At 46.7% G+C, this 116,674-nt stretch overlaps 4 protein-coding genes across 18 annotated transcripts; all 4 read left to right on the top strand.

Moving 5' to 3' along the window:
* Nucleotides 1–7,020: 7,020 nt before the first annotated feature.
* LOC146355270 (acetylcholinesterase-like) lies at nucleotides 7,021–21,228 on the top strand. Of its 3 annotated transcripts, none has more exons than XM_084840817.1 (5): nucleotides 7,021–7,036; nucleotides 12,912–14,418; nucleotides 16,155–16,309; nucleotides 17,661–17,749; nucleotides 19,452–21,227. In XM_084840817.1, the coding sequence occupies exons 1-4, from the start codon at nucleotides 7,027–7,029 to the stop codon at nucleotides 17,729–17,731; spliced, it is 1,743 nt and encodes a 580-aa protein (XP_084696943.1). In that variant the 5' UTR covers nucleotides 7,021–7,026; the 3' UTR covers nucleotides 17,732–17,749; nucleotides 19,452–21,227. The 3 variants fall into 3 exon arrangements, with proteins under 3 accessions (XP_084696943.1, XP_084696945.1, XP_084696944.1); XM_084840819.1 differs by lacking the exon at nucleotides 7,021–7,036 and adding an exon at nucleotides 10,607–10,686 and having other exon boundaries at nucleotides 19,457–21,228; XM_084840818.1 differs by lacking the exon at nucleotides 7,021–7,036 and adding an exon at nucleotides 10,607–10,686.
* A 24,761-nt stretch (nucleotides 21,229–45,989) lies between these two features.
* On the top strand, nucleotides 45,990–58,102 carry LOC146355269 (acetylcholinesterase-like). 9 transcript variants are annotated; one of them, XR_014788612.1, is made up of 7 exons: nucleotides 45,990–46,083; nucleotides 46,947–47,145; nucleotides 47,805–49,308; nucleotides 51,223–51,377; nucleotides 52,562–52,650; nucleotides 53,844–53,902; nucleotides 55,004–55,222. XR_014788612.1 is itself a non-coding variant. In XM_084840824.1 (6 exons), exons 3-5 carry the CDS (start codon nucleotides 47,813–47,815, stop codon nucleotides 52,630–52,632), a joined length of 1,722 nt encoding a protein of 573 aa, XP_084696950.1. In that variant the 5' UTR covers nucleotides 45,990–46,083; nucleotides 46,947–47,145; nucleotides 47,805–47,812; the 3' UTR covers nucleotides 52,633–52,650; nucleotides 55,001–58,102. The 9 variants fall into 9 exon arrangements, 6 of the variants coding, with proteins under 6 accessions (XP_084696950.1, XP_084696952.1, XP_084696955.1 ...); XR_014788610.1 differs by lacking the exon at nucleotides 46,947–47,145 and having other exon boundaries at nucleotides 55,001–56,557; XR_014788611.1 differs by lacking the exon at nucleotides 46,947–47,145.
* On the top strand, nucleotides 57,955–77,723 carry LOC146355268 (cholinesterase-like). 4 transcript variants are annotated; one of them, XM_084840832.1, is made up of 5 exons: nucleotides 57,955–58,102; nucleotides 61,890–63,390; nucleotides 65,974–66,128; nucleotides 74,796–74,884; nucleotides 77,399–77,723. In XM_084840832.1, the coding sequence occupies exons 2-4, from the start codon at nucleotides 61,898–61,900 to the stop codon at nucleotides 74,840–74,842; spliced, it is 1,695 nt and encodes a 564-aa protein (XP_084696958.1). In that variant the 5' UTR covers nucleotides 57,955–58,102; nucleotides 61,890–61,897; the 3' UTR covers nucleotides 74,843–74,884; nucleotides 77,399–77,723. The 4 variants fall into 4 exon arrangements, with proteins under 4 accessions (XP_084696958.1, XP_084696956.1, XP_084696957.1 ...); XM_084840830.1 differs by having other exon boundaries at nucleotides 57,956–58,102; nucleotides 77,394–77,723; XM_084840831.1 differs by having other exon boundaries at nucleotides 58,000–58,102; nucleotides 61,874–63,390; nucleotides 77,394–77,723.
* Nucleotides 77,724–78,409: 686 nt separating this feature from the next.
* LOC146355267 (cholinesterase-like) lies at nucleotides 78,410–98,749 on the top strand. 2 transcript variants are annotated; one of them, XM_084840821.1, is made up of 4 exons: nucleotides 78,410–78,574; nucleotides 82,257–83,754; nucleotides 85,643–85,806; nucleotides 97,145–98,749. In XM_084840821.1, the coding sequence occupies exons 2-4, from the start codon at nucleotides 82,265–82,267 to the stop codon at nucleotides 97,228–97,230; spliced, it is 1,740 nt and encodes a 579-aa protein (XP_084696947.1). In that variant the 5' UTR covers nucleotides 78,410–78,574; nucleotides 82,257–82,264; the 3' UTR covers nucleotides 97,231–98,749. The 2 variants fall into 2 exon arrangements, with proteins under 2 accessions (XP_084696947.1, XP_084696948.1); XM_084840822.1 differs by lacking the exon at nucleotides 97,145–98,749 and adding an exon at nucleotides 89,505–90,512 and having other exon boundaries at nucleotides 78,451–78,574.
* Nucleotides 98,750–116,674: the final 17,925 nt, after the last annotated feature.

Genomic DNA, 116,674 nt, shown 5'->3' with positions numbered 1-116,674 from the left:
ATATGAGCCAACAATGTGATGTTGCTGCAAAAAAGGCCAATGCTCTTTTGGGCTGCATTCATAGAAGCATAGCTTCCAAATCCCGGGAAGTACTAGTTCCCCTCTACTCAGCACTGGTTAGGCCTCATCTGGAGTACTGTGTCCAGTTCTGGGCACCACACTTTAAGAAGGATGCAGACAAACTGGAGAGGGTTCAGAGGAGGGCAACGAAGATGATCAGGGGACTGGAAACAAAGCCCTATGAAGAGAGACTGAAAGAACTGAGCATGTTTAGCCTTGAGAAGACTGAGGGGAGAGATGATAGCACTTCAAGTACTTGAAAGGTTGTCACAGAGAAGAAGGCCAGGATCTCTTCTTGATCATCCCAGAGTGCAGGACACGGAATAATGGGCTCATGTGACAGGAAGCCAGATTTCGGCTGAACATCAGGAAAAACGTCCTGACTGTTAGAGCAATACGACAATGGAACCAATTCCCTAGGGAGGTGGTGGGCTCTCCCACACTGGAGGCCTTCAAGACGAGGCTGGACAGCCATCTGTCAGGGATGCTCTGACTTGGATTCCTGCATTGAGCAGGGGGTTGGACTCGATGGCCTTGTAGGCCCCTACCAGCCCTAATATTCTATGATTCTATGATTCTATGCCAGGCAATAGTCTGAAGACACATGAGGCAGCCACCTTGCTTTAGCTCAGCAGGTTTGGGTCTAGTCAGTGTTTGGAGGGGGAACTACATGTAGGCACTCTGAGTTCTATGATGGAAGAAAGGTGGGATATAAATGTAATAAATAAATTCCATTGAATTAATAAATTACCTTAAATAAATAAATAAAGATATTTAAACTTAAAGCTCTTACTGCCAGTCATTTATCTTTAGGTGGGTAATTTCAGCCTTTTAGAATGGGGGGAAAAAACTCTGCCAAAGCCAGATGGCAGAGCTTTCCCCCAACGGTTGGGGGAAAGGGGGCGGGGGCAGGGGCAGGGGATGGAGGCTTGGCCATCTGGGAAACTCCAGCAGGCTGGATTGGGCCCACAGGCAGACCAGATTTGGCCCATGGGCCTGAGGTTCAACACCCGTGCCCTAGAGGCAGCCGCATCTCAGTCTGTGTTTATTTTCTAAAATAAAGGGCATTGGTTCTTGCCTGAGAAAAACTTTACTGGGTTCACAGGTGCTCTCCTTAGTAGTTATTTGTGGTATTTCAAGGCCCACACTTCCTCCAAGGAGTTGAGTTACACATTTTAGTGTCCCATTAAGTCTGAGAAGTGGGCTGGGTGAAAAGACGTGCTGTGTGGAGATTTGAACCAGACCTTCTCCAACCCATTATTATACCCAAAGCACCACACTGGCTCTCTTTGCAAGGCTAAGCGCTGTCCTGAAAACAGGTTCTGGGGTTATCCCTGGTGAAACCACAGGCTCAAACGAAACTTCAGGGTGTATTTTGATGAACACTGTGTGCTCGGTAGTAGGAGCTTGATCCTAGTTGAAACACTTGCAGTTGGGAAGCCTTTACAACTTAAGATATTGCCTGGTCTTTAATCAAGAAAGATATTTTTTTTTAGACTTTGACCTTCATTTTGGGGGCCTACTGAGTGATATGACACCTCGACCAGTATCAATGTCGGCACAGAAGCAAACAAGATATATCACTCCTGACTTGCTGTTTGTTTTTGAGTCAGTGAACTGCACTTGATCAAGATTTTCCAGACTCCTCCAGACTGAACTGTGAATTTGGTTAGGAATACATAACTGTATTATGGAGACAGGAGGTGAGGCTATAGACCCCTACCCACCCCTCCATCCCTGAAATCCAAAAGGTGGAGGGCCAAGCTAGTGATGGGATGGTGGGAGATCTGTGATTGAGGCCATCTCTACACCAGCCTAAAATCCTACATTTAAAACGGGGCTTTCTGCTTCCGTTTTAAATGCAGGATCACAACTGACTCCCTTTACACATGCTTCCTTTCCCCTCTCCCCTTCCCCCGGCCTTCTCCCCGTATCTTGAGTCTTCCATTATCCTTCATTGATCTCACTCCTCTTCTTGCCGCTTTCACTCTTTTCATGGAGGAAACTGAAGTGGAACACAGTGGGGTAGTCTGATAGCTCGTTATCTGCGATCTATTTAAAAACTGAACAAAGGGCATTTAGTGCAGGAGACGCCCTGGAGGGTCATGGCGTCATGTAAAGAGCCCATAAACCTCCGTGAAGGAGCAATCTCAATTGCAGGATAAAAGCTCTGTGTGAACGAGCCCTGAATCTCCTGTAGAGTTTTTAAAGGCTTCTGGGGGAAGGGGTTGTTAATCCTCCCCCCGGAGCTCCTTTCCCAGTCTGAATACTCCCCCAGGCCAGGAGATACTATTTTGTACTTTTATTTTTGCTCCATGGGGCAAATAGCAGCTCTGAGGAGGAGAGCTCTGTCCCCCAGTGCTATGGCCTTCTTGCAAATTGGAGTTCCCAGTGGCTCCATCTAGCCTTAAAAAGCAACCCATAGGAGAGATCTTAACCGGCCATCTTGTCTAGTTTGCCCTTCGGACATGCTCCCCATAACCTTCAAGAACAGTAGTTAAGGGGTCTTCCAGAAAAGGTGAGGGGGCTCGGACGTCCCTATAATCCAAGCAGTGTTGTTTGTTAAAACCCCACCAAAACAAGCCCTGTCGAAGACACCCTTGCTTGCAGTGGCCCGCTTGTCAGGCGCGAAGGAAAGGGCTTTCTTATCGCTGCTCCCAAACTCTGGAATACACCCCTCTGGGGTTGCGACTGGTCCCCACTCACTCTGCATTCAGCAAGAGGGTCAAGACGCATCTTTTAAAGGTGGCTTCAAAAAGGGTCATTATGGTTTTAAAGGCCGTTTTTAATGGTTTACTAAGTTTTTACACCCCTTCATGGATCACTGCCTTGTTGTGGCGAAGGGGCTTGCGTAACTCAGTGAAGCCATAAGCTATGCCGTGCAGGGCCACCCAAGACGGACAGGTCATGGCAGAGAGTTCTGACAAAATGTGGTCCACTGGAGAAGGAAATGGCAACCCACTCCAGTATTCTTGCCAAGAAAACCCCATGGAACGTATCACAAGGCTAAAAGAGATGACGCCGGAAGATGAGCCCCTCAGGTCGGAAGGTGTCCAATACACTACTGGGGAAGAGCAGAGGGAATTTCCAAGTAGCGCCAGAAAGAGTGAAGCGGCTGGGCCAAAGCCGAAAGGACACTCAGCTGTGGATGTGTCTGGTGGTGAAAAGAAAGTCCGATGCCGTAAAGAACCTGTTTAGGAACCTGGAATATAACATCAATGAATCAAGGTAAGCTGGAGGTGGTCAAACATGAGATGGCAAGATTGAACATCGACATCTTGGGAATCAGCGAACTAAAATGGACAAGCATGGGCGAATTTAATTCAGGTAACCATTATATCTACTACTGTGGGCAAGAATCCCTTAGAAGAAATGGAGTAGCACTCATAGTCAACAAAAGGGTGGGAAAAGCAGTACTGGGGTACAATCTCAAAAACAATAGAATGATCTCAGTACGAATCCAAGGCAAACCATTCAACATCACAGTAATTCAAGTCTATGCCCCAACCACTGAGGCCAAAGAAGCTGAGGTTGATCGGTGCTATGAAGACCGACAACACCTTCTAGAACTAATACCAAAAAAAGATGTCCTCTTCATCATAGGGGATTGAAATGCTAAAGTAGGAACTCAAGAAATCACCGGGATAACAGGCAAGCCTGGCCTTGGTGTACAAAATGAAGCAGGACAAAGGCTAATCGAGTTTTGCCAAGAGAACACACTGATCATAGCAAACACTCTTTTCCAACAGCACAAGAGGCGACTCTACCCATGGACATCACCAGATGGTCAATATCGAAATCAGACTGATTATGTCCTTTGTAGCCAAAGATGGAGAAGCTCTATACAGTCAGTAAAAACAAGACCTGGAGCTGATGTGGCTCAGATCATGAGCTGCTTGTTGCAAAATTTCAGCTTAAATTGAAGAACGTAGGGAAAACCACTAAACCATTCAGGTATGACCTAAATCATATCCCGTATGAATATACATTGGAGGTGATAAATAGATTTAAGGGATTAGACCTGATAGACAAGTGTGCCTGAGGAACTATGGATGGTGGTCCGTAACATTGTTTAGGACGCACCAGCTAAATCCATCCCAAAGAAAAAGAAATGCAAGAAAGCAAAGTGGCTGTCTGAGGAGGCTTTACAAGTAGCTGTGGAAAGAAAGGAAGCGAAAAGGAAGGGAGAAAGGGGAAGATATATCCAACTGAATGCAGATTTCCAGAGAATAGCAAGGAGAGACAAGAAGGCCTTCTTAAATGAACAATGCAAAGAAATCGAGGAAAACAATAGAATGGGAAAGACTAGAGATCTCTTCAAGAAAATCGGAGATCTCAAGGGAACGTTGTGCAAAGACGGGCATGATAAAGGACAAAGAAGGCAGGGACCTAACAGAAGCAGATGAGATTAAAAAGAGGTGGAAAGAATACACAGAAGAACTATACAGGAAAGATCTGAATGTCCCTGATAGCCATGATAGTGCGGTCACTGAACTTGAGCTGGACAACCTAGAGAGTGAAGTCAAGTGGGCCTTAGGAGGCATTACTAATAACAAAGCTAGCAGAGATGACAGTATTCCAGCTGAGCTATTTAAAATCCTAAAAGACAATGCTGTTAAAGTGCTGCACTCAATATGCTAACAAATTTGGAACACTCAACAGTGGCCACAAGTCTGTAAAAGGTCAGTTTACATTTCAATTCCAAAGAAGGGCAATGCCAAAGAGTGTTCAAACTACCGCACAATTGTGCTCATTTCACATGCCAGCAAGGTTATGCTCAAAATCCTACAAGCTAGGCTTCAGCAGCATGTGAACCGAGAACTACCGGAAGTACAAGCTGGGTTTTGAAGAGGCAGAGGAACTAGAGATCAAATCGCCAACATTCGCTGGATCATGGAGAAAGCAAGAGAATTCCAGAAAAATGTCTATTTCTGCTTCATTGACTATGCTAAAGCCTTTGATTGTGTGGATCACAACAAACTGTGGCAAATTCTTAAAGTGATGGGAGTACCAGACCACCTTACCTGTCTCCTGAGAAACCTGTATGAGGGTCAAGAAGCAACAGTAAGAACCGGACATGGAACAACCGATTGGTTCAAAATTGGGAAAGGAATACGACAAGGCTGTATATTGTCGCCCTGCTTATTTAACTTATATGCAGAGTACATCATGAGAAACGCCAGGTTGGATGAATCACACTGATGCAATGAATATGGACTTGAGCACGCTCCGGGAGAGAGCAGAGGACAGGAAGGCCTGGGGTCACGAAGAGTCGGACACGACTGAACGACTGAGCAACAAAGTTTTTATATAGCTGTGGTTCTTATTTTCTGAATTTTTTGTGAACTGCCTTGGTTGGCTTCTGAAAGGCAGTATAGAAATACAAGAAATAAATAACCATAATGAATTTTTTAGTCTTTATGCCCCACAAGACTCTGTTTGCTGCAGCAGACTAACATGGCTGGGCTACTGCTCTGGAAGTTTTTCCTGTGCAGGACTTCCCTCTAGTGGCAGCTGAGGGCTCTTACCATGCAAGATTCTTCTCTTTGCTGGTTTGCGGTTCTTCTCAATCCAGTGGCATAGAACTGGAGACACTGTCTTTGCACTGTGCTCTCTCTCTGTCTCCCTCTCATATATGTCTGCCTCTCTCTCTGTCTAAGCTGATGGAGTACAAAAAAAATGGTTTCTTTTTTTCTTCCAGCATTCCTCAGAACTGCTAATGTACATAACGTAAAAAATGCCTCATGGAACCTTTTAGTTTCTATTTATGCCACTATTATAACTCAGCAAATACTTGTCTGAAGCCATCCTCAGTGTTTGAGGATGACTGAAAAGCCAACTGCAATTCTCTGTTGCTCCCTGTGAAAAAAGCCCTACAAGTCCCAGCCCTCCCCAGCCAGCCATGCTGGCTGGGGAATGGTGGGAGTTGTAGGACGTTTTTCGGTCTAAACCTGCACAGGATTGCACCCTTAGACATTTTTGCACCCGAACTGAAAGGTTACAATGGCATTTTCGTTCATGATGCAGGAAGACTGCACAGCCATTACAGCCATGGCTACTGAAAGTACACAGACAGAGGAGAAGGTCTGTGCCCTCTGGCCCCCATCCTCCCCTTTTCAGGATACTGTCTGGATCCAAAGAGAGCGCCTGTGTGCAGAGTTTGTACGCCCGCAGGCTCCATCTGGAAGTTACACTGTAGGAGATGGGCAGGGTTAGTGTGCATAGTCCCAGTGCCATTGCTATGTGATTTTGGTAACCAAAGTTGTAACACCAGCAGAGTCCTATAGAGAAAGACGTTGAAGGCAGCACACTGTACTCCCTCCCCGCTGCCCTTTGAACTCTGTGGACTGTCAGTGACTGTTCCCCATTTCTGTACGGCAGGGCTGGCCTTGTTACAGCTCATTAACTTTTCTGCACTTCCTGGGAGAGGCTTCTGGTTTGCGAGCCATGATTGACTCCCACCCATCTTGGACTCCTTTTCTCGTTAGAGTCGCTTGCCATGGGGCCTTATTGATCATTGTTCTGAGTTTATTGAAATCATCTAAAGAACCCATAAGCAACCATGAGTAGAGAATGATGAACGCCTGATGAATGCTTTGTGTAGAAAAGCCCGTCCAGACGAGGTGGAAGGGTGGATGCAGGGAAACCTCTTTCACTTGTCGGTAGGGTGATCAGATAGACTTCCCCCTTCAGTCAGTATTGGGATTAGTATGGGTGATGACGAGGAATTTCCATTCCTTGTAAACCGGTGCCAAATCAAGAACAGCTGATACTACTATGCAGATGGAAATTACGTTTGCAGTCCTTCCACCCTTTCCTATTACATTTACCTTTAATAGAACCCTTCTCGCTGTTTTCCAGGTTCTGACCCAATGGTTTAAGAAGGACTCTTCCATTGGTGAAGTAGCTGAAAATTAATGAGGCATCAAAAATGGTGTCTCAGGAAGGATGTTGGAGAAATCCACAATGGTACCAAGTGAGTTCAGATTTTCATGAATCCGACCTGCGGATTTCGCAGTGGGCTGGCTAATCCCCTGTTGGGGAGACTCCATAGACTTGCAGACCATTTTTCTAACTTTTTTGAATTTTGTGCAAATTTCACCATAGAAAAATATGCAGAATAAAAAAACCCAGCCAAAAATGCATAATTCCCCCATAGGCTAAAGCGTGAAAATTTGCATTTTGGGGGAATGTGTGCATTTTCGCATGTGCAAAATTACACAAATCTAGAAGCGAAAAAAATTCTGATTCCGGCAGTGGGCGAGTGATGGAACCAAAGGTGCCTGACACTCCTCAAAACACAGACGGAACGGATTTTACACCATCTGTACATCCCTATTTCTCAGTGGCATCAACATCAACTATTCATCCCTCCTAGCCTGAAGCAGAGCTGCACATGGATTCCTGCACTCCCGTTTGATTTTGTAGGGTGAGAAACATTTTTGAGGCTCTCACTTTTCATGGAAAAAAGAAGAGGGGTTTTCAAACTTTTGTCATCATTACCAACAGCTTTAAAATATGATTTAAGCTCTTGCACTACAGCATTCAAATTTCAAGCCAATAAAACAGGTCGGCAACCTTGAGAATGCCTGGAGCCTTATCATTTCTTGATCCAGTCTTGATTTTGCCATGCCATGAGCTTGACCCATGAACACAGAGTAGCAGAGCTTTTCCTCCCTTGATTATCTCTACTGGCTGAGATGACAGCCATAGACATTTTCACATATGAGGTTTCAAATGCCTAAATCAGCCTCCCCCAACCTAGTGCCCTCCAGGTGAGTTGAACTACAACACCCATCAATGGCTGAGGATGGGCATTGTAACACATCTGGAGGGCATCAAGAAAGGGAATGGTGACATATATAAGTTTGCAATGCAAATGTAAAACCAACATTGGCCAGATTCCTCACGGGTGTTATATATGCCTCTCCTCAGCATCAGCTGAATAGGAAGCAAAGGCAGATGGAAGCAGGAAACTTCTAATAAAAGGCACAATAGCACTTTGCCAGAACACACAGGACAGGCTGCCACCGCAATTATATTATACATTTTTAAAAGGTCATGTGTGAAAAATGGCCAGAGGGCTGCCAAGAAAACAGTAGAATGCAATAAGTTGCTCGCAATATCATCTGGATTTTTTATAGGAAGTATGAAGAATGGCAATTTCAGGCTACACAGATAATATTGAAGCAACCAACAAGCAGGGGAGGCTAAGTGGTGATTTACAACAAAAAGCACGAGGCAAAGGCATGGAATGTAGCAAATCACCAGGGGGGATCTCCATGGTGATGGGTTTAGTTTGCTCTCCACTTTGTTGCGTTGTTTACTGGAGTTGAATCTGCTCCGTCTGGGGACGCATGGGGCTTAAAAACCCGGATTATCCCAAAGCTAGCCTGGGGCTCTCAGCAGGTCACATGGCAGTTTGCAGATTGTTTGGGTGTCTACTGGGTGGAGTCTCGTCCATGTCATCATTTAGAGAGGCTGTTCCTTCCCTCCCACTCTCACCTTATTCTGCCCCTTCTGCTTTCTCTGGCTGGTGTGTGTGTTAGTGCCCCCACCCTCCCCATATTATGTCCGACCCTCCCCCACCCAAGTTTTTTAAAACTTGTTTTCCCTCTAAAACCACAAGAGTGCAATAGTGACAGGACTAAATTTGCAAACCCATTGAGGTGCTGGGGTGCTGGAGCCATCAGGTGGAGTAATTTTTTCCTGGGGGACTTTGCCCTCTTGTTTCCCCAATGGAAGTAGTTTTTCCCATTCCCATTGAGAAATTACAAGCACAGCAGTGACCCCTCACATTACGCAGTGGTGACGACACTCAATCACTTTAGGTAGCCTGCTTTCAGTCTTTAACATAGCCTCCCCCTTCTATGCATCTTTACTCAGAAGTAAGAAATAAATCTCGCTCCCCTGCAGTGAAAGGGTTAAAGGCTAACTGTAGTAACTTGCCCTAAAGCGCTCTTTCATTTCTCTGATGCTCTCTTAAATTGCTATTGTGTTGTTGTGCTTCTTTGATGTTCTGTATTTTCTCTGTTACGTAAAATCCCTTCTCCGCTTTATCACAGTAACTTCTCATTGCAAGCAGGGAGAAGGAGAAAGGGGGAGGGGTTGGAAGCAATAGGCAAAAGTGCACACATAGGGAAAAATAGGGTGGGAAACAAGCCTCACTCATTGGTCTCCCCACCTTTTTTTACTCTATGTCCACCCACCCCATACCCCACTTGTAAATAACTCCACTCCCCCTCCAGACAGCTGTGGTTGGTGAAACTGGAGCACTTCCTTCAGGTTCATGATGTAGCAGCAATGCGCTATTTTGATGTTGCACTTTTACACAGGATTGAGTTAAGAGGATTTTTTTTAAAGGTAGAAGCTGCTGAGCAGAGCACACCTAGACTTTTGATGGGATAGCTGCCAGAGGTTAGTGTTAGGCAAGGCAAAGTAAATACCATGAGGTAGCTCAGAACTGCTGAACGGCCAGCTGCAAAATGGTGGAAATATCGGGAAACACAGGAAGGGGAAACCCTGGGAGAACACCCCTTGACCGGGGTCAGTGAGGTCATGGCCAGGTAAAAGACACAACCCTGGGAGGGCTATCATGCCGAAGTAAATGCAGAGGGTTGGTACACACCGCAACAGAAGCGCAGACAAGCCAAATTAAGGAAAAGAATCCGACTAAAAGTAGTCTCAGAAAAAACAGTTTTTCTGTGAAAATCTTGGTGATGGCTGTGGGATGGCTAATATGTCATGTGCCCTGAATGACCTCCAAATGCAGCTAACTCACAGCAAATTCCCTGTGGAGACACCCCCCCCCCCGCACCCCCCAGGAGAGAAACAGTTCTCAGAAGTGCCTGAATTTATTAAAGCTTGGCATATTTCAGACACAAGTTTCATTCCTTCTCAGACATTCGGCAACCTGCAAAATTAAACTCCTTATTTCTCTCATTGATTCCATAGTGAAATTACATGCTATCTCTGCCCTGTAGGAGTTCCCTTTGCTGCTTTGAATATTAGGGAAGGACCCCTGAGGAGCCAGATGTCTCCGCTCACTGCTTGGTTGATCCTGCATAGAATTCAGTCAAAGGATCGTGGCCGGCCAATCGGGAAAAGGCCCGCTGAGGTCTGAGAAAACCCTAGGTGCTGCCAGTCAGAAAGACAGTACTGGGCTGGATGGAACAATGCTCTGATACCGTATAAGGCAGCTTCGCATATTCACTACTCCCCAGTCTTGTCTGTTTTTAGTTCCTTTGAAACCCAGGCTGCTATCATCAGCATTTTGGGAAGCTTCTCATTCAAGACTGCATGGATGCATTCCAGTGATTGGAATGCAATTCCAATCACTGGAATGGCTCTCCACAGCAAATCCAGTGAAGGCTCTCCACAGCAAATCCTGTGTTTTTTTTCCACCTCTTTGGCCCCTAATGTGGACTTAGAGCTTGCCAATACACAGAAGTCTCCCCCCACTGCATGGTCAGAGTCCGCATGGGGTCATTGCTCTATCCAGTAGTGCATACATATATACAGTTGCTCTCCCTGGTTACTTGGAAGTGTTGCAGGGGGCATGTCAGTTACCTCTGCATTTGCCTTTGCCCTTTGGGATCTCTACTGAGGAGTTGGCCCATCAAGGAGGTGAGTCTCTACAATCCAGAAAATACACTTGCTTTTGACGATGGATAAGGGATCTTTGGGACAGGGATGGGAAATCTGGGGTCAAGAATTCATATAAGGAACCTGATGCCTAGTACCTGGTCTTCCTGGCCAATAGACCCCATCCTACACCTGCTCTGCCTCTAAGATGTCCAGAGAAAAGCTCAGGTGGTTTAGCTGCCCTATCCTACAGCGGAAAAAGTGCTTTAGATCTGTACAGGAGCCTGAAGATGTACACCTATTAGTTACTTCCTCCCCAGCTCACAGCTGAATCTTCTACACTTCCCTGGATTCAGCTTCCAGACAGACAGACATATAGACAAAGAGAGAAAAGATACGGATGTTGGGTGTGACACAGCCCCCCCCCCCAAATGACAGATGTTCAATGGCACTGATTATCTGCCTTTGCTCTGGGGTTCAGGTATGAGATTAAACCTGCAATCCTGAAGCTGGACAGCCATCTGTCAGGGACGCCATTGAGCAGGGGGTTGGACTCAATGGTCTTATAGGCCCCTTCCAACCCTACTACTCTATGATTCTATGATTCCTTTAGCCACTTCTCTGGTAGTAGGGGGTATTAAAGTCAGTGAGATGCCTGAGTAGACATACATTGGATTGCAGTGTTAAGTTGAAATCCTAAACACACAATGTAATTTACTAGGGAGTAAGTTACATTTAGTACAGTGGAACTGACTTCCAAGTCAACATGCATAGGATTGCGTTGAATTAACAAGTGAAACCCATCCCAAATTGTTGTTATTGTTGTCATTTACACTACTGGTAATTTGGTTGAGTTCTTGTAGCATCATCTGTTGCCCCTAGGGTAGCATTCCTTCAGGAGGACAATCTGTTAGCTGCTGAGAGCGGAGACTGTGTACATTTCAGAGAGCAAATCTTTTTGAAGGGTGATGACAAAAATTAAGAAACTGTTGAGGTATTTCTAGTGTTGGGGAGAGGCGGTTTCATAAAGGTTTGCAACCAGCATTTCCTCAACACATTGTAGGAATTCTCAGCCTCTTCCTTTTTTTTTTATTTGACAAATTAAGAATGTGGAACAACACAAGTATTGGAAAAAGGAATTCATCCTGGGTTTCAGTAATTACATCTGACATACTATCCAGTAGGTGGCGATGATATTTGCATTACCACATTTCCCATACCTGAGCTGGGAAGAACAGAGCAGTGCAGATTAGGTTCTGGGAAGATGGCGATTTCCCTGCAATGGAGGAAGTATTCTGTTGAAATAGATATTTGCATCTCTGCAGCAATGGAGTAAGAACTGCCCATTTCTTGCAGAATAAGCACAGATTACAAAATTCAATTAAATTCTGGACAGGTGACAAATAAGATGTTGCTAAATATCAAGCCAGAACAATTTGTCCGGTATTGCCCAGCCTGAGTGACAGAGCCTGTGCCTATGTGACATGTTTAGCACCAATAATTTAAAGGGTTTCACATAGAGATTTCCTTCAGACTTGCTCCTTGGGGTCTGAAGCTAGGACCTTAAACAGAAAAGGTATGTCCCTGATGTATGTCTATTTTGCTTAACCTGTCCGGTTTTTACAGAATTTATGCTGCTGTATAATTTTTGTGGATGGATTCTTATGGGTAATTTTGCGATTTTAAAATGATAGTATTAATATTTATTATTCTGATAATGTGACCATCCTTTAGAAAGCTCGGAGTGGCTTACCAGGGGCTCCCTCACCAGGGCTCTTCCAGGTAATTCTGTTCGTACCTTATCAGGTAGAACTGGGAATAAGTTATAAAATGTGTAGGGTGGAGCATCAAGGCTATGTAAAATCACTGAAATTGGAGCACTGTGTAAGGGATATTGCTAGCAAAGCTAAGTGGAAACATCCCGTGCCCTCATTCCTGGAATTCCTATAACAAAGGGACCTGGTTTGAAAGGATCACTCCCCAAAGGGAAGTCCAAGGAGTTGCTGAATGCCAGAGACTAGGGTGTTGGATGAGGAACCACCACAGCATGTTTGCTAAAGGGACCCAAACTCATTGAGTTGAGTTGTCCTGGTGGAGCTTTAAAGATATATCACAGAGCAGTGCTACACCTGAAGAGGGCATCAGCCAACCAGAGATAGTGTCCTGACCAAAAACAGTCATTCCACTGTGACAAGCAGTCAGAGGTTAGCATGGAAGTAGCCCATCTTGTATTTATTCTAACATCCTTTAGGACTTTCTTCCTCTAGCTTCTGCAATGCCTGGTTTCCAGCTCTCTTCAGTCTCATGCGTCTCCTTCCTCCTCCTCCTGCTCCTGTTTTCACTGACCTCCAATGCTGCCTCTGAAGATGATGCCGTGGTGGTCACCAGCCATGGTCCAATCAAGGGCAAGCTTCTCCTGGCTGGCTCTGGCTCTGTGACTGCCTATCTGGGCATCCCTTATGCTGAGCCCCCCATGGGTAAATTGCGTTTCCAGAAGCCCCTTCCACATCAGCCATGGAGTCAAGTCTTGGAGGCCACCAGCTTTGGCAATGCATGCCCCCAGTTTGTTTTTTTGGACTTCCCTGAGGCAGACATATGGGCTGCCAATCGACCACTCTCAGAAGATTGTCTCTTTCTCAACGTCTGGGTGCCCCATCCACGGCCTTCTTCACCAGCTCCTGTCCTTGTCTGGATACATGGAGGATCAGGATTTCTCACTGGCACAACTTCCCTGGACTTGTACAATGGGGCTTCCTTAGCTGGTTATGAGAATGTCATTGTGGCCTCCATAAATTATCGCCTGGGGGCTCTGGGCTTCCTTTCATTACCACCAGCTGCCCCAGGAAACATGGGCCTCTTGGACCAACAGCTGGCACTGAAGTGGGTTAAAGACAATGCAGCTGCCTTCGGTGGAGATCCTACTCAGGTGACCATTTTTGGCCAGAATGCTGGGGCTTCCTCCGTGGGTTTCCATCTCTTTTCACCAAGTAGCCAGCCCCTGTTTGCCAGAGCTGTGCTTCAGAGTGGAATTCCCAATGTTTCTTGGGCTTGGAGGAGTCCTGCTGAGGCCAAGCAGAGAGCCATTCATTTGAGCCAGCTGCTGGGCTGTCCAGAAGGCGATGATACTGCTGTAGTGAGCTGCCTACAGGAAAAAGATGCCAAGGAATTTCCTCAGCATGAGTTTTCCATCGTTGAAAAACATCTTCTAGACATTCCCTCCTTACCAACCACAGATGGGGAGTTTTTGCCTGACGAGCCACAGAAGCTTCTGGAGGCTGGGCGCATTCAGCTTAAACCAGTTCTCATTGGTGTCACCTCCGATGAAGCATCTCTCTTTGTGCCATATCTTTTTCCTGGCACCAATGACAGCCTACTCACTTGGGAACAACTTCTGGAAGGAATAAGAGTGTTGGCGCCAAAGGCAACTGAAGATGTTCAGGCTGTGGCGCTGAAGTACACTGAAGAAGCCAGTGGTCCAGGACGGTACCGTTGGGCCATGTCGCAGGCTTTTAGTGATTACTTAGTGGTATGCCCAGTAGCTGAATTTGCTGCAAAGGTCAGAGAAGCTGGGAGTCCTGTGTACTTCTACTCCTTCAGACATCACACCTCTGGCTCCATTTGGCCTGAGTGGGCTGGGGCACCTCATGGTACTGAGGTACCTTATGTGTTTGGGACCCTTGAGTCAGCGGTGGGCGTCAACCAAACATACACGGAGGCCGAGGCTGCGCTGAGCCGTAGGGTGATGCGGTACTGGGCGGAGTTCTCCAGAACTGGGTAAGGCACTAATTTTTCCTTTTATACCACCTGCTTTATGTAAGCATAGGGGTTTATGCAGAAGGAAGGCCCCTTCCATTCAATAGACATAACAACATGCACAATATTAACTTCTCTGAGAACAATCTCCAGAATAGAAATGAACCCCCTTTCCCTTGCAAAAGGCATCAGTGATGACATTTCAATTATTATGATTAAAGGCAGTGTCCTGGTTTACACGTCATAAACAACCCACAGTTCCTTATCTATGTGTTGGTTTGAACAAAGAGAAGCAAACGAGCATGTTATCTCCTGAACGTTCACCTTTTCCTGCTGTGCTAAACAACCAAGGGACACTCTGTCCCGGGATAGTTTAGCATGATGTGTGAACTCGGAATTGTCAGTTGTGGGGGGACAAAAAACCCAACCTTGGAACCAAGATCCATGGTATTTGTCCACCAACAACCCACAATTACAGGTTCACATATCACACTCGCTTGCTCCCAAACAACCTATAGTTTGTTTAACTCTGGGTTGTTGTGTCATCCAAACTGGGCCAATATGTGGCTTCCATCAGTTTCATGATTTCACCCACGTTCTGCAGCATGTTCCCGACAGAGGTTTTGACCTAGAGATGAACCAGCAGAAGAGATTCTGGCAGTTTACTGCTCTGTTGTGCAAGGAGTCTAGCAGAAGGCATCGTCTGATCTTCTGCAAGAGATGGTGCAAAAACGTGTACTAGAATAAATGTGTCCATGTCCTGAGGCCTTGTACAACACCTTGTGCAGGAGATGGTGCAACTGGTTGTGCAAACACAGACATATCTCTGGATTTTGGTTCTCTTGGTTTCAAGAAGGATGTTGTACTGTAAGAATACAAGCCCTACAGCATGTGGAACAGGCCTTCCGCTTGCAGAAGAGCACCTCTGATCCTGCCCACAGTTTACAAGATCTAGGGCCAGATCTCTAGAAAAGCCAGAAGATTCATCCTTGCCTGGCCCTGTGCCTTTCCCAGAACTTGTTATCCAAGAACCAGCAGGTGAACCTTTCTTCACCGTGGCAATGACCATGATCATCATCTAATATTTGTCCATGAAGTACCCATTAAACGTACAGGTGCCGGTGCCGGTAACAAAACATGCTGTCCAACCCTATACATGTTCATGGGGCTCGCTCCCAGGTAGGTGTGTCTAGGATTGCGGGCATGGCGAGCCTATTAAGAGTTCGGAGGAGAAAAGAGACACAAAGCACAAATACAGTAGCATTTGTAAATTCACTTTCATGTACTCAGATTTAAATATGCCCATTAGTTAATCCATTGGGATGAACAAGAGAAAGTGATGGTGACCACTTGGCAAAGAAGCGCTATGCAGGCTCATGTGGCTTTGTCTCTCTTGGCCTTCAGGAGACATGTTTAAGATGTTTCATTCTGTTCCCTGGGGCTTGCTCTCTAGTAAGTGTGGTTAGGATAGGATTGCAGCCTGTCACTTTCATGTTTTTAAGGCTGCAAAGCCATACCAACTTAGCTGGGAGGCAGTTCCATTGAACTGAATGGAACTTATGTTTGAGTAGACATGCTGGCTGTAGAATGCTGGGAGTTGTAGGAGTCTTCCCTGTCTAATCATGCATAGGATTGCGCCCTTAAGCATGCAGTGTGGTGGGATGTACACATTAAAATTAAAACAGAGAAATAGTAAACTGAGTTTCTTGCAGCATTTATGTGCAACCCCACTCATATTTTCTTTACTTTCTCCACAGGAATCCAACAGGGTCTGGAGCCAATGAGGTAGAGTGGCCACTCTATAATGCCACACAGCAGAATGTCTTCTACCTTAGCACTCAGCCATCTGAAGTTACACAGATATCACCTCGTCGGCACTGTGACTTCTTGAAAAAGCATTTGACAAAGCCAAGTGAGTTCAGCTCTTTGTCTTACAGAGAGTGTGTTTGTGAGTCCTGAATTAGATTTTTCTAATTACTGGTTTGTATTGGAACCAACACCTCCTAGATCTGAAAGATTTTAGCTTGTTTCGCGCATACACCTGATTTCTGAGCAGTCAGACTGTTGTGTATGTTCCATGTGCAACAGGCGGTATGTCTGACCCCATCCCCGAAATACGTTCAGCAATGAAGGCACTTCCTTTTCCTTTGGGGTATCATGGAGTGCAAAATACTGTTCAATATATGTGAGCCATCTCTTCATGAGGTTGTTTTCTGTCCTCCTCATATACCTCCCCATCTCTCCTAATGGAGGCCTAGGTTTATGCCTAGACTTTATAACGAGCCCTCTAGGCCTACCAGTATTCAACCAGCTTGGAGCATCTCTACACCAGCCTAAAATCCCACATTTAAAACAGGGCTTTCTGCTTCTGTTTTAAATGCAGGATTGCGACGGACTCCCTGTACATGCGCTTCCTTAACCCTCCTTTCCCCCTTATCTGAGTCTTCCATATGTTTCATTATACAGCCACTAGATGGTGCTGTGGTCTAGCTCCTCTTATTGTGGGTTCTCCTCTTCATGAGGGAACTGAAGCGGAACTGAAGCGCTGTAATTTGATAGCTCATTATCTCCGATTTCTTTAAAAATGGAATAAAGGTCATTTAGTGTGGGAGACACCCTGGTGGTTGATGACATCATCTAACGTCATCAGTGGATGTCATCAATGGACCCACAAACCTCTGTGAGTAACCAATCTCAGTAGCAGGATAAAAGCTCTGTGTGAAGAAGCCGTCAGTCTCTCTTACACTTCCTGGCTCCTTTTCCAATAGCTCTTAATTCAGTCACAGAAGCACAGCAAGAGTGTGAGTTAATCCCATCCTTGTTGCCACTGTTAGCTTTGTGTGGCACTTTCCCCAGAAAACGTCTCCTCCTCTGGGCAAATTAATCCTGCACACCATGTTCTTTGTGGCTTTCCCTCTGGCCCAAATGCCAGTCAGTCTCCAGTAACGTCATTTGAAGAGAGCTGAACCCGGAGTAAACGTTTTCACCCATGGAGTTCTCAGTGTTCAGAAAATTGGGGCATGCATAAAAATACAGTATTGCTACCAAATAGTAAAGAGAATGAGTAACAAGGAAATGTCATGTTCTGTGGATTGATAGGTTCTTTGAACGGTTATGTTCATTATAGTATTGAATATAGTATTGAGTATATATAGTATTGAGGACTTAGTCCTCAAAATCCACCTTCCAGATTTAAATTTGACGCTTGTTATTTAGTTGTAATGAGGAAAGCCATTTAAATGCTTTCTTCCTTCCTTCCACAGAGAAATCTGGAGAGGATTCTGTTTCACCAGGCAAGGAGGAAGATGGGGAGAAGGAATCCAGTATTCAGTAGTGGGAATCCCAAGAAAAGGTCAGTAGATCTGCAGAAGGCTTGTTAGAACTGCGGGGGAGGGGGGGAGGCTGATGCTCAGCCCATAAGGATGATAAAGAGGCAGAAACAAATTATAGAAAGACTGAAAGGATGGATAGAGTATGCTTTAATTACAACTCCTCCTGTTTTGACCCTGCTCTTGGTTTGCACAGCCCACACCTAAAACTGTTTCCTGGTGCAACCCGTGCTGTAGATCCAGATCTTTTAAACATACACCTGGGCACCTCTCCAAAGAGCACCCTTATCATGGTCTCCCTTTAGTGCCTACAATTTCATAGCCTTCCAGATCAAAACTGCCTGGTTATCATATGGAAAAAGGAAGCAAGCCAGTGTGAATCCTGGTGTATGGTGAGAACAATGAAGCTATCTGTGAAGTAATACTATTTATTTATTTATTTATTGCATTTATATCCCGCCTTTTTTTCCTCTTGCAAGGAACCCAAGGTGGCTTACATTATCCCCCCCCCCCATTTTATCCTCACAACAACAACCCTGTGAGGTAGGTTGGGCTGAGAATCTGTGACTGGCCCAAAATCATCCAGTGAGCTTCCATGGCTGAGTTGAGACTAGAACCCGGATCTCCCAGCTCCCAGTCCAACACTGTAGCCACTACACAATTAATTAATTAATTAATTAATTACATTTCATGCCTTGCACCCTACTGCTAAGCGGTGAAAAGTTTCGTGGGTTCCAGCCCTTACCCTGGATTCAGTTTCCTTCGAAGGTCACTGGAGTCATATGGCGTTTCTGTGATTTAAGTTTTATTTACACATACATGCAGGATGAGCCTAAGATGTCTACAACAGATTCTTGCGCCCCACAGATGTCTCAGGGAAACCATAGTACCATAGGATTTCCTGCAGAGAGCAAAGTTGGCTCTTTGGTTCCTTTTCAGATCCAGTTCTACCAGACACTGGCCTCCTCTTACACACGCAGACCTCAGCCACCCTCCCCTTTTCTAGTGGGAGGAAGAGAGATGAGCCGTCTCTGCCCCATCACTTATGTCTTCTTGGGCTCCTCTAGCTCCCATTGAAACACATCACAGGAATGTTACCAACTATCAACCATCCTTTGTCAGGTATTAAAGTTATTGCTTCCAGGGACCCACACTGCTAGCAGTATTGCAGAAATCTTAAGAGGCAAGACATAAAGAGTTGGAAGAGATACCGAATCTCTTTGCAGTCAGATGCACTGAAGGGTAAAGGATACCTGAAAGATCATTCAGACCAACCCGATCCCCATAACAGTACTAAGTGACGGCGGCCACTGCGGGATACAGTGTAAGGCCTTCATCAAAAAGTACAGTCGCCGTGGGAGGTCCCCTAGCAAGTATTCCTACCTACTGGCACTCCGTTAGGTGTGGGTTAGGTTTGGAAGTTGCACTACCATGTTTTCGCCTCATTGTGTGGAGTGGGAACAGTCCATGTTGGGGCCAAAGGTCAGTGTGCCCATGGCAGAGACAATCTCTGCAGCATTAGGTTGAAATGCATAGAAAATGGCTTCCACGTACGTAGCCTCCACGTGCAGCAGAAGCCTATAGAAATAATATTTCTATTATTATGTGATTAGAATATTATTATTCTATTATGTGGCTTCCACATAAGGTTGCAATGTATGAAAGGCATCCAAATTTAAAAAAGCAACATTATTATGTATCTCATTTCTTTACTGCTCCCTCAAGAACAGGTCAAGATATTTCAGAGAAGCTGGGGAAGAAAATGAGAAGCAATTCTTTAGAAACACCCATGCTCAGTGATGAGGATCCATTGCCTGTGTAGACATTGCTTACTGTGAACTTGGCACACTATTTCTGCTTCATTGACTACGCTAAAGCCTTTGATTGTGTGGATCACAACAAACTGTGGCAAATTCTTAAAGTGATGGGAGTACCAGACCACCTTACCTGTCTCCTGAGAAACCTGTACGAGGGTCAAGAAGCAACAGTAAGAACCAGACATGGAACAACCGATTGGTTCAAAATTGGGAAAGGAGTACGACAAGGCTGCATATTGTCACCCTGCTTATTTAACTTATATGCAGAGTACATCATGAGAAATGCCGGGCTGGATGAATCAGAGGTCGGAATTAAGATTGCTGGGAGAATTATCAACAACCTCCGATATGCAGACGATACCACCCTAATGGCAGAAAACGAAGAAGATCTAAAGAGCCTCTTGTTGAGGGTGAAAGAGGAGAGTGCAAAAGCTGGTTTGAAACTCAACATTAAAAAAACGAAGATCATGGCATCTGGCCCCATCACTTCCTGGCATATAGAAGGGGAAGAAATGGAAGCAGTGACAGATTTTACTTTCTTGGGCTCCAAGATCACCGCAGACGGTGACTGTAGCCATGAAATTAAAAGACGCTTGCTCCTTGGGAGGAAAGCTATGGCCAACCTAGACAGCATAGTAAGAAGCAGAGACATCACCTTGCCGACAAAGGTCCGTCTAATCAAAGCTATGGTTTTCTCAGTAGTAATGTATGGCTGTGAGAGCTGGACTATAAGGAAGGCTGAGCGCCGAAGAATTGATGCTTTCGAACTGTGGTGCTGGAGAAGACTCTTACGAGTCCCCTGGACTGCAAGGAGGTCAAATCAGTCCATCCTAAAGGAAATCAACCCTGAGTGCTCATTGGAAGGACAGATACTGAAGCTGAAGCTCCAATATTTTGGCCACCTAATGCGAAGAGAAAACTCCCTGGAAAAGACCCTGATGCTGGGAAAGACTGAAGGCCAAAGGAGAAGGGGACGGCAGAGGATGAGATGGCTAGATAGCATCACGGATGCAATGAATATGAACTTGAGCACGCTCCGGGAGAGAGCGCAGGACAGGAAGGCCTGGCGTGCTATGGTCCATGGGGTCACGAAGAGTCGGACACGACTGAACGACTGAACAACAACAATTAAAATCCACATTGGGTGTTGTTGTTGTTTTTGGCCTATGAGCTCGTGATCTTTGCAGTTACACCCGCAGTAAAGTAACAATTTAGACATGTAGACGGGATGATCTGATAGACATTGTGTACTTGGACTTCCAAAAGGCTTTTGACAGAGTTCGTCACCAACGACTCCTGAGCAGACTCAGCAGTCATGGAATAAGAGGAGAGGTCCTCTTATGGATCAGTAGCTGGTTAAAGAAGAGAAACAGAAAGCAGAAAGCAGCCATACATGGTAAATTCTTCCAAAGGAGGGCAGTAAATAGTGGGATCCCACAGGGATCTGTATTGGGACCAATGCTTTTCAACTTATTCACTAATGATCTGGAATTAGGAGTGAGCAATGAAGTGGCCCAGTTTATGGATGACACCAAATTATTTAGGGTGGTTAAAACAAAAAGGGATTGTGAGGAGCTCCAAAAGGATCAAGCTGGGAGAATGGGCATCCAAATGGCAAATGTGGTTCAGTGTAAATAAGTGTAAACTGATGCACGTTGCGGCCAAAAATCCCAACTTCAAGTATAACGTGTGTATGTGTGTGTTTGTGGGGGGGGGGGATCTTCACAACAACAGAACGAGAAGCACATTGGAGGATTACCCAGATTTTCTAGGGAGGTACGAAAGTGACTTACCTGTTCGCGGATTATGTTTATGGGGGGGGGGAGGTGTTCCGTCCCTCCCCTTGGAATCCTCGACGGGGGGGGAGGCACTCTGTTCCTCCCCCCCAGAACCCTCGAACGGCCGGCTGTGCTCCGCGCAGCTCCGCGGAGCAGCCGGCCAGGCCCAGCCAGGCCAGAGCCATCCGCAGCCAGATTTCCGGCCGCAGAGGGCTCTGGGTAAAAAAGCACAAAAAACCCCGCGTACGCAAATGGCAGCTTTTTTTTTTTTTTAAACCCACCCTAGGCTATGTAAAGATTTACATAGCCTATCATGTCTTTTTTTTTTTTTAAACCCACCCAGCCATGATAGGCTATGTAAATCTTTACGTAGCCTATCACGTCTTTTTTTAAAAAATTTTTTTACCAAGACTGGAAATGGCGGCGGTGGCAGCCGGTCGGAAGACCAGCCGCCGCAGCCGCCGCTGCCCGGAAGATCCACCCCAGGTAAGTCTCGTCCCGGGGGGGATCCGCAGGGGGGCGGGGGGGTGGCAGGCCGTTCCGACACAGATTTCGGGGGGCCGAATGCACTGGCATTTGGCCTCACCGAGCTCCGTGGCGGAATTCTCTGCCATCTCTAAGATTTTCATGGAATCAGCTTTGATCCATCAGGAACTCATGAAGCAAGATAAGCCAAGTGTTCTGTACCTTTAAAAACTGAATTCAGGGGTCACACAGCACTTGAAAGGAACATAGTTTTGGGGGGGGGGAGTAGAACTGAACAACCAATGAGAGAGGCTTGTTTCCTGTCCCTGTCCAGGCTCCCCCCTTCTACTACGTTTTTATGAATGGAGAGCAACTAATTTTCCCCATGTGTGCAGATTTCCCTGAAGAAGCCAAAATCCCCAGTTCTTGAGTGCAGCTTATGAAGGCTCCCCCTGAGAGCTTCCCCCACCGCAATTTTGCTGCATTCCAGTAATCTGCTACAGAGTTATTGCTCTCACCCCTTTTTTCCCCATGTGTGCACTTTTGTCTATTGCTTCCAACCTTGCCCCCTTTCTCCCTTTCTCCTTCTCCCTGCTTGCAATGAGAAGCTCCTGTAAACCTGAAAGATCATTACTGTGATCAAATGATAAAGCGGAGAAGGGACTTTACATGACGACAGAGACATGACTTTACATCAGAGAAACTACAGAACATCAAAGAAGCACAGCATCGCAATAGTGATTTAAGACAGCATTGGAGAAGTGAAAGAGCACTTTAGGGCAAGTTACTAAGGTTAGCCTTGAACCCCTTCACTGCAGGGAAGCGAGATTTATTTCTTACTTCTGGGTAAACATGACCAGAAGGGGGGATATGTTAAAGATTAAAAGAAGGCTACCTAAGGTAAATGAGTGTCCCCACTACTGTGGTATTGTGAGGGGTCACTGCAGCGCTCCTGGGGATTTTCTCAATGGGAAAACTATTTCCACTGGGGAAACAAGAGGGAATGGGGGCGTCCCACCCCCTTGACCACGTCACTGCCAGGTTACAGAGACACACCCAGGATTTAATGGGGGGGGGGGAACATGGCACACTGTGATAAAACCGCCAGGGAGCTGCTTTTAAAAAAGCCAGAGTAAAAGGATTTCCAGAAAATGCGGCTTTTCAAGAGGGAAACATTACGTTAAGATTGGTGGCAACGTTATCTGCCATGCAGGAACTTAAACTGCTCTAACTTTGCACCAAACCGCTTGTGAAGACAGCTGTAATGGGATCTGAGCTAGCAGTAGGGATGTACGAAAGTTCCGCCATGGATCTCAGGGAGGCCGAATGCCAGCGCATTCGGTCCCCCGAAATCGGTGGCGGAACGGCCCGCCCCCCCCGGGACTTACCTTGGGCGGGATCTTCCTGGCGGCGGCGGTGGCGGTTCAGCGGCGGCGGCCGGTCTTCCGACACGCTGCCGCCGCCGCCATTTCCAGGTAAAAAAAAAGTAAAAAAAAAGTGATAGGCTACGTAAAGATTTACGTAGCGTATCACGGCTAGATTTTAAAAAAACACTGTGATAGGCTACGTAAATATTTACGTAGCCTATCACGGCTGACTGCAGGGATGCAAACAGCGGCAGCTATGGCCGCCACCATTTGCGTCCCTGCTAGCCAGCGGCCAGATGTCCGGCTGCTGGCGGAGCTGGCTGACGGCTCCGCAGAATTGCTGCGGAGCACAGCCAGCCAGCTAGGATTCCGGGGGGGGGGGGGAACGGAGCGCCTCCCCCCCTGGCAAGGATTCTGGGGGGAGGGACGGAACACCTCCCCCCGCACCATCAGCATAATCCCCGAAAGGTAAGTGATTTTCGTACATCCCTAGCTAGCAGTGACCAAGCAAGAAAGAGATCTTGGGGTTGTGGTGGACAGCTTGATGAAAATGTCAACCCAGTGTGTGGCCACTGTAAAAAGGCAGATTCCGTGTTCGGCATAATTAAGAATAAAACTGCCAATAACCTACTGCCCTTATACAATCTATAGTGTGACCACACCTGGAATACTGTGAACAGTTCTGGTCCCCACACCTAAAAAAAAAAAAAAGATATTGCAGAGCTGGAAAAAGTGCAGAACAGGACAAGTAAAATTATCAGGGGGCTGGAGCATCTCCCCTGTGAGGGAAGGTTACAACAGCTGGGATTGTTTAACTTGCAAAAAAGGAGGGTAAGGGGAGACATGATAGAGGTGTACAAAATTATGCATGGTGTGGAGAATGTGGACAGGGAGACATTGTTCTCCCTCTCTCAAAATACTAGAACCTGAGTTCATCCCATGAAACTGATTGGCGGGAGATTTGAGACAGATAAAAGGAAATGGAACTGGTGTATAGCAGGGGTCCCCAACCTTCTTGGACCTGTGGGCACATATAGGAATTTGAGAAACTGCTGTGGTTACTACCAAACAATGGCCCTCATAGATAATGTGGCTAGTCACAGAATGGCTTCTGTTGGGGCCTGGCTAGGCAAAAGAGGTGTGTGGGTGTGGGGGTGAGGAGAGGAAAACTAGTGAGGCTAAAGGCGGGGAGGAAGGGCAAAATAGCAAGGCTAAGGGATAGCGGGGAGAGAAAGAGCGAGGCGAGAGCATAGGGAGCGGAGAGACGGAGAGAGAGCAAAGGAGAAAAGTCAGTGTGGATGGAAGAAGATTGGGTGGGGGCAACAAGCAACTCTTTCCTTCCCCTTCTCCTTGCTGAACAGCTGATCACTGGCAGGCTCAGGAACAGGAATGAGAACCCGGCATCCTAACATTTTTCAAGGTTTTTCATTAAAAATACATTTTTGAAGGGGGCAGGGATTTGTGGGCGCACGCTGGGGAACCCTGGCGTACAGGATTGCTCAGCCTGATTGGCAGGCTGAGTGCTTAATGCCAACTTCTGCACTGGTGCGTTATGATCGCAGGACATTCTCAGTCCACCTGCTTCAGACAGGAGACCCAGCAGCCGTTACACTTCACAGCCTTATCACATGCTTGCAACCTGCTCAGTGACAGAAGGAGAGCTTAGAAGCCAGGGGGGCTGATAAGCAGGTGGCAGCAGTTCTGAAAACGTCCTTGCTAACTGCGTGTTCCCCCCTGGGCGGGAGGGAACAAACTGAAATTCATGCTGCTGTAACTGCACTGCCCCAGCTCTGTATTGCATTACAGCACAGGAAATGTATGTGTCTGCACTGTGGGTGGAGAGATCAAGGATGTGCTAGCCAGACCTGCTGTAGCTGGATCCTGTTGTTTTCCGGGCCAAATTCAAGGTGTTGGCTTTGACCTTTAATAACCTATATGGCTCTGGCCCAGACTATCTTAAGGAGCGCCTCCAGCAGCCCCAGATAGGCCGCTTAACAAGATCAGCCTCGGATGGCCTTCTCTCTGTCCCATCAGCCAGGACAGCTAGACTGGTGGGGACGAGGGAGAGGGACTTTTCTGTGGTGGCCCCCACTCTGTGCAACTCCCTCCCTAGGGAACTCCGCCATGACCCCTCTTGAATGAGCTTCCGTCGTGCATTAAAAACGTGGTTGTTCAGGCAGGCATTTGGGGTGGGTTAGGGTATTTTAGAAAATGTTTTTATTGCAGAATGTTATTGTTACTGTTTTATTATACGTTGTACATCGCCCAGAGTGGCTGGGTGACCAGCCAGATGGGCAATTAATGAATTTAATAATAAATAATAAATAAAAAATAAATCCTAGCAGTCTGAGAGGAACTAGCGGAGCCTTTCCTTTGGGCGGGAGGCTTCCTTTTCTTTCGGCATAGCCAGCGAAGGAGCATGCGGTTCAGAAGACCTGGGTGCTTGCCAGGCCTCTCCCCTTTTTATCCAGCACCCACCCCAAATTTCCCACTGGACCCAGCCCTCATTTGTGACACCCAACCCAACCCCAAATGTCGCACAGCACCCAACCCTCCTTGTTTCCGGTGGACTGTGAGTTATTCTTTCTTTGTTGTTCCACTGAAAGAGACTGTTCACTAAAGACTTGTTTGCTGGATTTAGAGAGAGGCTTGCGTTAAACTGGTGAAAAGTGTCTGTATGCAGGGCATGTAGGCATGGAGACGGCACAGTGATATCAATGAGGAATTCCAGAAATTCCAGGGAGTGGAAGACAATCCATGTTTCTGGCTCAACCGCCCAAATGCCTGTTGGAATAAAATGGCCTTTCCATGGAATGGTGCAAGAGCATTGGCAAGGGGGCAAGCTCGTCTCTGTAGGCCGCAGAGGATGGCCACGGAAGGCCCTCTCCCGCAATAGGGTGCAGAAAGAGGCATTCCGGCAGTGATCCTTAGAAGGACATAAGAAGAGCCACGCTGGATCAAACTAAAGGTCCACTAGTGGTTTTATTCTTAGTTCTTATCCTAATGGTGCCTAACGTGGAGTTTGCCTTTCTTACAGCAGCCGCGCACCGGGTTGACATTTTCATTGAGCTGTCCCCCACAGCCCCAAGATCTCTTCCTCGGTCAGGTTCCGCTTAGTGTCACACGTTGAAGAACTCAGATTTTCCTTTGCACAGAACTGCCCCTCTTTGTTCACATTTCAGGTGTTGGAGAGCATGGCTATGGGCGCCTCCCCTGGAGCAGGGTTGGGGAGCCGCTCTCAGCCTGAGGGCCGAATTCCATTTCAGAGGAGCTCTCTGGGGCCACATTCCAGTGTTGGGCAGGGCTGAAGGCAAAACGGTTGGGGCCAAACTACCAGCGTATTTTCGTTTGAAGCTCTTACTGCCAGTCATTAAGCTTTAGGAGAAGCATTTCAACCTTTTAGAAAAGGGGAAAAAACTGTGCCAAAGCTAGGAAGCCCCAAACGGTTGGGGGAAAGGGGGTGGAGGCTTGGCTATCTGGGAAACTCCAGCAGGCTGGATTGGGTCCACAGGCAGGCCCTATTTGGCCCACGGGCCTGAGGTTCAACACCCCTGCCCTAGAGGCAGCTGCATCTCAGTCCGGGCTTATTTTCTAAAATAAAGGGCAGGGGTTCTCGTTGGAAAAACTTTACCAGGTTCACAGGTAGTTGAGATAGGCATTTGAGCGTCCCACTAAGTCTGACAGGTGGGTTAGGCGGATGTGAGCCAGACTTCTCCAGCCCATTATTATAGGCAAGGCAATGCACCCCACCGGTTCTCTTTGCAGGGCTAAACTCTGCCCCTTTTGCCCCTGCTGCATCTGTCGGCTCAAACAAAACTCCATGGTGTATTTTGACGAACACTCTCTGTGCTCAGTAGTAGGAGCATGATACTGGGGCACTTAATCCTATGTTAAGATTAAGCTAATATTAATATTAGCTTAATCTAAATCTTAATATTAAGATGGGTTGCAGTTAAACCTCAAAAAAACCAAGATTATGGCAACCAGCTTGATTGATAACTGGCAAATAGAGGGAGAAAACGTGGAGGCAGTGACAGACCTTGTCTTTCTAGGCGCAAAGATTACTGCAGACGCTGACTGCAGCCAGGAAATCAGAAGATGTTTACTTCTTGGGAGGACAGCAATGACAAATCTGGATAAAACAGTGAAGAGCAGAGACATCACACTGACAACAAAAGTCCGCATAGTTCAAGCAATGGTATTCCCCGTAGTAACCGATGGCTGCGAGAACTGGACCATAAAGAAGGTTGAGCGAAGGAAGAGAGATACTTTTGAACTGTGGTGCTGGAGGAAAATTCTGAGAGTGCCTTGGACTGCAAGAAGATCAAACCAGTCCATAGTCCAGGAAATAAAGCCAGACTGCTCCCTTGAGGGAAGGATATTAAAGGCAAAACTGAAGTACTTTGGCCACATCATGAGAAGACAGGATACCCTGGAGAAGATGCTGATGCTAGGGAAAGTGGAAGGCAAAAGGAAGAGGGGCCGACCAAGGGCAAGATGGATGAATGATATTCTGGAGGTGATGGACTCGACCTTGGGGGAGCTGGGGGTGGCGACGGTCGACAGGAAGCTCTGGCGTGGGCTTGTCCATGAAGTCACGAAGAGTCAGAAGCGACTGAACGAATAAACAACAAAAATACAATCATTGCAAGCTGAGTCAGTGAACTGCACTTCATCGGGATGTTCCAGACTAAACTGTGATTTGGTTGAGAATACAGAACTGTATTATGGAGACAGGAGGTGAGTCTGTACACCCCTCCCCCCTCCTTGAAATCCAAAAGGTGGAGGGCCAAGCTAGTGATGGGATGGTGGGAGATCTGTGACTGGATCTCCTGTAGAGTTTTTAAAGGCTTCTGTGGGAAGGAGTCATTAATCCTCCCCCTGGAGTTCCCAGTCTGAATACTCCCCCAGGCCAGGAGATACTATTTTGTACTTTTATTTTTGCTCCATGGGGCAAATAGCAGCTCTGAGGAGGGGAGCTCTGTCCCCCAGTGCTATGGCCTTCTTGCAAATTGGAGTCCCCAGTGGCTCCATCTAGCCTTAAAAAGCAGCCCATAGGAGAGATCTTAACCGGCCATCTTGTCTAGTTTGCCCTTCAGACATGCTCCCCATAACCTTCAAGAACAGTAGTTAAGGGGTCTGCCAGAAAAGGTGAGGGGGCTCGGATGTCCCTATAATCCAAGCAGTGTTGTTCGTTAAAACCCCACCAAAACAAGCCCTGTCGAAGACACCCTTGCTTGCAGACCTGTATTTAAGGTCTAGGGAGAATCCCTCCCCTGTTCCCTTGGAACCCCGGGGCACAGCCGATTGAGTGCGCGCCAACCGGGCACTATGCTCCTCTCGGTGCCCTCCATCTCGCGCCACTCTCTGCGTCTGCGTCGCGCATCCACTAAGTCTGCTATCTCTGCTCGGTCACTCCCTGGACTGCTAACTAAACTAGGAATGCTGGTGGGAGGAATCTCCGTCAGCTGTTGGTCCTGGGAAAGAGGAGCGCGCTCCTCTCCCAGGAGCGACTGCTCTTCCTCAGCATCAGAACTACTCTGGGATTCTATGGGCTCAGTGTCCACCCTGACATCATCCCCGCTCCCATGAGGCCCCCCTCGTGCTCCTCCCCTGGGACCCCAGGTTTGTGGGGGTACAGCTGGTGGAAGCGCCTCAGCAGCAACGGAGCATGCACATTTTTCGCAGGATCCCAGGATCGCTCATCAGGTCTGTCCCAAGAATGAGGCACTGCAACTGCCGCCAGGCCCTGAGGGGGAAGAATCAGAGGGGGGGATTTCCCTCACCCCCTGGCTGGAGGTCAGGCTTATGAGAAAGAGCATCTGCTTGTAGGTTGTCTGAGGCCTTCACATGGCAAATCTTAAGGTGGAACCGAGAAAAAAAAAGCGACCACCTAATCTGCCGCTGGTTTAAGGCACGGGCTGTCTGAAGATGTTCAAGGTTGCGATGGTCGGTTCTAACTTCGACTGGGTGTTGTGCCCCCTCCAGGAGATGACGCCAGGTCTCCAAAGTGGACTTGATGGCCAACAGTTCCTTCTCCCAGATGGTATAATTCCTCTCAGACATGGTCAGTTTCCGGGAGTGGTAGGCGCAGGGTTGCAGCCTGCCGCCCTCCCGATGAGGCTGAAAGAGCACCGCCCCCACCGCGAAGTCAGAGGCATCAGTTTGCACTACAAAAGGCTTCCTCGGGTTGGGATGTAACAGGATCAGCTCAGAACTGAAAAGCCTCTTAAGTTCATCGAAAGCCTGTTGGGCTGATGCTGTCCAATGAAAAGGAGATTTCTTGCCCTTAAGGAGGTCCGTGAGAGGAGAAGTGAGCCGAGCAAAACTGGGCAGGAACTTTCTGTAAAAATTAGCAAACCCCAGAAAACATTGCAAGTCCTTCTTGGTGGACGGAGCCTGCCAGGAGAGGACAGCCTGGACCTTTGCAAGATCCATCCTGATACCGTCAGGCGAAATAATGTAGCCAAGAAAGTCCAAAGAGGTTAGGTCAAACGCACATTTCTCCAGCTTGACATAAAGATGGTTCTCGTGGAGGCGCTGGAATACGGCAGAGACATGGCGTTGATGGGCCTCGGAGTCCTCAGAAAATATAAGTAAATCATCGAGATACACAATGAGGAAAGTGTCCAAATAGTCCCTGAAGATGGCATTCATAAAACGCGAAAAAGTGGGAGGAGCGCAGGTTAACCCCAAAGGCATTACTAGGTATTCATACGCTCCATACCGGGTCCCGAAACAGGTCTTCCACTCATCCCCCTCCCGGATGCGAATGAGATTATATGCGTTACGCAGGTCCAACTTTGTGAAAATCTTGGCTCGCCCCAGGCGCTCCAGCATCTCTGGTATGAGGGGTAGGGGGTACTTGTCAGGGATGGAGACGGAATTTAGATTTCTGAAATCGTGCACCGGCCTGAGTTCTCCAGATCTCTTGGCCACAAAGAAGGTAGGAGCACAGGCGGGGGAGGAGGAGGGGCGAATGAAACCGCGTTTGAGATTTGTGTCCAAAAACTCCCGCAGAGCTCAAAGTTCCAGCTCCGACATCGGATACAGCCGGCCAGCGGGGATGGTCGCCCCCGGAATGAGGTTAATGGCACAGTCAAAAGGGCGGTGGGGGGGAAGCCGGTCAGCCTCTTTCTTGTCAAACACATCCCGAAAAGCTGCATACTTCTCTGGGAGGATGACAGTAGCTGAAGGACTGCCAGAAGCAGACAAGGAGGGGGAGGAAAGGGTTAAGGCCTGGGCTGGGACTGGTGCCTCCTCCGGGAGGCAATGCTCCCGGCAGTAGGGAGACACAAACTCCACTTGCTGAACTCCCCAAGAAATCTGAGGGTTGTGCTTAGAGAGCCAGGAAATACCCAGCACGATTGGGCATAAGGGAACCTTGGCTAAGTGAAACTGAATCTGCTCAACGTGGGACTGGGTGCGCATAGCGAGCGGAACTGTAATCTGGGTCACCGCGCCCGAAGAGAGAGGATGCCCATCAATGGTCTCCACTGCCAAGGGGGCAGGAAGGGGCAGGGTAGGAATCTTGTGGAATAGGGTGAAGGACTCATCCATGAAACTGGTCGTTGCCCCCGAGTCCACTAAAGCCAGGGCCTCCACCCCTCCCCCTCCGAGAGGAGCGGAGGTGAACATGCAACAACAGATGGGAGGGTGGGGGGGGTTGGGGAAAGCACCCACCCAGTGGGGAACTGACCCCCACAACTGAGGCCCCCAACAACCCTGGGGGGCAGCCTAGTCAGGCCTGGGGATGAGGAGGAGGGGGAAGGAAAGGAGGAGGAGGAGGAGGGGGAGGCAGCGGAGCAGTGGATGTCACTCGGCAGGTCTTGGCGAAATGCCCCAGCTTTCCACATCGAAAACATTGGCGCTCAGCACGGCAGCGCTTAAACTCCTCTGGCGGCAGCGAGGCTCGAGTAGCTCCCAGCTGTATCGGGGTCTCCTCTGCCCCCAGCGTCGGAGCGGGGGGTGGGGGAGGAGGCAGGAAATGTGGGGGAATGGGAGGAGGGAAATACCGGCCCCTGGCTCCCCACCAGGTCTGCTGGCGCCCCTCCAGTCGACTATCTATCTGAAGGCAGGTCTGGATGAGCTCCTCCAAAGTAGGCGGGCTGGGCGTGTGCGCCAACTCATCCAAAATCTCATCGTTCAAACCATCCAAAAACTGAGCCAGTAGCGCGGCATCATTCCACTGTAAATCCTGCATCAGCAAGCGAAAGGAAGTCGTGTAGCTGGAAACTGAGTCTTTACCCTGCCAGAGGTGGCGAATCTCCTGAGAAGCCGTCTGCATGTGCAGGGGGTCACCGAAAAAACGTGCCATGGCTGTCATGAAACCTTGATAGTCCCCGAGCAGGGGGTCATTAGCGAGAAGAAGTCCCGAAGCCCATTTAGCTGCCATGCCTGACAGTAGGTTAATGACGAAACCCACACGAACCTGTTCCGTCTGGAAATCCTCAGGTCGAAGGCGCATGTACAGCTCTGATTGGGCCCCGAAAATCTGAAAAAGTCCTTTCTCACCAGAAGACTTCTCTGGCAACGCCACCGGGCATTTACGGCGTGGGGGAAGCAGAGGTGGGGGGGGTTGAAACATAGCCTGTAGATCTTGCATGGCCGCCGTCAGTTGAGCCATCTGATCACGGAGCAACTGGTTCTCTTGCAGCAGAGCTTGCAGCGCTGGGTCCCCAGCACCCTCCATAAGGCAATCGGAGAGAGAGAGAGAGGAGAGAAAGAAAAAAAAAAGAGGGACGGGGACCAAGCTGTCAAGGGCTCCTTGGAGGGCTCTCTCAGTCTAACCCAGTAGCCAAGTCCAGACACAGACAAAGGGATTCTTTTCAAAGCTTTATTCTTCTTTTACAACTTAACAACTCTACGGGTAGCAACTAGATCTGAGCAGCAGCATCCCTATGCCCTAAGTTGGAACAGTTGGTCCCCGTTTGAAAGGCAATTACTGGCAGACCCCTGTATTTAAGGACTAGAATCCCTCCCCTTTTCCCTTGGATCCCTGGGGCGCAGCCGATTGAGTGTGCGCCAACTGGGCACTACGCTCCTCTCGGTGCCCTCCATCTCACGCCACTCTCTGCGTCTGCGTCGCGCATCCACTAAGTCTGCTATCTCTGCTCGGTCACTCCCTGGACTGCTAACTAAACTAGGAATGTGGGTGGGAGGAATCTCCGTCAGCTGTTGGTCCTGGGAAAGAGGAGTGCGCTCCTCTCCCAGGAGCGACTGCTCTTCCTCAGCATCAGAACTACTCTGGGATTCTATGGGCTCAGTGTCCACCCTGACAGTCTGTGGCAAACCGGTTTTGTGGGATCGGTTCCAGCTTCTTCCTTCTGATCTGTAAGGCTGACCACCTGCTTACTTGATCCTTGCCCATCTTGGCTCATTATGGGCTGCAGAGAGAGATTGGGTGAGGGAATCAGGGCGGTGGTGAACGCCTCCCTTGAGGAGGGAGTGATGCCACCAGCCCTCAAGGAAGCAGTGATAAGACCACTCTTAAAGAAGCCCTCCTTGGATCCCCAAGTTCTGAACAACTTTCACCCAGTCTCGAATCTGCCATTTTGGGGCAAGGTGATTGAGTGGGTGGTGGTTATGCAGTTGAGGGCACACTTGGAAGAAGCTGATTATCTAGATCCATTTCAGTCGGGCTTCAGGCCTGGGCATGGGACAGAAACGGCCTTGGTTGCCTTGGTGGATGATATGAGGAGGGCTGTGGATAGGGGTGAATGCTCCTTCCTTGTTCTCCTTGACCTCTCAGTGGCTTTTGATACCATTGACCACAGTATCCTCCTGGACCGCCTGGAGGGGTTGGGCATTGGAGACACCGTATTGCGGTGGTTCTGGTCCTTCCTCTCTGGGAGGCACCAGAGGGTAGCACTGGGAGAGGAGGTTTCGGACCCATGGCCGCTCACTTGTGGGGTGCCACAGGGTTCCATCCTCTCCCCGATGCTATTTAACATCTATGTGAAGCCGCTGCGGGCTATCATCAGGAGGTTTGGGGTGCGGTGCCACCAATATGCGGATGACATGCAGCTCTACTTCTCGTTCAAATCTTCACCAAGGTTGGCCGTACTCCCAGCTGTCCATGGAGGCTCAGGTGTCAGCTGTGAGCTGGACAGCGCTGTACCAACTCCATCTGATATGGCGGCTGCGCCCCTTCCTTCCTGACCATCTGCTCCCATCGGTAGTACATGCCCTGGTCTCCTCTGCGCTTTACGTGGGGTTACCCTTGAAGACAGTTTGGAAGCTGCAGCTGGTAGAGTGGCGGCTCACCTGATTACAGGCAGCCGCTGGCGAGATCACATCACTCCAGTGCTGAAGGAGTTGCACTGGTTACCAGTTGTTTTCTGGGCCAAATTCAAGGTGTTGGTTTTGACCTTTAAAGCCCTATATGCTTCCGGCCCAGCCTATCTTAAGGAGCGCCTCCAGCAACACCAGACAGGCCACTTAACAAGATCAGCCTCGGATGGCCTTCTCTCTGTCCCATCAGCCAGGACAGCTAGGCTGGTGAGGTCGAGGGAGAGGGCCTTCTCTGTGGTGGCCCTCACTCTGTGGAACTCCTTCCCTAGGGAACTCCGCCATGCTCCCTCCTTAATGAGCTTCTGCCGCGCATTAAAAATGTGGTTGTTCAGGCAGGCATTCGGGGTGGGTTAGGGTATTTTTTATGATGTTTTTAATGTAGAATTTTATTGTTTTAACTGTTTCGTTGTACATCGCCCAGAGTGGCTGGGTGACCAGCCAGATGGGCGATTAATAAATTTAATAAATAAATAAATAAATAAATATGCACTGGTCAAAGCTTCTGGGGACCATCTTTTCTTGTGTCCGGTGGCAGTGGTGGCCAGCCAAATGGCAGAAGCAGGAAGCCCAGTTTTTGCTCATTCCTTCACTCACCGCCCCTCCTTCGTATCTGCAGCTGACTGGATTTGGGTGCCCCGTTGTGCTGAGCTGCCCTTTGTGTTTGGCGACCCACTGTCTATGGCAGGAGGCAACTTCACATACACAGAGGCTGAGGTAATGCTGAGCCAAAGGGTTATGCAGTACTGGGGGCAGTTCATAAGGACTGAGTAAGTGATTGCTTCCACTTCCATTCTCTTCAATCCCCTCCCCTTCCAGGGATGGCCCTATTTCAGACACGCTCCTCGCCCTCTTTGAGCAGCACAATTCGAATGCTAGTCGGTCTCTTCCTCTTCCACAGTTTGAGAACTAATCTCTTGTCTTTGTTTGAGTTCTGATCCTTGTCGCTATCAGTGGTTAGTATTAGTATGAAAGCAAAACAATTTGCACCACAGCTCAGGTACCTGACAAGCTGTACTTTGCAAAGCACTTTGAAACACACCTCATGTCCCTTGGCAGTTAAATTAGTCTTAGAAGGATTCAGATATTCACCAGATCAATTAAGGCTGGAATCCTATGCACACTTACCTGGGAGTAAATTCTGTTGAAACTAATTGGTCTTACTTCTTTTTTTTCTTTTTAATCTATTTTTCTTTTATTTTTATAAATGAAATAAACACTACCAACAATATAATCAGAATCTTCAGTTTCCAACATTACAGTATTCTAAGAAAAAGAAAAAAGGGAGGATAGCAAAAGAAGGAAGAGAAAAAAAGAAAAAAGAAAAAACAGAATTATATTAAACTTCAATAAGAACAAACCAAATATCCAAACAGCCTTATAGCACAGAAATAGAAGCAAACAATCCATTTCCATTGGCCATAAATTACCATTCAGTTAACGCATATTAATAAACTTTAAAGGTTTAGCCAACAAGGAACAGTAGTAATAATAACACTAATAAAAAGGGGAAAAAAGAGAAGTTTAAGAAAAGGATAAAATTGTTTGTATACTGTAAGTAATATATCTAAAAATATATTTATATGTGTACACACACAAATACACACAAATATGCACTTTATTACAATATAACATAAAAAAAGAGGAGAAAGAAAAAAAAATGCAAACATTTATTTTGGCATACTGCCTAGACATCTTATCAGCTAAAGCCCAAACAACACTTCAAAAGAACAGTAAAAATGGCTAAGTTTCAACTCCAGAGGCTGAGAGAGTTGGTTCCCTTAATTTAATTTTAATACCAATTAAAAATGCTTCTGCAACATCAGGATCCAAAAATCTTTTCATCTGGCCTTCAAAAAGAATACAAAATGTAGCCGGATATTTAATATCTAATTGGTCTTACTTCTGAGTAGACACGTATAAGAATGTACTGTAAGATCAACTTGGATAGGTCTGAAGTGTTAGATAGATAGCTCCATGAGTTGCACACTACAAATGCAAAACAAATACCCTTTGATGTTATAAAAGGTTGCCACCCTATTTTTTAAGACTGGCTTAAGAAATATTGTGACTTCAAACACTGATGGGTTTAATTCTCTCCCACCCCGCTCTTTAAAAACAATTTGGGCTAGCAGTTTTTGGATGACTGTGGCAGTGTTTTCACTCGTCAGCCACTTGGCTGGACCTGACTAGTGGTGTAGTGGTAAATTTTGAACTGCAGGCACTGATCATAGCAGTCCCCATAGCCACACACCCCAAGGAAAGGCCAAAAATGCAGGCAGTTGTGCTGATCCCTCTCTCTCAGTGTGTGTGTGTGTGTGTGTGTGTATTATATCTGTCTTTGTTTTGTAAATTTAATGGTCTTAATTACCCATCCAGGAGCAAGCCACCTTATAGTACTTTGCATTAGAACAGGTACAGCTCACAACAATATACTGTTGCTGGGAAAATCCATCCTTGCCCCCCCCCCCACTGCCCCGCCGACCTCCTCCCCTTCCTCACAGGTACTGTGAGGAATGCACCAAAGCTCAGAGGGAATGGGGAATCCTGAGGAGGTGGCAGCGGCAGATGACACCATTGTAACTGCTAATCAAAACGTCCCAGTGTGTCAACCCTGGTTCCACTACACCACTGGACCTGGCTAAGCTTTTCTGCCCTCACAGGTCTCCTGATGGAGACAATGGCAGGCAGAGGCCTGTCTTCATGGGACAGAATTTCTTTTGCATCAGCACAGAGGCAGCGCAGGCTGAGGAGATGTCGCCCACCCTTTACTGTGGGTTCTGGGAGTGGCTGGCCAGGGTCACCAAGGAACTGGGAGGTGAGTTGGGGAAAAGACACCATAACCCAGTTGGGCTACCCTCTGTTGAATGTGATTTAAGAGTATCTGGCTATCTAGATCAGCCTTCCCCAACCTGGGGCCCCTCTACATGGAAGGTTTTCTCGGATGCTGCTGTGGCTTACAGTCATTAGGGACACATGATGCCGTGGCCACTCTGCGGCCAGCCCGGAGTTTTACTCCTTTGTTTTTCTTTAATTTGACTCCCCTGTGGTTCAGCTGCTGTGTGCCCATCCCTCTGTTTTAAATTCAGTATGATCAGGGCTTTTGGAGGGGTATGTCTTTCACCAGGCCATGCCCTCTGTAACCTAGGTAACTCACCTGCCTTTCCAGCACATCAAAGCCCTAGAGCACTGTTTTGACCCTTCATAATTGCCTTGCACTCCCATTTCACCAGTGGGAGTAATTAGCTTCAGTGATTATGCACTTCTCTGATGTTTGTGTTACTTCTCTTCCCCAATGTTGTGTTAAATCGCTTCCCCAATGTTGTGTAAAGTCACTTCTCTGATTCGTAAGAGCTTTATTGGAGTGGTGATCTGGTGAGGTCTCAGGATCATGGGAGCTTGTCACTGCAAGCAGGGAGAAAGTGCCCAGAGAAGGAGAAGGGGGGAGGGGTAGAAGCTATAACTCCATGACAGTTCACTGGAACTGGGTGAAATTGGGGGGGTGCTCTCACGGGGAGCCTTCAGATGCTGCACTCAAGAATCGGGATTTTGGCTTCTTCAGGCAAAAGTGCGCACATTGGGGGAAAAGTGGGGAGGGTTGAACTCGGTGACAGTTTGTTAGAATGGGGCAAAATTGGGGCGAGTGGGTTCTCTCATTAGTTGAGCAGCCTCTGTCTGGTTGATAAGGTGCATCTCTACTCCCCCGGCCACCCCCCACCAACTGGGAAGTATGGTCCTTCCAAGAGCTGTGTGACCTGTGAAAACCAGATTTTAAAGGTACGGAACACTCAGCTTTTCTTGCTTTGTGTGTCCCTGACAGACCAAAGATGATTCCATGAAAATCCAGCTAGTACTCCAAAACACTTCTCATTCCATTGTTGTGAAGATTCTCCCTGCCCCCCGACTATGAGCTTTTTTACATGAGGCTGTTAATTGGCTATATCTACTTTTGGTTGCATCACAGAATGGAGATCCAAGCACTACACAAAGAGCATTTCCTTTCCTGCTTTTCCGTTACATAACCTCTAGGTAGCACTGTGCTATAGCAGAATAGCACAAATGCACAAGTGGAAATAGCATCTTATTTCGCTTTTACAATTAAATACCGCATTTTGACTACTCTAAGAAAACCTAGGAGAGAGTGCACTTTAGACACAGAAGCGAAACTGGAGGGTCATGATGTTGTCTTAAGAACCCATAAACAACCATGGGCAGGGAATGATGAATGCACGATGAATGCCGTGTAGAAAATCCCACCCAGACGAGCTGGAAGGGTGGATGCAGGGATACTTATTGAATTTGCAGGTAGGGTGATCTGCACATGAACTTCCCCCTTCAGTCAGTATTGGGGCAAGTATAGGTGGTGATGAGGAATTTTCATTACTTTCAAACTGGTGCCAAATCAGGAACAGGTGATACTACTATGCAGATGGGAATAAAGTTTGCAATCCTAACAACCTTTCCTATTACATTCACCTTTAACTGAACCCATCTCACTGTTTTCCAGGTTCTGACCTAATGGTTTAAGGAGGACTCTTCCACTGGTGAAACAGCTGAAAATCAATGAGGCATCAAAATGGTGTCTCAGTGGCATTAGCATCAACTCTCCATCCTTCCTTGCCTGAAGCAGAGCTGCACATGGATTTTTGGACTCCTGTTTGATTTTGCAGGGTGGGAAACATTTCTGAGGCTCTCACTTTTCATGGAAAAAAAGAAGGGTTTTTTTTCCAGAGTTTTTAATCATTAACAACAGATTTAAAATATGATTTGAGCCTGTGCACTACAGCTTTCAAATCCACAAGCCAATAAAACAGGCCAGCAACCTTGAGAATGTCTGGACCCTTATTTTTATTTATTTATTTATTTATTTATTTATTTATTTCATTTCTATACCGCCCAATAGCCGAAGCTCTCTGGGCGGTTCACAAAAACTAAAACCAAACAACACACAATAAAACCATTTAAAATATATAGAACATTAAAACCACAATATAACAATACAACCACAATAAAACCTAGCAGCAGTACAGGAGTTTAAAATACAGATTTAAAACAGCAAAGATAAAAATTTAGAAAGCTATAATGCCTGGGAAAATAAAAAGGTCTTCACCTGGTGCCGAAAGGAGTACAATGTAGGCGCCAGGCGAACCTCACTAGGGAGCTCATTCCAGAGCCGGGGTGCCACAACAGAAAAAGCCCTCCTCCTAGTAGCCACCCGCCTCACTTCCTTTGGCAGGGGATCACGGAGAAGGGCCGCTGATGATGATCTTAAGGTCCGGGCAGGCACATATGGGAGGAGGCGATCCTTCAGGTAACCTGGCCCCAAGCCGTTAAGGGCTTTGAATGTTAACACCAGCACTTTGAATCGGGCCCGGAAATGGACTGGCAGCCAGTGCAGCTGGAAAAGTACTGGCGTAATTTGAGCTCGCAGGCCAGTCCCTGTTAACAATCTTGCTGCCCTATTTTGGACCAGCTGAAGTTTCCGGACCGTTTTCAAAGGCAGCCCCACGTATAATGCATTGCAGTAATCCAGACGAGAAGTTATCAGAGCATGGATAACTGTAGCTAGGCTCTCTCTGTCCAGATAAGGGCGTAGTTGGTATACCAGCCTAAGCTGATAAAAAGTGCTCCGTGCCACTGAGTTCACCTGTGCCTCAAGTGACAGTTCTGGATCCAAGAGCACCCCCAAACTACGAACCTGATCCTTTAGGGGGAGTGCAACCCCCTCCAGAACAGGTTGAATATCACCTAGCAGGGCAGACGAACCACCCACTAACAGTACCTCCGTCTTGTCTGGATTGAGTTTCAGTTTATTAGCCCTCATCCAGTCCATTACCGTGCCCAGGCACTGGTTCAGAACAGCCACTGCCTCACCTGGTTTTGATGAGAAAGAGAGGTAGAGCTGGGTGTCATCCGCATATTGATGGCACCTCAGCCCACACCTCCGGATAACCTCCCCCAGCGGTTTCATGTAGATGTTAAACAGCATGGGGGATAAAATAGAGCCCTGTGGAACCCCATGGCACAATTGCCATGGCACAGAGCAATAATCCCCCAGCACCACCTTCTGGAATCGGCCATCCAAGTAGGAGCAGAACCACTGTAGTGCAGTGCCTCCAACTCCCAACCCAGACAACCTATCCAGAAGGATACCATGGACGATGGTATCGAAAGCCGCTGAGAGGTCCAGGAGAATCAACAGGGTCACACTCCCCCTGTCCCTCTCCCAGCAGAGGTCATCCCACAGGGTGACCAAGGCAGTTTCCGTTCCAAAACCAGGCCTGAAGCCCGGTATCATTTCTTGATCCAGTCTTGATTTTGCCATGCCATGAGCTTGACCCATGAATGTGGGCAGTAGCAGAGCTTTTCCTCCCATGATTATCTCAACTAGCTGCAATGACAGCGGTATGCTTTTTTCATGCACAAGGTTTCAAATGCCTGAATCAGCCTTCCCCAATGGCTGAGGATGGGAGTTGTAGTCCAGCACCTGTGGAGGGCACCAAGGAGGGATAGGCTGACATAAATAATTTTGCAATGCAAATGTAAAACTGTAATTGGCCAAATTGCTCACTGGTATTACATAGGCCTCTCTTTTGCTTCCTAGTTAGCATCAGCAACTCTCTCTCTCTCTGTCTCTCTCTCTCTGTCTCTCTGTCTCTCTCTGTTTCTCTGTCTCTCTCTCACTCACTCACACACACACAGACACACACATGCACACGCACAGATCACAATTAAAAAAATAAACAAAGAGGAAACATCTGAGGGGACAGGAGCTGATGAATTAAGGGGCAATTCGTCTTTAATGTTGCATTGTGCTGAATAGGAAGGAAAGTTAGATGCAAGGAGGTAGTGTCTAATAAAAGGCACAATAGCACTTTGCCAGAACACACAGGACAGGCTATCACTGCAATTGTATTTTACATTTTTTAAAGGTCCTGTGTGAAAAATGGCAGGAGAGCTTCAGAGAAAACAGCAGAATGCAATAGTTTGCTCACAACAACATCTGGTTTCTTCATAGGAATTATGCAGAATGGTATTTTCAGACTAAACAGATAATACTGAAGAAACCAACAAGCAGAGGAGACTCAGGGCATTGCTACACAAGCCTTTATTGCGTGCTTGTGATTAGTCACTCATGAAAGTTTGTGGGTCCTTTACATGATGTTGTCAACCTCCAGGGCTTCTCACAAGCTTTCTGACCTTTATTTTGGTTTTTAAAAGATCAGGGATAATCCAGTCATAAATGTTAATCTGCTGCAATGGCCGTGTAATTGCACAGTTCCGTTATACCACAGTGCCATCTAGTGGCTGTATAATGAAACATGTAGAACTTGCAGACAAAGGAAGTCCCCAGAAAAAAGCCCATGCTAGCCCATGTAAGGAGCCCATCTTAATCTTGCAAAGAATCCAGAAGAAGAAGCTCCAGCAAAATACAGGATAAAAAGCTTGGTGTGCAGAAACCCATCAATGGTGACGTACAACAAAAAGCACAAGGCAAACACACTGAATGTGGAAAATCACCAGGAGAGTTTTCAGAAATACCTGAATTTATTAAAGCTTGGCATATTTCAGAAACAAGTTTCATTCCTTCTCAGACATTTGGCAACCTGCAAAATTAAACTCCTTATTTCTCTGATTGATTCCATAGTGAAATTCCATGCCTTCTCTGCCCTATAGGAGTTCCCTTTACTGCTTTGAATATTAGGGAAGGAACCCCTCTCAGTCTGTTTCCTGCCTCCCAGCTGAGCAGAGCAGAGCAGAGCAGAGCAGAGCAGAGCAAGCTGCTCCATCTGGTCCAGGGACTACAGAAGCAGGCAAGCTCCCAGAGAGCGAGCGACCAGAGTGAGCAGACAGGGGGAGCAAACAGGAATTGGCCAGGGGAGTTCGGCAGGGGAGGTCAAGGGGGAGGCCCCTAACCTTTTTTTTGGTCTTTTTAAACATTTTTTTTCCCATTTATTTGTCTTGTAACACACACTTCCATACCAGTGGGACTCTCCTTTTAACCTCTAGTGAGTAGAGGAGCAGGTACAGGCTAGTCTAGAACAATCACAAAGCCAGACACAAAAAGGGAAAGAGGCTATGGAAGGACAAGACTCTCCAGTGGTGGTGACCTGCAAGGTGTGTGCAATGTTTGTTTTCTTGCCTGAGAGCAACATGGCCTACACCTGCAACAAGTGCAAGTTGATCACGCTGCTGGAAGAAAAAGTAAGTGGACCGGAGCCACGACTGTCGACCCTCCAGGGAATAAGAGAACGCGAAGAGTTCTTGGACAGAATGGGGGAACTACATCAGCAAAGGGAAGACCAGAAGCTTGAAGAGCAACAGCAAGATGAGGCAGAAGTGGGAAATGCTGAGGTGAAGAAAAATGGAGTAGAGGATACTCCTTGGAAAAGGGTGACAGGAGAAGAAGAACTAGACGCCACTCTGTAGAACCGATTCCAGGTACCTGAGGATGAGACTGGAGGGCAGCCTGCAGAGGAAGAATCACAGGGGAACCTGCATGAGAGTGAGCAAGAGGCTGAAGGTCAGTCAAACAGAGGAGATGAAACCCAGGCCTACAACAACAAGAAGAGTGGTAGTAGTGGGAGACTCCTTGCTGCGTGGGATCGAGACCCATGTATGTCGCGAAGACCTGTGGACTCGCCAGGTATGTTGTCTCCTGGGAGGATGGATTAGAGACGTGACTGAAAGGTTGCCTGCACTCATAAAGCCCACTGACAGGTATCCCTTTCTTCTCATCCATGTGGGAACAACTGATACTGCCAAGCAGAGCTACGAAGAAATCACGTCAGACTTTGAAGCTTTGGGAAGGAAACTCAAGAACTTTGAGGCCCAGATAGTTTTCTCATCCATCCTTCCAGTAGTTAGAAGAGGGATAGAAAGGGAACAAAAAATACTCCGGGTGAATGACTGGCTATGAAGGTGGTGCCGATGAGAGAGATTTGGATTCTGGGACCACGGGCTATATTTCCTGGAAGATGGGCTGTTGGCAAGGGACGGGTTGCACCTCACAAAGGATGAGAAAAATGTGTTTGGCCACAGCATGAAGAACTTCATCAGGAGGGCTTTAAACTGAATCCTACAGGGAAGGGAGATGTAAAGTTGGGGGTAACAATGGACGTAGGCACATGCATTGCAACCAAGAGAACAGCTCTATTAGCATCCAATAATAGTCTTCAGACACATGTAGGAAGAAAGCCAGACTATGAAGCACATGGTCTTCAATGTCTATATACTAATGCCCAGAGTCTGGGAAACAAACAGAATGTTTCTTAATACAAGAGGGAAATTATGACTTGATAAGTATAACTGAGAGTTGGTGGGATGACTCTCATGACTGGAATATAGCAATTGAAGGATATAACTTGTTCAAAAAGAAAAGGAGGAACAGAAAGGGAGGGGGGTTGCACTGTATGTGAAAAATACATATCTCTGCACAGAAATACAGGAGGAGGAGCTTGGTAGCCCCATCGAGAGCATCTGGATCAAAATAAATGGAGCAAAGAATAAAAGGAACCTGGTAGTCAGAGTCTACTACTGGCCACCCAATCAAGGAGAAGACGAGGATGAAACTTTTGAAAAGCAAATAGCCCATGTTTTAAGGAAGCATGATGTAGTAGTAATGGGGGACTTCAATTCCCCTGATATTTGTTGGGGGACAAATTCTGCAAAACATGGCCCCTCCAGGAAATTCCTGACTTGTGTGGCGGATAACTTCCTCCTACAGAAAGTAGAGGAAGGAACTAGAGGGTCGGCTATCCTTGACTTGATCCTAACCAACAGAGATGACTTAGTGGATAAAGTAGCAGTTACAGGTACTCTGGGGGAAAGCGACCATGTTGTACTTGAGTTCTTGGTTCTAAGGGAAGCAAAAGCCGAGTGTACTCAAACGCGTACCCTGGATTTTAGGAAAGCTGATTTTAATAAACTCAGAACAATGATCAGTAAGGTCCCATGGCAAGTGACTCTAATGAGAAAAGGAGTCCAAGATGGGTGGGAGCTTTTAAAAAAGGAAATTATCAAGGCACAATTACAAGCAATTCCAACAAGAAGAAAAGGTGGAAGACAACAGAAGAAGCCAATGTGGCTTCACAAAAAGCTTAGAGATGCCCTGAAAACAAAAAAGGACACATATAGGAAGTGGAAAGAAGGCCAAGCAACAAAGGAAGAGTACAGGCAGGTAGCACAGAACTGCAGGGATGGCGTCAGGAAGGCTAAAGCTGAGAACGAGCTGAGGTTAATGAGGGATGCTAAAAACAACAAAAAGGCTTTCTTCAGCTACATGCATAGTAAAAGGCAGAGGAAAGAAATGGTGGTTCAGCTATTAAATAAGGATGGCAAAATGATAATAGATGACAAAGAAAAGGCAGAGGTGCTCAATTCCTACTTTGGCTCAGTCTTCTCCCAAAAGAGGGTCTATGACCCCCCTGGCAAAGGCGAAGTACAGGCTGAAGGGGCAGGATTGCAGCTTGAGATCAATAGGCATATGGTCAAGGAACACCTCATTACTTTGAATGAGTTTAAATCTCCAGGGCCAGATGAACTGCATCTTAGAGTCATAAAGGAACTGGCAGAAGAACTCTCAGAACCACTTTCTATTCTCTTTGAGAAATCATGGAGGATGGGTGAGGTGCCAGATGACTGGAGGAGGGCTAATGTTGTTCTTCAAAATCTTCAAAAAGTGTAAAAAGGAGGAACCTGGGAACTACAGACCAGTCAGTCTGACATCAATCCCTGGGAAAAGTCTGGAGCAGATGATAAAGCAATCAGTCTGTAAGCACCTTGAAAACAATGCAGTGATGACTCGAAGCCAACATGGATTTGTCAAAAACAAGTCCTGCCAGATGAATCTGATCTCATTTTTTGATCAAGTCACCTCCCTTGTGGACTGTGGGAATGCTGTAGACATCATATACCTTGACTTCAGCAAAGCTTTCGACAAAGTGCCCCATGATCTCCTGACGAGCAAACTAGCTCAAAGTGGGCTAGATGAAACAACGATCCAGTGGATCCACAGTTGGTTACAGAATCGGACTCAAAGAGTGCTTATCAGTGGGACCTTCTCAAACTGGGGAGAGGTAACGAGTGGGGTACCACAGGGCTCAGTCCTGGGCCCGGTGCTCTTCAACATTTTTATGAATGACTTGAAGAAGAAGGTGCAGGGAATGCTGATCAAATTTGCAGATGACACAAAACTGGGCGGGCGAATAGCGAATACTTTGGAAGACAGAAACAAAATTCAAAGTGATCTGGATAGACTGGAGCACTGGGAAGAAAACAACAGAATGACATTTAATAAGGTTAAATGCCAAGTTCTGCACCTAGGAAAAAGAAACCAAATGCACAGTTACAAGATGGGGGATACGTGGCTCAACAACACTACAAGTGAGAAGAATCTTGGAATTGTTGTCGATCACAAGCTGAATATGAGCCAACAATGTGATGTGGCTGCAAAAAAGGCCAATGCTCTTTTGGGCTGCATTAATAGAAGCATCGCTTCCAAATCCCGGGAAGTACTAGTTCCCCTCTACTCAGCACTGGTTAGGCCTCATCTGGAGTACTGTGTCCAGTTCTGGGCACCGCACTTTAAGAAGGATGCAGACAAACTGGAGAGGGTTCAGAGGAGGGCAACAAAGATGATCAGGGGACTGGAAACAAAGCCCTGTGACGAGAGACTGAAAGAACTGGACATGTTTAGCCTTGAGAAGAGAAGACTGAGGGGAGACATGATAGCGCTGTTCAAGTCCTTGAAAGGTTGCCACGGAGAGGAAGGCCAGCATCTCTTCTCGATCATCCCAGAGTGCAGGACACGGAATCATGGGCTCAAGTTACAGGAAGCCAGATTACAGCTGAACATCAAGAAAAACGTCCTGCCTGTTAGAGCAATACGACAATGGAACCAATTCCCTAGGGAGGTGGTGGGCTCTCCCACACTGGAGGCGTTCAAGACGAGGCTGGACAGCCATTTGTCAGGGATGCTCTGACTTGGATTCCTGCCTTGAGCAGAGGGTTGGACTCGATGGCCTTGTAGGCCCCTTCCAACCCTACTATTCTATGATTCTACGAACCCTGAGGAGCCAGATGTCTCCACTCACTGCTTGGTTGATCCTGCATGGAATTCAGTCAAAGGATCGCGGCCGGCCAATCCAGAAAAGGCCCGCTGAGGTCTGAGAAAACCCCAGGTGGTGGGCTGGATGGAACAATGCTCTGATACCATATAAGGCAGCTTCACATATTCACTACTCCCCAGTCTTGTCTGGTTTTTGTTGTCTTGAAACCAAGGCCGCTATCATGAACATTCAGGGAGACTTCTTGTTTCAAAGTTGTGGGGATGCATTCCAGTGATAATGGCTCTCTGTGGCCTGAAGTCCTGGCAACTCCGTGCCAGAGCAAAGCCTTTGATATTTTTCCATCTCTTTGGCCGCTGATGTGGACTTCCACCTTGCAAATACCCAGCAGCTTCCCCCACTGTATGGACAGAGTCCACATGGGGTCATTGCTCTTTCCAATAGTAGATACATACATACATACATACAGTTCCTTTCCATAGTTATTTGGAAGCGTTGCAGGGAGACCGTCAGTCACCTCTGCATTTGCCTCCCCCTTCGGGATCTCTGCTGAGGACTGACCCATCAGGGAGGTGAGTCTCCACAATCCAGAAAGATGCACTTGCTTTTGAGGATGGGAAAGTGATCTTTGGGGCAGGGACGGGAGACCACTGGCACTGAATATCTGCCATTGTTCCTGGGTTCAGTTATGTGATTAAAGCTGCAATCCTACACCCATTTGTCTGGTAGCAAGGGGTATTGACCTCAGTGAGGCACCTGAGTAGACTGATATAGGATTGCGCTGTTAAGCTGCAATCCTATATATGTTACATCCAATGGAGTAAATTGCATTGAGTACAGTGGAGCTGACTTCCCAGTCAGCATGCATAGGATTGCGCTGAATTAACAGGTGAAATCCATACCAAATGTTGTTATTGTTGTCATTTTCCACTACTAGTAATTTGATTGAGTTCTTGTAGCATCATCTGTTGCCCCTAGGGTAGCATTCCTTCAGGAGGACAATCTGTTAGCTGCTGAGAAAGGAGACTGTGTACATTTCAGACAGCAAATCTTTTTAAAGGGGGATGGTGATGGGGCATTTCTAGTGTTGGTGAGAGGGGGTTTCAGTTTGCATCAGCATTTTCCCAATACCATGGAGGAGTGTACAGGCTCTCCATTTTTAATTTAAAAAAAGAAAGAAAGAAAATGGAACAACAACACAGGTATGGGAATCAGGACTTCATCCTGGTTTTCAGAAATGATGCCTCATATACTATCCAATAGGTGGCAATGATATTTGCAATACCACATTTCCCATACCTGGGCTGGGGAGAACAGAACACTGCAGATTAGGTTCTGGGAAGATGGGGATTTCCCGGCAATGGAGGAAGTATTGTGTTGAAATAGACAATTGCATCTCTGCAGCAACTGAGTACGAACTGCACATTTCTTGCAGAATAAGCACAGATTCCAAAACTCGAATTCTGGACAGCTGACAAATTTGCAGATGTTCCCAAATATCAACTCAGAACATTTTATTCAGTAGTTCCCACCCTGAGTGACATGTTTAGCGCTAATAATTTAAAGGGTCTCACATAGAGATGTCCTTCAGACTTGGTCCTTGGGGTCTGAAGCCAGAACCTTAAACAGAAAAGGTATGTCCCTGATGTATGATTATTTTGCTTAACCTGTCTGCTTTTTACACAATTACTGCTGCTGTATAATTTTTGTGGATGGTTTCTCCTGGGTAGTTTCGCAATTTTAAAATTATTGTATTACTATTTATTATTCTTATAACCTGAACATCCTTGAGGAAGCTCAGAATGGCTTATCAGGGGCTCCCCCACAATGGCTCTTCCAGGCAATTCTGTTCATACCTTATCAGGCGGGACTGGGAATAAGTTATAAAAATGTGTAGGGTGGAGCATCAAGGCTATGTTGAAATTGAATGAAACCAATTTCAATGAAATCATTGAAATTGGAGCAGTGTGTAAGGGATATTGCTAGCAAAGTGGAGACATCCCATGCCTTCATTAATGGAATACCCATAAGAAAGGGTCCTGGTTTGAAAGGATCCCTCCTGGGTGAGGAACTACCACACCATGTTTGTTAAAGGGGTCCAAGTTGAGTTGTCCTGGTGGACCTCTAAAGATGTAACACAGACCAGTGCTAAATGCAAAGAGGGTGTCATCCATCCAGAAATGGTTTCCTGATCAAAAACAGCCCTTCCACTGTGACAACCAGCCAGAGGTAAGCACGGTAATGGCCCACCTTGTACTTATTCTAATGTGCTTTAGGACTTCTTTTCTTCCAGCTTTTGCAATGCCTGGCTTCCACTACTCTTCAGTCTCGTCCTTTTACTTTCTCCTCCTCCTGTTTTCTCTGCACCCCAATGCTGCCTCTGAAGATGAGGCCGTGGTAGTCACCAGCCATGGTCCAATCAAGGGCAAGTATGTCCCAGCCGGCTCTGGCTCTGTGACTGCCTATCTGGGCATCCCTTATGCTGAGCCCCCCATGGGTAAATTACGTTTCCAAAAGCCCCTTCCACATCAGCCATGGAATCAAGTCTTAGAGGCCACCAGCTTTGGCAACGCATGCCCCCAGTACATTTTTACAAACTACACGGAGGCAGAAATATGGGCTGCCAATCGACCACTCTCAGAAGATTGTCTCTTTCTCAACATCTGGGTGCCCCATCCACGACCTTCTTCACCAGCTCCTGTCCTTGTCTGGATACATGGAGGATCAGGATTTCTCACTGGCACAGCTTCCCTGGACTTGTACAATGGGGCATCCTTAGCTGGTTATGAGAATGTCATTGTGGCCTCCATAAATTATCGCCTGGGGGCTCTGGGCTTCCTTTCATTACCACCAGCTGCCCCAGGAAACATGGGCCTCTTGGACCAACAGCTGGCACTGAAGTGGGTTAAGGACAATGCAGCTGCCTTCGGTGGAGATCCTACTCAGGTGACCATTTTTGGCCAGAATGCTGGGGCTTCCTCCGTGGGTTTCCATCTCTTTTCACCAAGTAGCCAGCCCCTGTTTGCCAGAGCTGTGCTTCAGAGTGGAATTCCCAATGTTTCTTGGGCTTGGAGGAGTCCTGCTGAGGCCAAGCAGAGAGCCATTCATTTGAGCCAGCTGCTGGGCTGTCCAGAAGGCGATGATACTGCTGTAGTGAGCTGCCTACAGGAAAAAGATGCCAAGGAATTTCCTCAGCATGAGTTTTCCATCGTTGAAAAACGTCTTCTAGACATTCCTTCCTTACCAACCACAGATGGGGAGTTTTTGCCTGACGAGCCACAGAAGCTTCTGGAGGCTGGGCGCATTCAGCTTAAACCAGTTCTCATTGGTGACACCTCCGATGAAGCATCTGCCTTCGTGCCATATCTTTTTCCTGGCACCAAAGACAGCCTACTCACTTGGGAACAACTTCTGGAAGGAATCAGGATGTTGGCGCCAAAGGCAACTGAAGAAGATATTCAGGCTGTGGCGCTGAAGTACAGTGAAGAAGGTCATGGTCCAGGACGGTACCGTTGGGCCATGTCTCAGTCTTTTAGTGATTACTTCTTCATATGCCCAGTAACTGAGTTTGCTGCAAAGGTCAGAGAAGCTGGGAATCCTGTGTACTTCTACTCCTTCAAACATCACACCTCTGGCTCTGTTCAGCCTGAGTGGGCTGGGGCACCCCATGGCGCTGAGATACCTTATGTGTTTGGGACCCTTGAGTCAGCGGTGGGCGTCAACCAAACATACACGGAGGCTGAGGCTGCGCTGAGCCGTAGGGTGATGCGGTACTGGGCAGAGTTCTCCAGAACTGGGTAAGGCACTAACTTATCCTTTTATACCAACTGCTTTATGTAAGCATAGTGGTTTATGCAGAAGGAAGGCCCCTTCCATGTAACAGACGTAACAAAATGCATAACATTAACTTCTCTGAGAACATTCTCCAAAACAGGAAAGAATCCCCTGTGCCTTGCAAAAGGCATCCCGGATGAAATTGGAATTATTTTTATTAAAGGCAATGTCCTGTGTTGGATGTCATTAACAACCCATTGTTCATAAACCATGTGTTGGTTTGAACGAGGAGAAGCAAAAGAGCATGTTATCTCCTGAACGTTCGCCTCTTCCCACTGCACTAAACAACCGAGGGACACTCTATCCCTGGATTGGTGAGTGTGACATGTGAACCCAGAATTGGTTGTGGAAGGATGAGCAACCTAAAGTTGAAACTGAGGATTTAACCATGGGTTCAAATCTGAGTTTTTTGTCCCCCCAACAACCCACACAATTACAGGTTCACATATCACACTCGCTTGCTCCCAAACAACCCATGGATTGTTTAACTCTGGGTTGTTGTGTCATCCAAACTGGGCCAATATGTGGCTTCCATCAGTTTCATGATTTCACCCACGTTCTGCAGCATGTTCCCGATAGAGGTTTTGACCTAGAGATGAACCAGCAGAAGAGATTCTGGCAGTTTACTGCTCTGTTGTGCAAGAGGTCTAGCAGAAGGCATCGTCTGATCTTCTGCAAGAGGTGGTGCAAAAACTTGTACTAGAATAAATGTGTCCATGTCCTGAGGCCTTGTACAACACCTTGTGCAGGAGATGGTGCAACTGGTTGTGCAAACACAGACATATCTCTGGATTTTGGTTCCCTTGGTTTCAAGAAGGATGTTGTACTGTCAGAATATAAGCCCTACAGCATGTGGAACAGGCCTTCCGCTTGCAGAAGAGCACCTCTGATCCTGCCCACAGTTTACAAGATCTAGGGCCAGATCTCTAGAAAAGCCAGAAGATTCATCCTTGCCAGGCCCTGTGCCTTTCCCAGAACTTGTTATCCAAGAACCAGCAAGTGAACCTTTCTTCACCGTGGCAATCACCGTGATCATCATCTAATATTTGTCCATGAAGTACCCATTAAACGTACAGGTGCCGGTGCTGGTAACAAAAAATGCAGTCCAACCCTATACATGTTCATGGGGCTCGCTCCCAGGTAGGCGTGTCTAGGATTGCGGGCATGGCGAGCCTATTAAGAGTTCTGGGGACAAAAGAGACGCAAAGCACAATCAGTAGCATTTGTAAATTCACTTTCATGTACTCGGATTTAAATATGCCCATTAGTTAATCCATTGCGATGAACAAGAGAAAGTGATGATGGCCTCTTGGCTAAGAAGCGCTATGCAGGCTCATGTGGCTTTGTCTCTCTTGGTCGTATTTAAGATGTTCATATTTCTCCAGAGACTGGGGGAGCAGATTTTTGCCTGTCAGGGCTATTCTCCCTGTGGTAGAAATCAGGACGTTATTACTATACTTTATGGATTTGAGTGCTTGTAGTTGGATGCTGTGAAGTGCAAGTCTATGCATGTTGATTCAGATGTAAGTCCCATTGTGTTCCCTGGGGCTTCTGCCCTAGTAGTTGTGGTTACAATTGCAGCCTAGGTCTGCCATTTTTTATTTTAAGGCTGCAATATTATAGCAACTTAGCTGGGAGGCAGTTCCATTGAACTGAATGGAACTTATCTTTGAGTAGACATGCTGGCTGCAGAATGCTGGGCGTTGTAGGAGTCTTCCCTGTCTAATCATGCATAGGATTGCGCCCTTAAGCATGCAGTGTGGTGGGATGTACACATTAAAATTAAAACAGAGAAATAATAAGCTGAGTTTCATGCAGTGTTCATGTGCAACCATACTTCCTGCTCTGTCCTAAATATATTTTTACTTCCTCCACAGGAATCCGACAGGGTCTGGAGCCAATGAGGTAGAGTGGCCACTCTATAATGCCACACAGCAGAACTTCTTCTACCTTAGCACTCAGCCATCTGAAGTTACACAGGCATCCCCTCGTCGGCACTGTGACTTCTTGAGAAGGCATTTGACAAAGCCAAGTGAGTTCAGCTCTTTGCCTTACATAGTGTGCTTGTGTGTCATGAATGAGATGTTTCGAATAACATTGGTTTGTATTGGAACCAACACCTCCTAGATCTGACAGATTGTATTCTGTTTCGTGGAGCGGTGGGAGCGTTATGACTGTTCCATCTGAAGCGATGAAGGAAGCATTGGGTCTGACCCCATCCCCCAGTTTGGTTTAGCAATGAAGGCACGTCCTTTTCCTTTGGGCTATCATGGAGTGCAAAATACTGTTCAATATATGTGAGCCATCTCTTTATGAGGTTGTTATTGGCCACCTCATACAGCTCCCCATCTCTCCTAATGGAGGCCTAGGCTTAGACCTAGCCTTTATACCAAGGCCTCTAGGCCTACCAGTATTCAGCCAGCTCAGTCTCTCTTACACTTACTGGCTCCTTTTCCAATACTTCTTAATGCAGTTACGGAAGTACAATCAGAATGTGAGTTAATCCCAACCTTGTCGCCACTGTTATATCTGTGTGACACCTTTCCCAGAAACCTTCTCCTTCCCTGGGCAAATTCATACTGTACACACAGTTGTTTGTGGATTTCCCTCTGGCCCAAATGCCAGTCGGTCACCAGTTATTTCATTTGAAAGGAGCTGAACCCAGAGTAAATTCTTGTACCCATGTAGTTCTCACCAGTTAGATAAATGGGGCCTACATAAAAATACTTCATTGCTACAAAATGCTGAAGAGAAGGGATAACAAGGAAATGTCATATTCTGTAGATCGATAACATTCTTGTGGTATTGTGAAAATGCATACAAATATGGGGCATGAGACAATCCTAACTGTAGAACTAACTCCTCTTAGTCTTGTGCTATCTCTGCATTTGGGTCTCTGGTTTTGGATAACTATAAATATATGTAGACTTGAGAATTAACCTGGTTTGAAAATAATTATTTCTCCTCAAGGGACCACAGTTCTGTGGTGTTTGTGTGTGTGCGCACATGTATGTTGTGGGTAGGAGGATGGCACCCTCATTAAGATACAACTCCTAGAATTCCCTGGGACAGAAGGGGAAGCCACAGCAGTTAAACCGTTATAAGACAGCTGTAAGACTGTAGTCCCCAAATCCATCTTCCAGATTTAAATTTGCCGCTGGTCATTTAATTGTAATGAGGAGAGCCATTTAACTGCTTTCTTCCTTTCTTCTGCAGACAAATCTGGAGCGGATTCTGTTTCACCAGGCAAGGAAGAAGATGGGGAGAAGGAATCCAGTACTCAGTAGTGGGAATCCCAAGAAAAGGTCAGTCGATCTGCCGAAGGCTCATTAGAGCGGGGGGAAAGGGGGGGGGTGAGGCTAATGCAAAGCCCATAAGGATGATAAAGAGGCAAAAATTAAGTACAGAAAGACTGAAAGGATGGGCAGACTATGCTTAATAGCAAAACATTTCCACTCCTCCTGTTTTGACCCTGTTCTTGGTTTGCATAGCACACACCTAAACTGTTTCCTGCTGCAAGCCGTGCTGTAGATCCAGATTTTTAAACCTATACCCTGGCACCTCCCCAAAGAGCACCTTCCCCATGGCCTCCCTTCAGCACCTACAAAGTTCATTTCATAGCCTTCCAGATCAAAACTATCTGGTTATCATTTGTGTGGCACAGTGTCTAATTGTGGCCATGTGGTGGATGACAGGAACAAACCAGAGACACCAGCTTAAATGGGTTCCTAAATTGGCCACAACTTTATTAATTTTGAATAGGATTGGCGGAGGCACAGGGCATGGATCCTGCCATCGGGCAGCCTGAATGCTGTCTGCTTTTCCTTCCTCACCCACCTGCCAGGAGTGCCCGTGATGGGTGGAAGGGTCAGAGGCCCAGCACAGCACAGACTGCTAACGTGAACCCTTTTCCTCCACCCGGACGCGGCATGCTTGCAGCCATGCTGCTGGCCTGGCCTCGGTGCCACACCCTTAAGGGGATCCCACCACAGGGAAGCAGGGAGCCCAGTCCCGCTGTCCCTCCTCAGTTGATCCAGCCCAATGCCTATCATGCCTCACAAAGCTGTGACATAAACAATACAGTTCTACCAAGAGAGCACACAGATAGTTCAGCTTAGTTAGACATGGACTGCTCTTGCAACAAGGAAGGTGAAAACCGTACCCCCTTCTTGCCTGTTAGAAGGCAGGTAGAATTCCTTCCCAGCCCCGTTAAGTGGCAGCTGACTTCTGTCCACTGAAAGATCTACTGCTAGCAGGTGTGGGCGGGTGGGGACGCCGCAATGGCACTGGCGCCAGCCAGCACACGGGACCGCTCTTTTATGAGCCCAGGGGAGCAGAGAGGGAACTGCCTGCCGCTGCTCCCATTGAGCTCGTCTCCTCATGGCTGCTCCCCAGCCGAGACAACCAGCCTTTCGATGGGCTGGGCGCTATCAGGCCGCAGGGAGGCCCGGCTGCTGCTGTGCAGGCTCTCGCCAGCTCTCTCCCTTTCCTGCCGCAGGACCGACATGCGCTCGCAGGAGCGGCTCCCCGGTAAGCGGGGAACTCCACATGGGAAAAGTAAGCAAGCCAGCGTGAATCATGGTGCATGGTGACGACAAGCCAGCTATCTGTGAAGTAACAACATCTTGTTTGTTTGTCTGTTTGTTTACATGTTATGCCTTGCACCCCACCGCTGAGCGGTAAAAAGTTTCAGGGGTTCCAGCGCTTACCCAGTATTCTGTTTCTTTAAAAGTTCACTGGGGTCGTGTGGCGTATCTATGATATGAGGTTCATTTCCACATATGTGCAGGATGAGCATAAGATGCCTACAGCATTAACACTCAGGCAGATTCCCGCTTCCCATTAGATATCGAGGGGAAACCATAGCCAAAGGATTTCCTGCAAGGAAAGTTCTCTGCTTCCTTTTCAGATCCAGTTCTACCACAGCATGGCCTCCTGCTACACACACAGACCTCGCCCACCCTCCCCTTCTCTAGTGGGAGGATGAGCCGTCTCTGCATCACCTACATATGTAATCTTGGGCCATTCTCATACCCATTAAGACACATCACCAGAATGTTACCAACTATCAACCATCCTTTGTCAGGCCTTAAGAGATATTCTTTCAAGGCACCCACACTGCTAGCTCTGCTTACAGAAATTGTAAGGGGCAAGACTTAAATAGCTGGAAGGGATACCGGATCTCTTTGCAAGCAGATGCACTGAAGGGTAAGGGATACCTGAAAGGTCATTCAGTCCAACCCGAACCCCATAACGATAGTAAGTGATGGAGGCCAATGCAGGATACAGTGTAAGGCCTTAATCAAAAAGTTATGTTCTACTTCTGAGGGCTCCTAGGAATTATCCTTGTCTGGTGGCACTCCGTGTGGTGTCAGTAGGGTTTGGGAGTTGCACTGCCGTTGTTAAGCCTCATTGTGTGGAGTGGGAACAGTCCATGTTGGGGCCAAAGGTCAGTGTGGCCATGGCAGGGACAATCTCTGCAGCATTAGGTTGGAATGCATGGAAAATGGCTTCCACATATGCAGCCCCCACGTGCAGCCTATAGAAATAATATTTGTTGGCTTCCACATACGGTTGTAATGTATGAAAGGTGTCCGATTTTTAAAATAAGACAAACATTATTAATGTATGTTATTTCTTTACTGCTCCCTCAAGAAGAGCTCAAGACATTTCAGAGAGGCTGGGGAAGAAAATGAGAAGACATAATTTACTGTGAACTTGGCACATTAAGAAGAATCTAAGTAAAATCCATCATTTTTCTGCCGATGAGCTTATGATCTTTGCCACTGAACCCACAGTAAAGTAACAATTCTACTGCCTTGAGTAGGGTTTTCTTGTTTTCTGGAAACTGCATCTGTAAATTACTGAGAAAAATCTAACATTGCTTGAAATTCTTTGTGTAAATATGTTGCTATGAAAGAAATCTAAATCATGCACTGGCAAAGTGACAGTTTAGTTGCTGCGGTGCTACAACTATGAAAAAGTCCGTTTCGTGCTACAGAAATATCTGATACAATATGGAAAACAAAACCTGGGGCAATCTATACTCTCATTTCATTCTGGCGCTGTATCGCCTGACTCCTGGTTGCAAGAGACAATGCACTCGCCAACCTGTTATCCTACCACTATTTCTGCCTTGATTTCGCTGGGTGAGAAGATCTGAAAGAGGAGGGGGCTGAATGACTGGCAGCTGCTGGATGGTCTTTGTGGTGGCGGTTGGCAGGAGGAATGCGGAATGAGGACCCACAGGTGGCATGAGTGGTCGTGGCCTGATGGGTGCAGGATGGAACAATGGTCTGATACTGTACAAGGCAGCTTCACATATTCACTACTCCTCACCCTAGTCTACTTTTAGTTCCCTTCAAACTCAGGCTGCTATCATGAACATTTGGGGATGCGTATCGTTTCACCGCTGCAGTGATGCATTTCAGTGATTATTGCTCTCCATTGCCTGAGGTCCTGTCAGCTCCATGTCAAAGTAAAGCAGATGATTGTTTTCATCTCTTTGCTTTCATGGACAGAGTCCAGGTGGGTTCATTGTTCTTTCCAACAGTACATACATACATACATACATACATACATACAGTTGCTCTCACTGGTTATCTGGAAGTGTTGCAGGAAGCCTGTTGGTCACCTCTCCATTTGCCTCTCCCTTTGGGATCTCTAAGGACTGGCCCATCAAGGAGCTGAGCGTCTACAATCCAGAAAAATAGACCCCTTTTCAGTAAGGGAAAGTGATCTTTGGGATGGGGCGGGAGACCTGGGGTCAAGAATTCAAGTGAGGAACCCTGACACCTTGCGCCTTGTCTTCTCAGGCAACAGCCCCACCCCCACTTGCCCACCTAGGACTTCCAGAGTACAGCTCACCTGGTTTAGCTGCCCTATCTTGGCTGAGGAAAAGGGCTTGTTTTCAAAGGCAGCCCCACATATAAAGCACTGCAGTAATCCAGATGAGACGTTATCAGAGCATGGATAACTAGCTAGGTTATCTCTGCCTAGATAAGAGCCTAGTTGGTATATCAGCCTAATGATATGTGATTGGGTAATACTATTTCTTCAGGGTCTCTAAAGGGACTCACAGCAAAGGCCTTGGACAATTAACATATATTATTTTAATTTCTTAATTAAAAACAATAAGAATGCACATGTAATAATTTTACATGCATAACAGTTCACTTATCACTAAAACAATAAAATAGAGCACAGCCGTCCAAAAGTTCTGTCTTGTAGCTTGAGTCCACAACAAAAATATAAATAAAACTTGTCTCTGAAGCTTGATTTTTCTGCTGGCCGAAGAAAGTCTCTACTCAGTTCACTCCAGCTCAGCGGCAATGGTCTCAAAATGGACCAGGATCCAGCAACACAGGAACAATTTGTTAAACAGCCCTATCTCAAAGGTTCAAGGTCTTACAGAGAGGAGAAAGCAAGCTTCTTCCACACTGCATTTTGGTAACTGCCTAAAATGGTGGCCACTCCCTATCTCACTCCTTTACTGAGCGTGTGCAGGAGTATTCCCACTCAAAATTCTTAAAGAAAAATATACCAGTGGGTTACAATTGCCTATGCATCACATGATGCGTGATGTGACGGCTTACTGCACTCTGTTTGGCTGCTGTACTGTTTTAATCTTGCCCCTTCATTTTTATTCATATTTAATAACATCATGTTTTACTTGTATAGTTCTATAGAAATGCCTTTATTGAGCAAGAATGTTTCTCATAGTTACCCCTTTTCCCCAGGTCAAGCTTCCTGCCAGTAATAGGTCAAAAGCAAACTTTGGTTCAAAAGCAAACCTCTTTGGTATGCCAAAAATTACCATTGCCTTAAAACTGCCTACACGCCAAGGTCTGAGAAACCCCCCCGGAGAGGTGCTGCCAGTCAGAAAGACAACACTGGGCTGAATGGAACAATAGTCTGACACCGTATGAGGCAGCTTCACATATTCAGTACTTCTCACTCTTGTCTGCTTTTCTTTGCCTGGAAACCAAGGCTGCTGCCATTAATGTTTAGGGACACTTCTTGCTTCAAGACTGCAGGAATGCATTTCAGTGATTATGGCTCCCTGTTGCCCGAAGTCCTGTCAGCTCCATGTCAAAGTAAAGCAGATGATTGTTTTCGTCTCTTTGCTTTCATGGACAGAGTCCAGGTGGGTTCATTGTTCTTTCCAACAGTACATACATACATACATGCATACAGTTGCTCTCACTGGTTATCTGGAAGTGTTGCAGGAAGCCCGTCGGTCACCTCTCCATTTGCCTCTCCCTTTGGGATCTCTACTAAGGACTGGCCCATCAAGGAGCTGAGCGTCTACAATCCAGAAAAATAGACCCCTTTTCAGTAAGGGAAAGTGATCTTTGGGATGGGGCGGGAGACCTGGGGTCAAGAATTCAAGTGAGGAACCCTGACACCTTGCGCCTTGTCTTCTCAGGCAACAGCCCCACCCCCACTTGCCCACCTAGGACTTCCAGAGTACAGCTCACCTGTACTCTGTCAAAGCAAAGCCACTGGTCTCTTTCATCTCTTTGGACCCTGACATGGACTTCCACCTTGTCAATACATAATAGCCTCCCCCGTGGCATGGACAGAGTCCACATGGGGTCATTGCTCTTTCCAATAGTAGATACATACATACATACATACATACATACATACAGTTGCTGTCCCTGGTTACTTGGAAACGTTGCAGGGAGCCAGTCAGTCACCTCTGCATTCGCTTCCATCTTTGGGATCTTTGCTGAGGAGTGGCCCATCAGGGAGGTGAGTCTCCACAATCCAGAAAAGTACACTTGCTTTTGAGGATGGGAAAGTGATCTTTGGGACGGGGACAGGAGACCTAGGGTCAAGAATTCGAGTGAGGAACCCTGATGCCTAGCGCCTTGTCTTCCTGGCCAATAGACGCCCCCCCCCCGACTTTCAGAGTAAAGTTCACCTGGTTTAGCCACCCTGCCCCTGCAGCAACAGCAGTGCTTCAGATCCATGCAGGATCCTGAAGATGTAGACCTCTCAGTTAGGTCCACTCCGGCTCACAGGATGTGCTGATAATCTCTACGCTGCCCTGGATTTAGCTTCCAGACTGAGAGAGAGAGAAAAGAAAAAAGATATGGACATTGGGTGTGTGACAAAGAAGTTTCTCCCCCCCCCCATGACAGATGTTCAGTGGCACTGATTATCTGCCACTGCTCCTGAGTTCAGGTATGTGATTAAAGCTGCAATCCTACTTGTCTGGTAGCAAGGGGTATTGACCTCAATGAGACACCTGAGTAGACATAGAATCATAGAATTCTATGATTCTATGTCTACTCAGGTGTCTCATTGAGTTCAATACCCCTTACTACCAGACAAGTAGGACTGCAGCTTTAATCACATACCTGAACTCAGGAGCAGTGGCAGATAATCAGTGCCACTGAACATCTGTCATGGGGGGGGAACTTTTTTGTCTATTAAGTGCTATTAAGAAACTTTTTTGTGCTATTAAGCTGTAATCCTATATATGTTATGCACTAGGGGGTAAACTGCATTGAGTACTACAGTGGAATTGACTTCCCAGTCAACATGCATAGGATTGCACTGTTAGAGATTTAACAGGTGACACCCATTCCTAATAACGATAATAATCAATGATAAGGATTCTATACTACTGCAATTTGGTCCAGTTCTGGTAGCACAATCTCTTGCCCCTAGGCTAGCATTCCTTCAGGAGGATAATGTGTTTGCTGCTGAGAGTGTGTACAGTTCAGAGAGTACATCTTTATGAAGGGGAATGAAAAAAGTCAGGAAGTGGTGGGGCATTTCTACTGTTGGGGAGAGGGCGGGTTTATAAAAGTTTGCCCCAGCATTCCCCCACTACAGTGGAGGAGAGCTCAGCTTCTCGATTTTTGTTTTGTTAAGTTTGACACATCAAGAAAATGGAAGAGCACAGGTTAGGAAAGAACGAAATCATCCCACTTTTCAGTAATGACATCACAGATACTATCCCATAGGACAAGGGTACTCAACGCGGTGCCTGGTGGCACCCAATTTTTAAAAACTTTTATTTTTATTTTAAAATAAACATACATGGATTTGTATGAAATGCATACAACCTTCTAGCAGTTATACATGGGCTGCAACAAAAGTGGATCAAATATTCAACTAGGTATCTATTTGAAGGTGATGTCTATATGCCACCCTTTCAAATATTAAAAGTGTTGTAAGGTGCTCAGTCCATTGCTGTATAGGAGGTGAGTGTTTATTCTTCCTATTTTGTAATATCAGTCTTTCAGCTGTGAAAAAGGTGCAGATAATCCGTTTATGCTGACCGTATGTTAATTTCTATGTTGCAGGTAAATAATTTAAAAGAGTATGTACATCAGTGAATATTAAAGACTGTTCCAGTACAAACTTTGTCTGTGTAATGACCTCCCTTCAAAAAAAGGCATCTACTGGACATTGCCAAAACATATGTTTAAAAGCAAAATTAGCTGTATTGCACTGCACCACTTAGCTGAATTAGACAATCCCTTACTAAAGAGATGTTGCGGTGTCCTACAGACATGAAGCAAATGTTTTTGCTGAATAAGGTGAAGCCTCAGTTGCATAGATGCAAAAGGTAGATGCCGAAGCGATGATCCACTGATCAGGCATTTTGTGGTGGTGCCCACAGCAGTATCTCAAATCCCCAAATGTGCCCAGGGTTCCAAAAAGGTTAGGGGCCCCTTCAACAGGAGATAGTCATATTTGCATTACCACATTCCACACTGTGCAATTCCTGTCACTGAGCCAGGTGAACAGAACACTGCTGATTGGGTTCCAAGAAGATGGGGATTTCCCTACGATGAAAGCACTGTGTGGAAACGGACCTTTGGATGTCTGAAGCAACTGAGTAACTACACATTTTTTGCACAATAAGCACAAATTCCAGAAGTAAAATAACAGTTGACAAATTTGCAGATAAGGTGCTGCCAAATCCCACGTCAGGCCAGTTTGTTCAGTAGTGCCCAGCCTGAATGACAGTTTACTCCTATCGAAAATGCCTCACAATAGGAATTTACTGGGCCGCAGACAGAGATTTCCTCCAGACTGGCTCCTTCAGATCCTACAACTGCTGATGCTATGGACCCAATCTAGAAAACCAAAAAGTTTGCCCCTGATGTATGATTATATTTGCTTAAGCCCTCTCCTTTATACACAGTGCTGTATAATTTTTATGAGTTGATTCTTTTGCAATTTTAAAATTATTGTATTAATATTTATTATGTTTGGATCTGCCTTTAGAAAGCTCAGAGTGGCTTACCCGGGACTCCCACACCATCTGTCTTCTAGTTATTATTATTATTTTGTTCTTATGTCGTCAGGGTGGGGTAGAGAATAAGTTATACAAAATGTGTAGGGCAGAGCATCAAGGTTGTGTAAAAACATTGAAGGGGGGAGGCATGTGTAAGGGATATTGCTAGCAGTGTTAAGTGGAAACATCCCTTGCCTTCATCAAGGGAATACACATAGCAAAGGGACACGGGGCTTCTTCACATGGGGCTTTTATCCTGCTATGGAGATTGCTTACTCACAGAAGTCTGCAGGTCCTGTACACGACGCAGCCCTCCTCCAAGAACCTCCTGCTCTTTTTGAGCTCTATTGCGTTGTTTTCCATGACAACGGAAGTCCAGCATTTTTCCTCCTCCCACCATGGAGTCGATATAAATGAGGCTATACTGTTTAAAGTCATTTTTATTGCAAATAAAACAATAGTGCCACCTGGTGGCTTTGTAATGAAACACATAGAAGTTTAGTTTTTTAAAAAACCACATGGAAAGGACCCAAGCTAATCCCACAAATATTCTGGAAGCAGAAGCCCTGGTAAATTGCAGGATTTTTAGCCTTGTGTGATGAAGGCCATATTTTGAAATGATCCTTCCCAGAAGGGAATTTGAAGGAGATGCTGAATGCCAGAGAACTGGGTACTTCATCATGTTTGTTGAAGAGGTCCAAGGTCAATGGCTGGGTTCGCATGATCACCAGGGGAAACTATGCAGTAGGGGTTATTTCTCCTGCCCCCACGCATGGCTGCCATTTGCTTAATTACCCGTGTTGCATCGTGTGGGTCGCTGTGTCATCTGAACCCAGCAAACGGAGCAGCAAGAATAGCTTCTAACTCACCCCCAAACCCATGGCTTGTAGTAGTGGTTGTGGGGTGGGTTAGAAGCCACCCCCACCGCGCTGTGTGCCGGGTTCAGATGACATGGCAACTTGCAATGCAGTGCAGGTAATTAAGGAAATGCTGGGTGCACGAGCAGCACACATGAGGCAGGGGAAACAACCCCTACTACGTACTTTCCCCCGCTGAACACATGAACCCAGCTGGTGAGTGGAGTTGTCCTGGTGGAGCTTTACAGATGTATCACAGAGCAGTGCTAAATGTGAAGACGCCATCAGCTGACCAATGCTGAGGTCTTGAGCAAAAACAACCATTCTGTTGTGACAATCAGTGAGATTGGAGCAGATTTTCCTTGAAAGAGAAACAGCCCAATTTGTACTTGTTGTAATCTCCTCTAGGACTCTCTCTTTCCAGCTGCTGCAATGCCTGGTTTCTTCGTCTCTTCATTGTCATGCTTCTTCCTCCTTCTCCTGTTTTCACCGATCTCCAGTTCGGCTTCTGAAGATGATGCTGTGGTAGTCACCAGCCATGGCCCAATCAAGGGCAAGCATCTCCCAGCTGGCCCTGGCTCTGTGACTGCCTATCTGGGCATCCCCTATGCTGAGCCCCCACTGGGGAATCTGCGTTTCCAGAAGCCGCTTCCACATCAGCCATGGAGTCAAGTCTTGGAGGCCACCAGCTTTGGCAATGCATGCCCCCAGTTCCTTCTTTTGGACTTCCCTGATATAGCCATGTGGGCTGCCAATCGACCACTCTCAGAAGATTGTCTCTTTCTCAACATCTGGGTGCCCCATCCACGGCCCTCTTCACCAGCTCCTGTCCTTGTCTGGATACATGGAGGAGACGGATTTCTCACTGGCACAGCTTCCCTGGACTTGTACAATGGGGCGCGTTTAGCTCTTAGTGAGAATGTCATTGTGGCCTCCATAAACTATCGCCTGGGGGCTCTGGGCTTCCTTTCATTACCACCAGCTGCCCCAGGAAACATGGGCCTCTTGGATCAACTGCTGGCACTGAAGTGGGTAAAGGAGAATGCACCAAGATTTGGTGGAGCTCCTAGTGGCATTACCATTTTGGGCCATGATGCTGGTGCATCCTCTGTGGGTTTACATCTCCTTTCAGCAAGAAGCCAGCCCTTTTTTGACTGCGCTGTGCTTCAGAGTGGATCTCCCACTGCTGTCTGGGGTTGGAGGAATCCTGCAGTGGCCAAGCAGAAAGCTCTTGCTTTTAGCCAGCTGCTGGGCTGTCCAGAAGGCAATGATACTGCTGTGGTGAGCTGCCTACAGGAAAAAGATGCCATGGAATTTGGTCAGCATGAGTTATCTATGGTTGAAACAAGTGATTTGGAGGTTCCTTTCTTACCAACAGCAGATGAGGACTTTTTGTCTGACGAGCCACAGAAGCTTCTTGAGGCTGGGCGCATTCAGCTTAAACCAATTCTCATTGGTTTCACCTCCGATGAAGCGTCTACCTTTGTGCCATATCTTTTTCCTGGCACCAATGACAGCCTAATCACTTGGGAACAACTTCTGAAAGCAGTAAGGATGATAATACGAAATACAACTGAACTGGCTGTTAAGGCTGTGGCGCTGAAGTACACTGAAGAAGCCAGTGGTCCAGGACGGTACCGCTGGGCCATGTCACAATCTTTTAGTGATTTCTTGTTCGTATGCCCAGTAGCTGAATTTGCTGCAAAGGTCAGAGAAGCTGGGAGTCCTGTGTACTTCTACTCCTTCAGACATCACACCTCTGGCTCCATTTGGCCTGAGTGGGTTGGGGCAACCCATGGTGCTGAGATACCTTATGTGTTTGGGACCCTTGAGTCAGCGGTGGGTGTCAACCAAACATACACAGAGGCCGAGGCTGCACTGAGCCATAGGGTGATGCGGTACTGGGCAGAGTTCTCCAGAACTGGGTAAGGCACTAACCTTTCCTTTCATACTGACTGCTTTATATAAGCATACTGCTTCATATGGAAGGAAGGCCCATCCATTCAATAGACATAACAAAAGGCATACCCTTAACTTTGCTGAACATTATTTCTGGAATAGAAAACAATCCCCTTTGCCTTGCAAAAGGATCAATGATGAAGTTTCAATTATTTTGTTTAAAGGCAATGATCTGGAAGCATATTCTTTTAACCGTGGGTTGTTTTGAATGAGGAAGGAAGCGTCCTGGCTCCCAACTATTCACCTGCTTCAGCTGTGCTAAACAACGGAAGGATGCACCATCCCTGGGTTGTTTAGCTTGACAAAGGAACCCAGAATTGTGGGCTGTTGGGGAACAAACCCATGGATTCCAAGTCTGGATTGTTCATCAACCAAGAACTGTACAATTCCCAGTATGGATGTCATGCTGAACAACCCATGGAGGGAGCATCCCTGGGTTGTTTAGCGCAGCAGAATTGGGTGAGAAATCTGGAGCCAGCATGCTTCCTCGCTTGCTCCTGAACAACCCATGGTTTGTTTAACCGTGGGTTGTTGCATCATCTCAGCTGAGCCAATATATGGCTTCCATGAGTTGGAACTTGCATTTCACCCAGGTTCTGCAGCATGTTACTGGTACAGTTTTGGACCCAGAGATGCTTTAGTGTTCTTGTAGCGGCGCTGTTCTGTAAACTGTTGTGCAAGGGGGCTAGCAGAAGACATTGTGCAAGAGAGTGTGCAAGAACTTGACAAATGTCACAATGCCCTGAAACTTTGGGCAAGACCTTTTGCAAGGGACTGGGCAACTTGTTGCACAAACAGAAGCACACTTTTGGCTTTTGGTTCTCTTAATTTCAAAAAGGATCTTGCACTGTCAGAATAAAAGCTCTAGTACATGGGGAAGACGCCTTTGGTTCTCAGAAGAGCACGTCTGGATCCAGCCCACAGTTTATCACATCTGGGGTTGCTGACTGGCTAGAAAGAAAACAACCTGGCTTATTCCTCCTTTACCAGAACTTGTTATCCAAGAACCAGCAGGTGAACCTTTCATCACCATGGCAATAAACATGACCTTCAGCTAATATCTGCCCATCAAGGTGCCATTAAATGTACAGGTGCCGGTGCCAGCAACAAAACATGCAGTCCAATCCTATGCATGATAATGGGGCTTACTCCCAGGTAGGTGTGCATAGGATTGTGGGAGGAGGTGAAGAGGGAAAAAGCGCCATAAATAACAGTGAAAAAAGGAGGAGATGAGCTCTGGTGCTCACGAAAACAATAGTCATTACGCTCGATGCATTTTGGAAGGTTTCCTTAATAGACTCACCATGGCTGCAACCCTATACATGGTGAAAAAAGGGGGAGACGAGCTCCGGTGCTCATGAAAACAATAGTTACTATGCTAGATGCATTTCAGAAGGTTTCCTTCCTTCATCAGGAATTATTGGAAGCCGCTTGTTTTCTTACTCTGGAGTGAACGAGTGTCCTTGCCTCTGAAAGCTTCTACACGCTGTGAGAGCGGTAGATGTGATCTACAGCGTGTACAAGCTTTCAGAGGCAAGGACACTCGTTCACTCAAGACAAGACTAAGAAAACAAACAGCTTCCAATAGCTCCTGACGAAGGAAGGGAAACTTCTGAAATGCATCGAGCATAGTAACTATTGTTTTCGTGAGCACCGGAGCTCGTCTCTCCCTTTTTTCACCGTGTATAGGGTTGCAGCCATGGTGAGTCTATTAATAGTTCTGAGAAGAAAACATAGCACATATAACATAGCACATTCACTAAGATATGTAAATACACTTGATATTCTCCTATTTAAATATCCCATTCATTAATCCTGAGGATTCACTAGACAAAGTGATGATGGCCACTTGGCACGAAAGCTGTATGCAGGCTCATGTGGCTTCATCTCTCTTGGTCTTCAGAACCCATATTTAAGATGTTCATACGGTATTTCACCAGAATTTTGAGGAGCAGATTTTTGCCTTTCTGAGCTATTATCCCCATTTTAGAAATCTGGAAGTTTTTACTATATTGTATAGATCTCAGTGTTGTATACTGGATGTCATGCTTATGAAATTTGAGTCAGTCATGTGTCCTGTTCTGTTCCATGGGGCTTACTCCCCTAGTAAGTGTGGTTAGGATGGTAGCCTAATTCTGTGTTTTATATGATTTTAAGGCTGGGAGCCAGTCCCATTGAAATGAATGGGATTTACCTTTGAGTAGACATGCATAGGTTTGCACTGCTTGGTTGCAATCATAAACATATTTCCCACTCATTAAGCCATCTTATACACAATGGGTCTTACTTCTGAGTAAATATGTTTAGGATTGCAGTGTAAGGTGCGAGGTGGACTTCTCTGAGCACAATGATGTGATATAAACTAACAAGCAAAAAGTTGCAAGCATATGATTTTAATATTGTAATTCTCCTGAGGCCCTGATCATGGAATGTGGTGGGATATACTGTGTAAAATTAAAATAAAGGAATAATAAACTGAGTATCTTGCAGAGTTTACATGCAACCATACTTTCTGCTCTGTCAGAAATATATTTTTACTTCCTCCACAGGAATCCGACAGGGTCAGGAGCCAATGAGGTAGAGTGGCCACTCTATAATGCCACACAGCAGAACGTCTTCTACCTTGGCACTGAGTCATCCCAAGTTGCACAAATATCACCTTTCCGACACTGTGACTTTTTGAAAAGGCATTTGGCAAAGCCAAGTGAGTTCAGCTCTTTATCTTGCAGTGTATGTGTTTGGGTGTCATGAGATAGATGTCTCCAGTGGAGGCTGGAGGCTCCGTTTTCTAAAGGAGCTATCCAAGGTGCTGAACCCATTCGGGATATAGGATTCAGCACCTTGGATTGCTCCTTTAGAGTTTTGGCTGGTTCTGACTAGGGATGGCAGAGAATTCTGCCCCCCCGCCCCCCGCAGATCCCCCCTGGGACAAGACTCACCTGGGGCGGATCTTCCGGGTGGTGGCAGCGGCAGCGGCAGCGGCGGCGGCGGTGGCGGCCGGTTTTCTGACTGGCTGCCCCACTGCCATTTCCACTCTTGTAAAAAAAAAAGAAAAAAAGAAAAGAAAAAGAAAGACATGATAGGCTATGTAAAGATTTACGTAGACTATCATGACTAGGTTTTTTTTTTTTAAAAAAAAACATGACGTGATAGGCTACGTAAATCTTTACGTAGCCTATCATGGCTGGGTGGGTTTAAAAAAAAACCAAAAACCACATACACAAATGGCGGCAGCTATGGCCGCCGCCATTTGCGTTCCTTATTTTTGCCCTCTTAATCTACGTAAATATTTACGTAGACTATGACGGCAAAAATCAAGGGGAACTCAAATAGTGTAGCGGGCGCTATTTGCGTCCCTTTTTGATTCCCCATTTTAGCCTACATACATATTTACTTAGGCTAAAACGGGGAATCAAAAAGGGATGCAAATAGCGCCCGCTATGCTATTTGCGTTCCCCTTGATTTTCGCCGTCATAGTCTACGTAAATATTTACGTAGATTAAGATGGCCAAAAAGAAGGAACGCAAATGGCTGCGGCTGTAGCCGCAGCCATTTGTGTACGCGGTTCCCCCCCCCCCCCAGAGCCCTCTGCGGCCGGAAATCTGGCTGGAGACGGCTCTGGGCTGGGCTGGGCCTGGCCGGCTGCTCCGTGGAGCTGCCGTGCAGCACAGTCGGCCATCGAGGATTCCGGGGGGGAGGAACGGATCGCCTCCCCCCCCGTCAAGGATTCCGGGGGGAGGTACAGAATGCCTCCCCCCCCACCAGCAACATAATCCACGGAAAGGTAAGTGGCTTTCGTACAACCCTAGTTCAATGTCCATGGAAGGAGGTCATTCGTGGGGACTTACGGTCTTTTTGTAGAATTTGCACAGATTTACAGATATATAAGCAGAGCATCAGATGAAGGTTCACAGTAGTATTTACACCTCAGCATTAGGTTTCTTGGCAGATCACCACAGGATTCTTCCAGAGAGCAACATAGCCCTCTTTGGGCCTCTTTCAGTCCCACTGCAAGAAATCCTACTCTCTTAACACGAGCAGCTTGGATGACCTTACCTTGGGGCAGGGAAAAAGCCCCAATTCCCAAATGGCTCTTTCCTTCCAAAAGAGCCCCTCCATGGAGTTATATCTCCTTAACTAGCACAGTATTAACTAGCACTAACCACTCTGCCAGAGGTATCACAGAGAATCTCAAGCAGTCCTACTAGTTCCATTAAGAATCTTCTGACCACACCCCAGTCTCACAACCGGGAATCACAGGGTGGGCATTAAGTTCTTCACTTTTAAAAGTCTGATTCTACTCACTTGGAAAGAACCAAAGCACCACCTGTTCACTGGAGAACAAACTAAACTGCGCTGAATAGGAAAATAAAAATAAAACACAAGAACAGTCTGAGGGTGCAGTCTTTAGCTATAGTAAAGATTTAAAATTAACCCAATATGACAGTAGGGCTGCAATCCAGCCCATAGATAACTTTCAGACTAACGCTCCTGATTTACCACAGTATATTGCTTCATGATCCCCACCTTCTCTGAGCAGTGGGGATGTTTATTTACAATTGTACAGGCTGAACAGGCAGCAAGCCAACCTGTAAACAAGCAGTGCTAAAAGCAATCACTCCAGCACTGCAAAGATCCTTAAAACTGTTTCTGCCACTCTTTGGTATCTTTCCCAAACACCTATCCTGTTTTCTCCTCCTCTGGGTGAATTAACAGTGCCCACAATAGTCTTTGTGGCTTCTCTGACCCTAATGCCAGTCAGTTTCCAGCAACATGGAGCTGAAACCTGAGTAAACAGTTGCACCCCTGGAGTTCTCATGGCTCAGATAACTGAGGCACGTGTAACAATACATTTGTTGTTGTTCAGTCGTTAAGTCGTTTCCGACTCTTCGTGACCCCATGGACCATAGCACGCCAGGCCTTCCTGTCCTCTGCTCTCTCCCGGAGTGTGCTCAAGTTCATATTCATTGCATCGGTGATGCTATCTAGCCATCTCATCTTCTGCCGCCCCCTTCTCCTTTTGCCTTCAATCTTTCCCAGCATCAGGGTCTTTTCCAGTGACTTTTCTCTTCACATTAGGTGGCCAAAATATTTGAGCTTCAGCTTCAGTATCTGTCCTTCCAAAGAGCAGTCAGGGTTGATTTCCTTTAGGATGGACTGGTTTGACCTCCTTGCAGTCCAGGGGACTCGTAAGAGTCTTCTCCAGCACCATAGTTCGAAAGCATCAATTCTTCGGTGCTCAGCCTTCCTTATAGTCCAGCTCTCACAGCCACACATTACTACTGGGAAAACCATAGCTTTGATTATACAAACCTTTGTTGGCAAGGTGATGTCTCTGCTTCTTACTATGCTGTCTAGGTGTGCCATAGCTTTCCTCCCAAGGAGCAAGCTTCTTTTAATTTCATGGCTACAGTCACCGTCTGTGGTGAACCTGGACCCCAAGAAAGTAAAATCTGTCACTGCTTCCATTTCCTCCCCTTCTATATGCCAGGAAGTGATGGGGCCAGATGCCACAATCTTAGTTTTTTTTAATGTTGAGTTTCAAACCAGCTTCTGCACTGTCCACTTTCACCCTCAACAAGAGGCTCTTTAGATCCTCTTCGCTTTCTGCCATTAGGGTGGTATCCTCTGCGTATCTGAGGTTGTTGATAATTCTCCCGGCAATCTTAATTCCGACCTGTGATTCATCCAACCCAGTGTTTCTCATGATGTACTCTGCATATAAATTAAATAAGCAGGGCGACAATATACAGCCTTGTCGTACTCCTTTCCCAATTTGGAACCAATTGGTTGTTCCATGTCTGGTTCTTACTGTTGCTTCTTGACCCTCGTACAGGTTTCTCAGGAGACAGGTAAGGTGGTCTGGTACCCCCATCTCTTTAAGAATTTGCCACAGTTTGTTGTGATCCACACAATCAAAGGTTTTAGTGTAGTCAATGAAGCAGAAATAGACATTTTTCTGGAATTCTCTTGCTTTCTCCATGATGCAGCGAATGTTGGCGATTTGATCTCTAGTTCCTCTGCCTCTTTGAAACCCCGCTTGTACTTCCAGTAGTTCTTGGTTCACATGCTGCTGAAGCCTAGCTTGTAGGATTTTGAGCATAACCTTGCTGGCATGTGAAATGAGCGCAATTGTGCGGTAGTTTGAACACTCTTTGGCATTGTCCTTCTTTGGAATTGGAATGTAAACTGACCTTTTCCAGTCTTGTGGCCACTGTTGAGTGTTCCAAATTTGTTGGCATATTGAGTGCAGCACTTTAACAGCATCATCTTGTAGGATTTTAAATAGCTCAGCTGGAATACTGTCATCTCCGCTAGCTTTGTTGTTCGTAATGCTTCCTAAGGCCCACTTGACTTCACTCTCGTTCAGTGACCACACTATCATGGCTATCCGGGACATTCAGATCTTTCCAGTATAGTTCTTCTGTGTACTTTTTCCACCTCTTCTTAATCTCATCTGCTTCTGTGAGGTCCCTGCCTTCTTTGTCCTTTATCATGCCCGTCTTTGCACAAAACGTTCCCTTGAGATCTCTGATTTTCTTGAAAAGATCTCTAGTCTTTCCCATTCTATTGTTTTCCTCAATTTCTTTGCATTGTTCATTTAAGAAGGCCTTCTTGTCTCTCCTTGCTATTCTCTGGAAATCTGCATTCAGTTGGATATATCTTTCCCTTTCTCCCTTGCTTTTCGCTTCCCTTCTTTCCTCAGCTACTTGTAAAGCCTCATCAGACAGCCACTTTGCTTTCTTGCATTTCTTTTTCTTTTTCTTTGGGATGGAAACAATACATTATTGCTACAAAATAATGAAGAGAACAGGTAACTCCAATGTGATGATGCAGCTAGCTCAAAGCTGAAAGGACGGCTAGCAGCCGACGGTGCTGGTGGTGAATGACGAATCCAATGTTCTAAAGATCAACACACCATAGGAACCTGGAATGTAAGATCTATGAGCCAGGGCAAATTGGATGTGATTACTGGGGAGATGTCAAGATTAAATATAGACAATTTGGGTGTCAGTGAACTGAAATGGACTGGAATGGGCCACTTCACATCAGATGACCACCAGATCTACTACTGTGGACAAGAGGACCACAGAAGAAATGGAGTAGCCTTCATAATTAATAATAAAGTGGCTAAAGCAGTGCTTGGATACAATCCAAAAAATGATAGAATGATCTCAATTTGAATTCAGGGTAAGCCATTCAACATCACAGTGATCCAAATATACACCCCAACCACTGATGCTGAAGAAGCAGAATATCAAGTGCTGCAGATCCTCATATCAGTTCTATGAGGATCTGTAGCACCTAATGGATAATACGCCAAAAATACAGTCTCCTGTATTTTCATTACAGGAGACTGGAATGCTAAGGTGGGTAGTCAAATGACACCCAGAATTACAGGCAAGCATGGTCTGGGACAGCAAAATGAAGCGGGACATAGGCTGATAGAATTTTGCCAAGACAACTCACTGTGCATAACAAACACTCTCTTCCAACAACCTAAAAGACGACTTTATACATGGACTTCACCAGATGGTCAATACCAAAATCAGATTGACTACATCCGTTGTAGCCATAGCCAAAGGTGGCGGATATCTATACAGTCGGTAAAAACAAGACCTGGAGCTGACTGTAAGTCAGATAACAAACGTCTTATTGCACAATTTAGAATCAGACTAAAGAGAATAGGGAAGACCCAAAGATCAGTTAGATATGACTGATATTCCTCACTAATATTCCTAATGAATATGCAGTGGAGGTGAAGAATAGATTTAAGGGACTAGATTTAGTAGATAGGGTCCCGGAAGAACTATGGACAGAAGTTTGCAACATTGTTCAGGAGGCGGCAACAAAAAATGTCCCAAAGAAAAAGAAAACCAAGAAGGCAAGATGGCTGTCTGCTGAGACACTGGAAGTAGCCCAAGAAAGAAGGAAAGCAAAAGGCAACAGTGGTAGGGGGAGATATGCCCAATTAAATGCAAAATTCCAGAGGTTATCCAGAAGAGATAAGGAATTATTTTTAAACAAGCAATGCATGGAAGTGGAAGAAGATAATAGAATAGGAAGGACAAGAGACCTCTTCCAGAAAATTAGAAACATCGGAGGTAAATTCCAGGCAAAAATGGGTATGATCAAAAACAAAGACGGCAAGGACCTAACAGAAGCAGAAGAGATCAAGAAAAGGTGGCAAGAATATATGTAAGATCTGTATAGGAAGGATAATAATATCGGGGATAGATATGACAGTGAATTAGAGCCAGACATCCTGAAGAGTGAGGTTGAATGGGCCTTAAGAAGCATTACTAATAACAAGGCAGCAGGAGACGACGGTATCCCAGCTGAACTGTTTAAAATCTTGCAAGATGATTAGGGATGTCAGAGAATTCTGCAACGGATCTCGGTGAGGCCGAATGCCAGTGCATTCGGCCCCCCGAAATCCGTTGCGGAATGAAGCCCACCCCACGAAAGGCGCGCGAAACGGAGAACTTACCTGCTCCCGTCCGTGCTGCTTTGCGAATGGCGGCCGTCCTGCGGCCGCCATTTGCTTCCTCCTCTTCATAGCCGTGATAGGCTATGTAAGTATTTACGTAGCCTATCACGGCTAACGCAGGGACACCACTTGCATCCCTGTGGAGGCCGTGATAGGCTACGTAAGTATTTACGTAGCCTATCACGGCAGGGGGGGGGAACCCCAGCGTACGCAAATGGCGGCGGCTACCGCCATTTGTGTACGCTGAGTTTTTTCCCCCTGCCGTGATAGGCTACGTAAATATTTACATAGCCTATTATGGCTCAATACAGGGACGCAAATGGCGGTGGCTATGACAGCTGCCATTTGCATCCCTGCAGGGCTGCCCAGTGACGGCATGTCCGGCTGCGGGCAGCCAGGCAGGATTCCGGGGGGAGGGACGGAGCGCCTCCCCCCCCATCGAGGATTCTGGGGGGAGGGACGGAGTGCCTCCCCCCCACCGTGGATGCCCCTGCGTGGAGCCAGGTAAGGGAGTCGTACATCCCTAAACATGATGCTGTCAAGGTAATGCATGCCATATGCCAGCAAATTTGGAAAACACAAGAATGGCCAACAGATTGGAAAAAATCAACTTATATCCCCATACCAAAAAAACACTAAAGAATGTTCAAACTATCGAACAGTGGCACTTATTTCACATGCCAGTAAGGTAATGCTCAAGATCTTGCAAGGTAGACTCCAGCAATTCATGGAAAGAGAATTGCCAGATGTACAAGCTGGGTTTAGAAAAGGCAGAGGAACTAGAGACCAAATTGCCAATATCCGCTGGGTAATGGAGAAAGCCAGGGAGTTTCAGAAAAACATCTATTTCTATTTTATTGACTATTCTAAAGCCTTTGACTGTGTGGATCATAACGAACTGTGGCAAGTTCTTGGTGGGATGGGGATACCAAGTCATCTTGTCTGCCTCCTGAGGAATCTGTATAACGACCAAGTAGCAATGGTAAGAGCAGACCATGGAACAACGGATTGGCTTAAGATTGGGAAAGGAGTACAGCAGGGCTGTATACTCTCACTCTACCTATTCAACCTGTACGCAGAACACATCATGCGACATGCTGGGCTGGATGAAGCCAAGGCTGGAGTTAAAATAGCTGGAAGAAACATTAGCAATCTCAGATATGCAGATGATACCACTTTGATGGCTGAAAGCGAGGAGGAGCTGAGGAACCTTCTGACGAAGGTGAAAGAAGAAAGTGCAAAAGCTGCGTTGCAGTTAAACCTAAAAATACCCAAGATTATGGCAACCAGCTTGATTGATAACTGGCAAATAGAGGGAGAAAATGTGGAGGCAGTGACAGACTTTTTCTAGGTGCAAAGATTACTGCAGACGCTGACTGCAGCCAGGAAATCAGAAGATGTTTACTTCTTGGGAGGAGAGCAATGACAAATCTGGATAAAATAGTTAAGAGCAGAGACATCACACTGACTACAAAGGTCCGCATAGTTCAAGCAATGGTATTCCCCGTAGTAACCTATGGCTGCGAGAACTGGACCATAAGGAAGGCTGAGCGAAGGAAGAGAGATGCTTTTGAGCTGTGGTGTTGGAGGAAAATTCTGAGAGTGCCTTGGACTGCAAGAAGATCAACCCAGTCCATACTCCAGGAAATCAAGCCAGACTGCTCCCTTGAGGGAAGGATATTAAAGGCAAAACTGAAGTACTTTGGCCACATCATGAAAAGACAGGATACCCTGGAGAAGATGCTGATGCTAGGGACAGTAGAAGGCAAAAGGAAGAGGGGCTGACCAAGAGCAAGATGGACGGATGATATTCTGGAGGTGACGAGCTTGACCTTGGGGGAGCTGGGGGTGGCGACGGCTGACAGGAACCTCTGGCGTGGGCTGGTCCATGAAGTCACGAAGTGTCGGAGGCGACTGAACGAATAAACAACAAAGGCTCTTTGAAACGTTGTGTTCTTTATAGCAGTGCTGGCACAAGCTCTCCCGCCACCTGAGGTGAGAGAGCACACATGCCGCCACAGCCCATCACTGCCGCTACCACTCCCACCCCATCTATCTCCCTCCCTTGCTCCCACCCACACCCTTCCCTACCTGCCCCATTGCTACTGCCCACTCTGCCACTGCCATCTGGTGGCAGTGAATGAACTACGCTGCTTTTACATATGTTACTAGTAGAGCCTCTCAAAGCAAGTGGCGGGCGGCTGGCCTCTCTCAAGAGCTGCATTGGCTGGAAAAGCAGCCAGCGTGGCTGTTCAGAGAGGCAGCCAACCGCTTTTCCACCCGAGTCGGCTCTTTGGAGAGTTTGGCCATTCTCTGCTTGTTGTGAGAGGATCTGCAGAGCAGGCAGTGGGCGGCAATCGGGCAGGGAGGGAGGAAGTGGGAGACGAGAGATGGCGCAGTGAGTGGGTGGACAGATGGGACAGTCTTGCTTTATAGTATTGTGGTATTGTGAAAATACATAAAATATGGGGCGTCCGACAATCCCAAGTGCATCAAAACCTCCTCTTACTCTTCTGCTGTTCACGCACTTGGCTCTCAGGCCTGGGATAACTATGAAATTGCACACTACAGAATTAAGCTGGTTTGAAAGTAATTCCCTCTCACCAAGGAGCCACAGTTCTGTGGTGTTCGTGTGCGCACACACATTGGAGGTATGAGGACTCTAATGAAAAATCCCCAGCACCCTCATTAAGATACAACTCCAAGAATTATTTGGGCGTCAAGCCATAGCAGTTAAACTGCTATACAACTGCTATGTCAGTAGTCCTCAAAATTCATCTTCCAGATTCAAAGTTGTCCCTGCTTATGTAGTTGTAGTGAGGACAGCAGTCTTTAACTGCTTCCTTCCTTCCTTCCTTCCATCTTTCTTTCCTTCTGCAGATAAATCTGGAGAGGATTCTGTTTCACCAGGCAAGGAGGAAGACTGAAAGAACAAATCAAATACCCAGTAGCAGGAATCCCAATAAAAGGTAAGTAGAACTTAGAGCTGAGCCTGGGGGCATGGGGTGTGTGTGATACATAGCCCAAGAGTATGATGAAGAGGTAGAAATGAAGTGGAAAGAATGAATGGATAGAGCACACTGAATGCTTAGTAGCAGAACATTTTCACTCCTCTCCTTTTTACTCTGCTCTTGCTTTGCACAGTCCACATCTAAAACTCTTTCTTGCTGTACATCTAGATCTTTTAAACATATACCTTGGCACCTTGCCAAAGAGCACTCTCATCATGATATCTCTTAGTGTCAACAAAGTTCATTTCACAGCCTCCCCGGTGAAAACTGTCTAGTTATGATATGAGAAAAGGAAACAAGCCAGTGTGAACCCTGATATGTGGTGACAGTAATGAAGCTGTGAAGAATTGTTATGTCTTGCATAAAAGTTTCAAGGGTTCCAGCATTTACCCAGCAGTTACCCTCGGTTTAGTTTCCTTAGAAGGAGGTCAGTGAGTATAAGATGGAGGGTCCACAGCACTAACATCCCAGCAGATTCCAGCTCCCCATCAGATGCCCTGGGAAACCCAGGGCATCTCTACACCAGCCTAAAATCCTGCATTTAAAATGGGGCTTTCTGCTTCCGTTTTAAATGCAGGATCACCTCTGACTCCCTGTACACGCGCTCCCCTCCCCCCCTTCTTCTCCCCATAGCTGAGTCTTCCATTATCTTTCATTGATCTCGCTCCTCTTCTTGCAGCTTTTCCTCTTTTCACGGAGGAAACTGAAGCGGAACACAACGGGGTAATTTGATAGCTCATGATCTGCGATTTATCTTTTAACGGAACAAAGGGCATTTAGCGCAGGAGGGTCAGGGCAGGGTCACTGCGTCATGTAAAGAGCCCTCAAACTTCGGTGAAGGAGCGATCTCAATCACAGGATAAAAGCTCCAGGTGAAGGAGCCTCCATAGTGCAATAGGTTTTCTGGCAGGGATCGAAGTCAGCTCTCTGCTTCCTTTTCAGATCTAGTTCTAGCACAAATTAGGGATGGCTGTCACAGGGAAATCCCTTTTTAGGTTTGCTGGATTTCCCCAGAGCCCCCGGCTCAGTTTGTATTTGTAAGCTGAGCTCCAGGCTTTTTCCAGAAATCTGGGAATTCTTCTTGGATTTCTTTTCTTAAATGCCATTTACACAAATTGTGGCCTTAATTTGTGGGCAAATTAATCTGCATTGAATTGGGCCAGCTCATGCCAATGTGCAGGGGGCAAGCTGATTCCTCCAACATCCCTAGCACAAACTGACCTTGCTACACACAGACCTCACTCACCCCCCGCCCCGGTCTAGTGGGAGGAAGAAAGAAGAGTTACCTTCCCCATCACTTAGACCTTCTTGGGCCATCCTAGCAACTATTGCAAAAAATCACCAGAATGTTGCCGGCTATCAACCGTTCTTTTTCTGGCCTTAAGAGATATTGCCCCAAGGCACCCACACTGCTAGCTTGACTTACAAAAATGTGAAGGGTCAAGGATCACATAGTTGGAAAGGATCCTGAGGCTGAAACACTTTGCAATAAGAGGCACTCAGTTGCAAATGAACCCTATAATAATATTAAGTGATGGTGGCCGGTGCAGGGTACAGCATAGGGACTGATTCAAAAACTTACGGTCTACTTGTGTGGGCACCTAATAATTATTTCCATCTGGTGGCATTCCATACGGTGTTTGTAAAATTTGGTAGTTGCACTGTTCAGCCTCACTGTGTGGACTGGAAACTGTTCATGCTGGTGCCAATTATCTGTGTGGCCATGGCACGGATCACCACCCCATTAAGCTGACATTTGAGGAAAATGGCTTCCACATATTTAGCCCCCATGTGCAGGCCAATGCAGGATACAGTGTAAGGCCTTAATCAAAAGTTATGGACTACTTGTGAAGGCTCCTAGCAATTATTTCCCTCTGGTGACACTCCCTGCGGTGTCTTTAAGGTTTAGAAGTTGCATTGCCATGGTTTAGCCTCATTGTGAGAACTGGGAACTGTCCATGTTGGTGCCAATGATCAGTGTGGCCGTAGCAGGGATAATCTCTGCACCATTAAGTTGACACGCAAGGAAAATGGCTTCCACATATTTTGCCACCACTTGCACCACCAGCCTATAGAAATAATATTGGCTACTAGTCTTGATGGCTATGTGCTACCTCCAGTACCAGAGGCAGTGTGCCTATGTACACCAGTTGCTGGGGAGCATGGGTGGGAGTGTGCTGTTGTGCATGTGTCCTGCTTGTGGGTTCCTGCTTGACAGCTGGTTGGCCACTGTGTAAACAGAATGCTGGACTAGATGGACCCTTGATTTGATCCAGGAGGGCTCTCCTTATGTTCTTAATATTTGTTGGCTTCCACGTAAGGTTGTAATGTATGAAAAGGAATCTGAATTTTATTAATTTCTTTATTACATTTGTCTACTGTTCTCTCAAGAAAAGCTCAAAACACTTTAGAGTGTCTAAAACACATTATTTATGTATGTATTTCATTTCTTTACTGCTCTCTCAAGAACAGGTCAAGACATCCAGACAACCTGGGGGGGAAAGAAGAAGCTATTCTATAGAAATGTCCATGCTCAGTGATGAGGATCCTTTGCCTGTGCAGGCGTTGCTTGCTGTGAACTTGGCCCATGAAGAAGAATCTAATTAAAATCCACAGGTTATTTGCCTGTGAGCTCTTGATCTTTGTTGTTGAACCTACAGCAAAGTAACTATTCTGCTGTCTTGAGAAGGGTTTTCTTGCTGTCTGGAACCTGCATCTGTTAATCACTGAAAAAAATCGAATAAACATTTCTTGAAATTCTTTGTGTAAATAGGTTGGTACCAAAGACATCTAAATTAATTCTTGGCAAAGTATCACTTAATTCAGCATCAGTCCAGTTTAGTTGCTATTGTTCCAAAGCTATCAAACTGCTACAGAAATAACTGATACAACATGGAAAAAGAAACCTGGGGCAATCTACACTCTCATTTCATTCTGGCATTGCATTGTCTGACTCATGGTCATAACACACTATACACTCCCAAACCATTATCCTACCACTAATTCTGCCTCAATACTGCTGGATGAGAAGATTTGGAGAGAGGAGGTGGTTGAATGACTGGCAGCTGCTGGAGGATCTGTGGGGTGGTGGGAATGCTGGGTAGGGACCCACAAGTGGCAGGAGTGGTGGTGGCCTGATGGCTGCAGGGGCCCAGTCCAAGTGGCCCTGGACTGGGCCCCTGCACTATTGCAGACACTATTGGGCTGGATGGAACAATGGTCGGGCACTGTACAAGACAGATCCACATAGTCACTACTCCCCACTCTTGTTTGCTTTTAGTTGCCTTGAAATTCAGGCCACTGTTATCAGGATGCTATACTTTCCAAGGCTGTGGGCATGCAATCCAGTGATTATGGCTTCCCTGTTGCTGCAAGTCCTAGCAGTGCCATGTGAAAGAAAAGCCTGCCTTTCTCCATCTCCTTGACCCCTGACATGGAATTTCGCCTTGTCAGTATGCATAGCCTCCTCCCACTATGTGGACAGAGTCCAGGTGGGGCCATTGCTCTTCCCAGTCCATGCAGTCATTCTCTTCCTGGTTATTTGTAAATGTTGTAGGGAGCACATCAGTCACCCCTACATTTACCTTCCCTCTTCAGATGGAGCTGTGAGGGATATTAACTGAGGAGTGGCAAACGCCCATCAAGAAGGTGAGTCTCCATGCAGCCTAGAAAATCTACTTGCCTTTGTGGACAGAAGAGGGATTTTTCAGAATGGGAGAGGAGAGCTGTAGTCAAGAATTCACATTAGAAACTCTTTTTGAGTTGAGGTGGGTGACAGTTGCTTTGCTACCCACCTCAACTCCTTCTTGAACACTGCCCCCTGATAACTCCCGCCATCCCCATGTTTTCCAACCATTGGGAGCGTTTTTCTTTTTCTTTCTTTGAGTTTGGGATGTGCTTCAACGCCAAGTTCCAGCTGCAGCTGCTCTTTCCTGAAAGTACCTCTGGGCCCACACAGGTGTCGAGATGCATTTTGGGGAAATGAAGACAATGCTGGGAGGCCAGCTGTTGGCTACGCCGTGTGCACCAGTGCCAGGGGGTTTCTTTTTTAAAATTCGAAAAAGGGAGGGATAGGTGATTTTGCAGGCCTCAAGCGAATAAATTCTAGAGCTGTGCGCAGATGGCCTCTCAAGATTCTCCAGCCTACTTGTGGGCAGAGAAATTGGGGGGACAATTTCACCAAATTTCTCCTAGAGGAGGAGAAATTCTCCCAACAGTTTCTCACAGATAGGATTCACTATTGGCAGGGGTTGTAGCACAGGTTCTTTCTTTTTTCCTTCCTGAAAAGGCTTCCACTTTTCTGAGGCAGAGTTTTGAATTTCTTTTGGTGGTACTTTTGAGCTTACCTAATCACTGTGAGGTGGCTGAAGGTACTGTGTGTGTTTTCACTTTCTATTGCTCATCTAGTGGGCTCTCCCACGCTGGAGGCATTCAAGATGAGGCTGGACAGCCATCTGTCAGGGATGCTCTGACTTGGATTCCTGCATTGAGCACGGGGTTAGACTCGATGGCCCTGTAGGCCCCTTCCAACCCTACTATTCTATGATTCTATGATCTTTCCATTGCTCTGCAGCCTCCTAGGCCACCTGCACTTCCTGAACTGAACCCCCCCCCCATGGGGCAAATTGCCTCATGATGTCTTCCTCATGATGCTTTAACTGAAGTGTGGGAAGTTAAGGAGGCTACAGGCTGTCACAGAGATTACTGTACAATGTCAGACAGGACACTCATGCACAACCCTCAGCCACCTCATCAGTAAGGCAAGCACAAGAACCTCAAACCCAGCCCATGAGAATTTCTCTGAAATTTCCTTTGAATTTCTTTTTGAAAGCAATTTATTTTCTATCAAATTGAATGAAATTGGTTGAAAAAAAAGTGGGAGAAATTTTTGGCACAGCACTCATAAATTTGTGACAGCTGACAAATAGGCAGATCAGGTGCTGCCAAATCCCAAGCCAGACCATCTTCTTCAGTAGTATCCAGCCTTGAATACAGAGTCTGCTGTCTATCAAACATGTCTAGCAATAGTAATTTTCAGAGGTCTCAGGTAAAGATTTCCTGCAGACTTGTGCCTTGAGATCCTTCAAATGCAGATGCCACAGACAAAATCTAGGATTTGAAAAGAAAAGGCATGTGCAGTGTTGTTGCCAAGGTTTAGAGGTCCCTGGGCAAGATGCCCTCTGGGGACACCCCCCCGCTCTGCTCCTTGGTGTTCCCCCCAGTTTAGTTCTCTCCATGGTCTGCTTCCATGTTGCTTTCTGCTCTTTGGGCTTTTGTACATGAAGTTTTTAACCCACCACTTTACCAAGGCTTCTGCTTCCAGATTCTTTGTGGGATTAAGGTCGGTTCCTTTACGCATATTTTTTCCAGGGTTTCTCGCTCTCCCTTTCTATGTCTTCCATTACACAAACACTAGGTGGCACTGTGGTGTAGTGAAATTGTGGAAATACATGAGTGTTTCATGCAGCCATTAAGGATATACCAGACTCCTCATTGGGAAAACACTGCTAAAATGGTTACAACGCACAGGACGGGCCCTGGAGAATGGCAACATGATGTAATAGAGCCATAAACTACTGTGAGAATGATGAGCGCACAATAAATGCCTCATGTAGAAAGGCTCTTTCTCTCCTCCCCTGCTAGTCTTTATCTCTTCTGCCCCCCCCCCGCCCCCTCGCTGCAGTTTCCTTTTCTATCTGGCCTGTTTCTCCCCCAGCCCTGGTGCTCTCTCGGCTCCCCATTATGAGGCAAATACATGTTGTATGTCTTGGTCTCTCCAACCAGGCAGCACCCTTTCTTTCACTTCTTTTTATCTATTTAAAACGTTTAGAACAGGTTGGGCAGGCTATGGAGTAGAGGATATCTAGAGTAACAAAAATGTTGGGAAAGACTGCAGCTTCCTCCATAGCAAGCCAAACCTGTTCTAAAAGTTTTAAAAATGGAAAAAAATGAAAAGAAATAGAAGGGGCTGGCTGGTGGGAAATTGAGTGTCAGGAAGAGAGAGAACAAAAATAATGCCAGGAGAGAGAAAATAGAGCATCAGCTGAGTGGAGGGAGAGCACAAGAAGAGCGCTGATCAGCGAGGAAGCAAGAGATGAGTGCCAGTGGGGGAAATGCATTTGGGGACTCTGGGGGTGCAGAGGCCCAGTTTTTTGCTGGGTGGTCCATCCCAGCGGCATCTCTGAACATGTGCCCCCACCATCCCTGCTCTATGGTTATATTTGCTTAAGCTGAAGAGCAGAGACATCACACTGACAACAAAGGTCTGCATAGTTCAAGCAATGGTATTCCCCATAGTAACCTATGGCTGCGAGAGCTGGACCATAAGGAAGGCTGAGCGAAGGAAGATAGATGCTTTTGAACTGTGGTGCTGGAGGAAAATTCTGAGAGTGCCTTGGGCTGCAAGGAGATCAAACCAGTCCATACTCCAGGAAATAAAGCCAGACTGCTCACTTGAGGGAATGATATTAAAGGCAAAACTGAAGTACTTTGGCCACATAATGAGAAGACAGGACACCCTGGAGAAGATGCTGATGCTAGGGAAAGTGGAAGGCCAAAGGAAGAGGGGCCGACCAAGGGCAAGATGGATGGATGATATTCTGGAGGTGACGGGCTCGACCTTGGGGGAGCTGGGGGTGGTGACGGCCGACAGGAAGCTCTGGCGTGGGCTGGTCCATGAAGTCACGAAGAGTCGGAAGCAGCTGACCGAATAAACAACAACAAATGAATGTTTGTGGGGGGGGGGTTGCATAATTTTTCAGTTTTAAAATCATTCACTATATTTATATCCTAACCATTCTTATTTGGCTTACAAGGGTTCCCACCCCACCGTTCTTCCTGGCATTTTGTTCATATCTTATCAGGGTGGGAAATGGGTATATGTTATAAAAATGGGTTGGGTGCAGTATCAAGGCTGTATAAAATAAATGAAATTGGGGACATGGGGATGGGATATTATTTTTAATTCTGAGGGGAGACATCCCATGGCCTTATCAATGGAATATCCATAACAGAGGACCTGATTTGAAAGGATCCCTCCACAAAGGGAATTCCAAGGTGATGCTAGATGCCAGAAAACAGGGTGCTGAGTGAGTTTGCTGAAGGGAACTGAGGTCAATGAGATGAGTTCTCCTTATGGGATTTAGAGAATCAGCACAGGGTAGGGCTTAATGTAAAAAGGGTGTCCGCCAACTAGAGCTGATATTCTGAGCAGAAACAGCTATTCTGCTGTCACAACCAGTCAGGGGTTAGATTGGAGTAGGACTTCCTTAAAAAAGAAATAGCCCAACTTGTACTTGATATAACCTTCTCTAGGACTTTCTCTTTCCAGCTGCTGCAATGCCTGGTCTCCTGGTCTCTTCGCTCTTGTGCTTCTTCCTCCTCTTTCCATTGATCTCCAGTTCAGCCTCTAAAGATGATGCAGTGGTGGTCACCAGCAGCGGCCCTATCAAGGGCAAGCATCTCACAGCTGGCTGTGGCTCTGTGACTGCCTACCTGGGCATCCCTTATGCTGAGCCCCCACTGGGTAAATTGCGTTTCCAGAAGCCTCTTCCACATCAGCCATGGAATCAAGTCTTGGAGGCCACCAGCTTTGGAAATGCCTGCCCCCAGTTCATGTTTTTGGACAGCCCTGATTCAGCCATGTGGGCTCCAAATCAACCACTCTCAGAAGATTGCCTCTTTCTCAATGTCTGGATGCCCCATCCATGGCCTTCTTCACCAAATCCTTTCCTTGTCTGGATACATGGAGGGGGATTTGTCACAGGCACAGCTTCCCTGGACATGTACAACGGGGCACATTTAGCTCTTCATGAGAATGTCATTGTGGTCTCCATAAATTATCGCCTTGGGGCTCTAGGCTTCCTTTTCTTACCACCAGCTGCCCCAGGAAACATGGGCCTCTTGGACCAACAGCTGGCACTGAAGTGGGTTAAGGACAATGCAGCTGCTTTTGGTGGAGATCCTTCTCGGGTGACCATTATTGGCCACAGTGCTGGTGCAGCCTCTGTGGGTTTCCATCTCCTCTCACCAAGTAGCCAGTCCCTGTTTGCCCAAGCTGTACTTCAGAGTGGAACTGCCCAAGCTGTCTGGGCTTGGATGAGTCCTGAGGAGGCCAAGCAGAAAGCTCTTGCTTTCAGCCAGTTGCTGGGCTGTTTAGAAAACAATGATAATGCTGTGGTGAGCTGCCTACAGGAAAAAGATGCCATGGAATTTGCTGAGCATGAAGCATCCATGTTTCAAAAAAGCAAGTTCTTTCTGGATTTTCCCTTCGTACCAACAACAGATAAGGATCTTCTACCTGATGATCCACAAAATCTTTTGGAGGCCAGTCGTATTCAGGTTAAACCAATTCTCATTGGTGTCACCTCTGATGAAGGGTCTATCTTTCCACTACAACTTTTTCGTGGCACCAATGATAGCCTAATCACTTGGGAACAACTCCTGAAAGGGGTAAGCATGACAATGCGAAAGGCAACTGAAGAAACTGTTCAGGCTGTGGCCCTGAAGTACAACGAAGAAGGCCGTGGCCCAGCTTGGTACCGTTTGACCATGTCACTGTCCTCTGGAGATTACTTTAGTGTGTGTCCAGCAGCTGAATTTGCTGCAAAGTCCAGAGACTTAGGGAGTCCTGTGTATCTCTACTCCTTCAGACATCACACCTCTGGCTCCGTTTGGCCAGAGTGGATGGGGGCACCCCATGGTGCTGAGGTACCATATGTGTTTGGGACCCTTGAGTCAGCAGTGGGCGTCAACCAAACATACACGGAGGCCGAGGCTGCACTGAGCCATAGGATGATGCGGTACTGGGCAGAGTTCTCCAGAAGTGGGTAAGGCATAATCTTTTCCTCTTATGACTCTCCACTTTATAGAGAATGACGGTCCATCCATTTCATAAACACAACAAAATACACATCATTTCCTTCCCTGGGTATTGCTAGGCACTTAAAAGATTCAGGGCCCAGGCCCATAGGACACAAATCTTCCTAAAAGCCACACAGGGGTAGATTCTGCAAGGGGCGTTGCAGCATGTGGAGAGAGGAGAATTAACCTTTCCCACCAAGCTGTATTCTCCCCTGAAAATTGCCTCCTGCATGGCAACGAAGCTTAGCAAAAAAGTTCTGTTGGCACCAATAGACACTCAGGGCTCTGGCAAGTAGATCCGGGGCCCTGGGATTTGGGGTCGGGACTTCATGGGCATGCCCCTGATCACAGGAAACAATCTTCAGCAATTTGCAGAAGTGATCATGGATGAATGTGTAATTATTTTTTTAAAAGACAAAATGTAGCTTCCTTCAGTTCAGTTATAATACCAGCGACATTGTGCAGCATGTTACTGATACAGGTTTGGAACCAGAGATGCACAAGCAGAAGAAATTCCGGCAGTGATGGTGCTTTGTAAGGTGATGTGTGCAGGCTAGTGGTAGGCGCTGGGTGACTTTGTGCAAGCAATTGTGGAATGACTCATGCTAGAACACATGTTGGGGCCTCGGGCAAGACTTTGCCCTAGAATGCATCTTGTACAAGGCCTTGTGGCAGAGATTGTGGAATTCATGGCACAAATGGAAACACACCTCTGGATTTTGGTTCTCTTTTTTTGCACAAGGATCTTATATTGTCAGAAAAATCCCTACAGCACACAAAACAGGTCTTCTTCTCTCACAAGGGCACCTCTGGATCCAGACCACTAGGATATCACAGAAATGAGTTGGCCTGCTCCGGTGCCTTTAAAATAAGCTTGTTAGTCAAGAAACAGCAGGTGAACCTTTCCTTACCATAGCAGCAATTATTGTCATCACCTAGTGTTTGCCCATCAAGCTGCCGTAAAAGGTACAGATCCAGGTGCCAGTAACGAAGCAGCCCAATCCTATACACATGAATGGGCCTTAGTCCCTAGTAAGTGTCTTAGGATTGCAATCCTAACCACACTTAACATGGAATGGAACCTGCTCCCAGGTGTACACCGTGGGGCTTACATCTGAGTAAACATGCATACGACTGCACTGTAAGCCATCTGATGCACCTCTTTGGGCAGAATGGTGGATTGTAAATGAATTTAATGGGAAAACGAACAGGTGCAACCTGTTTTGCACCTGTGTAACACTGTGTAATTCCAGGAGAGAGAGATGCAGGCAAAGAGGCCTGGGGGCCTGCTGCAGCTGTACTCCCCACCCCCTTGTAGGGCTATCTACTATCGGTTGCCCTGTGGGACGGATTCCAGGAGAGAGAGCAAGAGAGGAATGAGAATAATAACAGCCGCCAGCTCCTGTTCCAGCTGTACTGTGCTTGCCTCCAGGGTCATCTTCCACCAACTGCCCTGTGGGAAAGATCCTGGGGGTACTTTTAAAATGTGTTAATATTTTTATTATGATTTTATTATTTTTATGTTGCATTGCTGTTGTTACATTATGATAAGTCGCCTTGTAAGCTTTGTATCCTGAAATGTGTCATAGAAGTAACTAATAAAAAATATTGGTGTACAACTGCATAACACTACAGTTACAGCTGTATACTCTTCAGGTGTAGCAGTGTTAGTAATTCAGGTGTAAAGGTGATGATGACAACAGTACTTTAATACTGTCAACTTACTTGAGGCCCTGATCATGCAATATGGTAAAATACACATTTAACAAAGGAACAATGAACCCACTTTCATTCACATCTCATGCACAGCCATCCTCCTGACTGGATTATAAATATATTTTACTGTCTCCGCAGGAATCCCACGGGGTCGGTGGCCGATGAGGTACAGTGGCCGCTCTATAATGCCACACAGCAGAACTTCTTTCTTCTTAGCACTGAGCCAGCCCAGGTTATGAAGATCTCTCCTGCCCGACTTTGTGGTTTCTGGGAAACGCTTCCTTTGAAGGCTGCAAATCCATGTGAGTTCAGCACTTGCTCTGGAAGTGTGTGTTTGGATGGGAGTGTGTCGCTGATATCTCATGGGGAAGATGTTTCTAGTGATTTTGCTTTCTATTGGAACTGCCATCTCCTAGATCTGAATGACTTTATATATTGCTTCCCTATGTTTTCTGAGCAGTGGGCCTGTTTATTTACAATTGTACAGGTTAAGCAGGCAGCAAGCAAAGCTGTATGTAACTGGTGCTAGTCCCAATGGAAAAATCACTCCAGTACCACCAAGGTCCTTAAAACTGTTTCTGTCAGCCAGAGAGCCCTCAGAGATGTTCTCCAGATGCCTTCTTTGGTTTTTCTTCCTCTGGCCAAATTCACACTGCACACAATGTTCTTCATGGTGTGTGGTGTTTTCTATGGCTCCAACCCACTTCCCAAATAGGAGGATTTGACATATCCTTGGAACCTGGAGTAGCCAACTGTTCTCTAGAACTCACAGATTAGGTTCCTATGTTCACTATTAAGTACCAGGCTATACAAACATGGAGAGAGAGAGAGAGAGAGAGAGAGAGAGAGAGATGGCCATTTTGTATGACATAATAGCATGATGACAATATAGTTTTTTCAGCGATAATTGTGCTTTTGTGGGAGACCAGCACACAAACATGATGCTGTGTTGGACACCTCATGCCCGTGACCATGTTTGATCACTCCTAGTTGAAATGGACTAGCAGGACCAATATGCAGGAAACACAACTGTTGAGCAAACCAAGGAGGGTAGCTCCATCTGTGTGACAACAGATACCTTTACTATTAGGTACTTCCCTATTGTGCTTCTGGGTTTGCTGGGAATGGGCTGCACTTGGGAAGCTGATGTTTGGACTGGTACCTCTTATCTCCTGGATCTGAAATATTCTGTGGTATATCTTATTACTACAAAATAGTAAAGGTAAGCCAATACATGAAAACGTCATGTTCTGTGGATGTATAAGGCTGTTTGAAAGATTATATTCTTTATAGTATGTGATACGTTGAAATTAACAATGCAGGCATAAAATACGGGGCAATCCTAATTCGACTGCATCCTTTTCTTACTCTTGTGCTCAGTGGTGCAGGTAGATATTTTAGATGCAAGAATTAATGACTGGGAGGAGGGGGGAATAGGACCTGTGTATTATTTCAGCAGTGAAGCACACACAACTCGCCTCCCCTCCCCACAGTTCTATGCTTCACACATTCCACATATGTTAGAGCAACCAAAACAAAAGAAAAAAACCTGTCTGCCAGCCTTGATAAAGAAATAACAATACTCAGAAAGTGTGCACTTCTGTACTGTAAACTCACTTAAATCATAGCACTACTACCACTAGAGGAATAAAACAGAGTTTACTTCTGCTGTCCTGATCCTGTCACAGAAATGGATACAATACCTTTAAAACAAAATAATAATATTAAATAATAACAACAACAGAAGAAACAACAATAATAATAGTATGTGTAACCATGTACATGCCCAGTCAGCTGCTTCATAACTCTAAAATGTTTAAAAAGAAGAAGGTTGCTGCAGTGAGAAGAGTCAGCCCTGGTGGGCCCTGTGCCAGCCCAGGTGCTGACCCAGGGCCTGTTTGCCACTACCCCCCCACCTGCTGCTCTCCGGAGGGTCATTTGGGGGGCGCTGGGCTACAGATGCCCTTAGACTTCAGCTCCACCACTGCTTTTGTTATGGCTGTCTGGCTTTGTACATAGCAAAGAACATACGCTTTAAATCAGTTTGACAGTAATTCTCTCTCCCTAAGGAACTGGGAGGGGGGCGGCTGTACAAGTATACAGCAGTGTAGTCATGGCAGGTTGCGCTGGGGCTTTGCGCTGGCACTGTTTTTGAAGCCAGCCCCGAGCCGGGTCGCAGTCTGCTAGGGTCTAGGGAAGGAGGAGGGCACAGAGGGAGTGCAGGCGGCTGCCTCTTGGCTGCCTCTCATATACTATGCGGAGCCGGCCAGAGCAAGGGAGCGAGTGAGAGAGGAAGCCTGAGGGAGCTCTGCGGTCTCCTCCCAGCCATTCTCCTCCTCAGCTCTTGGCTTCTCCTCCTGTCCCTGCTCTGTGCCTGGGTGCCCGGCGCTGCGCTCAGCTTCTGCAGCACTGGCCACCCGTTCAGGGCTGCTGCTGCTGGCCACGACAGCAGCAGGAGGGGTGGTGGTAGCGCTGCTGCCATTATTTACTGATGGGGCAGGGCAGGTGGCTGGTTTGTGCCAGTTTTTAGGATTTATCACACAATCCTATGCATGTTTACTCAGAAGTCATTCCCACTATGTTCAGTTGCCAGGTGGGCTTTCTCCCAGGTAAGTGTGCCTAGGAATGCAGCCTTAGCTGCCTTCCCAAGATCTCTGTAAATTGAATTCGAAATGAACACCCTTTGGATTGCACTGTTAATTCTTGAACACTAATTTCTGCAGTAAGCAGAATGGCCAAATGCAACCTGCTCTGTCAGCTACACTTTTTGGCACAAGGTTGGCATGTGCCTGGGCAAACAAACAAACCCTGGTGGAGGGGAGGGAAACAGAAAAAAAAAAATAGTTGTGGAGAGGGGAGAAAGAAGGTGTGTGTGCGTGTTTCAATCCAGCTGGGTGTGTGGATGTTTCTGTTGCGGGATGGGAGAGATATAATGAAGGAGCCTAGGGAAGGCTAGTGGGTAATGCTGGGGTGCTAAGGGAGTGTGCAAGGGGGCTGTTTAAATAAGAAGGGATCTGTCCATGAGGGCTGAGTTGAGAGGGTGAAGCTTCCATTGAGTATCATATTTTGAAAACCCCAAAAGTTTGTGTTTGAGAGTGAGTGAGTGAAAAAGATAAACACCCCTGCATTTTTTCTCAGACATCCAATTGAAATGCCATTGCCTTACTTTTAGCTGCACTGTTTATGGATCCCAGTTGAAGGCTGTGTATCTTACAAGGTTGTACAGTCTTAGAAGGAACGTGGCTGTGACTGTCACAAAGGGACCCTGCACTTCTGAACTTGCCACTACACTACTGCATGTATATTGAGAGCAGGAAGGCTTGAACAGAGCATTCACAGCAGCCTGGTTAAGATGAAATTTCTGGAATTCTTTGGTGGGAAGCCATGGCAGTTAAACTGGTAGAAAACTGATATATACATACGGCATGTTGAGGTGAGAAATCCCACCTCAGGACGTTTGCACCATCTGCTCCTGAAGGAACCATCAACTAGGCTGAGAGGAAAGTGTTGCAGCAGCCTGTCTCCTCCCCGCTGTGGGGCAACGGTGCCTCGCCCTATGGAAGTGAGAGGTCTAAGGCTGGTATGAGCAGCCTGTTGCCACCACTTGAGGCTTTTCTTTCCCTCTTACTTTGTACCCTCAGGGATATGAGGGCACCAATGTTGCTGCTGTATAAACTGCCAGCCACAGTTCACGTGGGTATTGACCTCCCCTGGATAAATACCAATGTCTTTATTTTCTTATTAAGCAACAGTAACAGCTCACCTTCTTTCAAAGCCAAGTAAAATAATAAACCAGCCCAGACAAAGACACGTCACTTCTTTTCTCCCCTCAGCCCCCAGCTTCCAACTGTCATAACTACCCTTGGACCCCCACTCACCAGTCCCAATGCAGTAAACAGGTTGAATCACCATCAGGTTCTCCCGCCAGCACAGCTCATCCCAACAATGAATATTATCTGCTGAACTTTAATAAAAACAAGAGTTCCCCATTTCACCACAGGGGCTGCCTAAGATCTCTGTGCCCTGACAGAAGGCGGAAGATAAGAAGCCAGGCCAGAGAGTTCATGCGATCAGCTAGCGAAGATATCTTGAATCGGCCTGACAGAACTCTCTTCTATTTTTTTTGGTACCATTTGTTTGTTTTAGTATTTTAAAACCCTAAAATGCCTTGCATGCCTTGACAGAAAGGTGGTCTATAAATGCATTAAATACTAATTTAGTTTAAGTATGTAGTAGCAGCAACTTTAAAAAGAAAACAGGACAGCCATATTTATATATACAAGCATGCCCTTATCCAACAGAAACATCCCCCCTAAGCCATTTGGGATTTGGCGTGTATTTTTCTTGCAGCCAAGGCAGGTTTTGCTACCTGGACAGTGGTAAAAACATCAACGTGAGAAAGAAGAGCACATACTGATTTAAAAGGGGCCTGTTTGACAGGAACCAGAGAATAACAGCAAGAAATTTATGCCCAGGATGGTCATAGAGGGAACACCTTAGTAAATAGTGGGAAACATCCTCAACTTCCCCAGTGTCAGGGTTGGATCGGAGCCCATAGAGCCCCAAAGCAGTTCTGATTCTGAGCAAGAGATAGAAACTGTGGGAGAGGAACCCGCTTGCTCTTCAAAGGCGCCGCCGGAGGGAGAGCCCCTCCCTGCTCACATTCCTGAGAGTGGCAGCGACCCTGGCAGGCAGGGGGAGGGACAACTGGAGCTTCGGGACGCTAGGCGTTGGGACAAGCGGGAGATGGAAGGTGCCGAGAGGAGGTGCTCAGCCAACTTGGCGTGACGTTGACAGCTGAGCCCCGATGCCCCACAGGAAAGGGGTGGACTTTCGCCTCCTAGCCCTTAAGTTCAGAGGCTTCCCGCCTTTACCCTCCAAATGGAGACCAACTGATTCCCTAAGTCTAGAAACCCCGGATAGGCAGCTCTCTCTTAAGTTTCCCTCATTAGGCTCAGGCAATTAGCATCTGTAAGCGTCATTAGGTTGAATGGAAATAAAGCCTTGGAAAAGAGGCCTATCGTCTGCGAGTTGATTCTGGCTACTTGAGGATTTCAGAAGGCAGCAAGGGCACTCCTGACAGCTTGGTCTCCATTCCTTTTCTTTTCCTCCGACTGATTCTGGGACAGCGCTATGGAGCAGATTTTGACTACTCTGACGCAGGAGAACCAGGCGCTTTGTGAGCAAGTCACCCAATTGATGACTGCCATTCAAGCCTTGCAGACTGCTGCTCAGCCCGTTCCGCCCCCCATTCCCCCCCAACGCATGTGCCCGGTGGCCTTGCCAGACAAGTTTTCAGATAAGAAGAGGCTGTTTCGCATTTTCCATGCCTAGTTGGAGCTGTACATGCGCCTCCAGCCTGAGGATTTCCTGACAGACCAGGTTCGTGTGGGGTTTATCATTAACCTGCTTTCCAGCATGGCAGCTAATTGGGCTTCGTCTCTTCTTCTCGCTGATGACTCCCTGCTAGGGGACTATCCAGGTTTCATGATAGCTGTGGCAGGATTTTTTGGTGATCCCCTTCGCACGGAGACAGCTTCTCAGGATATTCGCCGCCTCAAGCAAGGCAAGGATTCATTTTCCAGCTATGCGACCACTTTTCACTTGCTGATGAACGATTTACAGTGGAATGATGCTGGTCTGGTGGCCCAATTTTTTGACAGTTTGAACGATGAGATATTGGATGAGGTGGTGCATGCGCCCCGCCCGGCTACTCTGGAGTTGCTCATCCAATCCTGTCTGCAGATTGACAGTTGCCTGGAGGGGTGCTGGCAGACCAGGCGGAGCTCCAGTGGCTGGGATTTCCCTCCGGCCATTCCCTCACGGCCGCTGTCCCCTCCACTCCCCCTGCCCCTGCGGCGGGGGCGGAGGAGACCCCAATGCAACTGGGAGCAACCTGAGCTACGCTGTCACCAGAGGAGTTGGAATGCAGCATGCTGAGCGTCGTTGCTTTAGGTGCAGAAAGTTGGGGCACTTTGCCAGATCCTGTCACTCCAGACGGACGGCCCTGCCCCCTCCTCCTCCTCCTCCTCCTCCTTCTCGCCCCCAAGCCTGACTAGGCCACCCCCCCAAGCCTGTTGGGGGTCTCCAGTGCGGAGGCCTGCTCCTTACCTGGGAGGTGCCTTCCTCAACCCCTCTGCTCTCCCATCTGCTCCTTCCTGTACACCTCCAGTCCTCCCAGTGTGGGGGGGAGGAAGTTCTGGTGCTGGTGGACTCTGGGGCGACTACCAGTTTCATGGATGAAGAGTTTACTCAGCAGCACAGCATTCATGCTTTGCCCCTCCCCACCCTGTTGAAGGTGGAGACCATCGACGGGCGTCCCCTCTCTTTGGAAGCGGTTACTCGGATTACATCTCTGGTCACTCTGTGTTCTCAGGGCCACGTTGGGCAGATTCAATTGCACATGGCCAAGGTGCCCTAATACCCAATCATGCTGGGGTGTATCCTGGCTCTCCCAGCACAATCCTCAGATTTCTTGGGAACTTCATCAAGTGAAATTCTCCTTTCCCTACTGCCTGCAGCATTGCCTCCCAAATGGGGCGTTGGCCCCGGTTCAGGCCTTAACCCTTTCCGCTCCCTCCTCATCTTCCCTGAGCAGTTCTTCTGCTCCAGTGATCCTCCCAGAGAAGTATGTGGCTTTCCGGGATGTTTTCGACAAAAAGGAGGCCGACCAGCTCCCCCCTCCTGCTCTTTTGACTGAGCCATTAACCTGATCCTGGGTGCCACCATCCTGGCGGGCCGGCTGTATTCGATGTCAGAGCCAGAACTTCGAGCTGTGCGGGAGTTTTTGGACACAAACCTCCACTGTGGGTTCATACATCCCTCCACCTCCCCTGCCTGTGCTCCAACTATGTTTGTTTGCAAGAAGACGGGGGAGCTCAGGCCCATTCATGACCACCGAGTGCTCAACTCGGTCACTATCCCTGACAAATACCCCCTTCCCCTGATCCCTGAGATGCTTGAGTGCCTGGGGCGAGCCAAGATTTTCACCAAATTGGACCTGCGTGCCACCTACAATCTGATTCACATCTGTGAGGGGGATGAGTGGAAGACCTATTTCGGAACCCGGTACAGCGCGTACGAATACTTAATGATGCATTTTGGACTCGCCTGCGCCCCCTGCCACATTTTCACGCTTTATGAATGCCATCTTCTGGGACTATTTGGACACTTTTCTCATTGTTTATCTCAATGATTTGCTTTTATACTCTGCTGACCCCCAAGACCATCAACATCATGTCACGGCCGTTTTACAGTGCCTCCGCGAACACCGTCATTTTGTCAAGCTGGAGAAATGTGCCTTTGACTTGAATTAGGGATGTCGGAGAATTTCTCCACGAATCTCCGGGAGGCTGAATGCCAATGCATTCGGCCCTCCGAAACTGGTGGGGAAATTCTCCAACACCCCCCCCCCCCGGGATGGGACTTACCTTGTGCGAATGTCCCTCTCGGCGGCGGGTCCCGGCGGCGTTGCGGTGGCGTTGCGGCGGCGGCGGGGGCAGTGGCCGGTCTTCCGACCGGCTGTCACCGCCGCCATTTCCCAGTAAAGTAAAGTAAAAAAACCCCAAAAAACACGTGATAGGCTACGTAACGATTTACGTAGCCTATCACGGCTAGATTTTCAAAGTCAGCCGTGATAGGCTACGTAAATCTTTACGTGGCCTATCATGGCTGACTTTGAAAAAAAAAAAGTGCGTATGCAAATAGCGTTGCTCTTATTTTCGCCGTAGTGTACATAAATCTTTACGTAGACTACCCGTGCCCAAATAAGGAATGCAAATGGCAGCGCCCATGGGCGCCACCATTTGCGTACGCGCTTTTTTTCCCCCCAAAGTCAGCCGTGATAGGCTATGTAAAGATTTACGTAGCCTATCACAGCTGACTTTGAAAATCTAGCCGTGATAGGCTACGTAAATCATTACGTAGCCTATCACGTGGTTTTTTATTTTTTTACAATTTACTTTTTTATTTCGTGGCCAGGGAGACGGGGCGCTCCCCCCCCGGCCATAATTTCAGCGGGGAGGAATGGGGTGCCTCCCCCCGGCCTGAATTTCAGCTGGGAGGGGCGGGGCACCTCCCCCCTGCCAAGAATTTTTTGGGGAGAAACGGAGCGCCTCCCCCCCCACCGAAAACAGCTGCGGGACCAGGTAAGGGACTTCTGTCCATCCTTAGACTTGATCTCCTTGGACTTTCTTGGTTACATTATTTCAGCAGACAGCATCAAGATGGATCCTGAGAAGGTCCAGGCCATCCTTTCCTGGCAGGCTCCATCCACAAAGAAGGACTTACAGCGTTTTCTGGGTTTTCCCAGTTTCTACAGGAAGTTCCTGCCCGGCTATGCTCGACTGATGTCTCCTCTCACAGATCTCCTTAAGGGAAAGAAATCCCCTTTTTGTTGGACTGCCTCTGCCAATCAGTCTTTCGAGGAACTTAAGAGGCTTTTTAGTTCTGAGCCAATCCTGTTGCACCCTGACCCGAGGAGGCCTTTTGTAGTGCAAACTGATGCGTCTGATTATGCAGTGGGGGTGGTTCTTTTCCTGCCAGGTCAGGCGGGCAGAGAGTTGCATCCCTGCGCCTACCACTCCAGGAAGTTAAGCATGTCCGAGTGGAACTATACCATCTGGGAGAAGGAACTGTTAGCGATTAAGTCCGCCTTGGAGACGTGGCATCATCTGCTGGAGGGGGCGCAGCACCCCATCGAAGTCAGGACTGACCATCGCAACCTGGAACATCTCCAGACAGCCCTCTCCTTAAATCAGCGGCAGATTAGGCGGTCTTTGTTTTTTTCCCGATTCAACCTGAAGATCCGCCACGTGAAGGCTGCCAACAACCAGCAAGCAGACACCTTCTCTTGTAAGCCGGACCTCCAGCCAGAGGAGGAGGAAAGTCCCTCCCCCGCCCTCATTCTCCCCCCTGAAAGTCTGGCCGCGGCAGTGGTGCCTTGCTCTTGGGAGGAGCTCCTTCGCACTGAACAAGCTCGGATTCTTTCTGCCACGAGAAGGTGGAGGAATTGGGGCTAGCCTCTGCCCCCCCCAGTCTACCACCTTCTCCCTGCAAGGCGGGTTGCTTTACCATTCAGGCCAGGTGTATGTGCCTTTTAAACCCTTCCGCAAAAAAGTCTTCCATCAGTGCCACGATTCCCCCAGTGCTGGGAATTTTGGCTTCGCCAAGACCCTACATGGAGTGACATGGGATTTTTGGTGGCCCCAAGTGTGTTGGGATGTCAAGACCTATGTCGCTTCCTGCATATCCTGTCAGTGGGCAAAAGCCCCCTCGGGCAAACCCTCGGGCTTACTTCACTCACTGCCTACCCCCTCGGGCCCTTGGAAGCTGCTCTCCCTCGACTTCATCACCGACTTGCCTCGCTCACAAGGTAAGACTACCATTCTGGTGGTGGTGGATTTATTTTCTAAGATGGCTCACTTCACCCCATGCTGTGGGCTGCCCATGGCCAAGGAGATGGCAGACCTCTTTTTGTCACATGTTTTCCGTCTCCATGGATGGCCAGACGGATTAAATTCGGATAGGGACCCCCGTTCACCGCCCATTTCTGGAAGGAGCTACTTGGGCTACTTAATGTGTCGCTACACTTTTCCTCTGCTCACCACCCCCAGGCGGATGGTCAGACCGAACGCACCAATGCGACTCTAGAGCAATCTTACGCTGTTATGTAAACTACCAACAAGATGTCTGGTTTTCTCTGCTGCCTCTGGCAGAATTTGCTTATAACAAAGCCTGCCATGCATCTACCCACCAAACACCCTTTTGGGGGGGGTACCATCCCAAGGCTTTCCCTTCCTTGCTTGGTCCATCCTCGGTGCCTGCAGCCCATGAGTTTTTAGAGGAGCAGCACTTGGTGCACCACCTTTTACAGGACTCCATCGAACAAGCAAAAGTGGTGTACAAACAAACTGCGGACCGGCATCGCCAGTCCAGCCCGCCTCTGCAGCTGGGGGACTGGGTTTGGTTGTCCACCTGATACCTCCCCTATCACTCTCCCATGAAGAAGCTTGTGGCCTGTTGCATGGGTCCTTTCCAGATTATGGCCCAAATTAACCCTGTCGCTTTTCGCCTAGCTCTTCTCCCCTCCATGAAAGTACATCCTGTTTTTCATAGCTCCTTACTTTCCCCCTTGGTCTCTGATGACCCCCATTGCTCAGTCTGCTCCCCCCCTGCCTCCAGTGCTGGTGAAGGGGGAGAAGGTCTTTGAAGTCGCTGAGATCCTGGACTCATGCCTTTCCCATGGGTGCCTACAATATTTGGTGGACTGGAAGGGCTATGGGCCTCACGAATGTTCCTGGGAACCCACTGAGCATGTGCATGCCCCTTTGCTGCTGCAGCGCTTCCATCAATGATACCCCCACAAGCCTGGGGCTATGGGGGGCACAAGGGGGGCCTCATGGGAGCAGGGATGATGCCAGGGTTGGATCAGAGGCCATAGAGCCCCAAAGCAGTTCTGATTCTGAGGAAGAGATTGAAACTGTGGGAGAGGAACCTACGCACTGTTCAGAGGCGCCGCCGGAGGGAGAGACCCTCCCTGCTCACATTCCTGAGAGTGGCAGGGACCCTGGCAGGCAGGGGGAGGGACAACTGGAACTTCGGGACACTAGGCGCTGGTGCAGGGACAAGCAGGAGATGGAGGGTGCCGAGAGGAGGCGCTCAGCCCGCTTGGCGTGACGTCAACAGCTGCGTCTCGATGCCCCATGGCAAAAGGGTGGAATTTCGCTTCCTAGCCCTTAAGTTCAGAGGCTTCCCGCCTTTACCCATGGAGACCAAATGGAGACCAGCTGATTCTCTAAGGCTAGAAACCCTGGATAGGCAGCTCTCTCTTAAGTTTCCCTCATTAGGCTCAGGCAATTAGCATCTGTAAGCGTCATTAGGTTGAATGGAAATAAAGCCTTGGAAAAGAGGCCTATCGTCTGCGAGTTGATTCTGGCTATTTGAGGATTTCAGAAGGCAGCAAGGGTGCTCCTGCCACCCAGGCCCACAAATACAAAGTCTTTGATGGACTGGAGCAGTGGAGGCTGACAGCTCTGATTCTGGTGGGGCTGTGAATCCATTCTGGGTTTCAGACAGAACCAGCCAGAATGCTAAAGGAGCTATCCTAGGTGCTAGCCCCAGAATAGGTTCAGCACCTTGGATAGATCCTTTAGAGTTCTGGCTGGTTTTGACTGACACCCACAATGGATTCATAGGCCCACCGAAATCAGAGCCAGCAGCCTCCACTTGACTGGAGTTTTATCAAATTTCCTCTCCAAAAAAGGGGAAGGCAAACATTGAACACATAATGCTGTGAATGATTTCCTGGCGGCGGCGGCAAGGGGGGCATAGTAACAGTTATAAAGTAGCTCTCCAGACCAAATTACATCTTGTATAATTGATACCAACAGGAATAAGACACCTGTGAGATTGCAACCAGATCCAACTGCGTAGAATAAAGAGAGATTTTTTCTTTGACTCTTGTGCTTGACTCTTATCACTTTGGCAGCACATGTACTAAAACTGGAACAATACGGAGTTTAAATATGCATTTTCTCCTAGAGTTGTGAAAATCCCTTTTCCAGATTCAAACTTGTCCTTGGTTATCTAGTTCTAGTAAGGGGAGCCATATTTCTCTGTGTTTCTTTTTTTCTTCTGCAGACAAGTCCAAAGATGATTCTGTTTCACCAGGCAAGGAGGAAGATTGTAAGAAGGAATCCAGTACTCAGCAGCAAGAATCACCATAAAATGTCAGCAGAGCTGCAGAAGGCTCGTTTAGAGCTGTGTGTGTGTGTGTGTGCGTGTGTGTGTGATGCACAGCCCATAAGGATGATAAAAGAGACAGAAATGAAGTACAGAAAGAATGAATAGATAAAGCACACTGAATGCTTAGAAGCAGAACATTTCTCCTCCTCCTCCTCCTCCTTTTTAACCTAGTCTTGGTTTGCTCAGGGCCAAAACAGACATTACTTTAAAATCTGTATCTAGCAACTACATCTATGGTCTAGTTGTGAAGGCTCCTAGCAATGATTTCTATCTGGTGGCACTCCTTGCAGTGTCTGTAAGATTTGGAAGTTGCAGTGCCATGGTTAAGCATTGTTGTGTGGACTGGGAACTGTCCATATTGGTGCCAATGGCCTGTGTGGCTACGGCAGGGATAATCACCACACCATTAGGTTGAAACATATGGAAAATGCCTTCCAAATGTTACAGGCACCACGAGGAGCACCAGCCTATAGAAATAATTTCTGTTGGATTCCACATAAGGCGGTGACACATAAAAAGATTTCTGAATGTTGTTTGTTGATTGATTACCTTTCTATACTGCCCAACAGCCAACAATCTCTCAAGAACAGGTTAAGATACTTTATTTTCTTGGGCTCCAAGATCACCGCAGATGGTGACTGTAGTCATGAAATTAAAAGACGCTTGCTCCTTGGGAGGAAAGCTGTGGCAAACCTAGACAGCATAGTAAGAAGCAGAGACATCACCTTGCCGACAAAGGTCTGTTTAATCAAAGCTATGGTTTTCCCAGTAGCAACGTATGGCTGTGAGAGCTGGACTGTAAGGAAGGCTGAGCACCGAAGAATTGATGCTTTCGAACTGTGGTGCTGGAGAAGACTCTTACGAGTCCTCTGGACTGCAAGGAGGTCAAATCAGTCCATCCTAAAGAAAATCAACCCTGACTGTTCAATGGAAGGACAGATACTGAAGCTGAAGCTCCAATATTTTGGCCACCTAATGCGAAGAGAAAACTCCCTGGAAAAGACCCTGATGCTGAGAAAGATTGAAGGCAAAAGGAGACGGGGACAGCAGAGGATGAGATGGCTAGAAAGCATCACCGATGCAATAAATATGAATTCGAGCACACTCCGGGAAAGAGCGGAGGACAGGAAGGCCTGGCGTGCTATGGTCCATGGGGTCACGAAGAGTCGGTCACGACTTAACGACTGAACAACAACAAAGAACCTGGAAAAAATGAAAAGCTCTTCTGGAGAAATGCCCATGCTCAGTGAAAAGCATCCACTTTCTGTACAGGCATGGCTTGCTGTGAAATTGGCACGCTAAGAAGAATTCAATTAAAATCTACAGTTCATGTGCCTAGGAGTTCTTGCTCTTTGCTGTTGAACCCACAGCAAAATAATGAATCTACTGTCTTGAGAAGGGTTTTCTGGGTGTCTCGCAACTACATCTGTAAATTACTGGGCGGAGGGGGGAAATCTAATGAACATTCCTTGAAATTCTTTGAGTAAATACAATGGTATGAAAGAAATCAAAATTAAGTATTGGAAAAGTATTACTTAATTCTCCGTTGGTTCAGCTTCCTTGTGTAGTTCCTTACTTATTGGTGTTGGGGGACTTCAACGTACATTCAGAGGCCATCCTCACAGGAGCACCTCGGGACTTCATGGAGACCATGGCCTCCTGGGAGCTGCACCATATTCTAACTGGGCCCACCCATGTAGCCGGTCATGCACTAGACCTTGTGTTTGTTTCTGGAGAAGCGGGGAGTGATCTGGAAGTCAGGGGTATATCCACCACCCCCTTGTCATGGTCAGATCACTATCTGGTGACGTTGGACTTCTCGGTTCCACAACCCCTCCGCAGGGGTGGAGGACCCATTAAAATGGTCCGCCCCAGGCGTCTTATGGATCCAAATGGATTCCTGAACGCGCTTGGGGATTCTCTGGGGCACACCAACGGCCACTCGGTCGAGACCCTGGTGGGTGGCTGGAATGCAGCAATCACTGGGGCATTAGATCAGGTGGCTCCGAAACGCCCTCTCCCCCTGAACAGGGCTCGGACTGCACCATGGTTCAATCTGCGGTTACGAGCTCTGAAACAGGAGGTGAGACGGCTAGAGCACCGGTGGCGGAAGTCTCGCTCCAAAGACGATCAGACACGGGCTAGAGTTGTATCTTCAGCCTATCACGTGGCAGTGAAGGCAGCAAAAAAGGAATATTATGCTGCCTCCATCGCGTCTGCAGAGTGCTGTCCCAGGAGGCTGTTCCAAGTGGTCCGGAGCCTGGTCGGTCCTGTGGCTCCGGAACCACTGGAGCATTCTAAGGCCTCCTGTGAGGCCTTGGCAAGGCACTTTGCAGATAAATTTGATCAGATTAGGTGTGTTACTCTGCACGCTGTGAATACAGTTAGTGAGCAAGAGGCAGCCTGTGGCAAACCGGTTTTGTGGGATCTGTTCCAGCTTCTTCCTCCTGATGAAGTGGACAAGGTGCTTTCATCTGTAAGGCCGACCACCTGCTTACTTGATCCTTGCCCATCGTGGCTCATTATGGGCTGCAGAGAGAGACTGGGTGAGGGGATCAGGGCGGTGGTGAACGCCTCCCTTGAGGAGGGAGTGATGCCATCAGCCCTCAAGGAGGCAGTGATAAGACCGCTCTTAAAGAAGCCCTCCTTGGATCCTCAAGTTCTGAACAACTTTCGCCCAGTCTCAAATCTGCCATTTTTGGGCAAGGTGATTGAGTGGGTGGTGGCGGTGCAGTTGAAGGCACACTTGGAAGAAACTGATTATCTAGACCCATTTCAGTCGGGCTTCAGGCTTGGGCATGGGACAGAAACGGCCTTGGTCGCCTTGGTATGAGGAGGGCTCTGGATAGGGGCGAATGCTCCTTCCTTGTTCTCCTCGACCTCTCAGCGGCTTTTGATACCATTGACCACGGTATCCTCCTGGACCGCGTGGAGGGGTTGGGCATTGGAGACACCATATTGCCGTGGTTCTGGTCCTTCCTCTCCAGCAGGTACCAGAGGGTAGCACTGGGAGAGGAGGTTTCGGACCTGTGGCCACTCACTTGTGGGATGCCACAAGGTTCCATCCTCTCCCCGATGCTATTTAACATCTATGTGAAGCCGCTGGGGGCTATCATCAGGAGGTTTGGGGTGCAGTGTCATCAATATGCGGATGACACGCAGCTCTACCTCTCGTTCAAATCTTCACCAAGGTTGGCCGTAGAATCCCTGTCCAAATGTCTGGAGATAGTGAGTGGCTGGATGGGGAGGAATAGGCTAAAGCTGAACCCTGACAAAACCGAGGTACTTTTGGTGGGAGACAAGAGGAGGCTGGGGGATGTTGACCTGGTCCTGAATGGGGTATGGCTACCCTTGAAAGACCAGGTCCGCAGCCTGGGGGTCATTTTGGACTCCCAGCTGTCCATGGAGGCTCAGGTGTCAGCTGTGAGCCGGACAGCGCTGTATCAACTCCATCTGATACGGCGGCTGCACCCCTTCCTTCCCGACCATCTGCTCCCATCGGTAGTACATGCCCTGGTCTCCTCTCGTTTAGACTACCGTAATGCGCTCTATGTGGGGTTACCCTTGAAGACGGTTCGGAAGCTGCAGCTGGTACAGAATGTGGCGGCTCGCCTGATTAAAGGCAGCCACCGGCATGATCACATCACTCCAGTGCTGAAGGAGTTGCACTGGTTACCCGTTGTTTTCCGGGCCAAATTCAAGGTGTTGGTTTTGACCTTTAAAACCCTATATGGTTCCGTCCCAGCCTATCTTAAGGAGTGCCTCCAGCACCACCAGACAGGCCGCTTAACAAGATCAGCTTCGGATGGCTTTCTCTCTGTCCCATCAGCCAGGACAGCTAGACTGGTGGGGACGAGGGAGAGGGCCTTTTCTGTAGTGGCCCCCACTCTGTGGAACTTCCTCCCTAGGGAACTCCGTCATGCCCCCTCTTTAATGAGCTTCCGTTGTGCATTAAAAACGTAGCTGTTCAGGCAGGCATTTGGGGTGGGTTAGGGTATGAGTCCCCTGGACTGCAAGGAGGTCAAATCAGTCCATCCTAAAGGAAATCAACCCTGAGTGCTCATTGGAAGGACAGATACTGAAGCTGAAGCTGAAATATTTTGGCCACCTAATGCGAAGAGAAAACTCCCTGGAAAAGACCCTGATGCTGAGAAAGATTGAAGGCAAAAGGAGACGGGGACAGCAGAGGATGAGATGGCTAGAAAGCATCACCGATGCAATAAATATGAATTCGAGCACACTCCGGGAAAGAGCGGAGGACAGGAAGGCCTGGCGTGCTATGGTCCATGGGGTCACGAAGAGTCGGTCACGACTTAACGACTGAACAACAACAAAGAACCTGGAAAAAATGAAAAGCTCTTCTGGAGAAATGCCCATGCTCAGTGAAAAGCATCCACTTTCTGTACAGGCATGGCTTGCTGTGAAATTGGCACGCTAAGAAGAATTCAATTAAAATCTACAGTTCATGTGCCTAGGAGTTCTTGCTCTTTGCTGTTGAACCCACAGCAAAATAATGAATCTACTGTCTTGAGAAGGGTTTTCTGGGTGTCTCGCAACTACATCTGTAAATTACTGGGCGGAGGGGGGAAATCTAATGAACATTCCTTGAAATTCTTTGAGTAAATACAATGGTATGAAAGAAATCAAAATTAAGTATTGGAAAAGTATTACTTAATTCTCCGTTGGTTCAGCTTCCTTGTGTAGTTCCTTACTTATTGGTGTTGGGGGACTTCAACGTACATTCAGAGGCCATCCTCACAGGAGCACCTCGGGACTTCATGGAGACATAGTAAAAGGGACTTCATTTAGCATAGTAAAAGGCAGAGGAAAGAAATGGTGGTTCAGCTATTAAATAAGGATGGCAAAATGATAACAGATGACAAAGAAAAGGCAGAGCTGCTCAATTCCTACTTTGGCTCAGTCTTCTCCCAAAAGAGGGTCTATGACCCCCCTGGCAAAGGCGAAGTACAGGCTGAAGGGGCAGGATTGCAGCTTGAGATTGACAGGCATATGGTCAAGGAACACCTCATTACTTTGAATGAGTTCAAATCTCCAGGGCCAGATGAACTGCATCCTAGAGTCATAAAGGAACTGGCAGAAGAACTCTCAGAACCGCTGTCTATTCTCTTTGAGAAATCATGGAGGACGGGGGAAGTGCCAGATGACTGGAGGAGGGCTAACGTTGTCCATATCTTCAAAAAGGGTAAAAAGGAGGAACCTGGGAACTACAGACCAGTCAGTCTGTCATCAATCCCTGGGAAAATTCTGGAGCAGATGACAAAGCAATCCATCTGGAAGCACCTTGAAAACAATGCTTTGATTACTTGAAGCCAACATGGATTTGTCAAAAACAAGTCCTGCCAGACAAATCTGATCTCATATTTTGATCAAGTAACCTCCCTTGTAGACCGTGGGAATGCTGTAGACATCATATACCTCAACTTCAGCAAATCTTTCGACACAGTGCCCCATGATATCCTGATGAGCAAACTAGCTCAAAGTGGGCTAGATGAAACAACAATCCGATCGATCCACAGTTGGCTACAGAATCGGACTCAAAGAGCGCTTATCAATGGGACCTTCTCAAACTGGGGAGAGGTAATGAGTGGGGTACCGCAGGGCTCAGTCCTGGGCCCAGTGCTCTTCAACATTTTGATTAATGACTTGGAGGAGGAGGTGCAAGGAATGCTGATCAAATTTGCAGATGACACAAAATTGGGCGGGATAGCTAATACTTTGGAAGACAGAAACAAAATTCAAAGTGATCTGGATAGACTGGAGCGCTGGGCAGAAAACAACAGAATGATATTGAATAGGGATAAATGCCAAGTTCTGCACCTAGGAAAAAGAAACCAAATGCACAGTTACAAGATGGGGGATATGTGGCTCAACCACACTACAAGCGAGAAGGATCTTGGAATTGTTGTCGATCACAAGCTGAATATGAGCCAACAATGTGATGTGGCTGCAAAAAAGGCCAATGCTCTTTTGGGCTGCATTCATAGAAGCATCGCTTCCAAATCCCGGGAAGTACTAGTTCCCCTCTACTCAGCACTGGTTAGGCCTCATCTGGAGTACTGTGTCCAGTTCTGGGCACCACACTTTAAGAAGGATGCAGACAAACTGGAGAGGGTTCAGAGGAGGGCAACAAAGATGTTCAGGGGACTGGAGACAAAGCCCTATGAAGAGAGACTGAAAGAACTGGGCATGTTTAGCCTTGAGAAGAGAAGACTGAGGGGAGATATGATAGGGCTCTTCAAGTACTTGAAAGGTTGTCACAGAGAAGAAGGCCAGGATCTCTTCTCGATCATCCCAGCGTGCAGGGCACGGAATCATGGACTCAAGTGACAGGAAGCCAGATTCCGGCTGAACATCAGGAAAAACTTCCTGACTGTTAGAGCAATACGACAATGGAACCAATTACCTAGGAAGGTGGTGGGCTCTCCCACACTGGAGGCATTTAAGACGAGGCTGGACAGCCATCTGTCAGGGATGCTCTGACTTGGATTCCTGCCTTGAGCAGGGGGTTGGACTCGATGGCCTTGTAGGCCCCTTCCAACCCTACTATTCTATGATTCTATACTCTCATCAGTGCTGTGGGGTTGCTTTGCAGTGATCAAGTCTCTTGAAATTCTACCAGCTCCATGACAAAGAAAAGCCTCTGTGTTCTCCATGTCTTTGACCCCTGACATGGGCCTCCACCTTGCCAATATGTATAGTGTCCTCCCACTATGTGGACAGAGTCCAGCTGGGGACACTGCTCTTTTTAATAGTACATACATACAGTCATTCTCTCCATAGTTATTTAGAAGTATTGCAGGGAGCACTTAAGTCATCTCTGCATTTACCTTCTCCCTTTTGACTGAACTGTGCGGGATAGTAACTGAGGAGTGGTAAAAGCCCATCATAAAGGTGAGTCTTCACACAATCTAGGACATCCATTTGAGAATAGAAGAGTGATTTTTTGGATTGGGCTATGAGACCTGGAGTCAAGAAGTCATGCTAGGAAACCTGATGCCTAGCACCATGTCTTCCTGGCCCATTAGCCCTACTGCCCTCCAAGGTCTTCCACAGAAAAGCTCAATGTGTTCAGCCCCATGCCAACCCCTGCAGATGAAATAGTGCTTCAGATCCAGGCAGCAGTCTAAAACTTCAGACCTATCAGTTACCTTTACTCCAAGTCACAATGTTTGCTACTCATCATTACATTTCCTGGACTCAGCCTTCCTTGGCTTGCATGCATCTAGTCCCCAAGGAGGGAGAAGTGGGATAATGTAGAAGTTTTCCTCCCACTTACAAATGGCCACAAGAATCTAGTTTTTATCTATTATTGTTCCTGGGTTCAGGTATGCGATTGAGCCTGCAATTCTATCCCCCTTATCTGGCAGTAAGCCCTACTGAACTCAAAGGGACTTATATCTCAGGACATCTATAGGACTACTGAAAAGAGAATGATTGGATGAAAATATGTTTGGCCGTTTCCCTTGCAACTGGCACAGCTTTACACGGTATCAACTGACATAATGTTTAAAAATAAAGTGACTTATTAAACATAAAATAAAAATTTAAAACAACATTTAAAATAAATAAATACTTCTTGGAAGACAACATTAGGGGTAAATGTAGAGCCATTTTTATGTCATCCTTGGCATTTGGTGTCAGTAATTTGAACTATGATGTTAGAGAGGCTACAAACCCTTGAGAAAGCAACATATAACTGTCTGTGACTGAAAACAGGAGTAAAACATCTATCCCTGAGCTTTATTTATGGTAATTGCAAAAGCCAAATCAACACTGTCTATGTCATAGAGTGAAATGAAGGCCAGTGTCACTTGGCACGAGGTCAACGTGAGGCATGAAAACTTGCTCATCAGCTGCAGGTCCAGTAACGGTGACATCGAGGAACAGTGTATGGAGCTGATGAACAATCATTTGGGCACCATTGCAGAGGCCTTTCTTTCTGTTGAGATTCCTAAGAAGGATTCGAACTGCACCGAGGTTCAAATCTAGCTGGTGAAAAGGCAAACAAACAAACAAACAAATAAATAAGATGTCCATTCAATAGTTTTGTGGCATGTTATTGACAGATGTTTGACTCAGACATGCACAGCAGATGAAATTCTGGCAGTGGTGCTATTCCATAAACTGTTGTGGAGGGGGGAAAGAGGAAAACATTGTGTGAACTTATGGAAGAGAGTGTCCAAGAATTTGTTCCAGGAAGAGTCGCACTGTCTTGAGAACATTTGCTAGACCTTGTGCAAGAGACTGTGCAACTTGCTTTGCAAACAGAAGGACACCTCTGGCTTTTGGTTCTCTTGTTTTCAACAAAGATCTTGCACTGTCAGAAAAAAGCCCTACTGCACACAGAACAGGACTTTCGCTCGCAGAAAAGCACTTCTGGATCCAGCCCACCCAGTGATCACATCTGTGGCTGCCAACTGGCCAGAAAGGAAACGACTTGGCCTGCTCCTGTGCCTTTATAAGAACTTGTTACTGAAGAATCAGCAGGTGAATCTTTCTTCACCATGGCAGTAAGCATGATCACCAGCTAATATTTGCCCATCCATCTAATCTTAAAGGTACAGGTGCAGCTGCCAGTAACAAAGCATGCAGTCCAATCCTGTACATGTTAATGGGGCTTAGTCACCATGCAGGCATAATGAGCCTATTAATAGTTCTGAGAAAAGAGAAACCCAGCACATTAACTTCCATGTGTAAATTTGCTTTGATATACTCAGGATGTAAATATGCACATTAGTTGATCTTGAGGATGATCTAGACAAAGTGATGATGACCACTTGGCACAAAAGCTCTATGCAGGCTCATGTGGCTTCATCCCTCTTGGCCTTCTGGAGAAGATGTTCATATTTCATTGGAGCTTTGGGAAGCTGATTTTTGCCTTTCTGGGCTATTATCTCCTTTGTTGAAATCAGGAGGTTATTATTATATCATATGGATTTCAGTGCTTTGAAGTGAATGCTGTGCCATGCAAGCCTATGCATATTTACTCAGAAATAAGTCCCATTGTGTTCAGTGGGGCTTACTCTCCAGTAAGTGTGGTTAGGATGACAGCGTATGTCTGTGGTCTTACCAATTGTATGGCTGCAATTTGATACCAATTTAGCTAGGAGTCAGTCCCAGTGAACTGAATGGGAGGTAGCTTTGAGTAGACACGTATAGGTTTGCAGTGTTTGGTTGTAATCATAAACACACTTCCCATGGAGTAGGCCCCGTTATACATAATGGGTCTTATGTCTGAGTAAATATGAGGAGGATTGCAGTACAAGCCCCTGGTGCACATCTTTGGGCAGAATACAGAAGAATTAAACTAAGAAACAAATGGAGCTATGCATCTGTAGTGCTAGTAGTAAGTCATCCATGATGATGACAATGATATTTTAATACTGTAATACTCCCTAAGGCAGAGCTTTCCAAACTGTGTGTCGCGACACATTAGTGTGTCGCCGGCAGTGTGTAGGTGTGTCGCGCGAAATTCAGAAAATTGTGCGGAAGGGCACCGCGGAGCTCCCTTACTCGCGCTCGCTTCCCTTGGCCCCTCCCCCAGAACTTCCTAAAGCAGCTAATGTTAAAGCAGCTTACCTGCTAAGACTTAGCAGCTAAGGCTTAGGTGCTTTAACATTAGCTGCTTTAGGATCATGTGGCGTGTTGGCGTAGGATGCACGTGATTGGCAGTGTTGGAGCGGTACGGTGAGGAGTGTGTTAACGCTGGCTGCACGAGGAGTGTGGAGAATTCAAAGTTAGCGGAGCAATTAGTTGAGCAATTTGTAATCAGCTTGGGCGAGAGGCTTCCCCGCATCCTCAGTGCGGCTGCAGGGCAGTGGGGGAGAACAACGGCCCGCTGGACGCCCCCAGAGCAGGGAGGGCTGCGTCGGGCAGGTGAGGAGCTTCCAGCCTGCGCTCCCCGGAAAGGTAGAGGCGCGGGGTGAAGAGAGGCCAGAAGCCTCAGAAGCAGCATGCTCCCAATCACCCGGGAGAGCGCAGCTGCAGGCTGTCGCCCAGTCAACCCACCTGCTGCTGGCTGAAGGGAGGCCACCCTCCCAAACCCAATGTGGCAAACAGCAAGCCCCCTACCACGTCGCACTTATGATTTGATTTCTGCCATTTATTTTCAACAATGACAAAGTTAAAGACACTGAAACGTGGAAGCTTAAAAATGCTTGATGACGAAATGCGAGTGTCTTTATCTAATATTCCACCAAATATTGAAAAGCTGTGTTCATCCCATCAACCTCATACATCCCATTAAAATGGTAAGTAGTTATTGGTGTTATCCAACTTTTTTAAATTCTTGCACATATTTACATACTGTTACTCATGAATGACAACAATGTATGTTATTATCTTACAAATCATATATTTTAAAAAATATAAATGAAAGGTTTTCAGGAGATATGTTGTATCCCCATACATTTCATTATTACAATTTATGTATGTGTCTGTATCTCTTATAACAGGTTAGTTTAACCTCCGGTTTGCTAGTAAAACTGAATTACCATGTCACAAAATGATGCATGTCTAAAAAGTGTGTCACCAACATGAAAAGTTTGGAAAGCTCTGCCCTAAGGCATGGATTACCCCTGAGCATGCAATGTAGTGGGATATACATTTTAAAATAAAAATAAAGGAATAATAAACTCGATTTCTGGCCAAGTTCATGAGCAAACATACTCCCTGCTCAATATTAATATATTTTTACTTCCTCCACAGCAATCTGATAGTTTCAGGAGCCAAAGAAGTAGAGTGGCCGCTCCATAATGCCACAGAAGCACTTCGTCTACCTTAGCACTGAGCCATCCCAAGTTACACAGATATCACGTGACCGACGCTGTGGTTTCTTCAGAACACATTCTCCGAAGCCAAGTGAGTTCAGCTCTTTGTCACACAGAGAGTGTGCTTGTGTGTCGTGAACTAGATGTTTCTAATAACTGTGGTTTTTATTGGAATCAACACCTCCTTGACCTAAAAGATGTTATATTGTTCTGCACGTACACCCCATTTCTGAACAGTGGGACTGTTGGGTATGCTCCATGTCAAGCTATAGGACATGTTCGCACATCATGCTAAGCCACCCTGAGGAGAAGTGATGGTGGGTGAGTGGCTTGTCTGTTACTCCTGACAGATGATTGGGTGCATGGTGGCCAGTCATGGGTTATTTTTCTGTCGCTGCCTCTCAGTCCTCCTGGCCGCTGCTGGCACATATCCCAGGGTATGCCATAGCGGCCAAAATAATAATAATAAAAACCCTGTGAACACATTTGGGACACTCTCTGGTGTCCCTTCTTTATGATTCCAAAAAAAGTAAAATAAAAATCCATCCTGAGGCTGAGAAGGGTTGAGGGAGAATTGCAGTGGCACTAGCAAGATCACAAGGCGCAACAGGATTTTTGGGCTGCTCTTGCCCGTCGGCTTTCTAGCCGTTCCGACTGCGGAGCATGGTCAGCACATCTTTTCTTGAGGCTGCACCTCTCTGGTGCAGATACTGCACTTTATCATTCAAAACCACATTATGGGCATCTCTACACCAGCCTAAAATCCTGCATTTAAAACGGGGCTTTCTGCTTCCGTTTTAAATGCAGGATCACAACAGACTCCCTTTACATGTGCTTCCTTTCCCCTCTCCCCTCTCCCCCTCCTTCTCCCCATATCTGAGTCTTCCATTATCTTTCATTGATCTTGCTCCTCTTCTTGCCACTTTAACTCTTTTCACAGAGGGAACTCAAGCAGAACACAGCGGGGTAATTTGATACCTAATTATCTACAATCTATTTAAAAATGGAACAAAGGGCATTTAGTGCAGGAGACAACTTGGAGGATCACAGCATCATGTAAAGAGCCCGCGAACTTTCGTGAAGGAGCAATCTCAATTGCAGGATAAAAGCTTTGTGTGAAGGAGCCCTATATTGCAATGAAGTCACTGAATAACACATACATTGCTTATGTGGAAAGTAGTTACACAAACGTCATGGGGACCCATTGCATCTTGTTTGTGATGTGATACATGAGAGGCGACCACACTGCTCTTCCATCACTTGTCTATGATTTGGGGCTGCCTTCCCCAACTATGGACCATGCTGACTGGGACTGATGGGAGTTGAAGTCAAAAACACCTGTGGCAGGTTTCCATGCTATTGGCTTCACTTTGTTTGCAACTTTGTTGCGATGGTTCGTTCCCCAGTCGCATCTTCTCCTTTTCCAGTTTACGCAGTGCTTGAAGTCCCGACTTATCATTGCTGTAGCATGAGGCGCTGTGCTGTTTCTACTGAGCTCTAATTGAATTATTTCCTTGATGGCTGGGTGGAGTCTGGGTTGGATCTGATTACCTCATCAGTGATCCCGCCTCCTAGGCCGTGTTTCCAGGACAACGGAAGGAGAAGCTAATGGAGGAGTGTGGGATTTTTAAGAAGGAATCAGCTTTGCTGTGAAGAGAGGATTCCCCCCCTCTCCCCCCCTTTCTCCTTTCCCCTGAAAGTCCAGATGCACCTGCATTTCAGGGGCAAGCCTCATTGAGCACAATGGGAGTTACTTCTGAGTAGACACACATATGCTTGTGCTGGGAAAGGGGGGGAGAACACGAAGAGGGAAGCGACCTCCATTTTCACCTGCAGAATCTCTATAACGAAGGGCCGAAGTCGTTACTTCCTAAGACAATAAACCAACAAAGGCAAATTGGAGCCTCGAGATCGCGCTTCACTGCACTTAGGGAATTGGTCTTTAAACTGTGCCATGTCAATTGAGCGGGATCTCTGTAAGTTCTGACATGGGCATTCAGAGGGCAAGCCTCCTTCAGCACCATGGGAGTTACTTCTGAGGAAACACTCACTGGTTTGTGCAGGGATGGGAAACACACAGGAAACACCCCTTGGCCCGGGTCACGGTGAAAAGCACACCCCTGGGCAGGGCTAGCATACCTGAGGTAAATGTGGGGGTTGGGGCACACAACTATACCGCAGAGAACCCAGAGGAAGGAAAAGAATCAGACTTTACGAAGTCTCAGGAAATCCGGTTTTTCCCTGATAAGCTCTGGGGTGGTTGCTGGATGGCCATGACGTCATGTATCCTTTATGTCCTCAACATGCAGCCGGCTCAGACGAAATCGCTGGTGGAGACCCCCCCCCCCCAGAGGGTCATCCAGTGTGCTTTGTCAAGCAGAATTTGGACCTAATAGACTGGGGGTGGGGGCAAATGCTTTTGATTGTGTGTGTACTGCTTCTTAATTAGAAGCCCCAAGATTAAGGGGAGAATCAGCAATGTGTGTGGGGCAGAAAGTATAGATCTTTTACCTAAGTCAGCCACCCAGAGCGTGGGTGGTGGTGGAAGATAGGGAGGGTAGAACTTATTCAATTATTCCCCGAGAGGTGGGGGTACCACATTGTTATGCTTTAGGCAAAATGCATAAATGTGCAAGGTGTGCTTAATATGCTCAGTGATCTTGCTTTTGTTTTGCTTTGGAGAAGTGTTTTGGTATCTGTATTTGTGCCTATAGTTTGTATCATGTGAGAGTGCAAGCTTTCTATTTATACTAGTGGTTAGATGTCTGACTCCTGAATCAGCTGAATGCATTGTTTTATGTGTTATCCTGAAGCTACAGCAGCATCTCCCATGCAAAGATCACAATGCATTGTTTTGCAATGTGATTGACAGAGGGGAGGGGGTGTAGGCTGAGAATTATGCATATTATGTTTTGCCACATGTAATGGGACATATATTGAACTGGTCTGAATGTAGATCTAGACAAGTATATGAACAAGATGCTGATGCTTTTAGAAAATGGTATGTTGCCCAGCTGGGAAGTTGCGTAAACTAGGAGGGCAAACCATGCGAACAGGTTCCACCTGGATAAGCGAGCAAGTGCATTTTATGCTTTTGTGTATTCCAACCTTAGATAGGTCTGATAACCTGTAGATGTAAAGGTTCTTATAGTAGAGCCTTTGAAGTAACAAGTCCAGAGGGTGGTGCAAGCTATCCAGAAATGGGACCTAACTTTGTTTTTGGGTATTATTGCTTTGAACATGTTTGTTAAATATCCCCACTGCAAGCCTTATGCCAATTTAACGCTTGTACACTAGCTGGGTGGGCTATATGAAAGATCTTGGTAGAACATTTTGTTAAGAGGAGCTGGAACTGTAGCAAGAATAGAAAATGAGATTGTTCATAGTTTTGGTGTCAATGAGGTGTCCAGAGCTAGACAGTATTTGTACACCATGACACAATTGCAACAAAGCTGACATACACCCCCAGATGGTGTACCAAATGGCTAATTTGACTTTGGCCTTATATAGACATGTCAACCTGAGTTTAGCTTGTACTCAGGTAGAAGCTGATGAAGCATCGCACGCTTTGCTATTATACCCTGAGTGTGTTTCTACACAGAATGCCAATTTGATGCTGTTACACTTGCGAAGAGGAGAGGGGGAGCACCCTCTTAAAAGAAAATAGGCCTAGAAGAAAACCATTCAGAGTGCGCTATGTTAACGTTAGATGGTGACAGGTGACAGCCAATCTGAAAGTGGTAATATAAAACAATGATTATATTGGTAATCCTTGTGTAGTAATGCGAGTTGTTTCAAAGATAAAATGTAGATTCCTCATTTTTATGGGGGCTGATAATAATGATTTGATTAATAAGGCCTTTTGTGACCAACTGGGGGAGGCTCAGTGAGTATATGACCAGTTAATGGCCAGCTTTGAGCCTTGTTTGCTTAACAACTCTCAAGAAGAAGGCATGTATACTTGAAAGGCCATAGGGGACAAATCTCCAAAAGTGATTGAAAATAGGCACCATTGTCTATGTGTCATCTCCAGACAGAGGGTCGGCTGGCAGGCTTGAATGTGTAGAAACCCCCTTGTGCAAACATGTACATGCAATGTCACCTCTGGGAAGACAACAGAGATTTGCATACACTATGAAATGAGGCAAATATAGCTTGAGAAGGGCAAAATTGTAGTTTGGGCCCAACCTTCTACATATTTACCAGAAAGAGATATGTTTGAATGAATAAAAAAAGCAAGATAGACTGAATGGTTAGTGAGAGATATTGCATATACTTGAATGATATCGAGATGGGAATAAGATTTTTGAAATTGTTTAAGCAAGTGTAAATCCTGACTGAAATCTACTGATGGGATATATTCGCAGATTGAACATCGGATCTGGAATCCTATGTATTATGCTTTGTCCCATTGTTGTATTGATTATTGTTCTCTGTTTGCTTTGTCTTTTGCTTTTGAACCCCCCACCCCTTCTTCTGAGTGGGGGAAGATCTAGCCTGTCAGCTATTGAACTTAGAGAGAAACCTATATAAGCTTGTGCTAAGTGCAGACCAATCTGATCTCACTTCAACAAGGAATATGCATCAATAAATTAAATAGATTAAATAGATTAAATAAAATATATAAAAAGGATAATTGTGTATGTTGAAAATGTGGAATGCAATTGGCTGATTATATGTACATGTGTTGGATGTGTCCAAACATTCAAGATTTTTGGAAATGAGTTAAGAAGATGTAGCCAGGATAACTGGATAAAACTGACTTTTTAGCCCTAAAACAATTTGGAGGGGTAGCTGGTGCTGCAGCGGGGTCACATGCAGCCCATGGGCTGTACATTGCCTAGCCCTGAATTAAAGCACCACAGAATTCTTGGGGCTTTTCTCTACAAGAAGCAAAGAGGGCTTCTCCTCTGGACAGTTTATATGGCTAACCTATAATATGCATTGCTTGGAGCCAACTTGAGCATCGTTTTCGGTGGAAAGGTGGGATATAAATTCAATCAATCAATCAATCAATATTTCCCCTAAATCTTTCCAATTCTTTCAGCTGCAGCTGCTATGCCTCATCTCCTCCCTTTAGTCTTTGGCCTTTTCTTCTTCCTTCCTAGTGATGTCCGACTCTGGGGCTGGATTTGCAAACAACAGACATCCCTGCTCCTAGGCCCCAGACAGACTTTGGTTTATCAGTACAATGTGAGCAAGCATTAAACTTAGCAAAGCCACTATGGTAGGCCTTTATGACCTTGGCCTTAAGAAGCAGTTATGCATCTGTAACTTCAAAGGCAGTGCAACATCTGACTTACGGTCTCAACACACAATACACTCACCAACCTCTTATCCTACTGCTATTTCAATATTGCTGGATGAATAGATCTGGGAGAGGAGGGGGTTGAATGACTGGCAGCTGCTGGAGGGTCTGTGTGGTGGCAGTGGCTGCCAGGAGGATTGCTGGGTGGGGAGCCACGGGTGGCAAGAGTCTGATCCAAGTGGACAGTACCGGGCTGGGTGGAATAATGCTCTGACTCCATACAACATAGCTTCCCTCTCTCTTGTCTGCTTTTAGTTACCTTGTTCAGGCCACTGGTATCTATGTTCCAAGACACTACTCTTTTGAATGCTGCAGGGATGCTCCCCACTGACTGATGTCCATCCTACTAGCTCCATGTCAAAGCAAAGCCTTTGGTTTTCCCCATCATTTTGGCCCCAGACATAGAATTTCACTAGGGATGTTACGTAAAATCTGTTCCATCTGTGCCTTGTGGATTGTCAGGCACCTTTCATTCTGCAGTCCACCCATCGATGGAGGCTAGGGCGGGGGGGCTAGTTCCCAAATTTGTGCAAATTGAAATTTGCACAAATTTGCAGGTGTGAAAATGCACAAATTCCCCCCAAATGGGCATTTTCACACTTTAGCCTACGGGGAAATGCGCATTTTTGGCTTTTTTTAGTTTTTGCATATTTTTTGACAATACAATTTGTGCAAAATCAGGAGGAAACTGCAAGTCGGTGGAATCCACCCTACAGGAGAAAAGCTGCCCCGCCGCTGAATCCGCCAGTTGGAGTCATCAAAATCCAAACATATTTGGTTCCATTGTGGATTTCTCTGACATCCTTAACCTCCACCTTTCCAATATACAGTAGCCTTTACTCACTGCATGGGCAGAGTTCAGGTGGGGTCATTGCTCTTTCCAGTAGTACATAAATGTAAGCAGTTGCTCTCTTATCTGGAAGCATTGCAGGGAGCACGTCGGTTACCTCTGCATTTGCCTTCCGCCTTGGGATCGCTATTGAGCAGCCCATCACGGTGGTGAGTCCTTACAATCCAGAAAAATTCACTCACTTTTCAGGATGAGACAGTGATCTTTGGGGTTAAGAATTCAAGTCAGGAACCTTGACTCCTAGCACCTTGACTTCCTGGCCAATAGCCCCCTCCCCCTGGGCCTTCCTCGGATTTCCAGGGGAAAGCTCACCTGGGGGATTTCTCCACAACAACGGAAGGAGATGGAAGGAGAAGCCAAGCATAGCTCACCCTGATTTTCTTTCTTTTTTAAAATACTTTTTATTCTATTTTTTAACTTTATAAATGAAATGAACAATACCAACAACCTAATTAATAACTACAATTTCCCAAAAATACAGTATTCTTAAGAGGACACAGCAATAATGGAAAAGAAAGAGAAAACAGAAGGAGAAGGAAGAAAAAAAAATGAAAAAAATATATGAAGGATTATTTAAAGAAATTAAATTTAAACACCATTACACAGAAACTTCAAATCCCATTCTGCTTAAGAATTATGCCTATAACAGTGGCAATATTACAATTCAGTACAGCATAAATAATCCACCTAACATTTCAATATCATATAATCAGTCTTATAGCAAGGAAGCAGGCCTACAATTCATTTCCAGTAACCGTATATTGCCCTTCAGTTAACATATAATAGTAGAGCTTAACAATTTAACCAGCCAAAGATCTTACTAACTGGTAATAATTGTAATAATAATTTAAAAAGATTTAAAAGGATACATAATAATAACAAATCACTAATAAATTTTATAATGTTACATAATAATAAAGCTTAAAATCAACCTCACAGCAATCACTAATATATTTTGTACTAGATATATAAATGAGTGTATACATTGTACAGTATATCATGAAGGATTTAAAGACAAGAGAAAAAGAGGGAAAAATAAGAGAGGAAAACAAACAAACATCTCTGGCCTAGCCTGTATCTTCTAGACTAAACATAGTCAGTTAGCAAAACATGTTTGTAGATTCCAGTTCACGGTGCTGGAACAGAAATCTCATGCGATTTTCCATTTAGCCACGCCTCTGCCATTTCATGATTTAGAAACTTCTTCATCTGACCTTTAGAAAAAATGCAAAATGTAGCAGGATATTTTAAATGATATTGTAAGTTCATTTGTTTTGCCATATTTTTCGCATGGTAAATTGCCTTCTTTTATCAGCAATTTCTTTGATGTAATCCGGAAATAGCATAACTTTATCTTGTTTCCAAAAAAGGTTTCCAGCCTCTCTTGCCAAACGCAGGATATAATTGTTTGTAGAGATTCTTGCAAATCCAATTTGTTGCAAGATCTTGCAACAAATTCTTGCTATAATCATATAACCAGTCCCTTTGGCCTTTGACACACAGAATACCTGCTCAATATCAAATGAATAGTCAGATGGCACAGGGAGCACCTCGTGCAGGAACTTATCTACAAAAGTAGACAGATTTACGTTAGTAGGTAAACATTTAATACCAATAATATGTACGTTTGCCCTGTGCGCTAATGCCTCCAGTTGAGAAATTCTGACAGAAAAATTGTTGAAAAAAGCTTGTGATGTAGTTTCATTCCCTACCGGCCAATCTTGCAACTCGTTAGCCATTTTTTGCCAAGAAGTGTTAATTAAATCCACAGTTCCTTGCAGGGCAGTGATGGAATTTTGGATGGTATCCAGCCTCTTTGCCTGTTCTGCAAATTGCAAGGACAAAGTTTTTGTCAAAGCACGTAACTCCTCTGTATCTCCACTTCTCAAGGCCTTTGCCAAGGACGGTGTGGGGGTGGGTGGGTGGAGATCCTTTTTTTCACCTTAGTGTAGTCATCCTTCTCTTCAAACAAATCTTGCAGGTCCTCAAATATTGTTGATATTTCTTAATCCATTCCTCAGATGTTGTTGGCATTTCTTAATCCAAAAACTACAATGGAGCACGTCAGCCCTAGTTTTTCCTAATTAATTATGAGGTTCAAACAGCTTTGAGCGATGATTAAGCTCTGGCAGACTAGCCCCGGAGCACAGCCCCCCTGCTACCATGTGGAGAGAGCTGTTCTTCCAAAACTTCATCCAGAGCTGTTCCCGCCTCCCCTTTTAATTCCAGGGGAGAGATAAAAAGGTTTTTCAACCTTTTAAAAAGCTGTTTGAGATAGCGTCCTGTGGAGACCCTGCGGGAAGCTGCAGGGGTGACATTGGCTCCAACCGGAAGTCGCTCACCCTCAAGGAGCCAGCTTTGGTCTGCGCAGGGCTCCATGAGCAAGTGTATTGCACCACTAAAAGTTGCTTCACATAACATACTTCTGGGTGGGGGGTGGGGGTTTGGCGTGAATGTCATCTGATGGGCAGGGGCTG

The sequence above is a fragment of the Heloderma suspectum genome, chromosome 2 (assembly GCF_057233095.1).
Source record: "Heloderma suspectum isolate Gila_16-S chromosome 2, 16-S_ref, whole genome shotgun sequence".
Lineage (NCBI taxonomy): Eukaryota > Metazoa > Chordata > Lepidosauria > Squamata > Helodermatidae > Heloderma > Heloderma suspectum.
Note: the sequence above shows the minus strand (reverse complement) of the source record. Positions and strands in the feature narration are given on the sequence as shown.

Excerpts from the sequence above, each read along its gene's own strand:
- LOC146355267 (XM_084840821.1), top strand. The coding sequence starts at position 82,265 with ATGCCTGGTCTCCTGGTCTCTTCGCTCTTGTGCTTCTTCCTCCTCTTT. Across the intron at positions 83,755-85,642 it reads GCAGAGTTCTCCAGAAGTGG|GAATCCCACGGGGTCGGTGG; the intron begins GTAAGGCATAAT and ends CTGTCTCCGCAG. Across the intron at positions 85,807-97,144 it reads TTTGAAGGCTGCAAATCCAT|ACAAGTCCAAAGATGATTCT; the intron begins GTGAGTTCAGCA and ends TTTCTTCTGCAG.
- LOC146355269 (XM_084840823.1), top strand. The coding sequence starts at position 47,813 with ATGCCTGGCTTCCACTACTCTTCAGTCTCGTCCTTTTACTTTCTCCTC. Across the intron at positions 49,309-51,222 it reads GCAGAGTTCTCCAGAACTGG|GAATCCGACAGGGTCTGGAG; the intron begins GTAAGGCACTAA and ends CTTCCTCCACAG. Across the intron at positions 51,378-52,561 it reads AAGGCATTTGACAAAGCCAA|ACAAATCTGGAGCGGATTCT; the intron begins GTGAGTTCAGCT and ends TTTCTTCTGCAG.
- LOC146355270 (XM_084840817.1), top strand. Across the intron at positions 14,419-16,154 it reads GCGGAGTTCTCCAGAACTGG|GAATCCAACAGGGTCTGGAG; the intron begins GTAAGGCACTAA and ends CTTTCTCCACAG. Across the intron at positions 16,310-17,660 it reads AAAGCATTTGACAAAGCCAA|AGAAATCTGGAGAGGATTCT; the intron begins GTGAGTTCAGCT and ends TTCCTTCCACAG.
- LOC146355268 (XM_084840832.1), top strand. The coding sequence starts at position 61,898 with ATGCCTGGTTTCTTCGTCTCTTCATTGTCATGCTTCTTCCTCCTTCTC. Across the intron at positions 63,391-65,973 it reads GCAGAGTTCTCCAGAACTGG|GAATCCGACAGGGTCAGGAG; the intron begins GTAAGGCACTAA and ends CTTCCTCCACAG. Across the intron at positions 66,129-74,795 it reads AAGGCATTTGGCAAAGCCAA|ATAAATCTGGAGAGGATTCT; the intron begins GTGAGTTCAGCT and ends TTCCTTCTGCAG.